Source organism: Symphalangus syndactylus, chromosome 16 (genome assembly GCF_028878055.3).
Source record: "Symphalangus syndactylus isolate Jambi chromosome 16, NHGRI_mSymSyn1-v2.1_pri, whole genome shotgun sequence".
NCBI classification, from domain to species: domain Eukaryota; kingdom Metazoa; phylum Chordata; class Mammalia; order Primates; family Hylobatidae; genus Symphalangus; species Symphalangus syndactylus.
Window position 1 is genome coordinate 61,642,405 of NC_072438.2, and position 140,525 is coordinate 61,782,929.

General features: G+C 48.0%; 14 protein-coding genes, 1 long non-coding RNA gene and 1 pseudogene across 15 annotated transcripts in view; 6 read left to right on the forward strand and 10 right to left on the reverse strand.

The window, feature by feature from the left end:
- The first annotated feature begins 2,196 nt into the window (after nt 1-2,196).
- LOC129464841 (annexin-2 receptor-like) lies at nt 2,197-3,086 on the forward strand. Its single transcript, XM_055246278.2, has one exon. The coding sequence runs from the start codon at nt 2,406-2,408 to the stop codon at nt 2,985-2,987; it is 582 nt and encodes a 193-aa protein (XP_055102253.1). The 5' UTR covers nt 2,197-2,405; the 3' UTR covers nt 2,988-3,086.
- A 6,622-nt stretch (nt 3,087-9,708) lies between these two features.
- LOC129464842 (annexin-2 receptor-like) lies at nt 9,709-10,389 on the forward strand. The gene has a single exon (XM_055246279.2). It carries the CDS (start codon nt 9,709-9,711, stop codon nt 10,288-10,290), a length of 582 nt encoding a protein of 193 aa, XP_055102254.1. The 3' UTR covers nt 10,291-10,389.
- Nucleotides 10,390-17,010: 6,621 nt separating this feature from the next.
- LOC129464843 (annexin-2 receptor-like) lies at nt 17,011-17,691 on the forward strand. Its single transcript, XM_055246280.2, has one exon. The coding sequence runs from the start codon at nt 17,011-17,013 to the stop codon at nt 17,590-17,592; it is 582 nt and encodes a 193-aa protein (XP_055102255.1). The 3' UTR covers nt 17,593-17,691.
- A 6,408-nt stretch (nt 17,692-24,099) lies between these two features.
- LOC129464844 (annexin-2 receptor-like) lies at nt 24,100-24,989 on the forward strand. The gene has a single exon (XM_055246281.2). The coding sequence runs from the start codon at nt 24,309-24,311 to the stop codon at nt 24,888-24,890; it is 582 nt and encodes a 193-aa protein (XP_055102256.1). The 5' UTR covers nt 24,100-24,308; the 3' UTR covers nt 24,891-24,989.
- Nucleotides 24,990-31,602: 6,613 nt separating this feature from the next.
- On the forward strand, nt 31,603-32,283 carry LOC129464845 (annexin-2 receptor-like). The gene has a single exon (XM_055246282.2). The coding sequence runs from the start codon at nt 31,603-31,605 to the stop codon at nt 32,182-32,184; it is 582 nt and encodes a 193-aa protein (XP_055102257.1). The 3' UTR covers nt 32,185-32,283.
- An 8,881-nt stretch (nt 32,284-41,164) lies between these two features.
- LOC129464854 (annexin-2 receptor-like) lies at nt 41,165-42,472 on the reverse strand. The gene has a single exon (XM_055246291.2). It carries the CDS (start codon nt 41,843-41,845, stop codon nt 41,264-41,266), a length of 582 nt encoding a protein of 193 aa, XP_055102266.1. The 5' UTR covers nt 41,846-42,472; the 3' UTR covers nt 41,165-41,263.
- A 5,995-nt stretch (nt 42,473-48,467) lies between these two features.
- On the reverse strand, nt 48,468-49,349 carry LOC129464846 (annexin-2 receptor-like). Its single transcript, XM_055246283.2, has one exon. It carries the CDS (start codon nt 49,146-49,148, stop codon nt 48,567-48,569), a length of 582 nt encoding a protein of 193 aa, XP_055102258.1. The 5' UTR covers nt 49,149-49,349; the 3' UTR covers nt 48,468-48,566.
- Nucleotides 49,350-55,760: 6,411 nt separating this feature from the next.
- Nucleotides 55,761-58,569, reverse strand: LOC129464848 (annexin-2 receptor-like). Its single transcript, XM_063619882.1, has one exon. It carries the CDS (start codon nt 56,439-56,441, stop codon nt 55,860-55,862), a length of 582 nt encoding a protein of 193 aa, XP_063475952.1. The 5' UTR covers nt 56,442-58,569; the 3' UTR covers nt 55,761-55,859.
- A 4,493-nt stretch (nt 58,570-63,062) lies between these two features.
- LOC129464849 (annexin-2 receptor-like) lies at nt 63,063-63,743 on the reverse strand. The gene has a single exon (XM_055246285.2). The coding sequence runs from the start codon at nt 63,741-63,743 to the stop codon at nt 63,162-63,164; it is 582 nt and encodes a 193-aa protein (XP_055102260.1). The 3' UTR covers nt 63,063-63,161.
- A 6,621-nt stretch (nt 63,744-70,364) lies between these two features.
- LOC129464850 (annexin-2 receptor-like) lies at nt 70,365-71,254 on the reverse strand. The gene has a single exon (XM_055246286.2). The coding sequence runs from the start codon at nt 71,043-71,045 to the stop codon at nt 70,464-70,466; it is 582 nt and encodes a 193-aa protein (XP_055102261.1). The 5' UTR covers nt 71,046-71,254; the 3' UTR covers nt 70,365-70,463.
- A 6,403-nt stretch (nt 71,255-77,657) lies between these two features.
- LOC129464851 (annexin-2 receptor-like) lies at nt 77,658-78,338 on the reverse strand. Its single transcript, XM_055246288.2, has one exon. It carries the CDS (start codon nt 78,336-78,338, stop codon nt 77,757-77,759), a length of 582 nt encoding a protein of 193 aa, XP_055102263.1. The 3' UTR covers nt 77,658-77,756.
- A 6,625-nt stretch (nt 78,339-84,963) lies between these two features.
- On the reverse strand, nt 84,964-87,785 carry LOC129464852 (annexin-2 receptor-like). Its single transcript, XM_063619883.1, has one exon. It carries the CDS (start codon nt 85,642-85,644, stop codon nt 85,063-85,065), a length of 582 nt encoding a protein of 193 aa, XP_063475953.1. The 5' UTR covers nt 85,645-87,785; the 3' UTR covers nt 84,964-85,062.
- A 4,488-nt stretch (nt 87,786-92,273) lies between these two features.
- LOC129464856 (annexin-2 receptor-like) lies at nt 92,274-93,155 on the reverse strand. Its single transcript, XM_055246293.2, has one exon. It carries the CDS (start codon nt 92,952-92,954, stop codon nt 92,373-92,375), a length of 582 nt encoding a protein of 193 aa, XP_055102268.1. The 5' UTR covers nt 92,955-93,155; the 3' UTR covers nt 92,274-92,372.
- Nucleotides 93,156-99,583: 6,428 nt separating this feature from the next.
- LOC129464855 (annexin-2 receptor-like) lies at nt 99,584-100,264 on the reverse strand. Its single transcript, XM_055246292.2, has one exon. It carries the CDS (start codon nt 100,262-100,264, stop codon nt 99,683-99,685), a length of 582 nt encoding a protein of 193 aa, XP_055102267.1. The 3' UTR covers nt 99,584-99,682.
- A 4,150-nt stretch (nt 100,265-104,414) lies between these two features.
- LOC134732738 (uncharacterized) lies at nt 104,415-112,557 on the reverse strand (annotated as a pseudogene).
- A 23,047-nt stretch (nt 112,558-135,604) lies between these two features.
- Nucleotides 135,605-140,525, forward strand: part of LOC129464860 (uncharacterized) — a 16,416-nt gene continuing 11,495 nt past the window's right edge. Inside the window, exon 1 of the long non-coding RNA XR_008651780.2 lies at nt 135,605-139,286. This is a non-coding gene — a long non-coding RNA (uncharacterized lncRNA). The remainder of the gene's footprint in view (nt 139,287-140,525) is intronic.

Consider the following 140,525-nt stretch of genomic DNA (forward strand, 5'->3'; position numbering starts at 1 on the left):
GCACCGCCATTTCGCCGAGCCGTGGTCTCTTGTTCACAGCTCTGTGCCTCCATTTCTCGGTGGCGGGCAGCCCTCAGGCCGCGGATCTGGGAGATTCAAAGTCGCAGCTGCCCCAGTTGCGCCGAGTCTGGCGTTGTCGGATGGGTGCTGCAGGGCTGGGCGGGGGGAGCCCGACGCTCCTCGGAGCCGGTGACAGGGGAGCTGCAGGGGCACAGTCTCTTCCCAGCGCCGCCGCCGCCGCCGCCGCCGCCGCCGCCGCCGCCGCCGCCGCCGCCGCCGCCGCCGCACGGGTTCCGGCTCGGCCTCCAGAACGCAGTCCTGTGGCGGCGCCGCTGGCGTCTCTGCCGCAGGACCCCACGGTTTCGCGCGTCGTTGGCTTCTTGGTCCTAGCAAGTTTCGATTTCGCGGCGCCTGGGATTTCCAGCCCCTGTCCAAGTAGGGGAATAGCCAAAATGTGATTTCTCAGCCCAGGCAAGTCCTGACTTCAGACAAACACCGGTCTAGCCCTGGCTGCGATATCTAGGCCGTAGGAAGTCACCGTTTCCCCATGCGAAGGCGAAGTCACTCTGTGACTCATTTGTCAGCAGCTCCGGGTTTCCAGTAGCCTCGGATTTCTAATCATAACAACCATGGGGTCAGCCTAGCCTCAAGTTTCGTAGTCCTAGCAAGTTCCGGTTTCCTCCTGGTAAGACTTGCTTTAGCTGCGCAAGAAATGTTTAACTCCTGTGGAAACATGGGTACCAGCGAATGCGTTGTTTTTTGTTTTTTGTTTTTTGTTTTTTGTTTTTTAAGGTTTAGTGATGACCAGTTTAGCAGTGTCGGGAGCTCTTATACCAAGTTTGGTTTCTCAATATCGAGTCCCGTCTTAGCTATGCTTGTGTGTTTTAAAAGTCCCGTGGAAGTCAGGAAATGCCGGCGAACGCGATTTCTCAGTTTTACCAAGCTCCCTTTGACAATAGCAAGTCCGGCCCATCGAGACTTTTTCCTCCTGTAGACCAAATCGGGATATAGCAGCTACTGCGATTTTTTAGACGTAGCTAAACACGTTTAACCGTGGCCGTTTTTGTTTGTTTGTCGTAGGAAATTATGACAGGAGCAACCTGCAGGGGTTTAGATCTGACAGAAATATTTTAATGGTAGGCATTGCATCGCTTAGCCATATTTGACATTTCTTCTTTGTAGGGTTGGTTCTCTGTAATTTTTGCTTATCTTAAAATTATTTTTGTGTCTTGCTCTGAGCACAACGTTACCGATGTGTTTTTCAGTTTTACTTGCATTTCAGACTTTCATTATTTCACATTTTTATTTTTATTTCAACGTTATGTATTTTTGTTCTACTAATTTTGAGCGTCTCAGATTCGTGCTTTTTGACTTTCATTCTCTCAGGAGCCGGGGAGCCGAGCTCGGTCTTTGCCTCGCTGGTATCAGGTTCCGGGTGCTGTCTGGCGGCTCCGCTTCCTACGCGGAGCTGGCGGTTTTGTATCAGCACGTTTGCCAGTAGCGCCCACTGGGCGTTTTCTCAGTTGCTGCACCCGACGTGACATTTCCCGTTCGCGGGGCCCTTACGTTCTCCGTGCTGTCACTTTCTCGGTCCTACAACCGCTAGTATCTCCTAGGAACTTCCTGAACCCCGTTTTGCGGTGCAGAACGGTGATTGCACCGAGCCGCTGTTGCCACTAGTAATTCTGTGGTACCATTAGCCGGCGCTTTTTCTGTCACAACCCATTATAACGGGTTAAAACATATTAAACCTATCAAACACATTGAACGGATTAAAACACGTTAAAATGCCACAACAGGTTTTTCTGGTACAGCACATTGAAACGGAGTTGGTTCATTCCTCCAAACACGTTGCTTAGGTGTGGAAGCACCGCTCTTTTCTAAGAGCGCGCGGTTTCTCTTTAGCAGCACCCGGTATGCCGCCGAAACGGGTATTCGTTTGGCAATACCAGCGCTATCCGCTAGGTGCCGGCGCTTGCTAAGTCCAACGCGCCGGTTTCTCGTTCGCAAGGTGGTTAGCGCGGAGCCCTAGCGGGACAGTTTTCCGGTGGCAGCAACGCTCATTTCCCGGAAACGGGTGGTTCTTGGCCCTTGCAGCGCTCTTTAATACCTGCGTTCTGTAGCGCTAGTTGTCTGCAAGGTTTGCTTAGTGTCATTTCATTTCGGTTTCTTTTCTCGCTATGTTTTTCTGTCGGGATTACGGTTCGTTTTGGCTCTATGTACTCTCTAAAATGTTATCGTTTTTCATTTGTCTACTAATTTTCGTGCATTTGTTACTACTGAGTTTCTTAACATCTGACTGGCCTCCGCCCACGGGCTCTGGAGAGCATAAATACTCAGGCTGATGTTAGTGCGGCAGACTCTCCCTCCTTGATCAGCGCAAACGTTGGTCTGAGGCTTAAGCGATGGAGCAACATTTTCTTGGCTGTGTGAAGCGGGCTTGGGATGCCGCAGAGGTGGCGCCGGAGCCCCAGCCTCCACCTACTGTGAGTTCAGAAGATCGTGGGCCGTGGCCTCTTCCTTTGTATCCAGTACTGGGAGAGTACTCATCGGACAGCTGTGATTTGGGACTGCTTTCCAGTCCTTGCTGGCGGCTGCCCGGAGTCTACTGGCAAAACGGACTCTTGCCTGGAGTCCAGAGCACCTTGGAACCAAGTACAGCGAAGCCCACTGAGTTCAGTTGGCCGGGGACGCAGAAGCAGCAAGAGGCACCCGTAGAAGAGGTGGGGCAGGCAGAGGAACCCGACAGACTCAAGCTCCAGCAGCTTCCCTGGTGCAGGCCTCCCCATCCCGGGGACAGACAGCAGGACACCGAGGTCTGTGACAGCGAGTGCCTTTTGGAACGCCGCCATCCTCCTGCCCTCCGTCTGCGGCGCCACCTCCCGGGTTTCTCAGACTGCCTGGAGTGGATTCTTCGCGTTGGTTTTGCCGCGTTCTCTCTACTCCGGGCGTGCTGCCCACGGATCTGTGGAGCTAAGCAGCCTTAGATAGCAGCAGAAGGCTTTTTGGATTCTCCTCCTTGAAAAGATTCTCAGCTACCAAACGTCTCCACCTAGAAAATAAAAATACGTTAAGATGTGCTTTCATTGCTGGTCGTCAGTTTTTAAATTCTCTTTTCCCTGACGTTTCTTTCTTGTTTCGCGTCGCTTATTACTTTCAGTTTCCTTGCATTTTACACATTTATATTTATTTCATTAAATATTTCATTCGTATCTGTTTTAACTTTGAGAAATCTATTTTACGATTGTAGAATTCTTAAGAGTTTTTGGCAAATTTAAAATTTATTTGTTTTTTCCATTGTATTTTTAAATCTTATTCCTATTTTTCTAATTATTGCTTTTTAAATATATGGTTTGTTTACACTTAATTTTATATCGTGTCTTTTACGTTATTATAACGTCTTTTTAATTTTAATTGTTAATTTTATTTTTAACAGCGGTCCTTCTTTTTTTCGGTATATCAATTCACTGTGTTTTACACTCAGGAATTTTATTCACGGTCATAAGACTGGGAGGTTTATCAATCTTTGCTATTTCTCGTGGAAGGACCACGCAATTACTTATATTAATACAACTTCACAGATGACCGGTTCTTAATATTACTTATTCTGGCGGGCCAGCGTGGCTCACGGCAGTAATGTCAGCACTTTCAGCGGCGGAGGCATGCGGACTGCTTGAGCTCAGGAGTTTGAGAACAGCCTGGGCAACAGGGTGAGGCCTGTGTCTACAAAAAATACAAAAATTAGCCCGGTGAGGTGGTGCGCACCTGTAGTCCCAGCTGCTCCGGAGGCTGGGGTGGGCGGGTTGCTTGAGCTCAGGAGGTCGAGGCTGCAGTGAGCCGGATAGCACCAAGGCCCTCCAGCAGAGCGCGACCCTGTCTCGAAATAAATAAATAATTGAAAAGATGACTTATTCATGGGTCTCAGGGCTAGCAGTGTTTCCTGCGTCTTTTTCTTTGGAACAGTTTGGCGTGGCTTCTAAGAGAGCTACCAATTACTTAATGGTACCACAACTGGGTTTAGCAATTCCGGTAGGCGCAGCAGGTCCGGCTTGGCCCTGCCTGCTTTGACTGCCTTTTCGGGAGTTTTAAACCTCCTACACTCGGAATATAGCCCTGATTGTGGTTTCTCTGCGTAGCAAGTTCGGACTTAAGCGGAATTAAGTATCGGCTTATTTCGCCTGCGATAAAGATGCTTAATTCTGCGTTCGAAATATTCTGAGCGAGTCCTGGGTTAGGGATTTCTTAGAGTAACAAGTGCATGCTTCGATTCTAAGTGCCCCCTGTGAATGTGATTTCTTAGCTCTTGCAAGTCCATATTTAGTCGCAACCAGTCCTAGTATAGCCGTGCCTACGACTCCTTAGTCCCAGTAACTTTCGGTTTCATGATGACTTATCCTGCTTTACTTATGCCTGAGTTTCAAATATAGAAGTCCGGGCATGAAGGTGAAGAAGATATTTTAGGAGTAGGAAGTAGCGGTTTAGCAGTGTCTGCAGTCGCTTAGTTAGAAGTCCTGGTGAGACCGAGCAGATATTGATATAGGCCTGACAGCGTTATCACCTCTGTGAAACCACATCGTTTAGAAGTGTTTGCATTCTCTTCTTTGTAGAGTCCATTTTTCCACGTTTTGCTTAGTTTTGGATTTTCATTTGATGAATCTTCCCAAAGGTATTGTTTTCAGTGTGTATGTGTGTGTGTGTGTGTGTGTGTGTGTCTGTGTGTGTCTGTGTGTGTTTCAGCTAACTTGTCCTTTAACAAAAATTGTTCCTAATTTTTGTTTTGCTGACCCTCAGCTTTATGCTGCCTGGTTTGCGCTGGCCTATAATCGCCGGAACTAAATATTCTACTCTGTTGGCCTAACTGGCCTTTCGTCGATGGCATTACTGCTAGTTTTGCCCCTCTAGGGGCTCCTCGGTGGTAGCACTGCCGGTTGCTTCTGTGAGACTTGCTAGAGCCCAGGACGCTGAAGTGCTGGGTGACCCCGTTTCGGTGCAACCACTCCGAAGGTTCTCGGTTTATCCGGCTGTGTTTTGGAACAAATGCCAATTCTTTCTGGGAGCAAGTGTCTCTCAGTCGCGTTCCTGGCTGTTTTCTTCAAAAGCAGCCGTTTCTCCTGGTAGCACCGCTTGTTGGCGACGGCGGATTCTTTTCCGTGGCAGTGCTGGTCGTTTCATGGAGTGGCCGGTTTCTCACTCGCACGGTGTCGGCTGGCAGTTATTCCGTGGAGGCGCAGCTCTCAGCCGCTTCCCTTGGTTCTCGGTGTCGGCTGTCCCTGTAGCGGCGTTTGCGGCGGTATTTCTGTCACAATCGAGTCTGTGTTTTTTCGATGACAACGCCATTCATTTCTCTAAACCAGGCTATGTCTGGAATTGGCAATTTCTCTTGGTCACAGAGTCCCTGGTTTCGCAGAGCCTGTTGTTTCCAGGTTACTGGACTGCTGTTTGCTCCGTGCGAGCAATGTTGCACCCAGTACCGTTAGGTGCTCCCTGTTGGAGTTTTGAGACAGCGTTTTGAGATAGGTGCCCCAGCACTCCAGACCTGGCACCTGAAGAAAGCATTATCGTTTCAAGCTCAGTAGGGGCAATAGAATGAGTGGTGTTAGAGAAAGCAAGCAGACGCTTGAAGAAAGGGCCACTCCGCAGTAGTTTTTGGCTTTTTTTTTTTTTTTTCACTTTTTTTCAGACAGGGTCTGGCTGCGTCACCTTGGCTGGAGTGCAGTGGCACAAGCATAGCTCACTGCAGCCTCAACCATCCTGGGTCACGCACTCCTCCCTTCTCAGCCTCATAAGTAGTATTATATTATAATAAATTATCATATATTATATAATATATAAATTATAATATATTATATTATTGTATCATATCCGTTATATATTATATATAATATATTACATATTATATAATATATATTACATCTTATATAATATCATATATGTTAATATTATATAATGTATAGTATATCACATATTATATAATATGCAATATATTACATATTCGCTCCATATATTACATCTTATATGTCATATATTATAAAATATATATTTTATATATATATTATATATATATATATATAAATTAGACGGGGGTGGTAGCACTCACCTGTGCTCTCGGCTACTCTAGAGGCTGAGGCGGGAGGATCGCTGGATCCCAGGAAGTCGAGGCTGCGCTGAGCCAAGATGACACCACTGCACCAGCCTAGGCGACAGAGGAAAAAAGAAAAGAAAAAGACAGCAGACTTCCCTAAGCCCGTGGGGGACAGAGTGGGTAGAGCCGGTAGCACTTTGGTGGCACCGAGTGCGCAGTTGGTCGGTCGCTGCACCGTTCCTTTCCCAGCGCCGGCGGTTTCTCACTGGCAACGCCACGCCTTTGTCAGCGCTATGGGATGCTCTCTGGCGGCAACCTTCTTTCCGCCAAAAGTTGTCTTTTGCAACTGCACAGGCATTCGCTACGGGCAGGTGATCGCTGGGTCCCAGCGCCGCTGGTTTCACAACTTCGCGGGTGCCCCCCACCATCCCCAGCCCGCAGCATCATCGGTGAAGGGAGCCTGCGGTTTCTCCGCCGCGCCTTCGCCCGTTGCGTCCTGCGAAGCCAGTGGAATCGGTGGTCACAAGGTTGGTTTCACCAAGTCCGGCGTTTCTTGGCACCGGCACCGCTCTGCGCTTTTGCTGGCCCAGGCCGGTCTCAGCACCGTTAGGTGCTCTCTAAAGGCGACTGTCTGTCGTGGGTAGCAAAGCTGCTATGGGACGACAGTTTTTTAGAAGTTTCTAGTCGAGCCCATCTGGCGGTTTCTGGATCGCGGAACCACTCACTGGTTGCGCGGAGCTGGATGTACTTCTGTGGCCGCGCATGTTTCTCTGTCGTATCCCCCACGGCTGTCGTCCAAATCGCGGTGTTTCCCTGGCCCCACCGCCACGTGGGCAACTTCTTCAGTGGCTGCGGGGTTCGCTCCACTGAGTTGCTGGTTTTGATCCGCGCTTTCTCCCAGAGAGCAGACCAGACACTTTTCTGTTGGTGTCAACTGGCAGTTGTGCTGTGCACAGTTTCCTCGTCTCGGTGCCGGGCTTTCTCCATCCGAGGCCCTCTCGTGCCGGCGTCGCGGTCGCAGCACCCGGCGTTTCCGTTGGCTCTTTCGCCAGCGGCGCGGAGCCGGCGGTTTTGCTGTCACAGCACTTGTTGCACGGAGTTTCTCGGCAGCCGAACTTCTCTTTGTTTCTCAGAGTCGACGGTTTCTTGGCGACAGCACCGTTGGTCGCGCCAAAACAAATGTTGTCCTTGACAACCCCGCCGGCTGCGTTCCCTTTCAGGCTCCTGGCACCGCCATTTCGCCGAGCCGTGGTCTCTTGTTCACAGCTCTGTGCCTCCATTTCTCGGTGGCGGGCAGCCCTCAGGCCGCGGATCTGGGAGATTCAAAGTCGCAGCTGCCCCAGTTGCGCCGAGTCTGGCGTTGTCGGATGGGTGCTGCAGGGCTGGGCGGGGGGAGCCCGACGCTCCTCGGAGCCGGTGACAGGGGAGCTGCAGGGGCACAGTCTCTTCCCAGCGCCGCCGCCGCCGCCGCCGCCGCCGCCGCCGCCGCCGCCGCCGCCGCCGCCGCACGGGTTCCGGCTCGGCCTCCAGAACGCAGTCCTGTGGCGGCGCCGCTGGCGTCTCTGCCGCAGGACCCCACGGTTTCGCGCGTCGTTGGCTTCTTGGTCCTAGCAAGTTTCGATTTCGCGGCGCCTGGGATTTCCAGCCCCTGTCCAAGTAGGGGAATAGCCAAAATGTGATTTCTCAGCCCAGGCAAGTCCTGACTTCAGACAAACACCGGTCTAGCCCTGGCTGCGATATCTAGGCCGTAGGAAGTCACCGTTTCCCCATGCGAAGGCGAAGTCACTCTGTGACTCATTTGTCAGCAGCTCCGGGTTTCCAGTAGCCTCGGATTTCTAATCATAACAACCATGGGGTCAGCCTAGCCTCAAGTTTCGTAGTCCTAGCAAGTTCCGGTTTCCTCCTGGTAAGACTTGCTTTAGCTGCGCAAGAAATGTTTAACTCCTGTGGAAACATGGGTACCAGCGAATGCGTTGTTTTTTGTTTTTTGTTTTTTGTTTTTTGTTTTTTAAGGTTTAGTGATGACCAGTTTAGCAGTGTCGGGAGCTCTTATACCAAGTTTGGTTTCTCAATATCGAGTCCCGTCTTAGCTATGCTTGTGTGTTTTAAAAGTCCCGTGGAAGTCAGGAAATGCCGGCGAACGCGATTTCTCAGTTTTACCAAGCTCCCTTTGACAATAGCAAGTCCGGCCCATCGAGACTTTTTCCTCCTGTAGACCAAATCGGGATATAGCAGCTACTGCGATTTTTTAGACGTAGCTAAACACGTTTAACCGTGGCCGTTTTTGTTTGTTTGTCGTAGGAAATTATGACAGGAGCAACCTGCAGGGGTTTAGATCTGACAGAAATATTTTAATGGTAGGCATTGCATCGCTTAGCCATATTTGACATTTCTTCTTTGTAGGGTTGGTTCTCTGTAATTTTTGCTTATCTTAAAATTATTTTTGTGTCTTGCTCTGAGCACAACGTTACCGATGTGTTTTTCAGTTTTACTTGCATTTCAGACTTTCATTATTTCACATTTTTATTTTTATTTCAACGTTATGTATTTTTGTTCTACTAATTTTGAGCGTCTCAGATTCGTGCTTTTTGACTTTCATTCTCTCAGGAGCCGGGGAGCCGAGCTCGGTCTTTGCCTCGCTGGTATCAGGTTCCGGGTGCTGTCTGGCGGCTCCGCTTCCTACGCGGAGCTGGCGGTTTTGTATCAGCACGTTTGCCAGTAGCGCCCACTGGGCGTTTTCTCAGTTGCTGCACCCGACGTGACATTTCCCGTTCGCGGGGCCCTTACGTTCTCCGTGCTGTCACTTTCTCGGTCCTACAACCGCTAGTATCTCCTAGGAACTTCCTGAACCCCGTTTTGCGGTGCAGAACGGTGATTGCACCGAGCCGCTGTTGCCACTAGTAATTCTGTGGTACCATTAGCCGGCGCTTTTTCTGTCACAACCCATTAAAACGGGTTAAAACATATTAAACCTATCAAACACATTGAACGGATTAAAACACGTTAAAATGCCACAACAGGTTTTTCTGGTACAGCACATTGAAACGGAGTTGGTTCATTCCTCCAAACACGTTGCTTAGGTGTGGAAGCACCGCTCTTTTCTAAGAGCGCGCGGTTTCTCTTTAGCAGCACCCGGTATGCCGCCGAAACGGGTATTCGTTTGGCAATACCAGCGCTATCCGCTAGGTGCCGGCGCTTGCTAAGTCCAACGCGCCGGTTTCTCGTTCGCAAGGTGGTTAGCGCGGAGCCCTAGCGGGACAGTTTTCCGGTGGCAGCAACGCTCATTTCCCGGAAACGGGTGGTTCTTGGCCCTTGCAGCGCTCTTTAATACCTGCGTTCTGTAGCGCTAGTTGTCTGCAAGGTTTGCTTAGTGTCATTTCATTTCGGTTTCTTTTCTCGCTATGTTTTTCTGTCGGGATTACGGTTCGTTTTGGCTCTATGTACTCTCTAAAATGTTATCGTTTTTCATTTGTCTACTAATTTTCGTGCATTTGTTACTACTGAGTTTCTTAACATCTGACTGGCCTCCGCCCACGGGCTCTGGAGAGCATAAATACTCAGGCTGATGTTAGTGCGGCAGACTCTCCCTCCTTGATCAGCGCAAACGTTGGTCTGAGGCTTAAGCGATGGAGCAACATTTTCTTGGCTGTGTGAAGCGGGCTTGGGATGCCGCAGAGGTGGCGCCGGAGCCCCAGCCTCCACCTACTGTGAGTTCAGAAGATCGTGGGCCGTGGCCTCTTCCTTTGTATCCAGTACTGGGAGAGTACTCATCGGACAGCTGTGATTTGGGACTGCTTTCCAGTCCTTGCTGGCGGCTGCCCGGAGTCTACTGGCAAAACGGACTCTTGCCTGGAGTCCAGAGCACCTTGGAACCAAGTACAGCGAAGCCCACTGAGTTCAGTTGGCCGGGGACGCAGAAGCAGCAAGAGGCACCCGTAGAAGAGGTGGGGCAGGCAGAGGAACCCGACAGACTCAAGCTCCAGCAGCTTCCCTGGTGCAGGCCTCCCCATCCCGGGGACAGACAGCAGGACACCGAGGTCTGTGACAGCGAGTGCCTTTTGGAACGCCGCCATCCTCCTGCCCTCCGTCTGCGGCGCCACCTCCCGGGTTTCTCAGACTGCCTGGAGTGGATTCTTCGCGTTGGTTTTGCCGCGTTCTCTCTACTCCGGGCGTGCTGCCCACGGATCTGTGGAGCTAAGCAGCCTTAGATAGCAGCAGAAGGCTTTTTGGATTCTCCTCCTTGAAAAGATTCTCAGCTACCAAACGTCTCCACCTAGAAAATAAAAATACGTTAAGATGTGCTTTCATTGCTGGTCGTCAGTTTTTAAATTCTCTTTTCCCTGACGTTTCTTTCTTGTTTCGCGTCGCTTATTACTTTCAGTTTCCTTGCATTTTACACATTTATATTTATTTCATTAAATATTTCATTCGTATCTGTTTTAACTTTGAGAAATCTATTTTACGATTGTAGAATTCTTAAGAGTTTTTGGCAAATTTAAAATTTATTTGTTTTTTCCATTGTATTTTTAAATCTTATTCCTATTTTTCTAATTATTGCTTTTTAAATATATGGTTTGTTTACACTTAATTTTATATCGTGTCTTTTACGTTATTATAACGTCTTTTTAATTTTAATTGTTAATTTTATTTTTAACAGCGGTCCTTCTTTTTTTCGGTATATCAATTCACTGTGTTTTACACTCAGGAATTTTATTCACGGTCATAAGACTGGGAGGTTTATCAATCTTTGCTATTTCTCGTGGAAGGACCACGCAATTACTTATATTAATACAACTTCACAGATGACCGGTTCTTAATATTACTTATTCTGGCGGGCCAGCGTGGCTCACGGCAGTAATGTCAGCACTTTCAGCGGCGGAGGCATGCGGACTGCTTGAGCTCAGGAGTTTGAGAACAGCCTGGGCAACAGGGTGAGGCCTGTGTCTACAAAAAATACAAAAATTAGCCCGGTGAGGTGGTGCGCACCTGTAGTCCCAGCTGCTCCGGAGGCTGGGGTGGGCGGGTTGCTTGAGCTCAGGAGGTCGAGGCTGCAGTGAGCCGGATAGCACCAAGGCCCTCCAGCAGAGCGCGACCCTGTCTCGAAATAAATAAATAATTGAAAAGATGACTTATTCATGGGTCTCAGGGCTAGCAGTGTTTCCTGCGTCTTTTTCTTTGGAACAGTTTGGCGTGGCTTCTAAGAGAGCTACCAATTACTTAATGGTACCACAACTGGGTTTAGCAATTCCGGTAGGCGCAGCAGGTCCGGCTTGGCCCTGCCTGCTTTGACTGCCTTTTCGGGAGTTTTAAACCTCCTACACTCGGAATATAGCCCTGATTGTGGTTTCTCTGCGTAGCAAGTTCGGACTTAAGCGGAATTAAGTATCGGCTTATTTCGCCTGCGATAAAGATGCTTAATTCTGCGTTCGAAATATTCTGAGCGAGTCCTGGGTTAGGGATTTCTTAGAGTAACAAGTGCATGCTTCGATTCTAAGTGCCCCCTGTGAATGTGATTTCTTAGCTCTTGCAAGTCCATATTTAGTCGCAACCAGTCCTAGTATAGCCGTGCCTACGACTCCTTAGTCCCAGTAACTTTCGGTTTCATGATGACTTATCCTGCTTTACTTATGCCTGAGTTTCAAATATAGAAGTCCGGGCATGAAGGTGAAGAAGATATTTTAGGAGTAGGAAGTAGCGGTTTAGCAGTGTCTGCAGTCGCTTAGTTAGAAGTCCTGGTGAGACCGAGCAGATATTGATATAGGCCTGACAGCGTTATCACCTCTGTGAAACCACATCGTTTAGAAGTGTTTGCATTCTCTTCTTTGTAGAGTCCATTTTTCCACGTTTTGCTTAGTTTTGGATTTTCATTTGATGAATCTTCCCAAAGGTATTGTTTTCAGTGTGTATGTGTGTGTGTGTGTGTGTGTGTGTGTGTCTGTGTGTGTCTGTGTGTGTTTCAGCTAACTTGTCCTTTAACAAAAATTGTTCCTAATTTTTGTTTTGCTGACCCTCAGCTTTATGCTGCCTGGTTTGCGCTGGCCTATAATCGCCGGAACTAAATATTCTACTCTGTTGGCCTAACTGGCCTTTCGTCGATGGCATTACTGCTAGTTTTGCCCCTCTAGGGGCTCCTCGGTGGTAGCACTGCCGGTTGCTTCTGTGAGACTTGCTAGAGCCCAGGACGCTGAAGTGCTGGGTGACCCCGTTTCGGTGCAACCACTCCGAAGGTTCTCGGTTTATCCGGCTGTGTTTTGGAACAAATGCCAATTCTTTCTGGGAGCAAGTGTCTCTCAGTCGCGTTCCTGGCTGTTTTCTTCAAAAGCAGCCGTTTCTCCTGGTAGCACCGCTTGTTGGCGACGGCGGATTCTTTTCCGTGGCAGTGCTGGTCGTTTCATGGAGTGGCCGGTTTCTCACTCGCACGGTGTCGGCTGGCAGTTATTCCGTGGAGGCGCAGCTCTCAGCCGCTTCCCTTGGTTCTCGGTGTCGGCTGTCCCTGTAGCGGCGTTTGCGGCGGTATTTCTGTCACAATCGAGTCTGTGTTTTTTCGATGACAACGCCATTCATTTCTCTAAACCAGGCTATGTCTGGAATTGGCAATTTCTCTTGGTCACAGAGTCCCTGGTTTCGCAGAGCCTGTTGTTTCCAGGTTACTGGACTGCTGTTTGCTCCGTGCGAGCAATGTTGCACCCAGTACCGTTAGGTGCTCCCTGTTGGAGTTTTGAGACAGCGTTTTGAGATAGGTGCCCCAGCACTCCAGACCTGGCACCTGAAGAAAGCATTATCGTTTCAAGCTCAGTAGGGGCAATAGAATGAGTGGTGTTAGAGAAAGCAAGCAGACGCTTGAAGAAAGGGCCACTCCGCAGTAGTTTTTGGCTTTTTTTTTTTTTTTTCACTTTTTTTCAGACAGGGTCTGGCTGCGTCACCTTGGCTGGAGTGCAGTGGCACAAGCATAGCTCACTGCAGCCTCAACCATCCTGGGTCACGCACTCCTCCCTTCTCAGCCTCATAAGTAGTATTATATTATAATAAATTATCATATATTATATAATATATAAATTATAATATATTATATTATTGTATCATATCCGTTATATATTATATATAATATATTACATATTATATAATATATATTACATCTTATATAATATCATATATGTTAATATTATATAATGTATAGTATATCACATATTATATAATATGCAATATATTACATATTCGCTCCATATATTACATCTTATATGTCATATATTATAAAATATATATTTTATATATATATTATATATATATATATATAAATTAGACGGGGGTGGTAGCACTCACCTGTGCTCTCGGCTACTCTAGAGGCTGAGGCGGGAGGATCGCTGGATCCCAGGAAGTCGAGGCTGCGCTGAGCCAAGATGACACCACTGCACCAGCCTAGGCGACAGAGGAAAAAAGAAAAGAAAAAGACAGCAGACTTCCCTAAGCCCGTGGGGGACAGAGTGGGTAGAGCCGGTAGCACTTTGGTGGCACCGAGTGCGCAGTTGGTCGGTCGCTGCACCGTTCCTTTCCCAGCGCCGGCGGTTTCTCACTGGCAACGCCACGCCTTTGTCAGCGCTATGGGATGCTCTCTGGCGGCAACCTTCTTTCCGCCAAAAGTTGTCTTTTGCAACTGCACAGGCATTCGCTACGGGCAGGTGATCGCTGGGTCCCAGCGCCGCTGGTTTCACAACTTCGCGGGTGCCCCCCACCATCCCCAGCCCGCAGCATCATCGGTGAAGGGAGCCTGCGGTTTCTCCGCCGCGCCTTCGCCCGTTGCGTCCTGCGAAGCCAGTGGAATCGGTGGTCACAAGGTTGGTTTCACCAAGTCCGGCGTTTCTTGGCACCGGCACCGCTCTGCGCTTTTGCTGGCCCAGGCCGGTCTCAGCACCGTTAGGTGCTCTCTAAAGGCGACTGTCTGTCGTGGGTAGCAAAGCTGCTATGGGACGACAGTTTTTTAGAAGTTTCTAGTCGAGCCCATCTGGCGGTTTCTGGATCGCGGAACCACTCACTGGTTGCGCGGAGCTGGATGTACTTCTGTGGCCGCGCATGTTTCTCTGTCGTATCCCCCACGGCTGTCGTCCAAATCGCGGTGTTTCCCTGGCCCCACCGCCACGTGGGCAACTTCTTCAGTGGCTGCGGGGTTCGCTCCACTGAGTTGCTGGTTTTGATCCGCGCTTTCTCCCAGAGAGCAGACCAGACACTTTTCTGTTGGTGTCAACTGGCAGTTGTGCTGTGCACAGTTTCCTCGTCTCGGTGCCGGGCTTTCTCCATCCGAGGCCCTCTCGTGCCGGCGTCGCGGTCGCAGCACCCGGCGTTTCCGTTGGCTCTTTCGCCAGCGGCGCGGAGCCGGCGGTTTTGCTGTCACAGCACTTGTTGCACGGAGTTTCTCGGCAGCCGAACTTCTCTTTGTTTCTCAGAGTCGACGGTTTCTTGGCGACAGCACCGTTGGTCGCGCCAAAACAAATGTTGTCCTTGACAACCCCGCCGGCTGCGTTCCCTTTCAGGCTCCTGGCACCGCCATTTCGCCGAGCCGTGGTCTCTTGTTCACAGCTCTGTGCCTCCATTTCTCGGTGGCGGGCAGCCCTCAGGCCGCGGATCTGGGAGATTCAAAGTCGCAGCTGCCCCAGTTGCGCCGAGTCTGGCGTTGTCGGATGGGTGCTGCAGGGCTGGGCGGGGGGAGCCCGACGCTCCTCGGAGCCGGTGACAGGGGAGCTGCAGGGGCACAGTCTCTTCCCAGCGCCGCCGCCGCCGCCGCCGCCGCCGCCGCCGCCGCCGCCGCCGCCGCCGCACGGGTTCCGGCTCGGCCTCCAGAACGCAGTCCTGTGGCGGCGCCGCTGGCGTCTCTGCCGCAGGACCCCACGGTTTCGCGCGTCGTTGGCTTCTTGGTCCTAGCAAGTTTCGATTTCGCGGCGCCTGGGATTTCCAGCCCCTGTCCAAGTAGGGGAATAGCCAAAATGTGATTTCTCAGCCCAGGCAAGTCCTGACTTCAGACAAACACCGGTCTAGCCCTGGCTGCGATATCTAGGCCGTAGGAAGTCACCGTTTCCCCATGCGAAGGCGAAGTCACTCTGTGACTCATTTGTCAGCAGCTCCGGGTTTCCAGTAGCCTCGGATTTCTAATCATAACAACCATGGGGTCAGCCTAGCCTCAAGTTTCGTAGTCCTAGCAAGTTCCGGTTTCCTCCTGGTAAGACTTGCTTTAGCTGCGCAAGAAATGTTTAACTCCTGTGGAAACATGGGTACCAGCGAATGCGTTGTTTTTTGTTTTTTGTTTTTTGTTTTTTGTTTTTTAAGGTTTAGTGATGACCAGTTTAGCAGTGTCGGGAGCTCTTATACCAAGTTTGGTTTCTCAATATCGAGTCCCGTCTTAGCTATGCTTGTGTGTTTTAAAAGTCCCGTGGAAGTCAGGAAATGCCGGCGAACGCGATTTCTCAGTTTTACCAAGCTCCCTTTGACAATAGCAAGTCCGGCCCATCGAGACTTTTTCCTCCTGTAGACCAAATCGGGATATAGCAGCTACTGCGATTTTTTAGACGTAGCTAAACACGTTTAACCGTGGCCGTTTTTGTTTGTTTGTCGTAGGAAATTATGACAGGAGCAACCTGCAGGGGTTTAGATCTGACAGAAATATTTTAATGGTAGGCATTGCATCGCTTAGCCATATTTGACATTTCTTCTTTGTAGGGTTGGTTCTCTGTAATTTTTGCTTATCTTAAAATTATTTTTGTGTCTTGCTCTGAGCACAACGTTACCGATGTGTTTTTCAGTTTTACTTGCATTTCAGACTTTCATTATTTCACATTTTTATTTTTATTTCAACGTTATGTATTTTTGTTCTACTAATTTTGAGCGTCTCAGATTCGTGCTTTTTGACTTTCATTCTCTCAGGAGCCGGGGAGCCGAGCTCGGTCTTTGCCTCGCTGGTATCAGGTTCCGGGTGCTGTCTGGCGGCTCCGCTTCCTACGCGGAGCTGGCGGTTTTGTATCAGCACGTTTGCCAGTAGCGCCCACTGGGCGTTTTCTCAGTTGCTGCACCCGACGTGACATTTCCCGTTCGCGGGGCCCTTACGTTCTCCGTGCTGTCACTTTCTCGGTCCTACAACCGCTAGTATCTCCTAGGAACTTCCTGAACCCCGTTTTGCGGTGCAGAACGGTGATTGCACCGAGCCGCTGTTGCCACTAGTAATTCTGTGGTACCATTAGCCGGCGCTTTTTCTGTCACAACCCATTAAAACGGGTTAAAACATATTAAACCTATCAAACACATTGAACGGATTAAAACACGTTAAAATGCCACAACAGGTTTTTCTGGTACAGCACATTGAAACGGAGTTGGTTCATTCCTCCAAACACGTTGCTTAGGTGTGGAAGCACCGCTCTTTTCTAAGAGCGCGCGGTTTCTCTTTAGCAGCACCCGGTATGCCGCCGAAACGGGTATTCGTTTGGCAATACCAGCGCTATCCGCTAGGTGCCGGCGCTTGCTAAGTCCAACGCGCCGGTTTCTCGTTCGCAAGGTGGTTAGCGCGGAGCCCTAGCGGGACAGTTTTCCGGTGGCAGCAACGCTCATTTCCCGGAAACGGGTGGTTCTTGGCCCTTGCAGCGCTCTTTAATACCTGCGTTCTGTAGCGCTAGTTGTCTGCAAGGTTTGCTTAGTGTCATTTCATTTCGGTTTCTTTTCTCGCTATGTTTTTCTGTCGGGATTACGGTTCGTTTTGGCTCTATGTACTCTCTAAAATGTTATCGTTTTTCATTTGTCTACTAATTTTCGTGCATTTGTTACTACTGAGTTTCTTAACATCTGACTGGCCTCCGCCCACGGGCTCTGGAGAGCATAAATACTCAGGCTGATGTTAGTGCGGCAGACTCTCCCTCCTTGATCAGCGCAAACGTTGGTCTGAGGCTTAAGCGATGGAGCAACATTTTCTTGGCTGTGTGAAGCGGGCTTGGGATGCCGCAGAGGTGGCGCCGGAGCCCCAGCCTCCACCTACTGTGAGTTCAGAAGATCGTGGGCCGTGGCCTCTTCCTTTGTATCCAGTACTGGGAGAGTACTCATCGGACAGCTGTGATTTGGGACTGCTTTCCAGTCCTTGCTGGCGGCTGCCCGGAGTCTACTGGCAAAACGGACTCTTGCCTGGAGTCCAGAGCACCTTGGAACCAAGTACAGCGAAGCCCACTGAGTTCAGTTGGCCGGGGACGCAGAAGCAGCAAGAGGCACCCGTAGAAGAGGTGGGGCAGGCAGAGGAACCCGACAGACTCAAGCTCCAGCAGCTTCCCTGGTGCAGGCCTCCCCATCCCGGGGACAGACAGCAGGACACCGAGGTCTGTGACAGCGAGTGCCTTTTGGAACGCCGCCATCCTCCTGCCCTCCGTCTGCGGCGCCACCTCCCGGGTTTCTCAGACTGCCTGGAGTGGATTCTTCGCGTTGGTTTTGCCGCGTTCTCTCTACTCCGGGCGTGCTGCCCACGGATCTGTGGAGCTAAGCAGCCTTAGATAGCAGCAGAAGGCTTTTTGGATTCTCCTCCTTGAAAAGATTCTCAGCTACCAAACGTCTCCACCTAGAAAATAAAAATACGTTAAGATGTGCTTTCATTGCTGGTCGTCAGTTTTTAAATTCTCTTTTCCCTGACGTTTCTTTCTTGTTTCGCGTCGCTTATTACTTTCAGTTTCCTTGCATTTTACACATTTATATTTATTTCATTAAATATTTCATTCGTATCTGTTTTAACTTTGAGAAATCTATTTTACGATTGTAGAATTCTTAAGAGTTTTTGGCAAATTTAAAATTTATTTGTTTTTTCCATTGTATTTTTAAATCTTATTCCTATTTTTCTAATTATTGCTTTTTAAATATATGGTTTGTTTACACTTAATTTTATATCGTGTCTTTTACGTTATTATAACGTCTTTTTAATTTTAATTGTTAATTTTATTTTTAACAGCGGTCCTTCTTTTTTTCGGTATATCAATTCACTGTGTTTTACACTCAGGAATTTTATTCACGGTCATAAGACTGGGAGGTTTATCAATCTTTGCTATTTCTCGTGGAAGGACCACGCAATTACTTATATTAATACAACTTCACAGATGACCGGTTCTTAATATTACTTATTCTGGCGGGCCAGCGTGGCTCACGGCAGTAATGTCAGCACTTTCAGCGGCGGAGGCATGCGGACTGCTTGAGCTCAGGAGTTTGAGAACAGCCTGGGCAACAGGGTGAGGCCTGTGTCTACAAAAAATACAAAAATTAGCCCGGTGAGGTGGTGCGCACCTGTAGTCCCAGCTGCTCCGGAGGCTGGGGTGGGCGGGTTGCTTGAGCTCAGGAGGTCGAGGCTGCAGTGAGCCGGATAGCACCAAGGCCCTCCAGCAGAGCGCGACCCTGTCTCGAAATAAATAAATAATTGAAAAGATGACTTATTCATGGGTCTCAGGGCTAGCAGTGTTTCCTGCGTCTTTTTCTTTGGAACAGTTTGGCGTGGCTTCTAAGAGAGCTACCAATTACTTAATGGTACCACAACTGGGTTTAGCAATTCCGGTAGGCGCAGCAGGTCCGGCTTGGCCCTGCCTGCTTTGACTGCCTTTTCGGGAGTTTTAAACCTCCTACACTCGGAATATAGCCCTGATTGTGGTTTCTCTGCGTAGCAAGTTCGGACTTAAGCGGAATTAAGTATCGGCTTATTTCGCCTGCGATAAAGATGCTTAATTCTGCGTTCGAAATATTCTGAGCGAGTCCTGGGTTAGGGATTTCTTAGAGTAACAAGTGCATGCTTCGATTCTAAGTGCCCCCTGTGAATGTGATTTCTTAGCTCTTGCAAGTCCATATTTAGTCGCAACCAGTCCTAGTATAGCCGTGCCTACGACTCCTTAGTCCCAGTAACTTTCGGTTTCATGATGACTTATCCTGCTTTACTTATGCCTGAGTTTCAAATATAGAAGTCCGGGCATGAAGGTGAAGAAGATATTTTAGGAGTAGGAAGTAGCGGTTTAGCAGTGTCTGCAGTCGCTTAGTTAGAAGTCCTGGTGAGACCGAGCAGATATTGATATAGGCCTGACAGCGTTATCACCTCTGTGAAACCACATCGTTTAGAAGTGTTTGCATTCTCTTCTTTGTAGAGTCCATTTTTCCACGTTTTGCTTAGTTTTGGATTTTCATTTGATGAATCTTCCCAAAGGTATTGTTTTCAGTGTGTATGTGTGTGTGTGTGTGTGTGTGTGTGTCTGTGTGTGTCTGTGTGTGTTTCAGCTAACTTGTCCTTTAACAAAAATTGTTCCTAATTTTTGTTTTGCTGACCCTCAGCTTTATGCTGCCTGGTTTGCGCTGGCCTATAATCGCCGGAACTAAATATTCTACTCTGTTGGCCTAACTGGCCTTTCGTCGATGGCATTACTGCTAGTTTTGCCCCTCTAGGGGCTCCTCGGTGGTAGCACTGCCGGTTGCTTCTGTGAGACTTGCTAGAGCCCAGGACGCTGAAGTGCTGGGTGACCCCGTTTCGGTGCAACCACTCCGAAGGTTCTCGGTTTATCCGGCTGTGTTTTGGAACAAATGCCAATTCTTTCTGGGAGCAAGTGTCTCTCAGTCGCGTTCCTGGCTGTTTTCTTCAAAAGCAGCCGTTTCTCCTGGTAGCACCGCTTGTTGGCGACGGCGGATTCTTTTCCGTGGCAGTGCTGGTCGTTTCATGGAGTGGCCGGTTTCTCACTCGCACGGTGTCGGCTGGCAGTTATTCCGTGGAGGCGCAGCTCTCAGCCGCTTCCCTTGGTTCTCGGTGTCGGCTGTCCCTGTAGCGGCGTTTGCGGCGGTATTTCTGTCACAATCGAGTCTGTGTTTTTTCGATGACAACGCCATTCATTTCTCTAAACCAGGCTATGTCTGGAATTGGCAATTTCTCTTGGTCACAGAGTCCCTGGTTTCGCAGAGCCTGTTGTTTCCAGGTTACTGGACTGCTGTTTGCTCCGTGCGAGCAATGTTGCACCCAGTACCGTTAGGTGCTCCCTGTTGGAGTTTTGAGACAGCGTTTTGAGATAGGTGCCCCAGCACTCCAGACCTGGCACCTGAAGAAAGCATTATCGTTTCAAGCTCAGTAGGGGCAATAGAATGAGTGGTGTTAGAGAAAGCAAGCAGACGCTTGAAGAAAGGGCCACTCCGCAGTAGTTTTTGGCTTTTTTTTTTTTTTTTTCACTTTTTTTCAGACAGGGTCTGGCTGCGTCACCTTGGCTGGAGTGCAGTGGCACAAGCATAGCTCACTGCAGCCTCAACCATCCTGGGTCACGCACTCCTCCCTTCTCAGCCTCATAAGTAGTATTATATTATAATAAATTATCATATATTATATAATATATAAATTATAATATATTATATTATTGTATCATATCCGTTATATATTATATATAATATATTACATATTATATAATATATATTACATCTTATATAATATCATATATGTTAATATTATATAATGTATAGTATATCACATATTATATAATATGCAATATATTACATATTCGCTCCATATATTACATCTTATATGTCATATATTATAAAATATATATTTTATATATATATTATATATATATATATATAAATTAGACGGGGGTGGTAGCACTCACCTGTGCTCTCGGCTACTCTAGAGGCTGAGGCGGGAGGATCGCTGGATCCCAGGAAGTCGAGGCTGCGCTGAGCCAAGATGACACCACTGCACCAGCCTAGGCGACAGAGGAAAAAAGAAAAGAAAAAGACAGCAGACTTCCCTAAGCCCGTGGGGGACAGAGTGGGTAGAGCCGGTAGCACTTTGGTGGCACCGAGTGCGCAGTTGGTCGGTCGCTGCACCGTTCCTTTCCCAGCGCCGGCGGTTTCTCACTGGCAACGCCACGCCTTTGTCAGCGCTATGGGATGCTCTCTGGCGGCAACCTTCTTTCCGCCAAAAGTTGTCTTTTGCAACTGCACAGGCATTCGCTACGGGCAGGTGATCGCTGGGTCCCAGCGCCGCTGGTTTCACAACTTCGCGGGTGCCCCCCACCATCCCCAGCCCGCAGCATCATCGGTGAAGGGAGCCTGCGGTTTCTCCGCCGCGCCTTCGCCCGTTGCGTCCTGCGAAGCCAGTGGAATCGGTGGTCACAAGGTTGGTTTCACCAAGTCCGGCGTTTCTTGGCACCGGCACCGCTCTGCGCTTTTGCTGGCCCAGGCCGGTCTCAGCACCGTTAGGTGCTCTCTAAAGGCGACTGTCTGTCGTGGGTAGCAAAGCTGCTATGGGACGACAGTTTTTTAGAAGTTTCTAGTCGAGCCCATCTGGCGGTTTCTGGATCGCGGAACCACTCACTGGTTGCGCGGAGCTGGATGTACTTCTGTGGCCGCGCATGTTTCTCTGTCGTATCCCCCACGGCTGTCGTCCAAATCGCGGTGTTTCCCTGGCCCCACCGCCACGTGGGCAACTTCTTCAGTGGCTGCGGGGTTCGCTCCACTGAGTTGCTGGTTTTGATCCGCGCTTTCTCCCAGAGAGCAGACCAGACACTTTTCTGTTGGTGTCAACTGGCAGTTGTGCTGTGCACAGTTTCCTCGTCTCGGTGCCGGGCTTTCTCCATCCGAGGCCCTCTCGTGCCGGCGTCGCGGTCGCAGCACCCGGCGTTTCCGTTGGCTCTTTCGCCAGCGGCGCGGAGCCGGCGGTTTTGCTGTCACAGCACTTGTTGCACGGAGTTTCTCGGCAGCCGAACTTCTCTTTGTTTCTCAGAGTCGACGGTTTCTTGGCGACAGCACCGTTGGTCGCGCCAAAACAAATGTTGTCCTTGACAACCCCGCCGGCTGCGTTCCCTTTCAGGCTCCTGGCACCGCCATTTCGCCGAGCCGTGGTCTCTTGTTCACAGCTCTGTGCCTCCATTTCTCGGTGGCGGGCAGCCCTCAGGCCGCGGATCTGGGAGATTCAAAGTCGCAGCTGCCCCAGTTGCACCGAGTCTGGCGTTGTCGGATGGGTGCTGCAGGGCTGGGCGGGGGGAGCCCGACGCTCCTCGGAGCCGGTGACAGGGGAGCTGCAGGGGCACAGTCTCTTCCCAGCGCCGCCGCCGCCGCCGCCGCCGCCGCCGCCGCCGCCGCCGCCGCCGCACGGGTTCCGGCTCGGCCTCCAGAACGCAGTCCTGTGGCGGCGCCGCTGGCGTCTCTGCCGCAGGACCCCACGGTTTCGCGCGTCGTTGGCTTCTTGGTCCTAGCAAGTTTCGATTTCGCGGCGCCTGGGATTTCCAGCCCCTGTCCAAGTAGGGGAATAGCCAAAATGTGATTTCTCAGCCCAGGCAAGTCCTGACTTCAGACAAACACCGGTCTAGCCCTGGCTGCGATATCTAGGCCGTAGGAAGTCACCGTTTCCCCATGCGAAGGCGAAGTCACTCTGTGACTCATTTGTCAGCAGCTCCGGGTTTCCAGTAGCCTCGGATTTCTAATCATAACAACCATGGGGTCAGCCTAGCCTCAAGTTTCGTAGTCCTAGCAAGTTCCGGTTTCCTCCTGGTAAGACTTGCTTTAGCTGCGCAAGAAATGTTTAACTCCTGTGGAAACATGGGTACCAGCGAATGCGTTGTTTTTTGTTTTTTGTTTTTTGTTTTTTGTTTTTTAAGGTTTAGTGATGACCAGTTTAGCAGTGTCGGGAGCTCTTATACCAAGTTTGGTTTCTCAATATCGAGTCCCGTCTTAGCTATGCTTGTGTGTTTTAAAAGTCCCGTGGAAGTCAGGAAATGCCGGCGAACGCGATTTCTCAGTTTTACCAAGCTCCCTTTGACAATAGCAAGTCCGGCCCATCGAGACTTTTTCCTCCTGTAGACCAAATCGGGATATAGCAGCTACTGCGATTTTTTAGACGTAGCTAAACACGTTTAACCGTGGCCGTTTTTGTTTGTTTGTCGTAGGAAATTATGACAGGAGCAACCTGCAGGGGTTTAGATCTGACAGAAATATTTTAATGGTAGGCATTGCATCGCTTAGCCATATTTGACATTTCTTCTTTGTAGGGTTGGTTCTCTGTAATTTTTGCTTATCTTAAAATTATTTTTGTGTCTTGCTCTGAGCACAACGTTACCGATGTGTTTTTCAGTTTTACTTGCATTTCAGACTTTCATTATTTCACATTTTTATTTTTATTTCAACGTTATGTATTTTTGTTCTACTAATTTTGAGCGTCTCAGATTCGTGCTTTTTGACTTTCATTCTCTCAGGAGCCGGGGAGCCGAGCTCGGTCTTTGCCTCGCTGGTATCAGGTTCCGGGTGCTGTCTGGCGGCTCCGCTTCCTACGCGGAGCTGGCGGTTTTGTATCAGCACGTTTGCCAGTAGCGCCCACTGGGCGTTTTCTCAGTTGCTGCACCCGACGTGACATTTCCCGTTCGCGGGGCCCTTACGTTCTCCGTGCTGTCACTTTCTCGGTCCTACAACCGCTAGTATCTCCTAGGAACTTCCTGAACCCCGTTTTGCGGTGCAGAACGGTGATTGCACCGAGCCGCTGTTGCCACTAGTAATTCTGTGGTACCATTAGCCGGCGCTTTTTCTGTCACAACCCATTATAACGGGTTAAAACATATTAAACCTATCAAACACATTGAACGGATTAAAACACGTTAAAATGCCACAACAGGTTTTTCTGGTACAGCACATTGAAACGGAGTTGGTTCATTCCTCCAAACACGTTGCTTAGGTGTGGAAGCACCGCTCTTTTCTAAGAGCGCGCGGTTTCTCTTTAGCAGCACCCGGTATGCCGCCGAAACGGGTATTCGTTTGGCAATACCAGCGCTATCCGCTAGGTGCCGGCGCTTGCTAAGTCCAACGCGCCGGTTTCTCGTTCGCAAGGTGGTTAGCGCGGAGCCCTAGCGGGACAGTTTTCCGGTGGCAGCAACGCTCATTTCCCGGAAACGGGTGGTTCTTGGCCCTTGCAGCGCTCTTTAATACCTGCGTTCTGTAGCGCTAGTTGTCTGCAAGGTTTGCTTAGTGTCATTTCATTTCGGTTTCTTTTCTCGCTATGTTTTTCTGTCGGGATTACGGTTCGTTTTGGCTCTATGTACTCTCTAAAATGTTATCGTTTTTCATTTGTCTACTAATTTTCGTGCATTTGTTACTACTGAGTTTCTTAACATCTGACTGGCCTCCGCCCACGGGCTCTGGAGAGCATAAATACTCAGGCTGATGTTAGTGCGGCAGACTCTCCCTCCTTGATCAGCGCAAACGTTGGTCTGAGGCTTAAGCGATGGAGCAACATTTTCTTGGCTGTGTGAAGCGGGCTTGGGATGCCGCAGAGGTGGCGCCGGAGCCCCAGCCTCCACCTACTGTGAGTTCAGAAGATCGTGGGCCGTGGCCTCTTCCTTTGTATCCAGTACTGGGAGAGTACTCATCGGACAGCTGTGATTTGGGACTGCTTTCCAGTCCTTGCTGGCGGCTGCCCGGAGTCTACTGGCAAAACGGACTCTTGCCTGGAGTCCAGAGCACCTTGGAACCAAGTACAGCGAAGCCCACTGAGTTCAGTTGGCCGGGGACGCAGAAGCAGCAAGAGGCACCCGTAGAAGAGGTGGGGCAGGCAGAGGAACCCGACAGACTCAAGCTCCAGCAGCTTCCCTGGTGCAGGCCTCCCCATCCCGGGGACAGACAGCAGGACACCGAGGTCTGTGACAGCGAGTGCCTTTTGGAACGCCGCCATCCTCCTGCCCTCCGTCTGCGGCGCCACCTCCCGGGTTTCTCAGACTGCCTGGAGTGGATTCTTCGCGTTGGTTTTGCCGCGTTCTCTCTACTCCGGGCGTGCTGCCCACGGATCTGTGGAGCTAAGCAGCCTTAGATAGCAGCAGAAGGCTTTTTGGATTCTCCTCCTTGAAAAGATTCTCAGCTACCAAACGTCTCCACCTAGAAAATAAAAATACGTTAAGATGTGCTTTCATTGCTGGTCGTCAGTTTTTAAATTCTCTTTTCCCTGACGTTTCTTTCTTGTTTCGCGTCGCTTATTACTTTCAGTTTCCTTGCATTTTACACATTTATATTTATTTCATTAAATATTTCATTCGTATCTGTTTTAACTTTGAGAAATCTATTTTACGATTGTAGAATTCTTAAGAGTTTTTGGCAAATTTAAAATTTATTTGTTTTTTCCATTGTATTTTTAAATCTTATTCCTATTTTTCTAATTATTGCTTTTTAAATATATGGTTTGTTTACACTTAATTTTATATCGTGTCTTTTACGTTATTATAACGTCTTTTTAATTTTAATTGTTAATTTTATTTTTAACAGCGGTCCTTCTTTTTTTCGGTATATCAATTCACTGTGTTTTACACTCAGGAATTTTATTCACGGTCATAAGACTGGGAGGTTTATCAATCTTTGCTATTTCTCGTGGAAGGACCACGCAATTACTTATATTAATACAACTTCACAGATGACCGGTTCTTAATATTACTTATTCTGGCGGGCCAGCGTGGCTCACGGCAGTAATGTCAGCACTTTCAGCGGCGGAGGCATGCGGACTGCTTGAGCTCAGGAGTTTGAGAACAGCCTGGGCAACAGGGTGAGGCCTGTGTCTACAAAAAATACAAAAATTAGCCCGGTGAGGTGGTGCGCACCTGTAGTCCCAGCTGCTCCGGAGGCTGGGGTGGGCGGGTTGCTTGAGCTCAGGAGGTCGAGGCTGCAGTGAGCCGGATAGCACCAAGGCCCTCCAGCAGAGCGCGACCCTGTCTCGAAATAAATAAATAATTGAAAAGATGACTTATTCATGGGTCTCAGGGCTAGCAGTGTTTCCTGCGTCTTTTTCTTTGGAACAGTTTGGCGTGGCTTCTAAGAGAGCTACCAATTACTTAATGGTACCACAACTGGGTTTAGCAATTCCGGTAGGCGCAGCAGGTCCGGCTTGGCCCTGCCTGCTTTGACTGCCTTTTCGGGAGTTTTAAACCTCCTACACTCGGAATATAGCCCTGATTGTGGTTTCTCTGCGTAGCAAGTTCGGACTTAAGCGGAATTAAGTATCGGCTTATTTCGCCTGCGATAAAGATGCTTAATTCTGCGTTCGAAATATTCTGAGCGAGTCCTGGGTTAGGGATTTCTTAGAGTAACAAGTGCATGCTTCGATTCTAAGTGCCCCCTGTGAATGTGATTTCTTAGCTCTTGCAAGTCCATATTTAGTCGCAACCAGTCCTAGTATAGCCGTGCCTACGACTCCTTAGTCCCAGTAACTTTCGGTTTCATGATGACTTATCCTGCTTTACTTATGCCTGAGTTTCAAATATAGAAGTCCGGGCATGAAGGTGAAGAAGATATTTTAGGAGTAGGAAGTAGCGGTTTAGCAGTGTCTGCAGTCGCTTAGTTAGAAGTCCTGGTGAGACCGAGCAGATATTGATATAGGCCTGACAGCGTTATCACCTCTGTGAAACCACATCGTTTAGAAGTGTTTGCATTCTCTTCTTTGTAGAGTCCATTTTTCCACGTTTTGCTTAGTTTTGGATTTTCATTTGATGAATCTTCCCAAAGGTATTGTTTTCAGTGTGTATGTGTGTGTGTGTGTGTGTGTGTGTGTCTGTGTGTGTCTGTGTGTGTTTCAGCTAACTTGTCCTTTAACAAAAATTGTTCCTAATTTTTGTTTTGCTGACCCTCAGCTTTATGCTGCCTGGTTTGCGCTGGCCTATAATCGCCGGAACTAAATATTCTACTCTGTTGGCCTAACTGGCCTTTCGTCGATGGCATTACTGCTAGTTTTGCCCCTCTAGGGGCTCCTCGGTGGTAGCACTGCCGGTTGCTTCTGTGAGACTTGCTAGAGCCCAGGACGCTGAAGTGCTGGGTGACCCCGTTTCGGTGCAACCACTCCGAAGGTTCTCGGTTTATCCGGCTGTGTTTTGGAACAAATGCCAATTCTTTCTGGGAGCAAGTGTCTCTCAGTCGCGTTCCTGGCTGTTTTCTTCAAAAGCAGCCGTTTCTCCTGGTAGCACCGCTTGTTGGCGACGGCGGATTCTTTTCCGTGGCAGTGCTGGTCGTTTCATGGAGTGGCCGGTTTCTCACTCGCACGGTGTCGGCTGGCAGTTATTCCGTGGAGGCGCAGCTCTCAGCCGCTTCCCTTGGTTCTCGGTGTCGGCTGTCCCTGTAGCGGCGTTTGCGGCGGTATTTCTGTCACAATCGAGTCTGTGTTTTTTCGATGACAACGCCATTCATTTCTCTAAACCAGGCTATGTCTGGAATTGGCAATTTCTCTTGGTCACAGAGTCCCTGGTTTCGCAGAGCCTGTTGTTTCCAGGTTACTGGACTGCTGTTTGCTCCGTGCGAGCAATGTTGCACCCAGTACCGTTAGGTGCTCCCTGTTGGAGTTTTGAGACAGCGTTTTGAGATAGGTGCCCCAGCACTCCAGACCTGGCACCTGAAGAAAGCATTATCGTTTCAAGCTCAGTAGGGGCAATAGAATGAGTGGTGTTAGAGAAAGCAAGCAGACGCTTGAAGAAAGGGCCACTCCGCAGTAGTTTTTGGCTTTTTTTTTTTTTTTTCACTTTTTTTCAGACAGGGTCTGGCTGCGTCACCTTGGCTGGAGTGCAGTGGCACAAGCATAGCTCACTGCAGCCTCAACCATCCTGGGTCACGCACTCCTCCCTTCTCAGCCTCATAAGTAGTATTATATTATAATAAATTATCATATATTATATAATATATAAATTATAATATATTATATTATTGTATCATATCCGTTATATATTATATATAATATATTACATATTATATAATATATATTACATCTTATATAATATCATATATGTTAATATTATATAATGTATAGTATATCACATATTATATAATATGCAATATATTACATATTCGCTCCATATATTACATCTTATATGTCATATATTATAAAATATATATTTTATATATATATTATATATATATATATATAAATTAGACGGGGGTGGTAGCACTCACCTGTGCTCTCGGCTACTCTAGAGGCTGAGGCGGGAGGATCGCTGGATCCCAGGAAGTCGAGGCTGCGCTGAGCCAAGATGACACCACTGCACCAGCCTAGGCGACAGAGGAAAAAAGAAAAGAAAAAGACAGCAGACTTCCCTAAGCCCGTGGGGGACAGAGTGGGTAGAGCCGGTAGCACTTTGGTGGCACCGAGTGCGCAGTTGGTCGGTCGCTGCACCGTTCCTTTCCCAGCGCCGGCGGTTTCTCACTGGCAACGCCACGCCTTTGTCAGCGCTATGGGATGCTCTCTGGCGGCAACCTTCTTTCCGCCAAAAGTTGTCTTTTGCAACTGCACAGGCATTCGCTACGGGCAGGTGATCGCTGGGTCCCAGCGCCGCTGGTTTCACAACTTCGCGGGTGCCCCCCACCATCCCCAGCCCGCAGCATCATCGGTGAAGGGAGCCTGCGGTTTCTCCGCCGCGCCTTCGCCCGTTGCGTCCTGCGAAGCCAGTGGAATCGGTGGTCACAAGGTTGGTTTCACCAAGTCCGGCGTTTCTTGGCACCGGCACCGCTCTGCGCTTTTGCTGGCCCAGGCCGGTCTCAGCACCGTTAGGTGCTCTCTAAAGGCGACTGTCTGTCGTGGGTAGCAAAGCTGCTATGGGACGACAGTTTTTTAGAAGTTTCTAGTCGAGCCCATCTGGCGGTTTCTGGATCGCGGAACCACTCACTGGTTGCGCGGAGCTGGATGTACTTCTGTGGCCGCGCATGTTTCTCTGTCGTATCCCCCACGGCTGTCGTCCAAATCGCGGTGTTTCCCTGGCCCCACCGCCACGTGGGCAACTTCTTCAGTGGCTGCGGGGTTCGCTCCACTGAGTTGCTGGTTTTGATCCGCGCTTTCTCCCAGAGAGCAGACCAGACACTTTTCTGTTGGTGTCAACTGGCAGTTGTGCTGTGCACAGTTTCCTCGTCTCGGTGCCGGGCTTTCTCCATCCGAGGCCCTCTCGTGCCGGCGTCGCGGTCGCAGCACCCGGCGTTTCCGTTGGCTCTTTCGCCAGCGGCGCGGAGCCGGCGGTTTTGCTGTCACAGCACTTGTTGCACGGAGTTTCTCGGCAGCCGAACTTCTCTTTGTTTCTCAGAGTCGACGGTTTCTTGGCGACAGCACCGTTGGTCGCGCCAAAACAAATGTTGTCCTTGACAACCCCGCCGGCTGCGTTCCCTTTCAGGCTCCTGGCACCGCCATTTCGCCGAGCCGTGGTCTCTTGTTCACAGCTCTGTGCCTCCATTTCTCGGTGGCGGGCAGCCCTCAGGCCGCGGATCTGGGAGATTCAAAGTCGCAGCTGCCCCAGTTGCGCCGAGTCTGGCGTTGTCGGATGGGTGCTGCAGGGCTGGGCGGGGGGAGCCCGACGCTCCTCGGAGCCGGTGACAGGGGAGCTGCAGGGGCACAGTCTCTTCCCAGCGCCGCCGCCGCCGCCGCCGCCGCCGCCGCCGCCGCCGCCGCCGCACGGGTTCCGGCTCGGCCTCCAGAACGCAGTCCTGTGGCGGCGCCGCTGGCGTCTCTGCCGCAGGACCCCACGGTTTCGCGCGTCGTTGGCTTCTTGGTCCTAGCAAGTTTCGATTTCGCGGCGCCTGGGATTTCCAGCCCCTGTCCAAGTAGGGGAATAGCCAAAATGTGATTTCTCAGCCCAGGCAAGTCCTGACTTCAGACAAACACCGGTCTAGCCCTGGCTGCGATATCTAGGCCGTAGGAAGTCACCGTTTCCCCATGCGAAGGCGAAGTCACTCTGTGACTCATTTGTCAGCAGCTCCGGGTTTCCAGTAGCCTCGGATTTCTAATCATAACAACCATGGGGTCAGCCTAGCCTCAAGTTTCGTAGTCCTAGCAAGTTCCGGTTTCCTCCTGGTAAGACTTGCTTTAGCTGCGCAAGAAATGTTTAACTCCTGTGGAAACATGGGTACCAGCGAATGCGTTGTTTTTTGTTTTTTGTTTTTTGTTTTTTGTTTTTTAAGGTTTAGTGATGACCAGTTTAGCAGTGTCGGGAGCTCTTATACCAAGTTTGGTTTCTCAATATCGAGTCCCGTCTTAGCTATGCTTGTGTGTTTTAAAAGTCCCGTGGAAGTCAGGAAATGCCGGCGAACGCGATTTCTCAGTTTTACCAAGCTCCCTTTGACAATAGCAAGTCCGGCCCATCGAGACTTTTTCCTCCTGTAGACCAAATCGGGATATAGCAGCTACTGCGATTTTTTAGACGTAGCTAAACACGTTTAACCGTGGCCGTTTTTGTTTGTTTGTCGTAGGAAATTATGACAGGAGCAACCTGCAGGGGTTTAGATCTGACAGAAATATTTTAATGGTAGGCATTGCATCGCTTAGCCATATTTGACATTTCTTCTTTGTAGGGTTGGTTCTCTGTAATTTTTGCTTATCTTAAAATTATTTTTGTGTCTTGCTCTGAGCACAACGTTACCGATGTGTTTTTCAGTTTTACTTGCATTTCAGACTTTCATTATTTCACATTTTTATTTTTATTTCAACGTTATGTATTTTTGTTCTACTAATTTTGAGCGTCTCAGATTCGTGCTTTTTGACTTTCATTCTCTCAGGAGCCGGGGAGCCGAGCTCGGTCTTTGCCTCGCTGGTATCAGGTTCCGGGTGCTGTCTGGCGGCTCCGCTTCCTACGCGGAGCTGGCGGTTTTGTATCAGCACGTTTGCCAGTAGCGCCCACTGGGCGTTTTCTCAGTTGCTGCACCCGACGTGACATTTCCCGTTCGCGGGGCCCTTACGTTCTCCGTGCTGTCACTTTCTCGGTCCTACAACCGCTAGTATCTCCTAGGAACTTCCTGAACCCCGTTTTGCGGTGCAGAACGGTGATTGCACCGAGCCGCTGTTGCCACTAGTAATTCTGTGGTACCATTAGCCGGCGCTTTTTCTGTCACAACCCATTAAAACGGGTTAAAACATATTAAACCTATCAAACACATTGAACGGATTAAAACACGTTAAAATGCCACAACAGGTTTTTCTGGTACAGCACATTGAAACGGAGTTGGTTCATTCCTCCAAACACGTTGCTTAGGTGTGGAAGCACCGCTCTTTTCTAAGAGCGCGCGGTTTCTCTTTAGCAGCACCCGGTATGCCGCCGAAACGGGTATTCGTTTGGCAATACCAGCGCTATCCGCTAGGTGCCGGCGCTTGCTAAGTCCAACGCGCCGGTTTCTCGTTCGCAAGGTGGTTAGCGCGGAGCCCTAGCGGGACAGTTTTCCGGTGGCAGCAACGCTCATTTCCCGGAAACGGGTGGTTCTTGGCCCTTGCAGCGCTCTTTAATACCTGCGTTCTGTAGCGCTAGTTGTCTGCAAGGTTTGCTTAGTGTCATTTCATTTCGGTTTCTTTTCTCGCTATGTTTTTCTGTCGGGATTACGGTTCGTTTTGGCTCTATGTACTCTCTAAAATGTTATCGTTTTTCATTTGTCTACTAATTTTCGTGCATTTGTTACTACTGAGTTTCTTAACATCTGACTGGCCTCCGCCCACGGGCTCTGGAGAGCATAAATACTCAGGCTGATGTTAGTGCGGCAGACTCTCCCTCCTTGATCAGCGCAAACGTTGGTCTGAGGCTTAAGCGATGGAGCAACATTTTCTTGGCTGTGTGAAGCGGGCTTGGGATGCCGCAGAGGTGGCGCCGGAGCCCCAGCCTCCACCTACTGTGAGTTCAGAAGATCGTGGGCCGTGGCCTCTTCCTTTGTATCCAGTACTGGGAGAGTACTCATCGGACAGCTGTGATTTGGGACTGCTTTCCAGTCCTTGCTGGCGGCTGCCCGGAGTCTACTGGCAAAACGGACTCTTGCCTGGAGTCCAGAGCACCTTGGAACCAAGTACAGCGAAGCCCACTGAGTTCAGTTGGCCGGGGACGCAGAAGCAGCAAGAGGCACCCGTAGAAGAGGTGGGGCAGGCAGAGGAACCCGACAGACTCAAGCTCCAGCAGCTTCCCTGGTGCAGGCCTCCCCATCCCGGGGACAGACAGCAGGACACCGAGGTCTGTGACAGCGAGTGCCTTTTGGAACGCCGCCATCCTCCTGCCCTCCGTCTGCGGCGCCACCTCCCGGGTTTCTCAGACTGCCTGGAGTGGATTCTTCGCGTTGGTTTTGCCGCGTTCTCTCTACTCCGGGCGTGCTGCCCACGGATCTGTGGAGCTAAGCAGCCTTAGATAGCAGCAGAAGGCTTTTTGGATTCTCCTCCTTGAAAAGATTCTCAGCTACCAAACGTCTCCACCTAGAAAATAAAAATACGTTAAGATGTGCTTTCATTGCTGGTCGTCAGTTTTTAAATTCTCTTTTCCCTGACGTTTCTTTCTTGTTTCGCGTCGCTTATTACTTTCAGTTTCCTTGCATTTTACACATTTATATTTATTTCATTAAATATTTCATTCGTATCTGTTTTAACTTTGAGAAATCTATTTTACGATTGTAGAATTCTTAAGAGTTTTTGGCAAATTTAAAATTTATTTGTTTTTTCCATTGTATTTTTAAATCTTATTCCTATTTTTCTAATTATTGCTTTTTAAATATATGGTTTGTTTACACTTAATTTTATATCGTGTCTTTTACGTTATTATAACGTCTTTTTAATTTTAATTGTTAATTTTATTTTTAACAGCGGTCCTTCTTTTTTTCGGTATATCAATTCACTGTGTTTTACACTCAGGAATTTTATTCACGGTCATAAGACTGGGAGGTTTATCAATCTTTGCTATTTCTCGTGGAAGGACCACGCAATTACTTATATTAATACAACTTCACAGATGACCGGTTCTTAATATTACTTATTCTGGCGGGCCAGCGTGGCTCACGGCAGTAATGTCAGCACTTTCAGCGGCGGAGGCATGCGGACTGCTTGAGCTCAGGAGTTTGAGAACAGCCTGGGCAACAGGGTGAGGCCTGTGTCTACAAAAAATACAAAAATTAGCCCGGTGAGGTGGTGCGCACCTGTAGTCCCAGCTGCTCCGGAGGCTGGGGTGGGCGGGTTGCTTGAGCTCAGGAGGTCGAGGCTGCAGTGAGCCGGATAGCACCAAGGCCCTCCAGCAGAGCGCGACCCTGTCTCGAAATAAATAAATAATTGAAAAGATGACTTATTCATGGGTCTCAGGGCTAGCAGTGTTTCCTGCGTCTTTTTCTTTGGAACAGTTTGGCGTGGCTTCTAAGAGAGCTACCAATTACTTAATGGTACCACAACTGGGTTTAGCAATTCCGGTAGGCGCAGCAGGTCCGGCTTGGCCCTGCCTGCTTTGACTGCCTTTTCGGGAGTTTTAAACCTCCTACACTCGGAATATAGCCCTGATTGTGGTTTCTCTGCGTAGCAAGTTCGGACTTAAGCGGAATTAAGTATCGGCTTATTTCGCCTGCGATAAAGATGCTTAATTCTGCGTTCGAAATATTCTGAGCGAGTCCTGGGTTAGGGATTTCTTAGAGTAACAAGTGCATGCTTCGATTCTAAGTGCCCCCTGTGAATGTGATTTCTTAGCTCTTGCAAGTCCATATTTAGTCGCAACCAGTCCTAGTATAGCCGTGCCTACGACTCCTTAGTCCCAGTAACTTTCGGTTTCATGATGACTTATCCTGCTTTACTTATGCCTGAGTTTCAAATATAGAAGTCCGGGCATGAAGGTGAAGAAGATATTTTAGGAGTAGGAAGTAGCGGTTTAGCAGTGTCTGCAGTCGCTTAGTTAGAAGTCCTGGTGAGACCGAGCAGATATTGATATAGGCCTGACAGCGTTATCACCTCTGTGAAACCACATCGTTTAGAAGTGTTTGCATTCTCTTCTTTGTAGAGTCCATTTTTCCACGTTTTGCTTAGTTTTGGATTTTCATTTGATGAATCTTCCCAAAGGTATTGTTTTCAGTGTGTATGTGTGTGTGTGTGTGTGTGTGTGTGTCTGTGTGTGTCTGTGTGTGTTTCAGCTAACTTGTCCTTTAACAAAAATTGTTCCTAATTTTTGTTTTGCTGACCCTCAGCTTTATGCTGCCTGGTTTGCGCTGGCCTATAATCGCCGGAACTAAATATTCTACTCTTTTGGCCTAACTGGCCTTTCGTCGATGGCATTACTGCTAGTTTTGCCCCTCTAGGTGCTCCTCGGTGGTAGCACTGCCGGTTGCTTCTGTGAGGCTTGCTAGAGCCCAGGACGCTGAAGTGCTGGGTGACCCCGTTTCGGTGCAACCACTCCGAAGGTTCTCGGTTTATCCGGCTGTGTTTTGGAACAAATGCCAATTCTTTCTGGGAGCAAGTGTCTCTCAGTCGCGTTCCTGGCTGTTTTCTTCAAAAGCAGCCGTTTCTCCTGGTAGCACCGCTTGTTGGCGACGGCGGATTCTTTTCCGTGGCAGTACTGGTCGTTTCATGGAGTGGCCGGTTTCTCACTCGCACGGTGTCGGCTGGCAGTTATTCCGTGGAGGCGCAGCTCCCAGCCGCTTCCCTTGGTTCTCGGTGTCGGCTGTCCCTGTAGCGGCGTTTGCGGCGGTATTTCTGTCACAATCGAGTCTGTGTTTTTTCGATGACAACGCCATTCGTTTCTCTAAACCAGGCTATGTCTGGAATTGGCAATTTCTCTTGGTCACAGAGTCCCTGGTTTCGCAGAGCCTGTTGTTTCCAGGTTACTGGACTGCTGTTTGCTCCGTGCGAGCAATGTTGCACCCAGTACCGTTAGGTGCTCCCTGTTGGAGTTTTGAGACAGCGTTTTGAGATAGGTGCCCCAGCACTCCAGACCTGGCACCTGAAGAAAGCATTATCGTTTCAAGCTCAGTAGGGGCAATAGAATGAGTGGTGTTAGAGAAAGCAAGCAGACGCTTGAAGAAAGGGCCACTCCGCAGTAGTTTTTGGCTTTTTTTTTTTTTTTTTTTTTCACTTTTTTTCAGACAGGGTCTGGCTGCGTCACCTTGGCTGGAGTGCAGTGGCACAAGCATAGCTCACTGCAGCCTCAACCATCCTGGGTCATGCAGTCCTCCCTTCTCAGCCTCATAGCTACCTGGGACTACAGGTACCTGCCTCCATTCCTGGCTACTGTGTGTGTGTGTGTGTGTGTGTTTGTGTGTGTTTGTGTGTGTGTGTATGTGTGTGTGTGGAGACAGGTTATCTTTCTATTACCCAATATGGTTTTGAACTCCTGGCCTCAATTAGTCCTCCTTCCTTGGCCTCCCAAAATGCTGTCGTTGCAGGTGTGAATCACCACAGGCTGCCTATTTTCGACTTCATATAAAATAATTCAGTACCCTGAGGTCTAAGTGAAACAAAACAAGGTAATAAATTACTAATCCATATCTCTGAACAGCTGGTGTCTTTCTGTGCCTTAACTCAATCAGAAGCCTGGGAGCAAAAGTAGCTCTCCAGTGCGTCCATACAGGTTGCTTCTTGCAAGATAGTTCTTTTTTTTTTTTTTTTTTTTGAGACGGAGTCTCGCTCTGTCGCCCAGGCTGGAGTGCAGTGGCGCAATCTCGGCTCACTGCAAGCTCCGCCTCCCGGGTTCATGCCATTCTCCTGCCTCAGCCTCTCCCAGTAGCTGGGACTACGGGCACCCGCCACCACGCCCGGCTAATTTTTTGTATTTTTAGTAGAGACGGAGTTTCACCATGGTCTCGATCTCCTGACCTCGTGATCCGCCCGCCTCGGCCTTCCAAAGTGCTGGGATTACAAGCGTGAGCCACCGCGCCCCGCTCAACAGAGTTCTGACTGAAGAGCCTTAAGTGTATCTAGAGAGGCAAACTGCTACCTAGCAGTGTCTTTATGTTGATCAACCTATTCAGAATGGTAGCTTTTTTTATTTTTTTTTGAGACAGTCTCCCACTGACACCCAGGCTGGAGTGCATTGGCACGATTTCGGCTCATTGCAACCTCTGCCTCCTGGGTTCAAGTAATTCTTGTGACTCAGCCTCAGGAGTAGCTGGGATTACAGGCATGCACCACCACACCCGGCTAATCTTCTCGTACTTTTGGTAGAAATGGGGTTTTGCGATGTTGGCCAGGCTGTTCTCCAACTCCTGGCCTCAAGTGATCTGCCCACCTTGGACTCCAAAAGTGCTACAATTTCAGTCATGAACTACCCCGCCTGGCCCACAATGGTAACTTTTAAGAATGGTCTAAAAACAACTCTGTACTCATAATTTCAACAAATTAGATAAAATGCATCAATCCTGCAAGATCCAGTCTACCCAACTCATGAAAAATAATCTGTAAATTTTTGCAGTTATTAAAGATATTGAATTCATGGTCAAAAATCTTCAAAAAAAAAAACCTAGAGTTTCTTACCATTTCACTGACTAATTTTACCTAATATTCAAAGAATAAATAACATAAATTCTACACAATTTATTCTAGAATATAAAACAATATGGAATGCTTTCCAACTTATTTTATGAGATCAGCATTTTCCTGGCAAACAGAGGACACTAAGAGAAAACAACTGACCAAGATTTCACCTAAACATAGATGCAGAAATCCTCACCAAAATACTAACAAATAGAAATCAGAAATGTATGTTAAAGAACGATACCATGCCCAAGCAAAGTTTATTCCACATGTAAGTCTGGTTTAATACTCAAAAGTCAATCAGTATATTCCACCCTATTGATAGGCTCAATGAGAAATACTGTATAATCCTGTCAAATGATGCACAAAAAGTATTAAGAAAATCTATATCCATTCGTGATTTAAAATTTAAAAACCAACTCTCAGCACTGTGGGAATAGAGAGATTTTCATCAACTGTGCAAAGAACGTCTACAAAAATCTGCAGCAAAATTGTATGTAATCGTGACAGACTCAATGCTTTTCCATGAAATCAGGAACAAGGCCAAGATATTCGCTCCAACCATTTCTATTCAACGAGGTACTGGAATTGTTCGCCAGTGCAATAAGGTGAGAAAAGGAGTAAGAAAGTATATACGTTGGAAGTGAAAAAATGAAACTATCGGCCGGGCGCGGTGGCTCACGCCTGTAATCCCAGCACTTCGGGAGGCCGAGGCGGGCGGATTACAAGGTCAGGAGATCAAGACCATCCTGGCTAACACGGTGAAACCCCGCCTCTACTAAAAATACAAAAAAATTGGCCTGGCATGGTGGCGGGCGCCTGTAGTCCCAGCTACTCGGGAGGCTGAGGCAGGAGAATGGCGTGAACCCGGGAGGGGGAGCTTACAGTGAGCCTAGATGGCATCACTGCACTCCAGCCTGGTCCAGAGTGCAAGACTCTGTCTCAAAAAAAAAAAAAAATGAAACTATCCATACTTGCAGAACATGAGCCTATAGAGAAAATCTTAAAGAGTCCAGAAGAAAACTTCCAGAAATTATGAGTTTAGCAAGGCCTCAAGATAGAAAGGTGCAAACCTTCAGAGGGAAAAAGTTCCAGGGCCTCAGAACAGGAGAATTTCCTGCAGTAAGTTCTCAGGTCTGCTGCCTGTTCACCGGATTTCCTGTAGGCTCAGCCTGTGAGTCACCAGCCATGCACGACCCCTGGCCTATTCTCCCCTCCAATCTCTGCATAAGACACACACTTTTTGTACTTTTTGTTTGCCCTGCAACTAGCAAATCTAGGGGATCCAGGATCCCCGTGATAGTCCTGACACCAGCAACCAGCCACCCCGCCCCTGAGCCTCATCCTTACCCAACATCAACAGGAACACAGGCAACAGGAATTTCACATTTGTGTACAATTTTATTGAGAAGGGGAAAGAAAAAGGCACAAAGTGATCGAAAGGCAAAACTTCTTCCATCGTGTTTCAGCGAACTCACGTGTTACTGTAACAACATCTGTTACAAGAGATCGTCCAATGGAAGGTCTTAGCGGAAATCTCAGGGCTCAGGACTCCAAAGACACATTGGGCTCGGTGGACACATTCTTTCGGCGTCTGCCCCAAGCGCATGCAATCTGCAGCCAGCAGTCTTGGAACTTTGGTTGGTGGCTCCGAGGTCAGCAGTAGGCTGACACTCTGAAAGGTCTCCTCGGACGGACCTGTCCGGCTGGAGTTGTCTGCCTAGCGAGCGAGGGGCGAGTTGCGAGGGAGGCTGCGGGGGCGGCAGCACGTTGAGACCCTATGCAGCCTCTTGCTATCGCGAGGGCTCCTGGGGATCCTCCTGGGTCTCTGGCGCGGGATCCAGAGCCGGCGACTCTGCGCCCCGCCTCAAGGTGCTCTGAGGCCTGGGAAAGAGATCTTTTCGCAGGCAGTTTCAGCAAAGAAGGCAGTTTTCGCACGCAGGGAGCGGAAAGTAGGTCCCAGTGGAAATCCAGGCCGTCCCAGGAGAGCTCGCAGTGGTAAGGAAAGGAAGGGAGCATCCAGGACACCGAATGTGCTGAGCTCAGGGCTGGAGGCATCTGGCCCCGCCGCCTCCTTTTCAGAATCCCGGGCCTGCCAAAGTCCGAGGGGAGACAGCAGCTCCACAGCAGCTCCTTCGCGTCTTTCATTCACCAGCTGACGCCGGGTATGTGGGACTCAGAAGTCAACATCTTTTGCGTTTTTATACTCTTCTGGCCTCCTGGGGGTCCACATCAGATTTCAGGGGGGTGGGTGGAAACCTTAATCTTAGGAGCAAATTACGTCAAGAGATGGAATTAATGAGATTTACATAAAGTCCTATCATCTGAGATGAAGTTATCTAGTTAAATAGTTTGCTTTAGGGATTGAGAAGAAAAAATACTATCTGGTGCAGGGAAATCTGTTTTGGGGGACCCTGGTTAGAAAGTTCATTATTGCCCCCAAATGCATTACTAGTACTGGAGCAGACTTGGATCCTTTTCTACCCCAGAGCAATGCTTGTCAGATGCCTGATGGGTCATAATGTTACTGAGGAGCAGGCCAGAGTAGTCGCCAATTTTTAAAATAAAAATACCTGTTTTGTTTTGTTGTTTCTTTTGACACGGAGTTTTGCTCTTGTTGCCCAGTCTGGAGTGCAATGGCAAGATCTCGGCTCACTGCAACATCCGCCTCCTGGATTCAAATGATTCCCCTGCCTCAGCCTCCCGAGTAGCTGGGGTTACAGTCGCTCGCCACCATGCCCAGCTAATTTTTTGTATTTTTAGTAGATATGAGTTTAACCGTGTTGCCCAGGCTGGTCTTGAACTCCTGACCTCAGGTGATCCGCCCACCTCGGCCTTCCAAAGTGCTGGGACTACAGGCGTGAGCCATCGCGCCTGGCCTTTTATGGTATTTCATAATACTATTTTGTGTTATGTGGCCTCTTTTTAAATTTTAATTTTAGATTCAGGGGGTACATGTGTAGGTTACAAGGGTATATTGTGTGATGCTAAGGCTCCTATTGATATTGTCACCCAGAGAGTGAACATAGTCCTCAGTAGGAAGTTTTTCAGCCTCTACCACCTTATCTCCTTCCCTCCTTTTTTTATCCGTCAGTTTTCTGTTGTTCTCATGTATTTTATTTTATTTTATTATTTTATTTTAATTTAATTTCATTGAGACAGGGTCTCACTCTGTCGCCCAGACTGGAGTGCAGTGGCATGACCTTGGCTCACTACAACTTCCACCTCCCGGGTTGAAGCAATTCTCCTGCCTCAGCCTCCCGAGTAGCTGGGATTACAAGCGCCCACCACCATGCCAGGCTATATATATATATTTAGCAGAGATGGGGTTTCACCATGTGGGCCAGGCTAGTCTCAAACTCCTGACCTCAAGTGATCCCTCCCTGCCCCTCTGCCTCGGCCTCCCAAAGTGCTGGGATTACACGCGTGAACCACTGCACCCTGCCCTGTTCTCATCTTTATGTTCCTGTTTATCAGGTTTACCCCCTACTTAGAAGTAAGAACATGCAATATGTGTTTCTGCATTAATTTGCTCTGGGTAATGGCATCCTTAAAGAATAGTTTGAAGTTGGATAATGTGATAACTCGGGCTGCTGCTTCTTCTTTTTTTTTTTTTTTTGCTTAGGATGCTTTGCCTATTACTTGACCAATTCTTATTTCTTTTTTTTTTTTTTTTTTTTTTTTTGAGACAGGGTCTTGCTCTTTCACTCAGGTGAGAATGCACTGGCATGGCCTTGGCAGCCTCGAACTCTCAGGCTCAAGTGATCCTCCCCCTTCAGCCTCCAGAGTAACTAGAAATACAAGTTTGTGCCACCATACCTGGCTCATTATTTTTTACTGTAGTTTTTGTAAAGATAGGGTCTCACCATATTGCCAAGGCTGGTCATAGCCCAATTCTTAATGTGGTCTTACTCTCCCAGTATTGTCTTCTACTGCTGAATTGCTAAATTTAAAGTATTGCAGTATTTGGTTGTATGTGTGCAATAATATACAATGGAGCAGACAGGGCACACAATCCCCTGGGCTCAGAGTTGGCCTCTGGAGTCCTGGTGCCTGGTCTGTTGAATCCCAGGCCTGATGCACCCCAGAGGAAAGTCCTGCCCCTGCTGCACCCAAGGAGGAGTGTGCTGCTTGATGGCATCCATCTTACAATTGGGGACAGAGTATCTGGAACTTAGAAATCTCCAGTATTTGTGTTTTTATACTCTTCTGCTCTCCTGGGTGGTTCCAACCAGATAACAAGAAACTGGATGATGACTTTAGTCTTAGGAGCAAATTTCCTTAGGAAATTAATGATATTAACATAAAATCCTACCATCTGGGGTGAAATTATCTAGATTAGGACAGATTGGTTTTGCAGATGAAAGGAAAAAGTACTGCCATGTCTGTGGAGGAAAAGCTGTTTTTATGGTGCGTGGCTTTAGAAAGCTCATTATTGCCCCAAATCACATTGCTAGTCCTAGAGCAGAGCCTAGAACCATTTCTACCAGGAGAAAAGCTTGGGGGTAATGTATAAAGCAGATATGGGGTGTTATTGAGGAGCTGGGTAAGCATAGTTGCCCAGTCCATAATGTGGTCTTTCACTCTCCCAGTTTTGTCTTCTGCTGAATTGCTATATTAAAAAGATTTTGGCCAGGTGCTGTGGCTCAGAGCTGTAATTCCAACACTTTACGAGGTGAGGCAGGCGGATGACTTGAGCCCAGGAGTTTAAGACTATCGTGGGTAACATGGTGAAAAAAGAATACAACAATCAACTTGTAGGCAAGGTGGTGCATGCCTATAGTCCCAGCTACTTGAAAGACTGAGCCAGAGAGCCACATGAGCTTGGGAAGTTGAGGCTGCAGTGAGCCGACCTTCAGCTTACTGTACCCCAGCCTGAGCAATGGAGTGAGACCTGAAAGCACATCTTAACGTATTTTTATTTTCTAGGTGGAGACGTTTGGTAGCTGAGAATCTTTTCAAGGAGGAGAATCCAAAAAGCCTTCTGCTGCTATCTAAGGCTGCTTAGCTCCACAGATCCGTGGGCAGCACGCCCGGAGTAGAGAGAACGCGGCAAAACCAACGCGAAGAATCCACTCCAGGCAGTCTGAGAAACCCGGGAGGTGGCGCCGCAGACGGAGGGCAGGAGGATGGCGGCGTTCCAAAAGGCACTCGCTGTCACAGACCTCGGTGTCCTGCTGTCTGTCCCCGGGATGGGGAGGCCTGCACCAGGGAAGCTGCTGGAGCTTGAGTCTGTCGGGTTCCTCTGCCTGCCCCACCTCTTCTACGGGTGCCTCTTGCTGCTTCTGCGTCCCCGGCCAACTGAACTCAGTGGGCTTCGCTGTACTTGGTTCCAAGGTGCTCTGGACTCCAGGCAAGAGTCCGTTTTGCCAGTAGACTCCGGGCAGCCGCCAGCAAGGACTGGAAAGCAGTCCCAAATCACAGCTGTCCGATGAGTACTCTCCCAGTACTGGATACAAAGGAAGAGGCCACGGCCCACGATCTTCTGAACTCACAGTAGGTGGAGGCTGGGGCTCCGGCGCCACCTCTGCGGCATCCCAAGCCCGCTTCACACAGCCAAGAAAATGTTGCTCCATCGCTTAAGCCTCAGACCAACGTTTGCGCTGATCAAGGAGGGAGAGTCTGCCGCACTAACATCAGCCTGAGTATTTATGCTCTCCAGAGCCCGTGGGCGGAGGCCAGTCAGATGTTAAGAAACTCAGTAGTAACAAATGCACGAAAATTAGTAGACAAATGAAAAACGATAACATTTTAGAGAGTACATAGAGCCAAAACGAACCGTAATCCCGACAGAAAAACATAGCGAGAAAAGAAACCGAAATGAAATGACACTAAGCAAACCTTGCAGACAACTAGCGCTACAGAACGCAGGTATTAAAGAGCGCTGCAAGGGCCAAGAACCACCCGTTTCCGGGAAATGAGCGTTGCTGCCACCGGAAAACTGTCCCGCTAGGGCTCCGCGCTAACCACCTTGCGAACGAGAAACCGGCGCGTTGGACTTAGCAAGCGCCGGCACCTAGCGGATAGCGCTGGTATTGCCAAACGAATACCCGTTTCGGCGGCATACCGGGTGCTGCTAAAGAGAAACCGCGCGCTCTTAGAAAAGAGCGGTGCTTCCACACCTAAGCAACGTGTTTGGAGGAATGAACCAACTCCGTTTCAATGTGCTGTACCAGAAAAACCTGTTGTGGCATTTTAACGTGTTTTAATCCGTTCAATGTGTTTGATAGGTTTAATATGTTTTAACCCGTTATAATGGGTTGTGACAGAAAAAGCGCCGGCTAATGGTACCACAGAATTACTAGTGGCAACAGCGGCTCGGTGCAATCACCGTTCTGCACCGCAAAACGGGGTTCAGGAAGTTCCTAGGAGATACTAGCGGTTGTAGGACCGAGAAAGTGACAGCACGGAGAACGTAAGGGCCCCGCGAACGGGAAATGTCACGTCGGGTACAGCAACTGAGAAAACGCCCAGTGGGCGCTACTGGCAAACGTGCTGATACAAAACCGCCAGCTCCGCGTAGGAAGCGGAGCCGCCAGACAGCACCCGGAACCTGATACCAGCGAGGCAAAGACCGAGCTCGGCTCCCCGGCTCCTGAGAGAATGAAAGTCAAAAAGCACGAATCTGAGACGCTCAAAATTAGTAGAACAAAAATACATAACGTTGAAATAAAAATAAAAATGTGAAATAATGAAAGTCTGAAATGCAAGTAAAACTGAAAAACACATCGGTAACGTTGTGCTCAGAGCAAGACACAAAAATAATTTTAAGATAAGCAAAAATTACAGAGAACCAACCCTACAAAGAAGAAATGTCAAATATGGCTAAGCGATGCAATGCCTACCATTAAAATATTTCTGTCAGATCTAAACCCCTGCAGGTTGCTCCTGTCATAATTTCCTACGACAAACAAACAAAAACGGCCACGGTTAAACGTGTTTAGCTACGTCTAAAAAATCGCAGTAGCTGCTATATCCCGATTTGGTCTACAGGAGGAAAAAGTCTCGATGGGCCGGACTTGCTATTGTCAAAGGGAGCTTGGTAAAACTGAGAAATCGCGTTCGCCGGCATTTCCTGACTTCCACGGGACTTTTAAAACACACAAGCATAGCTAAGACGGGACTCGATATTGAGAAACCAAACTTGGTATAAGAGCTCCCGACACTGCTAAACTGGTCATCACTAAACCTTAAAAAACAAAAAACAAAAAACAAAAAACAAAAAACAACGCATTCGCTGGTACCCATGTTTCCACAGGAGTTAAACATTTCTTGCGCAGCTAAAGCAAGTCTTACCAGGAGGAAACCGGAACTTGCTAGGACTACGAAACTTGAGGCTAGGCTGACCCCATGGTTGTTATGATTAGAAATCCGAGGCTACTGGAAACCCGGAGCTGCTGACAAATGAGTCACAGAGTGACTTCGCCTTCGCATGGGGAAACGGTGACTTCCTACGGCCTAGATATCGCAGCCAGGGCTAGACCGGTGTTTGTCTGAAGTCAGGACTTGCCTGGGCTGAGAAATCACATTTTGGCTATTCCCCTACTTGGACAGGGGCTGGAAATCCCAGGCGCCGCGAAATCGAAACTTGCTAGGACCAAGAAGCCAACGACGCGCGAAACCGTGGGGTCCTGCGGCAGAGACGCCAGCGGCGCCGCCACAGGACTGCGTTCTGGAGGCCGAGCCGGAACCCGTGCGGCGGCGGCGGCGGCGGCGGCGGCGGCGGCGGCGGCGGCGGCGGCGGCGGCGCTGGGAAGAGACTGTGCCCCTGCAGCTCCCCTGTCACCGGCTCCGAGGAGCGTCGGGCTCCCCCCGCCCAGCCCTGCAGCACCCATCCGACAACGCCAGACTCGGCGCAACTGGGGCAGCTGCGACTTTGAATCTCCCAGATCCGCGGCCTGAGGGCTGCCCGCCACCGAGAAATGGAGGCACAGAGCTGTGAACAAGAGACCACGGCTCGGCGAAATGGCGGTGCCAGGAGCCTGAAAGGGAATGCAGCCGGCGGGGTTGTCAAGGACAACATTTGTTTTGGCGCGACCAACGGTGCTGTCGCCAAGAAACCGTCGACTCTGAGAAACAAAGAGAAGTTCGGCTGCCGAGAAACTCCGTGCAACAAGTGCTGTGACAGCAAAACCGCCGGCTCCGCGCCGCTGGCGAAAGAGCCAACGGAAACGCCGGGTGCTGCGACCGCGACGCCGGCACGAGAGGGCCTCGGATGGAGAAAGCCCGGCACCGAGACGAGGAAACTGTGCACAGCACAACTGCCAGTTGACACCAACAGAAAAGTGTCTGGTCTGCTCTCTGGGAGAAAGCGCGGATCAAAACCAGCAACTCAGTGGAGCGAACCCCGCAGCCACTGAAGAAGTTGCCCACGTGGCGGTGGGGCCAGGGAAACACCGCGATTTGGACGACAGCCGTGGGGGATACGACAGAGAAACATGCGCGGCCACAGAAGTACATCCAGCTCCGCGCAACCAGTGAGTGGTTCCGCGATCCAGAAACCGCCAGATGGGCTCGACTAGAAACTTCTAAAAAACTGTCGTCCCATAGCAGCTTTGCTACCCACGACAGACAGTCGCCTTTAGAGAGCACCTAACGGTGCTGAGACCGGCCTGGGCCAGCAAAAGCGCAGAGCGGTGCCGGTGCCAAGAAACGCCGGACTTGGTGAAACCAACCTTGTGACCACCGATTCCACTGGCTTCGCAGGACGCAACGGGCGAAGGCGCGGCGGAGAAACCGCAGGCTCCCTTCACCGATGATGCTGCGGGCTGGGGATGGTGGGGGGCACCCGCGAAGTTGTGAAACCAGCGGCGCTGGGACCCAGCGATCACCTGCCCGTAGCGAATGCCTGTGCAGTTGCAAAAGACAACTTTTGGCGGAAAGAAGGTTGCCGCCAGAGAGCATCCCATAGCGCTGACAAAGGCGTGGCGTTGCCAGTGAGAAACCGCCGGCGCTGGGAAAGGAACGGTGCAGCGACCGACCAACTGCGCACTCGGTGCCACCAAAGTGCTACCGGCTCTACCCACTCTGTCCCCCACGGGCTTAGGGAAGTCTGCTGTCTTTTTCTTTTCTTTTTTCCTCTGTCGCCTAGGCTGGTGCAGTGGTGTCATCTTGGCTCAGCGCAGCCTCGACTTCCTGGGATCCAGCGATCCTCCCGCCTCAGCCTCTAGAGTAGCCGAGAGCACAGGTGAGTGCTACCACCCCCGTCTAATTTATATATATATATATATAATATATATATAAAATATATATTTTATAATATATGACATATAAGATGTAATATATGGAGCGAATATGTAATATATTGCATATTATATAATATGTGATATACTATACATTATATAATATTAACATATATGATATTATATAAGATGTAATATATATTATATAATATGTAATATATTATATATAATATATAACGGATATGATACAATAATATAATATATTATAATTTATATATTATATAATATATGATAATTTATTATAATATAATACTACTTATGAGGCTGAGAAGGGAGGAGTGCGTGACCCAGGATGGTTGAGGCTGCAGTGAGCTATGCTTGTGCCACTGCACTCCAGCCAAGGTGACGCAGCCAGACCCTGTCTGAAAAAAAGTGAAAAAAAAAAAAAAAAAAGCCAAAAACTACTGCGGAGTGGCCCTTTCTTCAAGCGTCTGCTTGCTTTCTCTAACACCACTCATTCTATTGCCCCTACTGAGCTTGAAACGATAATGCTTTCTTCAGGTGCCAGGTCTGGAGTGCTGGGGCACCTATCTCAAAACGCTGTCTCAAAACTCCAACAGGGAGCACCTAACGGTACTGGGTGCAACATTGCTCGCACGGAGCAAACAGCAGTCCAGTAACCTGGAAACAACAGGCTCTGCGAAACCAGGGACTCTGTGACCAAGAGAAATTGCCAATTCCAGACATAGCCTGGTTTAGAGAAATGAATGGCGTTGTCATCGAAAAAACACAGACTCGATTGTGACAGAAATACCGCCGCAAACGCCGCTACAGGGACAGCCGACACCGAGAACCAAGGGAAGCGGCTGAGAGCTGCGCCTCCACGGAATAACTGCCAGCCGACACCGTGCGAGTGAGAAACCGGCCACTCCATGAAACGACCAGCACTGCCACGGAAAAGAATCCGCCGTCGCCAACAAGCGGTGCTACCAGGAGAAACGGCTGCTTTTGAAGAAAACAGCCAGGAACGCGACTGAGAGACACTTGCTCCCAGAAAGAATTGGCATTTGTTCCAAAACACAGCCGGATAAACCGAGAACCTTCGGAGTGGTTGCACCGAAACGGGGTCACCCAGCACTTCAGCGTCCTGGGCTCTAGCAAGTCTCACAGAAGCAACCGGCAGTGCTACCACCGAGGAGCCCCTAGAGGGGCAAAACTAGCAGTAATGCCATCGACGAAAGGCCAGTTAGGCCAACAGAGTAGAATATTTAGTTCCGGCGATTATAGGCCAGCGCAAACCAGGCAGCATAAAGCTGAGGGTCAGCAAAACAAAAATTAGGAACAATTTTTGTTAAAGGACAAGTTAGCTGAAACACACACAGACACACACAGACACACACACACACACACACACACATACACACTGAAAACAATACCTTTGGGAAGATTCATCAAATGAAAATCCAAAACTAAGCAAAACGTGGAAAAATGGACTCTACAAAGAAGAGAATGCAAACACTTCTAAACGATGTGGTTTCACAGAGGTGATAACGCTGTCAGGCCTATATCAATATCTGCTCGGTCTCACCAGGACTTCTAACTAAGCGACTGCAGACACTGCTAAACCGCTACTTCCTACTCCTAAAATATCTTCTTCACCTTCATGCCCGGACTTCTATATTTGAAACTCAGGCATAAGTAAAGCAGGATAAGTCATCATGAAACCGAAAGTTACTGGGACTAAGGAGTCGTAGGCACGGCTATACTAGGACTGGTTGCGACTAAATATGGACTTGCAAGAGCTAAGAAATCACATTCACAGGGGGCACTTAGAATCGAAGCATGCACTTGTTACTCTAAGAAATCCCTAACCCAGGACTCGCTCAGAATATTTCGAACGCAGAATTAAGCATCTTTATCGCAGGCGAAACAAGCCGATACTTAATTCCGCTTAAGTCCGAACTTGCTACGCAGAGAAACCACAATCAGGGCTATATTCCGAGTGTAGGAGGTTTAAAACTCCCGAAAAGGCAGTCAAAGCAGGCAGGGCCAAGCCGGACCTGCTGCGCCTACCGGAATTGCTAAACCCAGTTGTGGTACCATTAAGTAATTGGTAGCTCTCTTAGAAGCCACGCCAAACTGTTCCAAAGAAAAAGACGCAGGAAACACTGCTAGCCCTGAGACCCATGAATAAGTCATCTTTTCAATTATTTATTTATTTCGAGACAGGGTCGCGCTCTGCTGGAGGGCCTTGGTGCTATCCGGCTCACTGCAGCCTCGACCTCCTGAGCTCAAGCAACCCGCCCACCCCAGCCTCCGGAGCAGCTGGGACTACAGGTGCGCACCACCTCACCGGGCTAATTTTTGTATTTTTTGTAGACACAGGCCTCACCCTGTTGCCCAGGCTGTTCTCAAACTCCTGAGCTCAAGCAGTCCGCATGCCTCCGCCGCTGAAAGTGCTGACATTACTGCCGTGAGCCACGCTGGCCCGCCAGAATAAGTAATATTAAGAACCGGTCATCTGTGAAGTTGTATTAATATAAGTAATTGCGTGGTCCTTCCACGAGAAATAGCAAAGATTGATAAACCTCCCAGTCTTATGACCGTGAATAAAATTCCTGAGTGTAAAACACAGTGAATTGATATACCGAAAAAAAGAAGGACCGCTGTTAAAAATAAAATTAACAATTAAAATTAAAAAGACGTTATAATAACGTAAAAGACACGATATAAAATTAAGTGTAAACAAACCATATATTTAAAAAGCAATAATTAGAAAAATAGGAATAAGATTTAAAAATACAATGGAAAAAACAAATAAATTTTAAATTTGCCAAAAACTCTTAAGAATTCTACAATCGTAAAATAGATTTCTCAAAGTTAAAACAGATACGAATGAAATATTTAATGAAATAAATATAAATGTGTAAAATGCAAGGAAACTGAAAGTAATAAGCGACGCGAAACAAGAAAGAAACGTCAGGGAAAAGAGAATTTAAAAACTGACGACCAGCAATGAAAGCACATCTTAACGTATTTTTATTTTCTAGGTGGAGACGTTTGGTAGCTGAGAATCTTTTCAAGGAGGAGAATCCAAAAAGCCTTCTGCTGCTATCTAAGGCTGCTTAGCTCCACAGATCCGTGGGCAGCACGCCCGGAGTAGAGAGAACGCGGCAAAACCAACGCGAAGAATCCACTCCAGGCAGTCTGAGAAACCCGGGAGGTGGCGCCGCAGACGGAGGGCAGGAGGATGGCGGCGTTCCAAAAGGCACTCGCTGTCACAGACCTCGGTGTCCTGCTGTCTGTCCCCGGGATGGGGAGGCCTGCACCAGGGAAGCTGCTGGAGCTTGAGTCTGTCGGGTTCCTCTGCCTGCCCCACCTCTTCTACGGGTGCCTCTTGCTGCTTCTGCGTCCCCGGCCAACTGAACTCAGTGGGCTTCGCTGTACTTGGTTCCAAGGTGCTCTGGACTCCAGGCAAGAGTCCGTTTTGCCAGTAGACTCCGGGCAGCCGCCAGCAAGGACTGGAAAGCAGTCCCAAATCACAGCTGTCCGATGAGTACTCTCCCAGTACTGGATACAAAGGAAGAGGCCACGGCCCACGATCTTCTGAACTCACAGTAGGTGGAGGCTGGGGCTCCGGCGCCACCTCTGCGGCATCCCAAGCCCGCTTCACACAGCCAAGAAAATGTTGCTCCATCGCTTAAGCCTCAGACCAACGTTTGCGCTGATCAAGGAGGGAGAGTCTGCCGCACTAACATCAGCCTGAGTATTTATGCTCTCCAGAGCCCGTGGGCGGAGGCCAGTCAGATGTTAAGAAACTCAGTAGTAACAAATGCACGAAAATTAGTAGACAAATGAAAAACGATAACATTTTAGAGAGTACATAGAGCCAAAACGAACCGTAATCCCGACAGAAAAACATAGCGAGAAAAGAAACCGAAATGAAATGACACTAAGCAAACCTTGCAGACAACTAGCGCTACAGAACGCAGGTATTAAAGAGCGCTGCAAGGGCCAAGAACCACCCGTTTCCGGGAAATGAGCGTTGCTGCCACCGGAAAACTGTCCCGCTAGGGCTCCGCGCTAACCACCTTGCGAACGAGAAACCGGCGCGTTGGACTTAGCAAGCGCCGGCACCTAGCGGATAGCGCTGGTATTGCCAAACGAATACCCGTTTCGGCGGCATACCGGGTGCTGCTAAAGAGAAACCGCGCGCTCTTAGAAAAGAGCGGTGCTTCCACACCTAAGCAACGTGTTTGGAGGAATGAACCAACTCCGTTTCAATGTGCTGTACCAGAAAAACCTGTTGTGGCATTTTAACGTGTTTTAATCCGTTCAATGTGTTTGATAGGTTTAATATGTTTTAACCCGTTATAATGGGTTGTGACAGAAAAAGCGCCGGCTAATGGTACCACAGAATTACTAGTGGCAACAGCGGCTCGGTGCAATCACCGTTCTGCACCGCAAAACGGGGTTCAGGAAGTTCCTAGGAGATACTAGCGGTTGTAGGACCGAGAAAGTGACAGCACGGAGAACGTAAGGGCCCCGCGAACGGGAAATGTCACGTCGGGTGCAGCAACTGAGAAAACGCCCAGTGGGCGCTACTGGCAAACGTGCTGATACAAAACCGCCAGCTCCGCGTAGGAAGCGGAGCCGCCAGACAGCACCCGGAACCTGATACCAGCGAGGCAAAGACCGAGCTCGGCTCCCCGGCTCCTGAGAGAATGAAAGTCAAAAAGCACGAATCTGAGACGCTCAAAATTAGTAGAACAAAAATACATAACGTTGAAATAAAAATAAAAATGTGAAATAATGAAAGTCTGAAATGCAAGTAAAACTGAAAAACACATCGGTAACGTTGTGCTCAGAGCAAGACACAAAAATAATTTTAAGATAAGCAAAAATTACAGAGAACCAACCCTACAAAGAAGAAATGTCAAATATGGCTAAGCGATGCAATGCCTACCATTAAAATATTTCTGTCAGATCTAAACCCCTGCAGGTTGCTCCTGTCATAATTTCCTACGACAAACAAACAAAAACGGCCACGGTTAAACGTGTTTAGCTACGTCTAAAAAATCGCAGTAGCTGCTATATCCCGATTTGGTCTACAGGAGGAAAAAGTCTCGATGGGCCGGACTTGCTATTGTCAAAGGGAGCTTGGTAAAACTGAGAAATCGCGTTCGCCGGCATTTCCTGACTTCCACGGGACTTTTAAAACACACAAGCATAGCTAAGACGGGACTCGATATTGAGAAACCAAACTTGGTATAAGAGCTCCCGACACTGCTAAACTGGTCATCACTAAACCTTAAAAAACAAAAAACAAAAAACAAAAAACAAAAAACAACGCATTCGCTGGTACCCATGTTTCCACAGGAGTTAAACATTTCTTGCGCAGCTAAAGCAAGTCTTACCAGGAGGAAACCGGAACTTGCTAGGACTACGAAACTTGAGGCTAGGCTGACCCCATGGTTGTTATGATTAGAAATCCGAGGCTACTGGAAACCCGGAGCTGCTGACAAATGAGTCACAGAGTGACTTCGCCTTCGCATGGGGAAACGGTGACTTCCTACGGCCTAGATATCGCAGCCAGGGCTAGACCGGTGTTTGTCTGAAGTCAGGACTTGCCTGGGCTGAGAAATCACATTTTGGCTATTCCCCTACTTGGACAGGGGCTGGAAATCCCAGGCGCCGCGAAATCGAAACTTGCTAGGACCAAGAAGCCAACGACGCGCGAAACCGTGGGGTCCTGCGGCAGAGACGCCAGCGGCGCCGCCACAGGACTGCGTTCTGGAGGCCGAGCCGGAACCCGTGCGGCGGCGGCGGCGGCGGCGGCGGCGGCGGCGGCGGCGGCGGCGCTGGGAAGAGACTGTGCCCCTGCAGCTCCCCTGTCACCGGCTCCGAGGAGCGTCGGGCTCCCCCCGCCCAGCCCTGCAGCACCCATCCGACAACGCCAGACTCGGCGCAACTGGGGCAGCTGCGACTTTGAATCTCCCAGATCCGCGGCCTGAGGGCTGCCCGCCACCGAGAAATGGAGGCACAGAGCTGTGAACAAGAGACCACGGCTCGGCGAAATGGCGGTGCCAGGAGCCTGAAAGGGAATGCAGCCGGCGGGGTTGTCAAGGACAACATTTGTTTTGGCGCGACCAACGGTGCTGTCGCCAAGAAACCGTCGACTCTGAGAAACAAAGAGAAGTTCGGCTGCCGAGAAACTCCGTGCAACAAGTGCTGTGACAGCAAAACCGCCGGCTCCGCGCCGCTGGCGAAAGAGCCAACGGAAACGCCGGGTGCTGCGACCGCGACGCCGGCACGAGAGGGCCTCGGATGGAGAAAGCCCGGCACCGAGACGAGGAAACTGTGCACAGCACAACTGCCAGTTGACACCAACAGAAAAGTGTCTGGTCTGCTCTCTGGGAGAAAGCGCGGATCAAAACCAGCAACTCAGTGGAGCGAACCCCGCAGCCACTGAAGAAGTTGCCCACGTGGCGGTGGGGCCAGGGAAACACCGCGATTTGGACGACAGCCGTGGGGGATACGACAGAGAAACATGCGCGGCCACAGAAGTACATCCAGCTCCGCGCAACCAGTGAGTGGTTCCGCGATCCAGAAACCGCCAGATGGGCTCGACTAGAAACTTCTAAAAAACTGTCGTCCCATAGCAGCTTTGCTACCCACGACAGACAGTCGCCTTTAGAGAGCACCTAACGGTGCTGAGACCGGCCTGGGCCAGCAAAAGCGCAGAGCGGTGCCGGTGCCAAGAAACGCCGGACTTGGTGAAACCAACCTTGTGACCACCGATTCCACTGGCTTCGCAGGACGCAACGGGCGAAGGCGCGGCGGAGAAACCGCAGGCTCCCTTCACCGATGATGCTGCGGGCTGGGGATGGTGGGGGGCACCCGCGAAGTTGTGAAACCAGCGGCGCTGGGACCCAGCGATCACCTGCCCGTAGCGAATGCCTGTGCAGTTGCAAAAGACAACTTTTGGCGGAAAGAAGGTTGCCGCCAGAGAGCATCCCATAGCGCTGACAAAGGCGTGGCGTTGCCAGTGAGAAACCGCCGGCGCTGGGAAAGGAACGGTGCAGCGACCGACCAACTGCGCACTCGGTGCCACCAAAGTGCTACCGGCTCTACCCACTCTGTCCCCCACGGGCTTAGGGAAGTCTGCTGTCTTTTTCTTTTCTTTTTTCCTCTGTCGCCTAGGCTGGTGCAGTGGTGTCATCTTGGCTCAGCGCAGCCTCGACTTCCTGGGATCCAGCGATCCTCCCGCCTCAGCCTCTAGAGTAGCCGAGAGCACAGGTGAGTGCTACCACCCCCGTCTAATTTATATATATATATATATAATATATATATAAAATATATATTTTATAATATATGACATATAAGATGTAATATATGGAGCGAATATGTAATATATTGCATATTATATAATATGTGATATACTATACATTATATAATATTAACATATATGATATTATATAAGATGTAATATATATTATATAATATGTAATATATTATATATAATATATAACGGATATGATACAATAATATAATATATTATAATTTATATATTATATAATATATGATAATTTATTATAATATAATACTACTTATGAGGCTGAGAAGGGAGGAGTGCGTGACCCAGGATGGTTGAGGCTGCAGTGAGCTATGCTTGTGCCACTGCACTCCAGCCAAGGTGACGCAGCCAGACCCTGTCTGAAAAAAAGTGAAAAAAAAAAAAAAAAAGCCAAAAACTACTGCGGAGTGGCCCTTTCTTCAAGCGTCTGCTTGCTTTCTCTAACACCACTCATTCTATTGCCCCTACTGAGCTTGAAACGATAATGCTTTCTTCAGGTGCCAGGTCTGGAGTGCTGGGGCACCTATCTCAAAACGCTGTCTCAAAACTCCAACAGGGAGCACCTAACGGTACTGGGTGCAACATTGCTCGCACGGAGCAAACAGCAGTCCAGTAACCTGGAAACAACAGGCTCTGCGAAACCAGGGACTCTGTGACCAAGAGAAATTGCCAATTCCAGACATAGCCTGGTTTAGAGAAATGAATGGCGTTGTCATCGAAAAAACACAGACTCGATTGTGACAGAAATACCGCCGCAAACGCCGCTACAGGGACAGCCGACACCGAGAACCAAGGGAAGCGGCTGAGAGCTGCGCCTCCACGGAATAACTGCCAGCCGACACCGTGCGAGTGAGAAACCGGCCACTCCATGAAACGACCAGCACTGCCACGGAAAAGAATCCGCCGTCGCCAACAAGCGGTGCTACCAGGAGAAACGGCTGCTTTTGAAGAAAACAGCCAGGAACGCGACTGAGAGACACTTGCTCCCAGAAAGAATTGGCATTTGTTCCAAAACACAGCCGGATAAACCGAGAACCTTCGGAGTGGTTGCACCGAAACGGGGTCACCCAGCACTTCAGCGTCCTGGGCTCTAGCAAGTCTCACAGAAGCAACCGGCAGTGCTACCACCGAGGAGCCCCTAGAGGGGCAAAACTAGCAGTAATGCCATCGACGAAAGGCCAGTTAGGCCAACAGAGTAGAATATTTAGTTCCGGCGATTATAGGCCAGCGCAAACCAGGCAGCATAAAGCTGAGGGTCAGCAAAACAAAAATTAGGAACAATTTTTGTTAAAGGACAAGTTAGCTGAAACACACACAGACACACACAGACACACACACACACACACACACACATACACACTGAAAACAATACCTTTGGGAAGATTCATCAAATGAAAATCCAAAACTAAGCAAAACGTGGAAAAATGGACTCTACAAAGAAGAGAATGCAAACACTTCTAAACGATGTGGTTTCACAGAGGTGATAACGCTGTCAGGCCTATATCAATATCTGCTCGGTCTCACCAGGACTTCTAACTAAGCGACTGCAGACACTGCTAAACCGCTACTTCCTACTCCTAAAATATCTTCTTCACCTTCATGCCCGGACTTCTATATTTGAAACTCAGGCATAAGTAAAGCAGGATAAGTCATCATGAAACCGAAAGTTACTGGGACTAAGGAGTCGTAGGCACGGCTATACTAGGACTGGTTGCGACTAAATATGGACTTGCAAGAGCTAAGAAATCACATTCACAGGGGGCACTTAGAATCGAAGCATGCACTTGTTACTCTAAGAAATCCCTAACCCAGGACTCGCTCAGAATATTTCGAACGCAGAATTAAGCATCTTTATCGCAGGCGAAATAAGCCGATACTTAATTCCGCTTAAGTCCGAACTTGCTACGCAGAGAAACCACAATCAGGGCTATATTCCGAGTGTAGGAGGTTTAAAACTCCCGAAAAGGCAGTCAAAGCAGGCAGGGCCAAGCCGGACCTGCTGCGCCTACCGGAATTGCTAAACCCAGTTGTGGTACCATTAAGTAATTGGTAGCTCTCTTAGAAGCCACGCCAAACTGTTCCAAAGAAAAAGACGCAGGAAACACTGCTAGCCCTGAGACCCATGAATAAGTCATCTTTTCAATTATTTATTTATTTCGAGACAGGGTCGCGCTCTGCTGGAGGGCCTTGGTGCTATCCGGCTCACTGCAGCCTCGACCTCCTGAGCTCAAGCAACCCGCCCACCCCAGCCTCCGGAGCAGCTGGGACTACAGGTGCGCACCACCTCACCGGGCTAATTTTTGTATTTTTTGTAGACACAGGCCTCACCCTGTTGCCCAGGCTGTTCTCAAACTCCTGAGCTCAAGCAGTCCGCATGCCTCCGCCGCTGAAAGTGCTGACATTACTGCCGTGAGCCACGCTGGCCCGCCAGAATAAGTAATATTAAGAACCGGTCATCTGTGAAGTTGTATTAATATAAGTAATTGCGTGGTCCTTCCACGAGAAATAGCAAAGATTGATAAACCTCCCAGTCTTATGACCGTGAATAAAATTCCTGAGTGTAAAACACAGTGAATTGATATACCGAAAAAAAGAAGGACCGCTGTTAAAAATAAAATTAACAATTAAAATTAAAAAGACGTTATAATAACGTAAAAGACACGATATAAAATTAAGTGTAAACAAACCATATATTTAAAAAGCAATAATTAGAAAAATAGGAATAAGATTTAAAAATACAATGGAAAAAACAAATAAATTTTAAATTTGCCAAAAACTCTTAAGAATTCTACAATCGTAAAATAGATTTCTCAAAGTTAAAACAGATACGAATGAAATATTTAATGAAATAAATATAAATGTGTAAAATGCAAGGAAACTGAAAGTAATAAGCGACGCGAAACAAGAAAGAAACGTCAGGGAAAAGAGAATTTAAAAACTGACGACCAGCAATGAAAGCACATCTTAACGTATTTTTATTTTCTAGGTGGAGACGTTTGGTAGCTGAGAATCTTTTCAAGGAGGAGAATCCAAAAAGCCTTCTGCTGCTATCTAAGGCTGCTTAGCTCCACAGATCCGTGGGCAGCACGCCCGGAGTAGAGAGAACGCGGCAAAACCAACGCGAAGAATCCACTCCAGGCAGTCTGAGAAACCCGGGAGGTGGCGCCGCAGACGGAGGGCAGGAGGATGGCGGCGTTCCAAAAGGCACTCGCTGTCACAGACCTCGGTGTCCTGCTGTCTGTCCCCGGGATGGGGAGGCCTGCACCAGGGAAGCTGCTGGAGCTTGAGTCTGTCGGGTTCCTCTGCCTGCCCCACCTCTTCTACGGGTGCCTCTTGCTGCTTCTGCGTCCCCGGCCAACTGAACTCAGTGGGCTTCGCTGTACTTGGTTCCAAGGTGCTCTGGACTCCAGGCAAGAGTCCGTTTTGCCAGTAGACTCCGGGCAGCCGCCAGCAAGGACTGGAAAGCAGTCCCAAATCACAGCTGTCCGATGAGTACTCTCCCAGTACTGGATACAAAGGAAGAGGCCACGGCCCACGATCTTCTGAACTCACAGTAGGTGGAGGCTGGGGCTCCGGCGCCACCTCTGCGGCATCCCAAGCCCGCTTCACACAGCCAAGAAAATGTTGCTCCATCGCTTAAGCCTCAGACCAACGTTTGCGCTGATCAAGGAGGGAGAGTCTGCCGCACTAACATCAGCCTGAGTATTTATGCTCTCCAGAGCCCGTGGGCGGAGGCCAGTCAGATGTTAAGAAACTCAGTAGTAACAAATGCACGAAAATTAGTAGACAAATGAAAAACGATAACATTTTAGAGAGTACATAGAGCCAAAACGAACCGTAATCCCGACAGAAAAACATAGCGAGAAAAGAAACCGAAATGAAATGACACTAAGCAAACCTTGCAGACAACTAGCGCTACAGAACGCAGGTATTAAAGAGCGCTGCAAGGGCCAAGAACCACCCGTTTCCGGGAAATGAGCGTTGCTGCCACCGGAAAACTGTCCCGCTAGGGCTCCGCGCTAACCACCTTGCGAACGAGAAACCGGCGCGTTGGACTTAGCAAGCGCCGGCACCTAGCGGATAGCGCTGGTATTGCCAAACGAATACCCGTTTCGGCGGCATACCGGGTGCTGCTAAAGAGAAACCGCGCGCTCTTAGAAAAGAGCGGTGCTTCCACACCTAAGCAACGTGTTTGGAGGAATGAACCAACTCCGTTTCAATGTGCTGTACCAGAAAAACCTGTTGTGGCATTTTAACGTGTTTTAATCCGTTCAATGTGTTTGATAGGTTTAATATGTTTTAACCCGTTTTAATGGGTTGTGACAGAAAAAGCGCCGGCTAATGGTACCACAGAATTACTAGTGGCAACAGCGGCTCGGTGCAATCACCGTTCTGCACCGCAAAACGGGGTTCAGGAAGTTCCTAGGAGATACTAGCGGTTGTAGGACCGAGAAAGTGACAGCACGGAGAACGTAAGGGCCCCGCGAACGGGAAATGTCACGTCGGGTGCAGCAACTGAGAAAACGCCCAGTGGGCGCTACTGGCAAACGTGCTGATACAAAACCGCCAGCTCCGCGTAGGAAGCGGAGCCGCCAGACAGCACCCGGAACCTGATACCAGCGAGGCAAAGACCGAGCTCGGCTCCCCGGCTCCTGAGAGAATGAAAGTCAAAAAGCACGAATCTGAGACGCTCAAAATTAGTAGAACAAAAATACATAACGTTGAAATAAAAATAAAAATGTGAAATAATGAAAGTCTGAAATGCAAGTAAAACTGAAAAACACATCGGTAACGTTGTGCTCAGAGCAAGACACAAAAATAATTTTAAGATAAGCAAAAATTACAGAGAACCAACCCTACAAAGAAGAAATGTCAAATATGGCTAAGCGATGCAATGCCTACCATTAAAATATTTCTGTCAGATCTAAACCCCTGCAGGTTGCTCCTGTCATAATTTCCTACGACAAACAAACAAAAACGGCCACGGTTAAACGTGTTTAGCTACGTCTAAAAAATCGCAGTAGCTGCTATATCCCGATTTGGTCTACAGGAGGAAAAAGTCTCGATGGGCCGGACTTGCTATTGTCAAAGGGAGCTTGGTAAAACTGAGAAATCGCGTTCGCCGGCATTTCCTGACTTCCACGGGACTTTTAAAACACACAAGCATAGCTAAGACGGGACTCGATATTGAGAAACCAAACTTGGTATAAGAGCTCCCGACACTGCTAAACTGGTCATCACTAAACCTTAAAAAACAAAAAACAAAAAACAAAAAACAAAAAACAACGCATTCGCTGGTACCCATGTTTCCACAGGAGTTAAACATTTCTTGCGCAGCTAAAGCAAGTCTTACCAGGAGGAAACCGGAACTTGCTAGGACTACGAAACTTGAGGCTAGGCTGACCCCATGGTTGTTATGATTAGAAATCCGAGGCTACTGGAAACCCGGAGCTGCTGACAAATGAGTCACAGAGTGACTTCGCCTTCGCATGGGGAAACGGTGACTTCCTACGGCCTAGATATCGCAGCCAGGGCTAGACCGGTGTTTGTCTGAAGTCAGGACTTGCCTGGGCTGAGAAATCACATTTTGGCTATTCCCCTACTTGGACAGGGGCTGGAAATCCCAGGCGCCGCGAAATCGAAACTTGCTAGGACCAAGAAGCCAACGACGCGCGAAACCGTGGGGTCCTGCGGCAGAGACGCCAGCGGCGCCGCCACAGGACTGCGTTCTGGAGGCCGAGCCGGAACCCGTGCGGCGGCGGCGGCGGCGGCGGCGGCGGCGGCGGCGGCGGCGGCGGCGGCGCTGGGAAGAGACTGTGCCCCTGCAGCTCCCCTGTCACCGGCTCCGAGGAGCGTCGGGCTCCCCCCGCCCAGCCCTGCAGCACCCATCCGACAACGCCAGACTCGGCGCAACTGGGGCAGCTGCGACTTTGAATCTCCCAGATCCGCGGCCTGAGGGCTGCCCGCCACCGAGAAATGGAGGCACAGAGCTGTGAACAAGAGACCACGGCTCGGCGAAATGGCGGTGCCAGGAGCCTGAAAGGGAACGCAGCCGGCGGGGTTGTCAAGGACAACATTTGTTTTGGCGCGACCAACGGTGCTGTCGCCAAGAAACCGTCGACTCTGAGAAACAAAGAGAAGTTCGGCTGCCGAGAAACTCCGTGCAACAAGTGCTGTGACAGCAAAACCGCCGGCTCCGCGCCGCTGGCGAAAGAGCCAACGGAAACGCCGGGTGCTGCGACCGCGACGCCGGCACGAGAGGGCCTCGGATGGAGAAAGCCCGGCACCGAGACGAGGAAACTGTGCACAGCACAACTGCCAGTTGACACCAACAGAAAAGTGTCTGGTCTGCTCTCTGGGAGAAAGCGCGGATCAAAACCAGCAACTCAGTGGAGCGAACCCCGCAGCCACTGAAGAAGTTGCCCACGTGGCGGTGGGGCCAGGGAAACACCGCGATTTGGACGACAGCCGTGGGGGATACGACAGAGAAACATGCGCGGCCACAGAAGTACATCCAGCTCCGCGCAACCAGTGAGTGGTTCCGCGATCCAGAAACCGCCAGATGGGCTCGACTAGAAACTTCTAAAAAACTGTCGTCCCATAGCAGCTTTGCTACCCACGACAGACAGTCGCCTTTAGAGAGCACCTAACGGTGCTGAGACCGGCCTGGGCCAGCAAAAGCGCAGAGCGGTGCCGGTGCCAAGAAACGCCGGACTTGGTGAAACCAACCTTGTGACCACCGATTCCACTGGCTTCGCAGGACGCAACGGGCGAAGGCGCGGCGGAGAAACCGCAGGCTCCCTTCACCGATGATGCTGCGGGCTGGGGATGGTGGGGGGCACCCGCGAAGTTGTGAAACCAGCGGCGCTGGGACCCAGCGATCACCTGCCCGTAGCGAATGCCTGTGCAGTTGCAAAAGACAACTTTTGGCGGAAAGAAGGTTGCCGCCAGAGAGCATCCCATAGCGCTGACAAAGGCGTGGCGTTGCCAGTGAGAAACCGCCGGCGCTGGGAAAGGAACGGTGCAGCGACCGACCAACTGCGCACTCGGTGCCACCAAAGTGCTACCGGCTCTACCCACTCTGTCCCCCACGGGCTTAGGGAAGTCTGCTGTCTTTTTCTTTTCTTTTTTCCTCTGTCGCCTAGGCTGGTGCAGTGGTGTCATCTTGGCTCAGCGCAGCCTCGACTTCCTGGGATCCAGCGATCCTCCCGCCTCAGCCTCTAGAGTAGCCGAGAGCACAGGTGAGTGCTACCACCCCCGTCTAATTTATATATATATATATATAATATATATATAAAATATATATTTTATAATATATGACATATAAGATGTAATATATGGAGCGAATATGTAATATATTGCATATTATATAATATGTGATATACTATACATTATATAATATTAACATATATGATATTATATAAGATGTAATATATATTATATAATATGTAATATATTATATATAATATATAACGGATATGATACAATAATATAATATATTATAATTTATATATTATATAATATATGATAATTTATTATAATATAATACTACTTATGAGGCTGAGAAGGGAGGAGTGCGTGACCCAGGATGGTTGAGGCTGCAGTGAGCTATGCTTGTGCCACTGCACTCCAGCCAAGGTGACGCAGCCAGACCCTGTCTGAAAAAAAGTGAAAAAAAAAAAAAAAAGCCAAAAACTACTGCGGAGTGGCCCTTTCTTCAAGCGTCTGCTTGCTTTCTCTAACACCACTCATTCTATTGCCCCTACTGAGCTTGAAACGATAATGCTTTCTTCAGGTGCCAGGTCTGGAGTGCTGGGGCACCTATCTCAAAACGCTGTCTCAAAACTCCAACAGGGAGCACCTAACGGTACTGGGTGCAACATTGCTCGCACGGAGCAAACAGCAGTCCAGTAACCTGGAAACAACAGGCTCTGCGAAACCAGGGACTCTGTGACCAAGAGAAATTGCCAATTCCAGACATAGCCTGGTTTAGAGAAATGAATGGCGTTGTCATCGAAAAAACACAGACTCGATTGTGACAGAAATACCGCCGCAAACGCCGCTACAGGGACAGCCGACACCGAGAACCAAGGGAAGCGGCTGAGAGCTGCGCCTCCACGGAATAACTGCCAGCCGACACCGTGCGAGTGAGAAACCGGCCACTCCATGAAACGACCAGCACTGCCACGGAAAAGAATCCGCCGTCGCCAACAAGCGGTGCTACCAGGAGAAACGGCTGCTTTTGAAGAAAACAGCCAGGAACGCGACTGAGAGACACTTGCTCCCAGAAAGAATTGGCATTTGTTCCAAAACACAGCCGGATAAACCGAGAACCTTCGGAGTGGTTGCACCGAAACGGGGTCACCCAGCACTTCAGCGTCCTGGGCTCTAGCAAGTCTCACAGAAGCAACCGGCAGTGCTACCACCGAGGAGCCCCTAGAGGGGCAAAACTAGCAGTAATGCCATCGACGAAAGGCCAGTTAGGCCAACAGAGTAGAATATTTAGTTCCGGCGATTATAGGCCAGCGCAAACCAGGCAGCATAAAGCTGAGGGTCAGCAAAACAAAAATTAGGAACAATTTTTGTTAAAGGACAAGTTAGCTGAAACACACACAGACACACACAGACACACACACACACACACACACACACACATACACACTGAAAACAATACCTTTGGGAAGATTCATCAAATGAAAATCCAAAACTAAGCAAAACGTGGAAAAATGGACTCTACAAAGAAGAGAATGCAAACACTTCTAAACGATGTGGTTTCACAGAGGTGATAACGCTGTCAGGCCTATATCAATATCTGCTCGGTCTCACCAGGACTTCTAACTAAGCGACTGCAGACACTGCTAAACCGCTACTTCCTACTCCTAAAATATCTTCTTCACCTTCATGCCCGGACTTCTATATTTGAAACTCAGGCATAAGTAAAGCAGGATAAGTCATCATGAAACCGAAAGTTACTGGGACTAAGGAGTCGTAGGCACGGCTATACTAGGACTGGTTGCGACTAAATATGGACTTGCAAGAGCTAAGAAATCACATTCACAGGGGGCACTTAGAATCGAAGCATGCACTTGTTACTCTAAGAAATCCCTAACCCAGGACTCGCTCAGAATATTTCGAACGCAGAATTAAGCATCTTTATCGCAGGCGAAATAAGCCGATACTTAATTCCGCTTAAGTCCGAACTTGCTACGCAGAGAAACCACAATCAGGGCTATATTCCGAGTGTAGGAGGTTTAAAACTCCCGAAAAGGCAGTCAAAGCAGGCAGGGCCAAGCCGGACCTGCTGCGCCTACCGGAATTGCTAAACCCAGTTGTGGTACCATTAAGTAATTGGTAGCTCTCTTAGAAGCCACGCCAAACTGTTCCAAAGAAAAAGACGCAGGAAACACTGCTAGCCCTGAGACCCATGAATAAGTCATCTTTTCAATTATTTATTTATTTCGAGACAGGGTCGCGCTCTGCTGGAGGGCCTTGGTGCTATCCGGCTCACTGCAGCCTCGACCTCCTGAGCTCAAGCAACCCGCCCACCCCAGCCTCCGGAGCAGCTGGGACTACAGGTGCGCACCACCTCACCGGGCTAATTTTTGTATTTTTTGTAGACACAGGCCTCACCCTGTTGCCCAGGCTGTTCTCAAACTCCTGAGCTCAAGCAGTCCGCATGCCTCCGCCGCTGAAAGTGCTGACATTACTGCCGTGAGCCACGCTGGCCCGCCAGAATAAGTAATATTAAGAACCGGTCATCTGTGAAGTTGTATTAATATAAGTAATTGCGTGGTCCTTCCACGAGAAATAGCAAAGATTGATAAACCTCCCAGTCTTATGACCGTGAATAAAATTCCTGAGTGTAAAACACAGTGAATTGATATACCGAAAAAAAGAAGGACCGCTGTTAAAAATAAAATTAACAATTAAAATTAAAAAGACGTTATAATAACGTAAAAGACACGATATAAAATTAAGTGTAAACAAACCATATATTTAAAAAGCAATAATTAGAAAAATAGGAATAAGATTTAAAAATACAATGGAAAAAACAAATAAATTTTAAATTTGCCAAAAACTCTTAAGAATTCTACAATCGTAAAATAGATTTCTCAAAGTTAAAACAGATACGAATGAAATATTTAATGAAATAAATATAAATGTGTAAAATGCAAGGAAACTGAAAGTAATAAGCGACGCGAAACAAGAAAGAAACGTCAGGGAAAAGAGAATTTAAAAACTGACGACCAGCAATGAAAGCACATCTTAACGTATTTTTATTTTCTAGGTGGAGACGTTTGGTAGCTGAGAATCTTTTCAAGGAGGAGAATCCAAAAAGCCTTCTGCTGCTATCTAAGGCTGCTTAGCTCCACAGATCCGTGGGCAGCACGCCCGGAGTAGAGAGAACGCGGCAAAACCAACGCGAAGAATCCACTCCAGGCAGTCTGAGAAACCCGGGAGGTGGCGCCGCAGACGGAGGGCAGGAGGATGGCGGCGTTCCAAAAGGCACTCGCTGTCACAGACCTCGGTGTCCTGCTGTCTGTCCCCGGGATGGGGAGGCCTGCACCAGGGAAGCTGCTGGAGCTTGAGTCTGTCGGGTTCCTCTGCCTGCCCCACCTCTTCTACGGGTGCCTCTTGCTGCTTCTGCGTCCCCGGCCAACTGAACTCAGTGGGCTTCGCTGTACTTGGTTCCAAGGTGCTCTGGACTCCAGGCAAGAGTCCGTTTTGCCAGTAGACTCCGGGCAGCCGCCAGCAAGGACTGGAAAGCAGTCCCAAATCACAGCTGTCCGATGAGTACTCTCCCAGTACTGGATACAAAGGAAGAGGCCACGGCCCACGATCTTCTGAACTCACAGTAGGTGGAGGCTGGGGCTCCGGCGCCACCTCTGCGGCATCCCAAGCCCGCTTCACACAGCCAAGAAAATGTTGCTCCATCGCTTAAGCCTCAGACCAACGTTTGCGCTGATCAAGGAGGGAGAGTCTGCCGCACTAACATCAGCCTGAGTATTTATGCTCTCCAGAGCCCGTGGGCGGAGGCCAGTCAGATGTTAAGAAACTCAGTAGTAACAAATGCACGAAAATTAGTAGACAAATGAAAAACGATAACATTTTAGAGAGTACATAGAGCCAAAACGAACCGTAATCCCGACAGAAAAACATAGCGAGAAAAGAAACCGAAATGAAATGACACTAAGCAAACCTTGCAGACAACTAGCGCTACAGAACGCAGGTATTAAAGAGCGCTGCAAGGGCCAAGAACCACCCGTTTCCGGGAAATGAGCGTTGCTGCCACCGGAAAACTGTCCCGCTAGGGCTCCGCGCTAACCACCTTGCGAACGAGAAACCGGCGCGTTGGACTTAGCAAGCGCCGGCACCTAGCGGATAGCGCTGGTATTGCCAAACGAATACCCGTTTCGGCGGCATACCGGGTGCTGCTAAAGAGAAACCGCGCGCTCTTAGAAAAGAGCGGTGCTTCCACACCTAAGCAACGTGTTTGGAGGAATGAACCAACTCCGTTTCAATGTGCTGTACCAGAAAAACCTGTTGTGGCATTTTAACGTGTTTTAATCCGTTCAATGTGTTTGATAGGTTTAATATGTTTTAACCCGTTTTAATGGGTTGTGACAGAAAAAGCGCCGGCTAATGGTACCACAGAATTACTAGTGGCAACAGCGGCTCGGTGCAATCACCGTTCTGCACCGCAAAACGGGGTTCAGGAAGTTCCTAGGAGATACTAGCGGTTGTAGGACCGAGAAAGTGACAGCACGGAGAACGTAAGGGCCCCGCGAACGGGAAATGTCACGTCGGGTGCAGCAACTGAGAAAACGCCCAGTGGGCGCTACTGGCAAACGTGCTGATACAAAACCGCCAGCTCCGCGTAGGAAGCGGAGCCGCCAGACAGCACCCGGAACCTGATACCAGCGAGGCAAAGACCGAGCTCGGCTCCCCGGCTCCTGAGAGAATGAAAGTCAAAAAGCACGAATCTGAGACGCTCAAAATTAGTAGAACAAAAATACATAACGTTGAAATAAAAATAAAAATGTGAAATAATGAAAGTCTGAAATGCAAGTAAAACTGAAAAACACATCGGTAACGTTGTGCTCAGAGCAAGACACAAAAATAATTTTAAGATAAGCAAAAATTACAGAGAACCAACCCTACAAAGAAGAAATGTCAAATATGGCTAAGCGATGCAATGCCTACCATTAAAATATTTCTGTCAGATCTAAACCCCTGCAGGTTGCTCCTGTCATAATTTCCTACGACAAACAAACAAAAACGGCCACGGTTAAACGTGTTTAGCTACGTCTAAAAAATCGCAGTAGCTGCTATATCCCGATTTGGTCTACAGGAGGAAAAAGTCTCGATGGGCCGGACTTGCTATTGTCAAAGGGAGCTTGGTAAAACTGAGAAATCGCGTTCGCCGGCATTTCCTGACTTCCACGGGACTTTTAAAACACACAAGCATAGCTAAGACGGGACTCGATATTGAGAAACCAAACTTGGTATAAGAGCTCCCGACACTGCTAAACTGGTCATCACTAAACCTTAAAAAACAAAAAACAAAAAACAAAAAACAAAAAACAACGCATTCGCTGGTACCCATGTTTCCACAGGAGTTAAACATTTCTTGCGCAGCTAAAGCAAGTCTTACCAGGAGGAAACCGGAACTTGCTAGGACTACGAAACTTGAGGCTAGGCTGACCCCATGGTTGTTATGATTAGAAATCCGAGGCTACTGGAAACCCGGAGCTGCTGACAAATGAGTCACAGAGTGACTTCGCCTTCGCATGGGGAAACGGTGACTTCCTACGGCCTAGATATCGCAGCCAGGGCTAGACCGGTGTTTGTCTGAAGTCAGGACTTGCCTGGGCTGAGAAATCACATTTTGGCTATTCCCCTACTTGGACAGGGGCTGGAAATCCCAGGCGCCGCGAAATCGAAACTTGCTAGGACCAAGAAGCCAACGACGCGCGAAACCGTGGGGTCCTGCGGCAGAGACGCCAGCGGCGCCGCCACAGGACTGCGTTCTGGAGGCCGAGCCGGAACCCGTGCGGCGGCGGCGGCGGCGGCGGCGGCGGCGGCGGCGGCGGCGGCGGCGGCGCTGGGAAGAGACTGTGCCCCTGCAGCTCCCCTGTCACCGGCTCCGAGGAGCGTCGGGCTCCCCCCGCCCAGCCCTGCAGCACCCATCCGACAACGCCAGACTCGGCGCAACTGGGGCAGCTGCGACTTTGAATCTCCCAGATCCGCGGCCTGAGGGCTGCCCGCCACCGAGAAATGGAGGCACAGAGCTGTGAACAAGAGACCACGGCTCGGCGAAATGGCGGTGCCAGGAGCCTGAAAGGGAACGCAGCCGGCGGGGTTGTCAAGGACAACATTTGTTTTGGCGCGACCAACGGTGCTGTCGCCAAGAAACCGTCGACTCTGAGAAACAAAGAGAAGTTCGGCTGCCGAGAAACTCCGTGCAACAAGTGCTGTGACAGCAAAACCGCCGGCTCCGCGCCGCTGGCGAAAGAGCCAACGGAAACGCCGGGTGCTGCGACCGCGACGCCGGCACGAGAGGGCCTCGGATGGAGAAAGCCCGGCACCGAGACGAGGAAACTGTGCACAGCACAACTGCCAGTTGACACCAACAGAAAAGTGTCTGGTCTGCTCTCTGGGAGAAAGCGCGGATCAAAACCAGCAACTCAGTGGAGCGAACCCCGCAGCCACTGAAGAAGTTGCCCACGTGGCGGTGGGGCCAGGGAAACACCGCGATTTGGACGACAGCCGTGGGGGATACGACAGAGAAACATGCGCGGCCACAGAAGTACATCCAGCTCCGCGCAACCAGTGAGTGGTTCCGCGATCCAGAAACCGCCAGATGGGCTCGACTAGAAACTTCTAAAAAACTGTCGTCCCATAGCAGCTTTGCTACCCACGACAGACAGTCGCCTTTAGAGAGCACCTAACGGTGCTGAGACCGGCCTGGGCCAGCAAAAGCGCAGAGCGGTGCCGGTGCCAAGAAACGCCGGACTTGGTGAAACCAACCTTGTGACCACCGATTCCACTGGCTTCGCAGGACGCAACGGGCGAAGGCGCGGCGGAGAAACCGCAGGCTCCCTTCACCGATGATGCTGCGGGCTGGGGATGGTGGGGGGCACCCGCGAAGTTGTGAAACCAGCGGCGCTGGGACCCAGCGATCACCTGCCCGTAGCGAATGCCTGTGCAGTTGCAAAAGACAACTTTTGGCGGAAAGAAGGTTGCCGCCAGAGAGCATCCCATAGCGCTGACAAAGGCGTGGCGTTGCCAGTGAGAAACCGCCGGCGCTGGGAAAGGAACGGTGCAGCGACCGACCAACTGCGCACTCGGTGCCACCAAAGTGCTACCGGCTCTACCCACTCTGTCCCCCACGGGCTTAGGGAAGTCTGCTGTCTTTTTCTTTTCTTTTTTCCTCTGTCGCCTAGGCTGGTGCAGTGGTGTCATCTTGGCTCAGCGCAGCCTCGACTTCCTGGGATCCAGCGATCCTCCCGCCTCAGCCTCTAGAGTAGCCGAGAGCACAGGTGAGTGCTACCACCCCCGTCTAATTTATATATATATATATATAATATATATATAAAATATATATTTTATAATATATGACATATAAGATGTAATATATGGAGCGAATATGTAATATATTGCATATTATATAATATGTGATATACTATACATTATATAATATTAACATATATGATATTATATAAGATGTAATATATATTATATAATATGTAATATATTATATATAATATATAACGGATATGATACAATAATATAATATATTATAATTTATATATTATATAATATATGATAATTTATTATAATATAATACTACTTATGAGGCTGAGAAGGGAGGAGTGCGTGACCCAGGATGGTTGAGGCTGCAGTGAGCTATGCTTGTGCCACTGCACTCCAGCCAAGGTGACGCAGCCAGACCCTGTCTGAAAAAAAGTGAAAAAAAAAAAAAAAAGCCAAAAACTACTGCGGAGTGGCCCTTTCTTCAAGCGTCTGCTTGCTTTCTCTAACACCACTCATTCTATTGCCCCTACTGAGCTTGAAACGATAATGCTTTCTTCAGGTGCCAGGTCTGGAGTGCTGGGGCACCTATCTCAAAACGCTGTCTCAAAACTCCAACAGGGAGCACCTAACGGTACTGGGTGCAACATTGCTCGCACGGAGCAAACAGCAGTCCAGTAACCTGGAAACAACAGGCTCTGCGAAACCAGGGACTCTGTGACCAAGAGAAATTGCCAATTCCAGACATAGCCTGGTTTAGAGAAATGAATGGCGTTGTCATCGAAAAAACACAGACTCGATTGTGACAGAAATACCGCCGCAAACGCCGCTACAGGGACAGCCGACACCGAGAACCAAGGGAAGCGGCTGAGAGCTGCGCCTCCACGGAATAACTGCCAGCCGACACCGTGCGAGTGAGAAACCGGCCACTCCATGAAACGACCAGCACTGCCACGGAAAAGAATCCGCCGTCGCCAACAAGCGGTGCTACCAGGAGAAACGGCTGCTTTTGAAGAAAACAGCCAGGAACGCGACTGAGAGACACTTGCTCCCAGAAAGAATTGGCATTTGTTCCAAAACACAGCCGGATAAACCGAGAACCTTCGGAGTGGTTGCACCGAAACGGGGTCACCCAGCACTTCAGCGTCCTGGGCTCTAGCAAGTCTCACAGAAGCAACCGGCAGTGCTACCACCGAGGAGCCCCTAGAGGGGCAAAACTAGCAGTAATGCCATCGACGAAAGGCCAGTTAGGCCAACAGAGTAGAATATTTAGTTCCGGCGATTATAGGCCAGCGCAAACCAGGCAGCATAAAGCTGAGGGTCAGCAAAACAAAAATTAGGAACAATTTTTGTTAAAGGACAAGTTAGCTGAAACACACACAGACACACACAGACACACACACACACACACACACACACACATACACACTGAAAACAATACCTTTGGGAAGATTCATCAAATGAAAATCCAAAACTAAGCAAAACGTGGAAAAATGGACTCTACAAAGAAGAGAATGCAAACACTTCTAAACGATGTGGTTTCACAGAGGTGATAACGCTGTCAGGCCTATATCAATATCTGCTCGGTCTCACCAGGACTTCTAACTAAGCGACTGCAGACACTGCTAAACCGCTACTTCCTACTCCTAAAATATCTTCTTCACCTTCATGCCCGGACTTCTATATTTGAAACTCAGGCATAAGTAAAGCAGGATAAGTCATCATGAAACCGAAAGTTACTGGGACTAAGGAGTCGTAGGCACGGCTATACTAGGACTGGTTGCGACTAAATATGGACTTGCAAGAGCTAAGAAATCACATTCACAGGGGGCACTTAGAATCGAAGCATGCACTTGTTACTCTAAGAAATCCCTAACCCAGGACTCGCTCAGAATATTTCGAACGCAGAATTAAGCATCTTTATCGCAGGCGAAATAAGCCGATACTTAATTCCGCTTAAGTCCGAACTTGCTACGCAGAGAAACCACAATCAGGGCTATATTCCGAGTGTAGGAGGTTTAAAACTCCCGAAAAGGCAGTCAAAGCAGGCAGGGCCAAGCCGGACCTGCTGCGCCTACCGGAATTGCTAAACCCAGTTGTGGTACCATTAAGTAATTGGTAGCTCTCTTAGAAGCCACGCCAAACTGTTCCAAAGAAAAAGACGCAGGAAACACTGCTAGCCCTGAGACCCATGAATAAGTCATCTTTTCAATTATTTATTTATTTCGAGACAGGGTCGCGCTCTGCTGGAGGGCCTTGGTGCTATCCGGCTCACTGCAGCCTCGACCTCCTGAGCTCAAGCAACCCGCCCACCCCAGCCTCCGGAGCAGCTGGGACTACAGGTGCGCACCACCTCACCGGGCTAATTTTTGTATTTTTTGTAGACACAGGCCTCACCCTGTTGCCCAGGCTGTTCTCAAACTCCTGAGCTCAAGCAGTCCGCATGCCTCCGCCGCTGAAAGTGCTGACATTACTGCCGTGAGCCACGCTGGCCCGCCAGAATAAGTAATATTAAGAACCGGTCATCTGTGAAGTTGTATTAATATAAGTAATTGCGTGGTCCTTCCACGAGAAATAGCAAAGATTGATAAACCTCCCAGTCTTATGACCGTGAATAAAATTCCTGAGTGTAAAACACAGTGAATTGATATACCGAAAAAAAGAAGGACCGCTGTTAAAAATAAAATTAACAATTAAAATTAAAAAGACGTTATAATAACGTAAAAGACACGATATAAAATTAAGTGTAAACAAACCATATATTTAAAAAGCAATAATTAGAAAAATAGGAATAAGATTTAAAAATACAATGGAAAAAACAAATAAATTTTAAATTTGCCAAAAACTCTTAAGAATTCTACAATCGTAAAATAGATTTCTCAAAGTTAAAACAGATACGAATGAAATATTTAATGAAATAAATATAAATGTGTAAAATGCAAGGAAACTGAAAGTAATAAGCGACGCGAAACAAGAAAGAAACGTCAGGGAAAAGAGAATTTAAAAACTGACGACCAGCAATGAAAGCACATCTTAACGTATTTTTATTTTCTAGGTGGAGACGTTTGGTAGCTGAGAATCTTTTCAAGGAGGAGAATCCAAAAAGCCTTCTGCTGCTATCTAAGGCTGCTTAGCTCCACAGATCCGTGGGCAGCACGCCCGGAGTAGAGAGAACGCGGCAAAACCAACGCGAAGAATCCACTCCAGGCAGTCTGAGAAACCCGGGAGGTGGCGCCGCAGACGGAGGGCAGGAGGATGGCGGCGTTCCAAAAGGCACTCGCTGTCACAGACCTCGGTGTCCTGCTGTCTGTCCCCGGGATGGGGAGGCCTGCACCAGGGAAGCTGCTGGAGCTTGAGTCTGTCGGGTTCCTCTGCCTGCCCCACCTCTTCTACGGGTGCCTCTTGCTGCTTCTGCGTCCCCGGCCAACTGAACTCAGTGGGCTTCGCTGTACTTGGTTCCAAGGTGCTCTGGACTCCAGGCAAGAGTCCGTTTTGCCAGTAGACTCCGGGCAGCCGCCAGCAAGGACTGGAAAGCAGTCCCAAATCACAGCTGTCCGATGAGTACTCTCCCAGTACTGGATACAAAGGAAGAGGCCACGGCCCACGATCTTCTGAACTCACAGTAGGTGGAGGCTGGGGCTCCGGCGCCACCTCTGCGGCATCCCAAGCCCGCTTCACACAGCCAAGAAAATGTTGCTCCATCGCTTAAGCCTCAGACCAACGTTTGCGCTGATCAAGGAGGGAGAGTCTGCCGCACTAACATCAGCCTGAGTATTTATGCTCTCCAGAGCCCGTGGGCGGAGGCCAGTCAGATGTTAAGAAACTCAGTAGTAACAAATGCACGAAAATTAGTAGACAAATGAAAAACGATAACATTTTAGAGAGTACATAGAGCCAAAACGAACCGTAATCCCGACAGAAAAACATAGCGAGAAAAGAAACCGAAATGAAATGACACTAAGCAAACCTTGCAGACAACTAGCGCTACAGAACGCAGGTATTAAAGAGCGCTGCAAGGGCCAAGAACCACCCGTTTCCGGGAAATGAGCGTTGCTGCCACCGGAAAACTGTCCCGCTAGGGCTCCGCGCTAACCACCTTGCGAACGAGAAACCGGCGCGTTGGACTTAGCAAGCGCCGGCACCTAGCGGATAGCGCTGGTATTGCCAAACGAATACCCGTTTCGGCGGCATACCGGGTGCTGCTAAAGAGAAACCGCGCGCTCTTAGAAAAGAGCGGTGCTTCCACACCTAAGCAACGTGTTTGGAGGAATGAACCAACTCCGTTTCAATGTGCTGTACCAGAAAAACCTGTTGTGGCATTTTAACGTGTTTTAATCCGTTCAATGTGTTTGATAGGTTTAATATGTTTTAACCCGTTATAATGGGTTGTGACAGAAAAAGCGCCGGCTAATGGTACCACAGAATTACTAGTGGCAACAGCGGCTCGGTGCAATCACCGTTCTGCACCGCAAAACGGGGTTCAGGAAGTTCCTAGGAGATACTAGCGGTTGTAGGACCGAGAAAGTGACAGCACGGAGAACGTAAGGGCCCCGCGAACGGGAAATGTCACGTCGGGTGCAGCAACTGAGAAAACGCCCAGTGGGCGCTACTGGCAAACGTGCTGATACAAAACCGCCAGCTCCGCGTAGGAAGCGGAGCCGCCAGACAGCACCCGGAACCTGATACCAGCGAGGCAAAGACCGAGCTCGGCTCCCCGGCTCCTGAGAGAATGAAAGTCAAAAAGCACGAATCTGAGACGCTCAAAATTAGTAGAACAAAAATACATAACGTTGAAATAAAAATAAAAATGTGAAATAATGAAAGTCTGAAATGCAAGTAAAACTGAAAAACACATCGGTAACGTTGTGCTCAGAGCAAGACACAAAAATAATTTTAAGATAAGCAAAAATTACAGAGAACCAACCCTACAAAGAAGAAATGTCAAATATGGCTAAGCGATGCAATGCCTACCATTAAAATATTTCTGTCAGATCTAAACCCCTGCAGGTTGCTCCTGTCATAATTTCCTACGACAAACAAACAAAAACGGCCACGGTTAAACGTGTTTAGCTACGTCTAAAAAATCGCAGTAGCTGCTATATCCCGATTTGGTCTACAGGAGGAAAAAGTCTCGATGGGCCGGACTTGCTATTGTCAAAGGGAGCTTGGTAAAACTGAGAAATCGCGTTCGCCGGCATTTCCTGACTTCCACGGGACTTTTAAAACACACAAGCATAGCTAAGACGGGACTCGATATTGAGAAACCAAACTTGGTATAAGAGCTCCCGACACTGCTAAACTGGTCATCACTAAACCTTAAAAAACAAAAAACAAAAAACAAAAAACAAAAAACAACGCATTCGCTGGTACCCATGTTTCCACAGGAGTTAAACATTTCTTGCGCAGCTAAAGCAAGTCTTACCAGGAGGAAACCGGAACTTGCTAGGACTACGAAACTTGAGGCTAGGCTGACCCCATGGTTGTTATGATTAGAAATCCGAGGCTACTGGAAACCCGGAGCTGCTGACAAATGAGTCACAGAGTGACTTCGCCTTCGCATGGGGAAACGGTGACTTCCTACGGCCTAGATATCGCAGCCAGGGCTAGACCGGTGTTTGTCTGAAGTCAGGACTTGCCTGGGCTGAGAAATCACATTTTGGCTATTCCCCTACTTGGACAGGGGCTGGAAATCCCAGGCGCCGCGAAATCGAAACTTGCTAGGACCAAGAAGCCAACGACGCGCGAAACCGTGGGGTCCTGCGGCAGAGACGCCAGCGGCGCCGCCACAGGACTGCGTTCTGGAGGCCGAGCCGGAACCCGTGCGGCGGCGGCGGCGGCGGCGGCGGCGGCGGCGGCGGCGGCGGCGCTGGGAAGAGACTGTGCCCCTGCAGCTCCCCTGTCACCGGCTCCGAGGAGCGTCGGGCTCCCCCCGCCCAGCCCTGCAGCACCCATCCGACAACGCCAGACTCGGCGCAACTGGGGCAGCTGCGACTTTGAATCTCCCAGATCCGCGGCCTGAGGGCTGCCCGCCACCGAGAAATGGAGGCACAGAGCTGTGAACAAGAGACCACGGCTCGGCGAAATGGCGGTGCCAGGAGCCTGAAAGGGAATGCAGCCGGCGGGGTTGTCAAGGACAACATTTGTTTTGGCGCGACCAACGGTGCTGTCGCCAAGAAACCGTCGACTCTGAGAAACAAAGAGAAGTTCGGCTGCCGAGAAACTCCGTGCAACAAGTGCTGTGACAGCAAAACCGCCGGCTCCGCGCCGCTGGCGAAAGAGCCAACGGAAACGCCGGGTGCTGCGACCGCGACGCCGGCACGAGAGGGCCTCGGATGGAGAAAGCCCGGCACCGAGACGAGGAAACTGTGCACAGCACAACTGCCAGTTGACACCAACAGAAAAGTGTCTGGTCTGCTCTCTGGGAGAAAGCGCGGATCAAAACCAGCAACTCAGTGGAGCGAACCCCGCAGCCACTGAAGAAGTTGCCCACGTGGCGGTGGGGCCAGGGAAACACCGCGATTTGGACGACAGCCGTGGGGGATACGACAGAGAAACATGCGCGGCCACAGAAGTACATCCAGCTCCGCGCAACCAGTGAGTGGTTCCGCGATCCAGAAACCGCCAGATGGGCTCGACTAGAAACTTCTAAAAAACTGTCGTCCCATAGCAGCTTTGCTACCCACGACAGACAGTCGCCTTTAGAGAGCACCTAACGGTGCTGAGACCGGCCTGGGCCAGCAAAAGCGCAGAGTGGTGCCGGTGCCAAGAAACGCCGGACTTGGTGAAACCAACCTTGTGACCACCGATTCCACTGGCTTCGCAGGACGCAACGGGCGAAGGCGCGGCGGAGAAACCGCAGGCTCCCTTCACCGATGATGCTGCGGGCTGGGGATGGTGGGGGGCACCCGCGAAGTTGTGAAACCAGCGGCGCTGGGACCCAGCGATCACCTGCCCGTAGCGAATGCCTGTGCAGTTGCAAAAGACAACTTTTGGCGGAAAGAAGGTTGCCGCCAGAGAGCATCCCATAGCGCTGACAAAGGCGTGGCGTTGCCAGTGAGAAACCGCCGGCGCTGGGAAAGGAACGGTGCAGCGACCGACCAACTGCGCACTCGGTGCCACCAAAGTGCTACCGGCTCTACCCACTCTGTCCCCCACGGGCTTAGGGAAGTCTGCTGTCTTTTTCTTTTCTTTTTTCCTCTGTCGCCTAGGCTGGTGCAGTGGTGTCATCTTGGCTCAGCGCAGCCTCGACTTCCTGGGATCCAGCGATCCTCCCGCCTCAGCCTCTAGAGTAGCCGAGAGCACAGGTGAGTGCTACCACCCCCGTCTAATTTATATATATATATATATAATATATATATAAAATATATATTTTATAATATATGACATATAAGATGTAATATATGGAGCGAATATGTAATATATTGCATATTATATAATATGTGATATACTATACATTATATAATATTAACATATATGATATTATATAAGATGTAATATATATTATATAATATGTAATATATTATATATAATATATAACGGATATGATACAATAATATAATATATTATAATTTATATATTATATAATATATGATAATTTATTATAATATAATACTACTTATGAGGCTGAGAAGGGAGGAGTGCGTGACCCAGGATGGTTGAGGCTGCAGTGAGCTATGCTTGTGCCACTGCACTCCAGCCAAGGTGACGCAGCCAGACCCTGTCTGAAAAAAAGTGAAAAAAAAAAAAAAAAAGCCAAAAACTACTGCGGAGTGGCCCTTTCTTCAAGCGTCTGCTTGCTTTCTCTAACACCACTCATTCTATTGCCCCTACTGAGCTTGAAACGATAATGCTTTCTTCAGGTGCCAGGTCTGGAGTGCTGGGGCACCTATCTCAAAACGCTGTCTCAAAACTCCAACAGGGAGCACCTAACGGTACTGGGTGCAACATTGCTCGCACGGAGCAAACAGCAGTCCAGTAACCTGGAAACAACAGGCTCTGCGAAACCAGGGACTCTGTGACCAAGAGAAATTGCCAATTCCAGACATAGCCTGGTTTAGAGAAATGAATGGCGTTGTCATCGAAAAAACACAGACTCGATTGTGACAGAAATACCGCCGCAAACGCCGCTACAGGGACAGCCGACACCGAGAACCAAGGGAAGCGGCTGAGAGCTGCGCCTCCACGGAATAACTGCCAGCCGACACCGTGCGAGTGAGAAACCGGCCACTCCATGAAACGACCAGCACTGCCACGGAAAAGAATCCGCCGTCGCCAACAAGCGGTGCTACCAGGAGAAACGGCTGCTTTTGAAGAAAACAGCCAGGAACGCGACTGAGAGACACTTGCTCCCAGAAAGAATTGGCATTTGTTCCAAAACACAGCCGGATAAACCGAGAACCTTCGGAGTGGTTGCACCGAAACGGGGTCACCCAGCACTTCAGCGTCCTGGGCTCTAGCAAGTCTCACAGAAGCAACCGGCAGTGCTACCACCGAGGAGCCCCTAGAGGGGCAAAACTAGCAGTAATGCCATCGACGAAAGGCCAGTTAGGCCAACAGAGTAGAATATTTAGTTCCGGCGATTATAGGCCAGCGCAAACCAGGCAGCATAAAGCTGAGGGTCAGCAAAACAAAAATTAGGAACAATTTTTGTTAAAGGACAAGTTAGCTGAAACACACACAGACACACACAGACACACACACACACACACACACACATACACACTGAAAACAATACCTTTGGGAAGATTCATCAAATGAAAATCCAAAACTAAGCAAAACATGGAAAAATGGACTCTACAAAGAAGAGAATGCAAACACTTCTAAACGATGTGGTTTCACAGAGGTGATAACGCTGTCAGGCCTATATCAATATCTGCTCGGTCTCACCAGGACTTCTAACTAAGCGACTGCAGACACTGCTAAACCGCTACTTCCTACTCCTAAAATATCTTCTTCACCTTCATGCCCGGACTTCTATATTTGAAACTCAGGCATAAGTAAAGCAGGATAAGTCATCATGAAACCGAAAGTTACTGGGACTAAGGAGTCGTAGGCACGGCTATACTAGGACTGGTTGCGACTAAATATGGACTTGCAAGAGCTAAGAAATCACATTCACAGGGGGCACTTAGAATCGAAGCATGCACTTGTTACTCTAAGAAATCCCTAACCCAGGACTCGCTCAGAATATTTCGAACGCAGAATTAAGCATCTTTATCGCAGGCGAAACAAGCCGATACTTAATTCCGCTTAAGTCCGAACTTGCTACGCAGAGAAACCACAATCAGGGCTATATTCCGAGTGTAGGAGGTTTAAAACTCCCGAAAAGGCAGTCAAAGCAGGCAGGGCCAAGCCGGACCTGCTGCGCCTACCGGAATTGCTAAACCCAGTTGTGGTACCATTAAGTAATTGGTAGCTCTCTTAGAAGCCACGCCAAACTGTTCCAAAGAAAAAGACGCAGGAAACACTGCTAGCCCTGAGACCCATGAATAAGTCATCTTTTCAATTATTTATTTATTTCGAGACAGGGTCGCGCTCTGCTGGAGGGCCTTGGTGCTATCCGGCTCACTGCAGCCTCGACCTCCTGAGCTCAAGCAACCCGCCCACCCCAGCCTCCGGAGCAGCTGGGACTACAGGTGCGCACCACCTCACCGGGCTAATTTTTGTATTTTTTGTAGACACAGGCCTCACCCTGTTGCCCAGGCTGTTCTCAAACTCCTGAGCTCAAGCAGTCCGCATGCCTCCGCCGCTGAAAGTGCTGACATTACTGCCGTGAGCCACGCTGGCCCGCCAGAATAAGTAATATTAAGAACCGGTCATCTGTGAAGTTGTATTAATATAAGTAATTGCGTGGTCCTTCCACGAGAAATAGCAAAGATTGATAAACCTCCCAGTCTTATGACCGTGAATAAAATTCCTGAGTGTAAAACACAGTGAATTGATATACCGAAAAAAAGAAGGACCGCTGTTAAAAATAAAATTAACAATTAAAATTAAAAAGACGTTATAATAACGTAAAAGACACGATATAAAATTAAGTGTAAACAAACCATATATTTAAAAAGCAATAATTAGAAAAATAGGAATAAGATTTAAAAATACAATGGAAAAAACAAATAAATTTTAAATTTGCCAAAAACTCTTAAGAATTCTACAATCGTAAAATAGATTTCTCAAAGTTAAAACAGATACGAATGAAATATTTAATGAAATAAATATAAATGTGTAAAATGCAAGGAAACTGAAAGTAATAAGCGACGCGAAACAAGAAAGAAACGTCAGGGAAAAGAGAATTTAAAAACTGACGACCAGCAATGAAAGCACATCTTAACGTATTTTTATTTTCTAGGTGGAGACGTTTGGTAGCTGAGAATCTTTTCAAGGAGGAGAATCCAAAAAGCCTTCTGCTGCTATCTAAGGCTGCTTAGCTCCACAGATCCGTGGGCAGCACGCCCGGAGTAGAGAGAACGCGGCAAAACCAACGCGAAGAATCCACTCCAGGCAGTCTGAGAAACCCGGGAGGTGGCGCCGCAGACGGAGGGCAGGAGGATGGCGGCGTTCCAAAAGGCACTCGCTGTCACAGACCTCGGTGTCCTGCTGTCTGTCCCCGGGATGGGGAGGCCTGCACCAGGGAAGCTGCTGGAGCTTGAGTCTGTCGGGTTCCTCTGCCTGCCCCACCTCTTCTACGGGTGCCTCTTGCTGCTTCTGCGTCCCCGGCCAACTGAACTCAGTGGGCTTCGCTGTACTTGGTTCCAAGGTGCTCTGGACTCCAGGCAAGAGTCCGTTTTGCCAGTAGACTCCGGGCAGCCGCCAGCAAGGACTGGAAAGCAGTCCCAAATCACAGCTGTCCGATGAGTACTCTCCCAGTACTGGATACAAAGGAAGAGGCCACGGCCCACGATCTTCTGAACTCACAGTAGGTGGAGGCTGGGGCTCCGGCGCCACCTCTGCGGCATCCCAAGCCCGCTTCACACAGCCAAGAAAATGTTGCTCCATCGCTTAAGCCTCAGACCAACGTTTGCGCTGATCAAGGAGGGAGAGTCTGCCGCACTAACATCAGCCTGAGTATTTATGCTCTCCAGAGCCCGTGGGCGGAGGCCAGTCAGATGTTAAGAAACTCAGTAGTAACAAATGCACGAAAATTAGTAGACAAATGAAAAACGATAACATTTTAGAGAGTACATAGAGCCAAAACGAACCGTAATCCCGACAGAAAAACATAGCGAGAAAAGAAACCGAAATGAAATGACACTAAGCAAACCTTGCAGACAACTAGCGCTACAGAACGCAGGTATTAAAGAGCGCTGCAAGGGCCAAGAACCACCCGTTTCCGGGAAATGAGCGTTGCTGCCACCGGAAAACTGTCCCGCTAGGGCTCCGCGCTAACCACCTTGCGAACGAGAAACCGGCGCGTTGGACTTAGCAAGCGCCGGCACCTAGCGGATAGCGCTGGTATTGCCAAACGAATACCCGTTTCGGCGGCATACCGGGTGCTGCTAAAGAGAAACCGCGCGCTCTTAGAAAAGAGCGGTGCTTCCACACCTAAGCAACGTGTTTGGAGGAATGAACCAACTCCGTTTCAATGTGCTGTACCAGAAAAACCTGTTGTGGCATTTTAACGTGTTTTAATCCGTTCAATGTGTTTGATAGGTTTAATATGTTTTAACCCGTTATAATGGGTTGTGACAGAAAAAGCGCCGGCTAATGGTACCACAGAATTACTAGTGGCAACAGCGGCTCGGTGCAATCACCGTTCTGCACCGCAAAACGGGGTTCAGGAAGTTCCTAGGAGATACTAGCGGTTGTAGGACCGAGAAAGTGACAGCACGGAGAACGTAAGGGCCCCGCGAACGGGAAATGTCACGTCGGGTGCAGCAACTGAGAAAACGCCCAGTGGGCGCTACTGGCAAACGTGCTGATACAAAACCGCCAGCTCCGCGTAGGAAGCGGAGCCGCCAGACAGCACCCGGAACCTGATACCAGCGAGGCAAAGACCGAGCTCGGCTCCCCGGCTCCTGAGAGAATGAAAGTCAAAAAGCACGAATCTGAGACGCTCAAAATTAGTAGAACAAAAATACATAACGTTGAAATAAAAATAAAAATGTGAAATAATGAAAGTCTGAAATGCAAGTAAAACTGAAAAACACATCGGTAACGTTGTGCTCAGAGCAAGACACAAAAATAATTTTAAGATAAGCAAAAATTACAGAGAACCAACCCTACAAAGAAGAAATGTCAAATATGGCTAAGCGATGCAATGCCTACCATTAAAATATTTCTGTCAGATCTAAACCCCTGCAGGTTGCTCCTGTCATAATTTCCTACGACAAACAAACAAAAACGGCCACGGTTAAACGTGTTTAGCTACGTCTAAAAAATCGCAGTAGCTGCTATATCCCGATTTGGTCTACAGGAGGAAAAAGTCTCGATGGGCCGGACTTGCTATTGTCAAAGGGAGCTTGGTAAAACTGAGAAATCGCGTTCGCCGGCATTTCCTGACTTCCACGGGACTTTTAAAACACACAAGCATAGCTAAGACGGGACTCGATATTGAGAAACCAAACTTGGTATAAGAGCTCCCGACACTGCTAAACTGGTCATCACTAAACCTTAAAAAACAAAAAACAAAAAACAAAAAACAAAAAACAAAAAACAACGCATTCGCTGGTACCCATGTTTCCACAGGAGTTAAACATTTCTTGCGCAGCTAAAGCAAGTCTTACCAGGAGGAAACCGGAACTTGCTAGGACTACGAAACTTGAGGCTAGGCTGACCCCATGGTTGTTATGATTAGAAATCCGAGGCTACTGGAAACCCGGAGCTGCTGACAAATGAGTCACAGAGTGACTTCGCCTTCGCATGGGGAAACGGTGACTTCCTACGGCCTAGATATCGCAGCCAGGGCTAGACCGGTGTTTGTCTGAAGTCAGGACTTGCCTGGGCTGAGAAATCACATTTTGGCTATTCCCCTACTTGGACAGGGGCTGGAAATCCCAGGCGCCGCGAAATCGAAACTTGCTAGGACCAAGAAGCCAACGACGCGCGAAACCGTGGGGTCCTGCGGCAGAGACGCCAGCGGCGCCGCCACAGGACTGCGTTCTGGAGGCCGAGCCGGAACCCGTGCGGCGGCGGCGGCGGCGGCGGCGGCGGCGGCGGCGGCGGCGGCGGCGGCGCTGGGAAGAGACTGTGCCCCTGCAGCTCCCCTGTCACCGGCTCCGAGGAGCGTCGGGCTCCCCCCGCCCAGCCCTGCAGCACCCATCCGACAACGCCAGACTCGGCGCAACTGGGGCAGCTGCGACTTTGAATCTCCCAGATCCGCGGCCTGAGGGCTGCCCGCCACCGAGAAATGGAGGCACAGAGCTGTGAACAAGAGACCACGGCTCGGCGAAATGGCGGTGCCAGGAGCCTGAAAGGGAATGCAGCCGGCGGGGTTGTCAAGGACAACATTTGTTTTGGCGCGACCAACGGTGCTGTCGCCAAGAAACCGTCGACTCTGAGAAACAAAGAGAAGTTCGGCTGCCGAGAAACTCCGTGCAACAAGTGCTGTGACAGCAAAACCGCCGGCTCCGCGCCGCTGGCGAAAGAGCCAACGGAAACGCCGGGTGCTGCGACCGCGACGCCGGCACGAGAGGGCCTCGGATGGAGAAAGCCCGGCACCGAGACGAGGAAACTGTGCACAGCACAACTGCCAGTTGACACCAACAGAAAAGTGTCTGGTCTGCTCTCTGGGAGAAAGCGCGGATCAAAACCAGCAACTCAGTGGAGCGAACCCCGCAGCCACTGAAGAAGTTGCCCACGTGGCGGTGGGGCCAGGGAAACACCGCGATTTGGACGACAGCCGTGGGGGATACGACAGAGAAACATGCGCGGCCACAGAAGTACATCCAGCTCCGCGCAACCAGTGAGTGGTTCCGCGATCCAGAAACCGCCAGATGGGCTCGACTAGAAACTTCTAAAAAACTGTCGTCCCATAGCAGCTTTGCTACCCACGACAGACAGTCGCCTTTAGAGAGCACCTAACGGTGCTGAGACCGGCCTGGGCCAGCAAAAGCGCAGAGTGGTGCCGGTGCCAAGAAACGCCGGACTTGGTGAAACCAACCTTGTGACCACCGATTCCACTGGCTTCGCAGGACGCAACGGGCGAAGGCGCGGCGGAGAAACCGCAGGCTCCCTTCACCGATGATGCTGCGGGCTGGGGATGGTGGGGGGCACCCGCGAAGTTGTGAAACCAGCGGCGCTGGGACCCAGCGATCACCTGCCCGTAGCGAATGCCTGTGCAGTTGCAAAAGACAACTTTTGGCGGAAAGAAGGTTGCCGCCAGAGAGCATCCCATAGCGCTGACAAAGGCGTGGCGTTGCCAGTGAGAAACCGCCGGCGCTGGGAAAGGAACGGTGCAGCGACCGACCAACTGCGCACTCGGTGCCACCAAAGTGCTACCGGCTCTACCCACTCTGTCCCCCACGGGCTTAGGGAAGTCTGCTGTCTTTTTCTTTTCTTTTTTCCTCTGTCGCCTAGGCTGGTGCAGTGGTGTCATCTTGGCTCAGCGCAGCCTCGACTTCCTGGGATCCAGCGATCCTCCCGCCTCAGCCTCTAGAGTAGCCGAGAGCACAGGTGAGTGCTACCACCCCCGTCTAATTTATATATATATATATATAATATATATATAAAATATATATTTTATAATATATGACATATAAGATGTAATATATGGAGCGAATATGTAATATATTGCATATTATATAATATGTGATATACTATACATTATATAATATTAACATATATGATATTATATAAGATGTAATATATATTATATAATATGTAATATATTATATATAATATATAACGGATATGATACAATAATATAATATATTATAATTTATATATTATATAATATATGATAATTTATTATAATATAATACTACTTATGAGGCTGAGAAGGGAGGAGTGCGTGACCCAGGATGGTTGAGGCTGCAGTGAGCTATGCTTGTGCCACTGCACTCCAGCCAAGGTGACGCAGCCAGACCCTGTCTGAAAAAAAGTGAAAAAAAAAAAAAAAAAGCCAAAAACTACTGCGGAGTGGCCCTTTCTTCAAGCGTCTGCTTGCTTTCTCTAACACCACTCATTCTATTGCCCCTACTGAGCTTGAAACGATAATGCTTTCTTCAGGTGCCAGGTCTGGAGTGCTGGGGCACCTATCTCAAAACGCTGTCTCAAAACTCCAACAGGGAGCACCTAACGGTACTGGGTGCAACATTGCTCGCACGGAGCAAACAGCAGTCCAGTAACCTGGAAACAACAGGCTCTGCGAAACCAGGGACTCTGTGACCAAGAGAAATTGCCAATTCCAGACATAGCCTGGTTTAGAGAAATGAATGGCGTTGTCATCGAAAAAACACAGACTCGATTGTGACAGAAATACCGCCGCAAACGCCGCTACAGGGACAGCCGACACCGAGAACCAAGGGAAGCGGCTGAGAGCTGCGCCTCCACGGAATAACTGCCAGCCGACACCGTGCGAGTGAGAAACCGGCCACTCCATGAAACGACCAGCACTGCCACGGAAAAGAATCCGCCGTCGCCAACAAGCGGTGCTACCAGGAGAAACGGCTGCTTTTGAAGAAAACAGCCAGGAACGCGACTGAGAGACACTTGCTCCCAGAAAGAATTGGCATTTGTTCCAAAACACAGCCGGATAAACCGAGAACCTTCGGAGTGGTTGCACCGAAACGGGGTCACCCAGCACTTCAGCGTCCTGGGCTCTAGCAAGTCTCACAGAAGCAACCGGCAGTGCTACCACCGAGGAGCCCCTAGAGGGGCAAAACTAGCAGTAATGCCATCGACGAAAGGCCAGTTAGGCCAACAGAGTAGAATATTTAGTTCCGGCGATTATAGGCCAGCGCAAACCAGGCAGCATAAAGCTGAGGGTCAGCAAAACAAAAATTAGGAACAATTTTTGTTAAAGGACAAGTTAGCTGAAACACACACAGACACACACAGACACACACACACACACACACACACATACACACTGAAAACAATACCTTTGGGAAGATTCATCAAATGAAAATCCAAAACTAAGCAAAACGTGGAAAAATGGACTCTACAAAGAAGAGAATGCAAACACTTCTAAACGATGTGGTTTCACAGAGGTGATAACGCTGTCAGGCCTATATCAATATCTGCTCGGTCTCACCAGGACTTCTAACTAAGCGACTGCAGACACTGCTAAACCGCTACTTCCTACTCCTAAAATATCTTCTTCACCTTCATGCCCGGACTTCTATATTTGAAACTCAGGCATAAGTAAAGCAGGATAAGTCATCATGAAACCGAAAGTTACTGGGACTAAGGAGTCGTAGGCACGGCTATACTAGGACTGGTTGCGACTAAATATGGACTTGCAAGAGCTAAGAAATCACATTCACAGGGGGCACTTAGAATCGAAGCATGCACTTGTTACTCTAAGAAATCCCTAACCCAGGACTCGCTCAGAATATTTCGAACGCAGAATTAAGCATCTTTATCGCAGGCGAAATAAGCCGATACTTAATTCCGCTTAAGTCCGAACTTGCTACGCAGAGAAACCACAATCAGGGCTATATTCCGAGTGTAGGAGGTTTAAAACTCCCGAAAAGGCAGTCAAAGCAGGCAGGGCCAAGCCGGACCTGCTGCGCCTACCGGAATTGCTAAACCCAGTTGTGGTACCATTAAGTAATTGGTAGCTCTCTTAGAAGCCACGCCAAACTGTTCCAAAGAAAAAGACGCAGGAAACACTGCTAGCCCTGAGACCCATGAATAAGTCATCTTTTCAATTATTTATTTATTTCGAGACAGGGTCGCGCTCTGCTGGAGGGCCTTGGTGCTATCCGGCTCACTGCAGCCTCGACCTCCTGAGCTCAAGCAACCCGCCCACCCCAGCCTCCGGAGCAGCTGGGACTACAGGTGCGCACCACCTCACCGGGCTAATTTTTGTATTTTTTGTAGACACAGGCCTCACCCTGTTGCCCAGGCTGTTCTCAAACTCCTGAGCTCAAGCAGTCCGCATGCCTCCGCCGCTGAAAGTGCTGACATTACTGCCGTGAGCCACGCTGGCCCGCCAGAATAAGTAATATTAAGAACCGGTCATCTGTGAAGTTGTATTAATATAAGTAATTGCGTGGTCCTTCCACGAGAAATAGCAAAGATTGATAAACCTCCCAGTCTTATGACCGTGAATAAAATTCCTGAGTGTAAAACACAGTGAATTGATATACCGAAAAAAAGAAGGACCGCTGTTAAAAATAAAATTAACAATTAAAATTAAAAAGACGTTATAATAACGTAAAAGACACGATATAAAATTAAGTGTAAACAAACCATATATTTAAAAAGCAATAATTAGAAAAATAGGAATAAGATTTAAAAATACAATGGAAAAAACAAATAAATTTTAAATTTGCCAAAAACTCTTAAGAATTCTACAATCGTAAAATAGATTTCTCAAAGTTAAAACAGATACGAATGAAATATTTAATGAAATAAATATAAATGTGTAAAATGCAAGGAAACTGAAAGTAATAAGCGACGCGAAACAAGAAAGAAACGTCAGGGAAAAGAGAATTTAAAAACTGACGACCAGCAATGAAAGCACATCTTAACGTATTTTTATTTTCTAGGTGGAGACGTTTGGTAGCTGAGAATCTTTTCAAGGAGGAGAATCCAAAAAGCCTTCTGCTGCTATCTAAGGCTGCTTAGCTCCACAGATCCGTGGGCAGCACGCCCGGAGTAGAGAGAACGCGGCAAAACCAACGCGAAGAATCCACTCCAGGCAGTCTGAGAAACCCGGGAGGTGGCGCCGCAGACGGAGGGCAGGAGGATGGCGGCGTTCCAAAAGGCACTCGCTGTCACAGACCTCGGTGTCCTGCTGTCTGTCCCCGGGATGGGGAGGCCTGCACCAGGGAAGCTGCTGGAGCTTGAGTCTGTCGGGTTCCTCTGCCTGCCCCACCTCTTCTACGGGTGCCTCTTGCTGCTTCTGCGTCCCCGGCCAACTGAACTCAGTGGGCTTCGCTGTACTTGGTTCCAAGGTGCTCTGGACTCCAGGCAAGAGTCCGTTTTGCCAGTAGACTCCGGGCAGCCGCCAGCAAGGACTGGAAAGCAGTCCCAAATCACAGCTGTCCGATGAGTACTCTCCCAGTACTGGATACAAAGGAAGAGGCCACGGCCCACGATCTTCTGAACTCACAGTAGGTGGAGGCTGGGGCTCCGGCGCCACCTCTGCGGCATCCCAAGCCCGCTTCACACAGCCAAGAAAATGTTGCTCCATCGCTTAAGCCTCAGACCAACGTTTGCGCTGATCAAGGAGGGAGAGTCTGCCGCACTAACATCAGCCTGAGTATTTATGCTCTCCAGAGCCCGTGGGCGGAGGCCAGTCAGATGTTAAGAAACTCAGTAGTAACAAATGCACGAAAATTAGTAGACAAATGAAAAACGATAACATTTTAGAGAGTACATAGAGCCAAAACGAACCGTAATCCCGACAGAAAAACATAGCGAGAAAAGAAACCGAAATGAAATGACACTAAGCAAACCTTGCAGACAACTAGCGCTACAGAACGCAGGTATTAAAGAGCGCTGCAAGGGCCAAGAACCACCCGTTTCCGGGAAATGAGCGTTGCTGCCACCGGAAAACTGTCCCGCTAGGGCTCCGCGCTAACCACCTTGCGAACGAGAAACCGGCGCGTTGGACTTAGCAAGCGCCGGCACCTAGCGGATAGCGCTGGTATTGCCAAACGAATACCCGTTTCGGCGGCATACCGGGTGCTGCTAAAGAGAAACCGCGCGCTCTTAGAAAAGAGCGGTGCTTCCACACCTAAGCAACGTGTTTGGAGGAATGAACCAACTCCGTTTCAATGTGCTGTACCAGAAAAACCTGTTGTGGCATTTTAACGTGTTTTAATCCGTTCAATGTGTTTGATAGGTTTAATATGTTTTAACCCGTTTTAATGGGTTGTGACAGAAAAAGCGCCGGCTAATGGTACCACAGAATTACTAGTGGCAACAGCGGCTCGGTGCAATCACCGTTCTGCACCGCAAAACGGGGTTCAGGAAGTTCCTAGGAGATACTAGCGGTTGTAGGACCGAGAAAGTGACAGCACGGAGAACGTAAGGGCCCCGCGAACGGGAAATGTCACGTCGGGTGCAGCAACTGAGAAAACGCCCAGTGGGCGCTACTGGCAAACGTGCTGATACAAAACCGCCAGCTCCGCGTAGGAAGCGGAGCCGCCAGACAGCACCCGGAACCTGATACCAGCGAGGCAAAGACCGAGCTCGGCTCCCCGGCTCCTGAGAGAATGAAAGTCAAAAAGCACGAATCTGAGACGCTCAAAATTAGTAGAACAAAAATACATAACGTTGAAATAAAAATAAAAATGTGAAATAATGAAAGTCTGAAATGCAAGTAAAACTGAAAAACACATCGGTAACGTTGTGCTCAGAGCAAGACACAAAAATAATTTTAAGATAAGCAAAAATTACAGAGAACCAACCCTACAAAGAAGAAATGTCAAATATGGCTAAGCGATGCAATGCCTACCATTAAAATATTTCTGTCAGATCTAAACCCCTGCAGGTTGCTCCTGTCATAATTTCCTACGACAAACAAACAAAAACGGCCACGGTTAAACGTGTTTAGCTACGTCTAAAAAATCGCAGTAGCTGCTATATCCCGATTTGGTCTACAGGAGGAAAAAGTCTCGATGGGCCGGACTTGCTATTGTCAAAGGGAGCTTGGTAAAACTGAGAAATCGCGTTCGCCGGCATTTCCTGACTTCCACGGGACTTTTAAAACACACAAGCATAGCTAAGACGGGACTCGATATTGAGAAACCAAACTTGGTATAAGAGCTCCCGACACTGCTAAACTGGTCATCACTAAACCTTAAAAAACAAAAAACAAAAAACAAAAAACAAAAAACAACGCATTCGCTGGTACCCATGTTTCCACAGGAGTTAAACATTTCTTGCGCAGCTAAAGCAAGTCTTACCAGGAGGAAACCGGAACTTGCTAGGACTACGAAACTTGAGGCTAGGCTGACCCCATGGTTGTTATGATTAGAAATCCGAGGCTACTGGAAACCCGGAGCTGCTGACAAATGAGTCACAGAGTGACTTCGCCTTCGCATGGGGAAACGGTGACTTCCTACGGCCTAGATATCGCAGCCAGGGCTAGACCGGTGTTTGTCTGAAGTCAGGACTTGCCTGGGCTGAGAAATCACATTTTGGCTATTCCCCTACTTGGACAGGGGCTGGAAATCCCAGGCGCCGCGAAATCGAAACTTGCTAGGACCAAGAAGCCAACGACGCGCGAAACCGTGGGGTCCTGCGGCAGAGACGCCAGCGGCGCCGCCACAGGACTGCGTTCTGGAGGCCGAGCCGGAACCCGTGCGGCGGCGGCGGCGGCGGCGGCGGCGGCGGCGGCGGCGGCGGCGGCGGCGGCGGCGGCGCTGGGAAGAGACTGTGCCCCTGCAGCTCCCCTGTCACCGGCTCCGAGGAGCGTCGGGCTCCCCCCGCCCAGCCCTGCAGCACCCATCCGACAACGCCAGACTCGGCGCAACTGGGGCAGCTGCGACTTTGAATCTCCCAGATCCGCGGCCTGAGGGCTGCCCGCCACCGAGAAATGGAGGCACAGAGCTGTGAACAAGAGACCACGGCTCGGCGAAATGGCGGTGCCAGGAGCCTGAAAGGGAACGCAGCCGGCGGGGTTGTCAAGGACAACATTTGTTTTGGCGCGACCAACGGTGCTGTCGCCAAGAAACCGTCGACTCTGAGAAACAAAGAGAAGTTCGGCTGCCGAGAAACTCCGTGCAACAAGTGCTGTGACAGCAAAACCGCCGGCTCCGCGCCGCTGGCGAAAGAGCCAACGGAAACGCCGGGTGCTGCGACCGCGACGCCGGCACGAGAGGGCCTCGGATGGAGAAAGCCCGGCACCGAGACGAGGAAACTGTGCACAGCACAACTGCCAGTTGACACCAACAGAAAAGTGTCTGGTCTGCTCTCTGGGAGAAAGCGCGGATCAAAACCAGCAACTCAGTGGAGCGAACCCCGCAGCCACTGAAGAAGTTGCCCACGTGGCGGTGGGGCCAGGGAAACACCGCGATTTGGACGACAGCCGTGGGGGATACGACAGAGAAACATGCGCGGCCACAGAAGTACATCCAGCTCCGCGCAACCAGTGAGTGGTTCCGCGATCCAGAAACCGCCAGATGGGCTCGACTAGAAACTTCTAAAAAACTGTCGTCCCATAGCAGCTTTGCTACCCACGACAGACAGTCGCCTTTAGAGAGCACCTAACGGTGCTGAGACCGGCCTGGGCCAGCAAAAGCGCAGAGTGGTGCCGGTGCCAAGAAACGCCGGACTTGGTGAAACCAACCTTGTGACCACCGATTCCACTGGCTTCGCAGGACGCAACGGGCGAAGGCGCGGCGGAGAAACCGCAGGCTCCCTTCACCGATGATGCTGCGGGCTGGGGATGGTGGGGGGCACCCGCGAAGTTGTGAAACCAGCGGCGCTGGGACCCAGCGATCACCTGCCCGTAGCGAATGCCTGTGCAGTTGCAAAAGACAACTTTTGGCGGAAAGAAGGTTGCCGCCAGAGAGCATCCCATAGCGCTGACAAAGGCGTGGCGTTGCCAGTGAGAAACCGCCGGCGCTGGGAAAGGAACGGTGCAGCGACCGACCAACTGCGCACTCGGTGCCACCAAAGTGCTACCGGCTCTACCCACTCTGTCCCCCACGGGCTTAGGGAAGTCTGCTGTCTTTTTCTTTTCTTTTTTCCTCTGTCGCCTAGGCTGGTGCAGTGGTGTCATCTTGGCTCAGCGCAGCCTCGACTTCCTGGGATCCAGCGATCCTCCCGCCTCAGCCTCTAGAGTAGCCGAGAGCACAGGTGAGTGCTACCACCCCCGTCTAATTTATATATATATATATATAAAATATATATATAAAATATATATTTTATAATATATGACATATAAGATGTAATATATGGAGCGAATATGTAATATATTGCATATTATATAATATGTGATATACTATACATTATATAATATTAACATATATGATATTATATAAGATGTAATATATATTATATAATATGTAATATATTATATATAATATATAACGGATATGATACAATAATATAATATATTATAATTTATATATTATATAATATATGATAATTTATTATAATATAATACTACTTATGAGGCTGAGAAGGGAGGAGTGCGTGACCCAGGATGGTTGAGGCTGCAGTGAGCTATGCTTGTGCCACTGCACTCCAGCCAAGGTGACGCAGCCAGACCCTGTCTGAAAAAAAGTGAAAAAAAAAAAAAAAAAGCCAAAAACTACTGCGGAGTGGCCCTTTCTTCAAGCGTCTGCTTGCTTTCTCTAACACCACTCATTCTATTGCCCCTACTGAGCTTGAAACGATAATGCTTTCTTCAGGTGCCAGGTCTGGAGTGCTGGGGCACCTATCTCAAAACGCTGTCTCAAAACTCCAACAGGGAGCACCTAACGGTACTGGGTGCAACATTGCTCGCACGGAGCAAACAGCAGTCCAGTAACCTGGAAACAACAGGCTCTGCGAAACCAGGGACTCTGTGACCAAGAGAAATTGCCAATTCCAGACATAGCCTGGTTTAGAGAAATGAATGGCGTTGTCATCGAAAAAACACAGACTCGATTGTGACAGAAATACCGCCGCAAACGCCGCTACAGGGACAGCCGACACCGAGAACCAAGGGAAGCGGCTGAGAGCTGCGCCTCCACGGAATAACTGCCAGCCGACACCGTGCGAGTGAGAAACCGGCCACTCCATGAAACGACCAGCACTGCCACGGAAAAGAATCCGCCGTCGCCAACAAGCGGTGCTACCAGGAGAAACGGCTGCTTTTGAAGAAAACAGCCAGGAACGCGACTGAGAGACACTTGCTCCCAGAAAGAATTGGCATTTGTTCCAAAACACAGCCGGATAAACCGAGAACCTTCGGAGTGGTTGCACCGAAACGGGGTCACCCAGCACTTCAGCGTCCTGGGCTCTAGCAAGTCTCACAGAAGCAACCGGCAGTGCTACCACCGAGGAGCCCCTAGAGGGGCAAAACTAGCAGTAATGCCATCGACGAAAGGCCAGTTAGGCCAACAGAGTAGAATATTTAGTTCCGGCGATTATAGGCCAGCGCAAACCAGGCAGCATAAAGCTGAGGGTCAGCAAAACAAAAATTAGGAACAATTTTTGTTAAAGGACAAGTTAGCTGAAACACACACAGACACACACAGACACACACACACACACACACACACATACACACTGAAAACAATACCTTTGGGAAGATTCATCAAATGAAAATCCAAAACTAAGCAAAACATGGAAAAATGGACTCTACAAAGAAGAGAATGCAAACACTTCTAAACGATGTGGTTTCACAGAGGTGATAACGCTGTCAGGCCTATATCAATATCTGCTCGGTCTCACCAGGACTTCTAACTAAGCGACTGCAGACACTGCTAAACCGCTACTTCCTACTCCTAAAATATCTTCTTCACCTTCATGCCCGGACTTCTATATTTGAAACTCAGGCATAAGTAAAGCAGGATAAGTCATCATGAAACCGAAAGTTACTGGGACTAAGGAGTCGTAGGCACGGCTATACTAGGACTGGTTGCGACTAAATATGGACTTGCAAGAGCTAAGAAATCACATTCACAGGGGGCACTTAGAATCGAAGCATGCACTTGTTACTCTAAGAAATCCCTAACCCAGGACTCGCTCAGAATATTTCGAACGCAGAATTAAGCATCTTTATCGCAGGCGAAACAAGCCGATACTTAATTCCGCTTAAGTCCGAACTTGCTACGCAGAGAAACCACAATCAGGGCTATATTCCGAGTGTAGGAGGTTTAAAACTCCCGAAAAGGCAGTCAAAGCAGGCAGGGCCAAGCCGGACCTGCTGCGCCTACCGGAATTGCTAAACCCAGTTGTGGTACCATTAAGTAATTGGTAGCTCTCTTAGAAGCCACGCCAAACTGTTCCAAAGAAAAAGACGCAGGAAACACTGCTAGCCCTGAGACCCATGAATAAGTCATCTTTTCAATTATTTATTTATTTCGAGACAGGGTCGCGCTCTGCTGGAGGGCCTTGGTGCTATCCGGCTCACTGCAGCCTCGACCTCCTGAGCTCAAGCAACCCGCCCACCCCAGCCTCCGGAGCAGCTGGGACTACAGGTGCGCACCACCTCACCGGGCTAATTTTTGTATTTTTTGTAGACACAGGCCTCACCCTGTTGCCCAGGCTGTTCTCAAACTCCTGAGCTCAAGCAGTCCGCATGCCTCCGCCGCTGAAAGTGCTGACATTACTGCCGTGAGCCACGCTGGCCCGCCAGAATAAGTAATATTAAGAACCGGTCATCTGTGAAGTTGTATTAATATAAGTAATTGCGTGGTCCTTCCACGAGAAATAGCAAAGATTGATAAACCTCCCAGTCTTATGACCGTGAATAAAATTCCTGAGTGTAAAACACAGTGAATTGATATACCGAAAAAAAGAAGGACCGCTGTTAAAAATAAAATTAACAATTAAAATTAAAAAGACGTTATAATAACGTAAAAGACACGATATAAAATTAAGTGTAAACAAACCATATATTTAAAAAGCAATAATTAGAAAAATAGGAATAAGATTTAAAAATACAATGGAAAAAACAAATAAATTTTAAATTTGCCAAAAACTCTTAAGAATTCTACAATCGTAAAATAGATTTCTCAAAGTTAAAACAGATACGAATGAAATATTTAATGAAATAAATATAAATGTGTAAAATGCAAGGAAACTGAAAGTAATAAGCGACGCGAAACAAGAAAGAAACGTCAGGGAAAAGAGAATTTAAAAACTGACGACCAGCAATGAAAGCACATCTTAACGTATTTTTATTTTCTAGGTGGAGACGTTTGGTAGCTGAGAATCTTTTCAAGGAGGAGAATCCAAAAAGCCTTCTGCTGCTATCTAAGGCTGCTTAGCTCCACAGATCCGTGGGCAGCACGCCCGGAGTAGAGAGAACGCGGCAAAACCAACGCGAAGAATCCACTCCAGGCAGTCTGAGAAACCCGGGAGGTGGCGCCGCAGACGGAGGGCAGGAGGATGGCGGCGTTCCAAAAGGCACTCGCTGTCACAGACCTCGGTGTCCTGCTGTCTGTCCCCGGGATGGGGAGGCCTGCACCAGGGAAGCTGCTGGAGCTTGAGTCTGTCGGGTTCCTCTGCCTGCCCCACCTCTTCTACGGGTGCCTCTTGCTGCTTCTGCGTCCCCGGCCAACTGAACTCAGTGGGCTTCGCTGTACTTGGTTCCAAGGTGCCCTGGACTCCAGGCAAGAGTCCGTTTTGCCAGTAGACTCCGGGCAGCCGCCAGCAAGGACTGGAAAGCAGTCCCAAATCACAGCTGTCCGATGAGTACTCTCCCAGTACTGGATACAGAGGAAGAGGCCACGGCCCACGATCTTCTGAACTCACAGTAGGTGGAGGCTGGGGCTCCGGCGCCACCTCTGCGGCATCCCAAGCCCGCTTCACACAGCCAAGAAAATGTTGCTCCATCGCTTAAGCCTCAGACCAACGTTTGCGCTGATCAAGGAGGGAGAGTCTGCCGCACTAACATCAGCCTGAGTATTTATGCTCTCCAGAGCCCGTGGGCGGAGGCCAGTCAGATGTTAAGAAACTCAGTAGTAACAAATGCACGAAAATTAGTAGACAAATGAAAAACGATAACATTTTAGAGAGTACATAGAGCCAAAACGAACCGTAATACCGACAGAAAAACATAGCGAGAAAAGAAACCGAAATGAAATGACACTAAGCAAACCTTGCAGACAACTAGCGCTACAGAACGCAGGTATTAAAGAGCGCTGCAAGGGCCAAGAACCACCCGTTTCCGGGAAATGAGCGTTGCTGCCACCGGAAAACTGTCCCGCTAGGGCTCCGCGCTAACCACCTTGCGAACGAGAAACCGGCGCGTTGGACTTAGCAAGCGCCGGCACCTAGCGGATAGCGCTGGTATTGCCAAACGAATACCCGTTTCGGCGGCATACCGGGTGCTGCTAAAGAGAAACCGCGCGCTCTTAGAAAAGAGCGGTGCTTCCACACCTAAGCAACGTGTTTGGAGGAATGAACCAACTCCGTTTCAATGTGCTGTACCAGAAAAACCTGTTGTGGCATTTTAACGTGTTTTAATCCGTTCAATGTGTTTGATAGGTTTAATATGTTTTAACCCGTTATAATGGGTTGTGACAGAAAAAGCGCCGGCTAATGGTACCACAGAATTACTAGTGGCAACAGCGGCTCGGTGCAATCACCGTTCTGCACCGCAAAACGGGGTTCAGGAAGTTCCTAGGAGATACTAGCGGTTGTAGGACCGAGAAAGTGACAGCACGGAGAACGTAAGGGCCCCGCGAACGGGAAATGTCACGTCGGGTGCAGCAACTGAGAAAACGCCCAGTGGGCGCTACTGGCAAACGTGCTGATACAAAACCGCCAGCTCCGCGTAGGAAGCGGAGCCGCCAGACAGCACCCGGAACCTGATACCAGCGAGGCAAAGACCGAGCTCGGCTCCCCGGCTCCTGAGAGAATGAAAGTCAAAAAGCACGAATCTGAGACGCTCAAAATTAGTAGAACAAAAATACATAACGTTGAAATAAAAATAAAAATGTGAAATAATGAAAGTCTGAAATGCAAGTAAAACTGAAAAACACATCGGTAACGTTGTGCTCAGAGCAAGACACAAAAATAATTTTAAGATAAGCAAAAATTACAGAGAACCAACCCTACAAAGAAGAAATGTCAAATATGGCTAAGCGATGCAATGCCTACCATTAAAATATTTCTGTCAGATCTAAACCCCTGCAGGTTGCTCCTGTCATAATTTCCTACGACAAACAAACAAAAACGGCCACGGTTAAACGTGTTTAGCTACGTCTAAAAAATCGCAGTAGCTGCTATATCCCGATTTGGTCTACAGGAGGAAAAAGTCTCGATGGGCCGGACTTGCTATTGTCAAAGGGAGCTTGGTAAAACTGAGAAATCGCGTTCGCCGGCATTTCCTGACTTCCACGGGACTTTTAAAACACACAAGCATAGCTAAGACGGGACTCGATATTGAGAAACCAAACTTGGTATAAGAGCTCCCGACACTGCTAAACTGGTCATCACTAAACCTTAAAAAACAAAAAACAAAAAACAAAAAACAAAAAACAACGCATTCGCTGGTACCCATGTTTCCACAGGAGTTAAACATTTCTTGCGCAGCTAAAGCAAGTCTTACCAGGAGGAAACCGGAACTTGCTAGGACTACGAAACTTGAGGCTAGGCTGACCCCATGGTTGTTATGATTAGAAATCCGAGGCTACTGGAAACCCGGAGCTGCTGACAAATGAGTCACAGAGTGACTTCGCCTTCGCATGGGGAAACGGTGACTTCCTACGGCCTAGATATCGCAGCCAGGGCTAGACCGGTGTTTGTCTGAAGTCAGGACTTGCCTGGGCTGAGAAATCACATTTTGGCTATTCCCCTACTTGGACAGGGGCTGGAAATCCCAGGCGCCGCGAAATCGAAACTTGCTAGGACCAAGAAGCCAACGACGCGCGAAACCGTGGGGTCCTGCGGCAGAGACGCCAGCGGCGCCGCCACAGGACTGCGTTCTGGAGGCCGAGCCGGAACCCGTGCGGCGGCGGCGGCGGCGGCGGCGGCGGCGGCGGCGGCGGCGGCGGCGGCGGCGGCGGCGCTGGGAAGAGACTGTGCCCCTGCAGCTCCCCTGTCACCGGCTCCGAGGAGCGTCGGGCTCCCCCCGCCCAGCCCTGCAGCACCCATCCGACAACGCCAGACTCGGCGCAACTGGGGCAGCTGCGACTTTGAATCTCCCAGATCCGCGGCCTGAGGGCTGCCCGCCACCGAGAAATGGAGGCACAGAGCTGTGAACAAGAGACCACGGCTCGGCGAAATGGCGGTGCCAGGAGCCTGAAAGGGAATGCAGCCGGCGGGGTTGTCAAGGACAACATTTGTTTTGGCGCGACCAACGGTGCTGTCGCCAAGAAACCGTCGACTCTGAGAAACAAAGAGAAGTTCGGCTGCCGAGAAACTCCGTGCAACAAGTGCTGTGACAGCAAAACCGCCGGCTCCGCGCCGCTGGCGAAAGAGCCAACGGAAACGCCGGGTGCTGCGACCGCGACGCCGGCACGAGAGGGCCTCGGATGGAGAAAGCCCGGCACCGAGACGAGGAAACTGTGCACAGCACAACTGCCAGTTGACACCAACAGAAAAGTGTCTGGTCTGCTCTCTGGGAGAAAGCGCGGATCAAAACCAGCAACTCAGTGGAGCGAACCCCGCAGCCACTGAAGAAGTTGCCCACGTGGCGGTGGGGCCAGGGAAACACCGCGATTTGGACGACAGCCGTGGGGGATACGACAGAGAAACATGCGCGGCCACAGAAGTACATCCAGCTCCGCGCAACCAGTGAGTGGTTCCGCGATCCAGAAACCGCCAGATGGGCTCGACTAGAAACTTCTAAAAAACTGTCGTCCCATAGCAGCTTTGCTACCCACGACAGACAGTCGCCTTTAGAGAGCACCTAACGGTGCTGAGACCGGCCTGGGCCAGCAAAAGCGCAGAGTGGTGCCGGTGCCAAGAAACGCCGGACTTGGTGAAACCAACCTTGTGACCACCGATTCCACTGGCTTCGCAGGACGCAACGGGCGAAGGCGCGGCGGAGAAACCGCAGGCTCCCTTCACCGATGATGCTGCGGGCTGGGGATGGTGGGGGGCACCCGCGAAGTTGTGAAACCAGCGGCGCTGGGACCCAGCGATCACCTGCCCGTAGCGAATGCCTGTGCAGTTGCAAAAGACAACTTTTGGCGGAAAGAAGGTTGCCGCCAGAGAGCATCCCATAGCGCTGACAAAGGCGTGGCGTTGCCAGTGAGAAACCGCCGGCGCTGGGAAAGGAACGGTGCAGCGACCGACCAACTGCGCACTCGGTGCCACCAAAGTGCTACCGGCTCTACCCACTCTGTCCCCCACGGGCTTAGGGAAGTCTGCTGTCTTTTTCTTTTCTTTTTTCCTCTGTCGCCTAGGCTGGTGCAGTGGTGTCATCTTGGCTCAGCGCAGCCTCGACTTCCTGGGATCCAGCGATCCTCCCGCCTCAGCCTCTAGAGTAGCCGAGAGCACAGGTGAGTGCTACCACCCCCGTCTAATTTATATATATATATATATAATATATATATAAAATATATATTTTATAATATATGACATATAAGATGTAATATATGGAGCGAATATGTAATATATTGCATATTATATAATATGTGATATACTATACATTATATAATATTAACATATATGATATTATATAAGATGTAATATATATTATATAATATGTAATATATTATATATAATATATAACGGATATGATACAATAATATAATATATTATAATTTATATATTATATAATATATGATAATTTATTATAATATAATACTACTTATGAGGCTGAGAAGGGAGGAGTGCGTGACCCAGGATGGTTGAGGCTGCAGTGAGCTATGCTTGTGCCACTGCACTCCAGCCAAGGTGACGCAGCCAGACCCTGTCTGAAAAAAAGTGAAAAAAAAAAAAAAAAAGCCAAAAACTACTGCGGAGTGGCCCTTTCTTCAAGCGTCTGCTTGCTTTCTCTAACACCACTCATTCTATTGCCCCTACTGAGCTTGAAACGATAATGCTTTCTTCAGGTGCCAGGTCTGGAGTGCTGGGGCACCTATCTCAAAACGCTGTCTCAAAACTCCAACAGGGAGCACCTAACGGTACTGGGTGCAACATTGCTCGCACGGAGCAAACAGCAGTCCAGTAACCTGGAAACAACAGGCTCTGCGAAACCAGGGACTCTGTGACCAAGAGAAATTGCCAATTCCAGACATAGCCTGGTTTAGAGAAATGAATGGCGTTGTCATCGAAAAAACACAGACTCGATTGTGACAGAAATACCGCCGCAAACGCCGCTACAGGGACAGCCGACACCGAGAACCAAGGGAAGCGGCTGAGAGCTGCGCCTCCACGGAATAACTGCCAGCCGACACCGTGCGAGTGAGAAACCGGCCACTCCATGAAACGACCAGCACTGCCACGGAAAAGAATCCGCCGTCGCCAACAAGCGGTGCTACCAGGAGAAACGGCTGCTTTTGAAGAAAACAGCCAGGAACGCGACTGAGAGACACTTGCTCCCAGAAAGAATTGGCATTTGTTCCAAAACACAGCCGGATAAACCGAGAACCTTCGGAGTGGTTGCACCGAAACGGGGTCACCCAGCACTTCAGCGTCCTGGGCTCTAGCAAGTCTCACAGAAGCAACCGGCAGTGCTACCACCGAGGAGCCCCTAGAGGGGCAAAACTAGCAGTAATGCCATCGACGAAAGGCCAGTTAGGCCAACAGAGTAGAATATTTAGTTCCGGCGATTATAGGCCAGCGCAAACCAGGCAGCATAAAGCTGAGGGTCAGCAAAACAAAAATTAGGAACAATTTTTGTTAAAGGACAAGTTAGCTGAAACACACACAGACACACACAGACACACACACACACACACACACACACATACACACTGAAAACAATACCTTTGGGAAGATTCATCAAATGAAAATCCAAAACTAAGCAAAACATGGAAAAATGGACTCTACAAAGAAGAGAATGCAAACACTTCTAAACGATGTGGTTTCACAGAGGTGATAACGCTGTCAGGCCTATATCAATATCTGCTCGGTCTCACCAGGACTTCTAACTAAGCGACTGCAGACACTGCTAAACCGCTACTTCCTACTCCTAAAATATCTTCTTCACCTTCATGCCCGGACTTCTATATTTGAAACTCAGGCATAAGTAAAGCAGGATAAGTCATCATGAAACCGAAAGTTACTGGGACTAAGGAGTCGTAGGCACGGCTATACTAGGACTGGTTGCGACTAAATATGGACTTGCAAGAGCTAAGAAATCACATTCACAGGGGGCACTTAGAATCGAAGCATGCACTTGTTACTCTAAGAAATCCCTAACCCAGGACTCGCTCAGAATATTTCGAACGCAGAATTAAGCATCTTTATCGCAGGCGAAACAAGCCGATACTTAATTCCGCTTAAGTCCGAACTTGCTACGCAGAGAAACCACAATCAGGGCTATATTCCGAGTGTAGGAGGTTTAAAACTCCCGAAAAGGCAGTCAAAGCAGGCAGGGCCAAGCCGGACCTGCTGCGCCTACCGGAATTGCTAAACCCAGTTGTGGTACCATTAAGTAATTGGTAGCTCTCTTAGAAGCCACGCCAAACTGTTCCAAAGAAAAAGACGCAGGAAACACTGCTAGCCCTGAGACCCATGAATAAGTCATCTTTTCAATTATTTATTTATTTCGAGACAGGGTCGCGCTCTGCTGGAGGGCCTTGGTGCTATCCGGCTCACTGCAGCCTCGACCTCCTGAGCTCAAGCAACCCGCCCACCCCAGCCTCCGGAGCAGCTGGGACTACAGGTGCGCACCACCTCACCGGGCTAATTTTTGTATTTTTTGTAGACACAGGCCTCACCCTGTTGCCCAGGCTGTTCTCAAACTCCTGAGCTCAAGCAGTCCGCATGCCTCCGCCGCTGAAAGTGCTGACATTACTGCCGTGAGCCACGCTGGCCCGCCAGAATAAGTAATATTAAGAACCGGTCATCTGTGAAGTTGTATTAATATAAGTAATTGCGTGGTCCTTCCACGAGAAATAGCAAAGATTGATAAACCTCCCAGTCTTATGACCGTGAATAAAATTCCTGAGTGTAAAACACAGTGAATTGATATACCGAAAAAAAGAAGGACCGCTGTTAAAAATAAAATTAACAATTAAAATTAAAAAGACGTTATAATAACGTAAAAGACACGATATAAAATTAAGTGTAAACAAACCATATATTTAAAAAGCAATAATTAGAAAAATAGGAATAAGATTTAAAAATACAATGGAAAAAACAAATAAATTTTAAATTTGCCAAAAACTCTTAAGAATTCTACAATCGTAAAATAGATTTCTCAAAGTTAAAACAGATACGAATGAAATATTTAATGAAATAAATATAAATGTGTAAAATGCAAGGAAACTGAAAGTAATAAGCGACGCGAAACAAGAAAGAAACGTCAGGGAAAAGAGAATTTAAAAACTGACGACCAGCAATGAAAGCACATCTTAACGTATTTTTATTTTCTAGGTGGAGACGTTTGGTAGCTGAGAATCTTTTCAAGGAGGAGAATCCAAAAAGCCTTCTGCTGCTATCTAAGGCTGCTTAGCTCCACAGATCCGTGGGCAGCACGCCCGGAGTAGAGAGAACGCGGCAAAACCAACGCGAAGAATCCACTCCAGGCAGTCTGAGAAACCCGGGAGGTGGCGCCGCAGACGGAGGGCAGGAGGATGGCGGCGTTCCAAAAGGCACTCGCTGTCACAGACCTCGGTGTCCTGCTGTCTGTCCCCGGGATGGGGAGGCCTGCACCAGGGAAGCTGCTGGAGCTTGAGTCTGTCGGGTTCCTCTGCCTGCCCCACCTCTTCTACGGGTGCCTCTTGCTGCTTCTGCGTCCCCGGCCAACTGAACTCAGTGGGCTTCGCTGTACTTGGTTCCAAGGTGCTCTGGACTCCAGGCAAGAGTCCGTTTTGCCAGTAGACTCCGGGCAGCCGCCAGCAAGGACTGGAAAGCAGTCCCAAATCACAGCTGTCCGATGAGTACTCTCCCAGTACTGGATACAGAGGAAGAGGCCACGGCCCACGATCTTCTGAACTCACAGTAGGTGGAGGCTGGGGCTCCGGCGCCACCTCTGCGGCATCCCAAGCCCGCTTCACACAGCCAAGAAAATGTTGCTCCATCGCTTAAGCCTCAGACCAACGTTTGCGCTGATCAAGGAGGGAGAGTCTGCCGCACTAACATCAGCCTGAGTATTTATGCTCTCCAGAGCCCGTGGGCGGAGGCCAGTCAGATGTTAAGAAACTCAGTAGTAACAAATGCACGAAAATTAGTAGACAAATGAAAAACGATAACATTTTAGAGAGTACATAGAGCCAAAACGAACCGTAATCCCGACAGAAAAACATAGCGAGAAAAGAAACCGAAATGAAATGACACTAAGCAAACCTTGCAGACAACTAGCGCTACAGAACGCAGGTATTAAAGAGCGCTGCAAGGGCCAAGAACCACCCGTTTCCGGGAAATGAGCGTTGCTGCCACCGGAAAACTGTCCCGCTAGGGCTCCGCGCTAACCACCTTGCGAACGAGAAACCGGCGCGTTGGACTTAGCAAGCGCCGGCACCTAGCGGATAGCGCTGGTATTGCCAAACGAATACCCGTTTCGGCGGCATACCGGGTGCTGCTAAAGAGAAACCGCGCGCTCTTAGAAAAGAGCGGTGCTTCCACACCTAAGCAACGTGTTTGGAGGAATGAACCAACTCCGTTTCAATGTGCTGTACCAGAAAAACCTGTTGTGGCATTTTAACGTGTTTTAATCCGTTCAATGTGTTTGATAGGTTTAATATGTTTTAACCCGTTATAATGGGTTGTGACAGAAAAAGCGCCGGCTAATGGTACCACAGAATTACTAGTGGCAACAGCGGCTCGGTGCAATCACCGTTCTGCACCGCAAAACGGGGTTCAGGAAGTTCCTAGGAGATACTAGCGGTTGTAGGACCGAGAAAGTGACAGCACGGAGAACGTAAGGGCCCCGCGAACGGGAAATGTCACGTCGGGTGCAGCAACTGAGAAAACGCCCAGTGGGCGCTACTGGCAAACGTGCTGATACAAAACCGCCAGCTCCGCGTAGGAAGCGGAGCCGCCAGACAGCACCCGGAACCTGATACCAGCGAGGCAAAGACCGAGCTCGGCTCCCCGGCTCCTGAGAGAATGAAAGTCAAAAAGCACGAATCTGAGACGCTCAAAATTAGTAGAACAAAAATACATAACGTTGAAATAAAAATAAAAATGTGAAATAATGAAAGTCTGAAATGCAAGTAAAACTGAAAAACACATCGGTAACGTTGTGCTCAGAGCAAGACACAAAAATAATTTTAAGATAAGCAAAAATTACAGAGAACCAACCCTACAAAGAAGAAATGTCAAATATGGCTAAGCGATGCAATGCCTACCATTAAAATATTTCTGTCAGATCTAAACCCCTGCAGGTTGCTCCTGTCATAATTTCCTACGACAAACAAACAAAAACGGCCACGGTTAAACGTGTTTAGCTACGTCTAAAAAATCGCAGTAGCTGCTATATCCCGATTTGGTCTACAGGAGGAAAAAGTCTCGATGGGCCGGACTTGCTATTGTCAAAGGGAGCTTGGTAAAACTGAGAAATCGCGTTCGCCGGCATTTCCTGACTTCCACGGGACTTTTAAAACACACAAGCATAGCTAAGACGGGACTCGATATTGAGAAACCAAACTTGGTATAAGAGCTCCCGACACTGCTAAACTGGTCATCACTAAACCTTAAAAAACAAAAAACAAAAAACAAAAAACAAAAAACAACGCATTCGCTGGTACCCATGTTTCCACAGGAGTTAAACATTTCTTGCGCAGCTAAAGCAAGTCTTACCAGGAGGAAACCGGAACTTGCTAGGACTACGAAACTTGAGGCTAGGCTGACCCCATGGTTGTTATGATTAGAAATCCGAGGCTACTGGAAACCCGGAGCTGCTGACAAATGAGTCACAGAGTGACTTCGCCTTCGCATGGGGAAACGGTGACTTCCTACGGCCTAGATATCGCAGCCAGGGCTAGACCGGTGTTTGTCTGAAGTCAGGACTTGCCTGGGCTGAGAAATCACATTTTGGCTATTCCCCTACTTGGACAGGGGCTGGAAATCCCAGGCGCCGCGAAATCGAAACTTGCTAGGATCAAGAAGCCAACGACGCGCGAAACCGTGGGGTCCTGCGGCAGAGACGCCAGCGGCGCCGCCACAGGACTGCGTTCTGGAGGCCGAGCCGGAACCCGTGCGGCGGCGGCGGCGGCGGCGGCGGCGGCGCTGGGAAGAGACTGTGCCCCTGCAGCTCCCCTGTCACCGGCTCCGAGGAGCGTCGGGCTCCCCCCGCCCAGCCCTGCAGCACCCATCCGACAACGCCAGACTCGGCGCAACTGGGGCAGCTGCGACTTTGAATCTCCCAGATCCGCGGCCTGAGGGCTGCCCGCCACCGAGAAATGGAGGCACAGAGCTGTGAACAAGAGACCACGGCTCGGCGAAATGGCGGTGCCAGGAGCCTGAAAGGGAATGCAGCCGGCGGGGTTGTCAAGGACAACATTTGTTTTGGCGCGACCAACGGTGCTGTCGCCAAGAAACCGTCGACTCTGAGAAACAAAGAGAAGTTCGGCTGCCGAGAAACTCCGTGCAACAAGTGCTGTGACAGCAAAACCGCCGGCTCCGCGCCGCTGGCGAAAGAGCCAACGGAAACGCCGGGTGCTGCGACCGCGACGCCGGCACGAGAGGGCCTCGGATGGAGAAAGCCCGGCACCGAGACGAGGAAACTGTGCACAGCACAACTGCCAGTTGACACCAACAGAAAAGTGTCTGGTCTGCTCTCTGGGAGAAAGCGCGGATCAAAACCAGCAACTCAGTGGAGCGAACCCCGCAGCCACTGAAGAAGTTGCCCACGTGGCGGTGGGGCCAGGGAAACACCGCGATTTGGACGACAGCCGTGGGGGATACGACAGAGAAACATGCGCGGCCACAGAAGTACATCCAGCTCCGCGCAACCAGTGAGTGGTTCCGCGATCCAGAAACCGCCAGATGGGCTCGACTAGAAACTTCTAAAAAACTGTCGTCCCATAGCAGCTTTGCTACCCACGACAGACAGTCGCCTTTAGAGAGCACCTAACGGTGCTGAGACCGGCCTGGGCCAGCAAAAGCGCAGAGCGGTGCCGGTGCCAAGAAACGCCGGACTTGGTGAAACCAACCTTGTGACCACCGATTCCACTGGCTTCGCAGGACGCAACGGGCGAAGGCGCGGCGGAGAAACCGCAGGCTCCCTTCACCGATGATGCTGCGGGCTGGGGATGGTGGGGGGCACCCGCGAAGTTGTGAAACCAGCGGCGCTGGGACCCAGCGATCACCTGCCCGTAGCGAATGCCTGTGCAGTTGCAAAAGACAACTTTTGGCGGAAAGAAGGTTGCCGCCAGAGAGCATCCCATAGCGCTGACAAAGGCGTGGCGTTGCCAGTGAGAAACCGCCGGCGCTGGGAAAGGAACGGTGCAGCGACCGACCAACTGCGCACTCGGTGCCACCAAAGTGCTACCGGCTCTACCCACTCTGTCCCCCACGGGCTTAGGGAAGTCTGCTGTCTTTTTCTTTTCTTTTTTCCTCTGTCGCCTAGGCTGGTGCAGTGGTGTCATCTTGGCTCAGCGCAGCCTCGACTTCCTGGGATCCAGCGATCCTCCCGCCTCAGCCTCTAGAGTAGCCGAGAGCACAGGTGAGTGCTACCACCCCCGTCTAATTTATATATATGTAATATGTAATATATATTATATAAGATGCAATATATAGAGGGAATATGTAATATATTACATATTATATAATATGCAATATATAATACATAGTATATGACATATAATATTACTATTATATCATAATAAATCATCATATAATATATAATATATAAATTATAATATATTATATAATATATAAATTATAATATATTATATAATATATAAATTATTAGATATAATTATATTATATAATATATAAATTATAATATATTATATAATCATAATTTATAATATATAATTTGTAATATATTATATAATCATATTTTATAATATATACATTATAATATATTATATAATCATATTATATGTTGTATTTTATATATTACACATAATATATTACATCTTATATAATATATATTACAGTCTAATATTATATATCATATGCTATATGTTATATTTACTATATTATATGTTATATATTATATTTAGTATATTACATTTTATAGAATATATATTACGTCTTATATAATATCATATTAGCGCAGAGCTGTTTGTACTTCTGTACATGTTTTTGTCGTATCCCCACTGCTGTCGTCCAAATCGCGGTGTTTCTCTGGCCCCACTGCCACGTGGGCAACTTCTTCAGTGGCTGCGGGGTTCGCCCCACTGAGTTACTGGTTTTGATCAGCGCTTTCTCCCAGAGAGCAGACCAGACACTTCCTGTTGGTGTCAACTGGTAGTTGTGCTGTGCACAGTTTCCTCGTCTCGGTGCCGGGCTTTCTCCATCCGAGCCCCTCTCGTGCTGGGCATCGCAGTCGCAGCACCTGGCGTTTCGGTTGGTTCTTTCGCCAGCGGCGCGGAGCCGGCGCTTTTGCTGTCACAGCACTTGTTGCACGGAGTTTCTCGGCAGCCGAACTTCTCTTTTTTTCTCAGAGTCGACCGTTTCTTGGTGACAGCACCGTTGGTCGCGCCTAAACAAATGTTGTTCTTGACAACCCCGCTGGCTGCATTCCCTTTCAGGCACCCGGCACTGCCATTTCGCCGAGACGTGGTCTCTTGTTCACACCTCTGTGCCTCCACTTCTCGGTGGTGGCCTGACCAACATGGTGAAACCCCGTCTTTACTAAAACTACAAAATTAGCCGCGCGTGGTGGCACATGTCTGTAATCCCAGCTATTCGGGAGGCTGAGGCAGGAGAATTGCTTGAACCCAGGAGGCCGAGGTTGAGGTGAGTTGAGATCGCCCCATTGCACTCCAGCCTGGGCAACAAGAGCAAAATGCCGTCTAAAAAAGAAAGAAAGAAAAAAGATTTCAACACTTCTGCTTGTGTGTAATAGCAAGAAGTCTCAGGCCCCACTGGCTAAGTTACAGAGAGGTTACATGGCATTCTAGATGTGTGAACCTCTGTAATTTATCTAACCCCGTAGCCTTTATTTTAACCACCTCCGAAATGGAAGCCAAATGTGCTCTCATTTTACGCAACTATCAGGGATACTTTTGATGGAAAAACTTAATGTTTGGACAGTATCTGGTTGAAAGTAATTAGGTCAGTTTTTAACAATATTATCATTATTGATTTTATCATAAACTGAAAGATATTCTTAATCAGAACGAATGTAAAATGAATCCTTCTTTGTTGTATTCTTTCTGTGGATTTTTTTTCCTTTTCATATCCTCTGTGTAACTGGAATTTGTCTGAGTTAAACATGCTATTTGCAAAGCATCAGTGGATACAATTATAGAATTATCTAATTAAACATTGTTTACTATTGTAAAATCTGATTGATCCCAACATTTAGCAAGTATGTTTTGATACTCTATCGTATTCCAGGGGCTATAAAGGGAGCCACAAATACAAAGATGAGGAACTGGCTGCAGTTTTCACAAGTCTTACTAATGAGAGAGTAAAGACTGTCAGGAGATCATTCAGAACACAGCTAACTCTGTGTTTATTCCAGGAGCTGATTTGAAGACCAAAAGTAAAGGTCTGAATGGAAGCTTCCCTTCAAAGCTATGCTTCTTTTTACTAGAAAAAAGGAAAATATACAACTATACAACAGGAAGTGAAAAAAATGAAACAGAATGAGAACGACAGGATAGATACAGAAGGCAGAAGATTGAAAGCTCTTGTTAGGTGAAAGGTTTATGGACTCCAGGTGTCTGGAGAATGGATCCTGAGAGCAGGAGCAACTCCTACCTGCCAGTATTATTCGAGAAGTACCAGTGGTGATCCCAGAAAACTAGCTTTAGCATTTTTTTTTTTTTTTTTTTTTGAGGTGGAGTCTCCCTCTGTCGCCCAGGCTGGAGTGCAGTGGCGCCATCTTGGCTCACTGCAAGCTCTGCCTCCTGGGTTCACGCCATTCTCCTGTCTCAGCCTCCCAAGTAGCTGGGACTACAGGCACCCGCCACTACACCTGGCTAATTTTCTGTATTTTTAGTAGAGGTGGGGTTTCACCGTGTTAGCCAGGATGGTCTCCATCTCCTGACCTCGTGATCCGCCAGCCTCGGCTTCCCAAAGTGCTGGGATTACAGGCGTGAGCCACCGCGCCCAGCCTCTTTAGCATTTCTTCGAGCATGTAGCCTGGATGTGTCTCTCTAGATGTGAACAGTGGATGGAACCTTGCATTGTAGAGAGTTGGCAGTGCTCTGCATGGGTATAACACACAGAGTAGTGACCATTCCCAAAGGAGACCCATGTCACACAGGCAGAGACCTGCTGTCCAGCCTCTTATGCAGACATGCTTCTCCCTCCAACGTGTTTAAAGGAATGTACTATTTCTTTTCAACTTCCCCAGACAAAAACTGTTAAGGCAGGTGATACTTTCTTAGCGAATGTTGATTTACACAAACTGCAATTATAATATTATCTGAAAAAAAAAAAAGAAATCTGAAGTGATTTGAGGGTAAATGCTGCAGTTGCAAGCCCCACTTGCAAGTATTCTCAGGACAAATGGGAAATGGGTTAAATGATTGCCTATAGTAGTTTGCTTTTACACTTTATTTATATTATGTTACATCCTGCAAGAATTAGCATGTCATAACTTAGAGAATAAAGAACTCAGCTGATATAGGGGTCAACTAATCTGATAAACTTAGGAAGAAAATGTAGAAATATACCATCAAGCGTTATCAGTTACAGCTTTCTTACAAATGCCTTCGCTACATCTTTGGCCAACCTGATAATTTATGGAGTCAATATCATATACGTGGGCACTGTATCATCAGTAGTTTAACAATTCAATCAAAACCAAATCAAAACTTCCATCTTTATCTAATCATGTATGATGTTTGCCTGGAGGCCAGCAGGCCATCTTGGGCAGAAGACTACAAGATTTTTTTAGTCTAGATACCTCCCATTTGGTTCACTGAAAGCCATTAATTGCTTTCTCTTTGTCCGTGGCTGTAACAAACATTTTTATTTTGGAGGCAAGGTTTCACTCTGTAGCTCAGGCTAGAATGCAGTGGTATCATCACAGCTCACTTCAGCCTTGAACTGCTGGGCTCAAACAATTATGTTGCCTCAGCCTCCTGTGTGGCTGGGACTACAAGCAGACACCAACACATCCAGCTAATTAAATTTTTTTTTTTTTTTACTAGAGATGGTATTTTACTATGTTGCCTGGGCTGGTTTTGAGTTTTTGGCCTCAAGTGATCCTCCAGTCTCAGCCTCCCATAGTGCTGGGATTACAGGCATGAGCCACTATGCCCGGCCCATAATAAAGTTTTCTAATCTTAGAATCTTTGTACTTTATATTCTCTCATGATGGTAACTCCACCTTTTTTTTTTTTTTTTTTGAGACAGGGTCTTGCTCTGTTGCCCAGGCTGGAGTACAGTGGTGTGATCTCAGCTCACTGCAAGCTCTGCCTCCCGGGTTCAAACGATTCTCTCGCCTCAGCTTAACTTGAGATTACAGGTGTGGGCCACCACGCCCAGCAAATTTTTTTATATTTTTAGTAGAGATGGCATTTCACCGTGTTGGCCAGGATGGTCTTGAACTCCTTGCCTCGAGTGATCCGCCTGCCTTGGCCTCCCAAAGTGCTAGGAGTACAGGTGTGAGCCACTGCACCTAGCCTAGGTTTGTTTGTTTGTTTTTTGGTGGTGTTCACTGCATTACTCATATCGAAGTGGAAGTACCTGTGACAATTCTATCGTTACTATAGTAGCTAATATAGCATCCTCCTAGTTACCTTTTCAACTAAGTTGGATTAAGTTTCTTGATACCATTTATCATATAAACACTGTTTTATTTATTTGTTGTCATGCTATTTTTTTTTTTTTTTTTACAATCCATGAAGGTGTCAAACACGTTATGGCCAAGTCCATGTCTGCTTGTTGATTACTTATCTCTGGGACCTTGTTCACTATGTAGTACAATATAGACACTTGGTATTTGTTAATGAAGACACGATAAATGTATTAAAAGGTTGGGTGTGGTGGCTTATGCCTGTAATCCCAGCACTTTGGGAGGCTGAGGTGGGAGGATTGCTTGAGCCCAAGAGTTTGAGATCAGCCTGGGCAGCATAGGGAGACTCTATCTCTACGAAATGTTTAAAATTAGCTGAGTGTATGGTGCGTGCCTGTAGCCTCAGCTACTTGGTAGGCTTAGGTGGGAGGATTGCTTGAGTCTAGGAGATTAAGGCTGAAGTGAGCAGTGATTATGCCACCACACTGCAGTATAGGTGACAGATTGAGACCCTGTCTCAAAAAGCAAACAAACAAACAACAACAACAACAACAAAACAAAGAGTAGTCTCAGAGCTCTATAACTGATTATAAAACACACTACGAAAGGATCAAAGTAAAACAATAATTGTAGATGACAAAAGTCTTACAATAGCCATGGTTTAAGACACAACTGACAAAGAAATGTGGTTATATCTATGATATATGACATTTGAATATAATAATCATAATTAGCTCTGAAAACATAGACCAAGACATATCACAATCGTAAGAATCTCATACAATTTTAAAACACTAATAACACATTTACATAAATACAATGCAAAGATGGTTACATATCATTTTATATTTGATAATACTTCTTGTGTGATTATACCAACTAAGCCAAGTATGTCTCTTTGGATTTCAGGGGACTCAATGTCAAAAAAAATTAATGAGATAAAAATGACTGAATTTAGAATTGGATTTTGGAAAGTTTGTCAAACATCAAAGACTTAAAACACTTGATATCACAAAACAGGATCACAGGTCATTGTAAAATAAGTCATTCATTTAGTTAAGCAGTAACTCAAAGTTTTCAAAAACTAAAAGCCAAAACCTTTTACTCTTTGAGACTTGCTTTCCCAAACAATAAGAGCTAATAAAGACAGCATGAAGCCAATTACATCTTTCTCAAATATTATAGACAAATCTAATAAATTTTAATCATCTTGACCATAAGATACAACTTTTATAACCCTTTTCATAACCTTTCATAATTTTTTAATAAGAATGGGTTAATAATCCATGAAAACATTGTTAATCTGACATGGGGTCCCACATGCTGGTTTTGCATCATTGTTCCTTTGATATTAACGTTTACTTTATAGGCTGGCTGTGGTGGCTCACACTTGTAAACTCAGCACTTTGGGCGGTCTAGGCAGGCAGACTGTTTGAGCTCAGGAGTTTGAGACCAGCCTGGGCAACATGGTGAAACACTATGTCTACAAAAAATACAAAAATTAGCCATGTGTGTTGGTGCACATATATAGTCCCAGCTACTTAGGAGGCTGAGGTGGCAGGATCGCTTGAGCCTGGGAGGTGGAGGTTGCAGTGAGCTAGGACTATGCCACTGTACTCCAGCCTGGGTGACAGAGCCAGACCTTATCTGGAAAAAAAAAAACAACTGTTTAAATTAAATTCTCTATAAATTATAGAGAAACTGGACTACTTTTATCTGTTAAAATAGGTCCTTACAAGCTTACACACCCACTTCTTCTTCAATAGTCCCTGGGACTAGAGGGTTTGAATAGTCTTAATTTCTGGCCCCATGTCTCATGACTGCAGCTTATTCTGATTTTCGTCTTCTCCCAGATCTGAAGATGAGGCTTCAATTGCTCTCAATTTAGCGGGAGTTTGTGACCTTTTTAGACTCAGGAGTCAAAGCCCTGAAAATTAGTAGTGCAAGAACTTTAAAAGAAATACAGAAAGTTACATGGATATAATAACCTTAATTAACCTTAATTTTTTTTAAATCTCAGTTTTCTTTTCTTTTTCTTTTTTCTTATTTCTTTTTTTTTTTTTTTTGAGACAGAGTCTCATACTGTTGCCCAGGCTGGTATGCCGTGGCTCGTTCTCGGCTTACTGCAAACTTTGCCTCCCAGGTTCAAGGGATTCTCCTGCCTCAGCCTGCCAAGTAGCTAGGATTACAGGCACCCGCAACCATGTCCAGCTAAATTTTGTATTTTTAGTAGAGCTGGGTTTCACTATGTTGGCCAGGCTGGTCTTCAACTCCTGACCTCGTGATCTGCCCGCCTCAGCCTCCTTAAATCTAAGTTTTTCTGAGCAAATTAAAACCTAGTAATGACATAGGAATTATTTTGATAAAATGTAAAATATGTTATTCTCAGGCTGGCTACCAAAAGGCAAAAAAGTACATGCTTTTCCATATGGAGATTCCATTTAGACAACCTTCAAGTCAAAACTAACGAAAAGGGCACTTGAATTAATTAGACAAAGAAGAGTGTGTCCCAGGACATAAGTGAAGTTTTTTGGTTTCATAGAACAATTTAGATATATTTTAAAAAGTCAAGAGCACAGAATGTTGTATTGGAAGAAAACGTTTCGTTTTGATCCTAAAGATGAAGTGTTTTTTAGCATCAGACCACAAACGACAGTTAAAACCTAAGGAAAAAAGTTACAGGAGCTGACAAAAAAATTGAAGGAGGGAGTTATTATCTCAGGCCTTAAAAAGGAGACAGGCCCGGCGCGGTGGCTCAAGCCTGTAATCCCAGCACTTTGGGAGGCTGAGGCGGGCAGATCACGAGGTCAAGAGATTGAGACCACCCTGACCAACATGGTGAAACCCCATCTTTACTAAAAATACAAAAATTAGCTGGGCGTGGTGGTGTGCGCCTGTAGTCCCAGCTACTTGGGAGGCTGAGGCAGGAGAATCGCTTGAACCTGAGAGGTGGAGGTTGCAGTGAGCCTAGATCTCGCCACTGCACTCCAGCCTGGTGACAGAGCGAGACTCCATCTTAAAAAAAAGAGAGAGAGAAAATAATGATAATGATAACAATAATAATAATTATAATAATAAATAAAAAATAAAGAGAGAGAAAGCTGAAAACATTGAGATGCAATAAAAGTTGAAAATTTAGGTAAATTAAAATATCTTATAACTTAAGAGTAAATAATATTTTACAAAAATGTTGTTCTAACCAAGTCTTTTGAGTATTAATATATTTTTTATATCAAAGCCCAATCTCTAGAAAGACTATTATAATTTCCCGTTATTTATAGCCAACTAGATAACATAATTTTTTTTTTTTTTGAAATGGAGTCTTGCTCTGTCGCCCAGGCTGGAGTGCGGTGGTGCGATATCAGCTCACTGCAAGCTCCACCTCCCAGCTTCACGCCATTCTCCTGCCTCAGCCTCCCGAGTAGCTGGGACTACAGGCGCCCACCACCATGCCCTGCTAATTTTTGTGTTTTTAGTAGAGACGGGGTTTCACCATGTTAGCCAGAATGGTCTCGATCTCCTGATCTCGTGATCCGTCTGCTCGGCCTCCCAAAGTGTTGGGATTACAGGCGTGAGCCACTGTGCCTGGCCTAATTTTTGTATTTTTATCAGAGACGGGGTATCACCATATTGGCCAGACTGGTCTTGAACTCCTGATCTCAAGTGATCTGCCTTCCTTAGCGTCCCAAAATGCTGGGATTACAGACTACCACACCTGGCCTATCTCTCTCTCTCTCTTTTTTTCTGGTTTCTTTTATCTTGTTTCACAAATAATCTGTGAATTAGACAAAATTATTATTATTATTATTATTACTATTATTATTTTATTTTTTTGAGACGGAGTCTCGCTCCTGGCTGGAGTGCAGTGGCGCGATCTCGGCTCACTGCAAGCTCCGCCTCCCGGGTTCACGCCATTCTCCTGCCTCAGCCTCCCGAGTAGCTGGGACTACAGGGATATTTTTGTATTTTTAGTAGAGACGGGGTTTCACCGTGTTAGCCAGGATGGTCTCGATCTCCTGACCTCCTGATCCGCCCGCCTCGGCCTCCCAAAGTGCTGGGATTACAGGCGTGAGCCACCACGCCCGGCCGGTACTCCGAAGCCCTCAGATCGGCGACCTGGGGGCTGTAGCCACCGAGAAAATACAGGCACCGAGCCAGGAGCAGTTCCGCAACCAAGAGACCTCGGCTCGGCGAAATGGCGGTGTCTGGAGCCCGTGAGTGACGCCAGCCGTTGGGGCTGTCAAGGAGAACATTCGTTACGGCGCAACCAACGGCACTGTCACCAAGAAACCGTCGTCTCTGAGAAAAAAAACGTTCGGCCGCCGAGAAACTCCGTACAAGTGCTGTGACAGAAAAACCGCCGGCTCCGCGCAGCTGGCAAAAGAGCCAACGGGAACGCCGGGTGCTGCGACCATGACGCCGGCACTGGAGGACGTGGGATGGAGAATGGGACACACGGAGCGAGAAGGGAAACGTTTCATGCAGACCAACTAGCGCCGCCGCCATCGGAAAACTCACCCGCCAGTGCTGCCAATGAAGTGCGTGTGATAAACCGATGATTGGTGGGAGGAGCAGCGCTGGGCGCTGGACCCGCGAGTGTGAGAATCTGGCGGCGCTAGGACCCTTCAGGCGCGGGCACGAGGCGAAAGCCAGCGCTGTCGCTAAAGACAAATGCGCGTTCTTTTGGGCGCCATCAACGGTGCAGCCAGCGATCACTCCCAGGCTCTGAGAAACTAGAGATGTCAGCCACAAACCCTCCGTTCAGGGAAAGGTGCGGCGCCGTGACGGATCGACTGGCACTGGGTGCAACATTCTCTGTGGCCTAGAGACTAGAATATAAAAACAAAAAACGAAATACAAAACTGCTGCTGGCATTACTCCTACTCTCCCCCCTCAAGTCAGTGGCTTCAGGCTTAAGAAAACCTGTATTTTTCTTGGCTGTGCCATAATCCGCAATTACCGAGGCCCCCAGCGACCCACCCAGTGTGATTCGCAGAGGGAAAGGAGCTGGAATAAGGACCGTGAATGGGGCGGATGTGGTTCGTCCTGGGAGAGAACTAAAGCTTGTGCGGGTCGCAAACAGCTTTACACTGCAGGAAACTGCTCTTCCAATGGCCGTGGCTGGGTCCTTCCACACCATCCCTCTGCCCTAGACCTTAGTCCCCGTTCAGAGCTATCAGAGATTCTAGGAGAGCCGTCGACAACCGCATCTCTTCGGAACTTGGAAACTCTAGGTTCAAGATCTCCGTGGAGAATGAAAGGCACAGTGTCGCCTGACCCAGGCATCAGGCTTGCCCCGCACATCAAGTCCCTCCGCTACTGGATGGAACTCTGTGGCAATCGCTCCTTATTCTGATGGTTCACTCTGTCAGATAGCCTTGATATTTGGGGATAGTAGTTCAAAAACCGCCGGGGAGGAAAATGGGCTGAAAGACTCCAGCGTTGGATGTAGAATTGACAGCGAGACATACATCTCCTCTCTAAGCCCAGAGAAAAGCTCAAGTTGTGGTTCTCTGTCTCTAGCAGCACGATCTTCAAAACGCATCATTGATTTCTTTCTATCTTCTGGGAAATGCAATGCAGGTGAACTTGTAAGTGCTCAAATCCTCCATCTCCTCACTTTTCAGACTGAGGCCTATTTTTTTTTTCATCTGAGAAGAAATATGGGACTGCCACTGCTCAGTAGGAAAATGTCCTTTCCCCCAAGCATTCATATTTCAATAAAAATCTGCACTTGGTGAGTTGAGCCCCCTCAAACAGACCTACAGACCCTGCCACGAGCATCTCCGTCCACACTCATCATTTCCCATTTTCATCACTGCTGCTCCTGTGCAAACCAAACTATCCTTTCCCTGGGGGATCCTAGGTAGAGGCCATGCCAGGACAAAGGCAGAGATATGCCCTGCCTGGTAAGGAAATCCATTTTGGCCTTGTAATTCTCACCCTCTCCCAAGATGTTTGCCTCAATATCTCCTTCCCACCTTACCCCGTCTTCAGCTAGCCAAAACATTCCCTGGCATTTGAGGCCCTTCCAATTCCCTCCTGGTTTTGTGGATGGGAGAATAAAGAAAAAACTGCACTGTTCCCACCCACATAGTTACAGCCACTTTATCAAATAGATGAGCAGTCTGGAGCCATTGCAAAGCAAAATACCTGCCACGACTCCTCTCTTCTCATTTTGACTCCAGCTTTTCATCTTAGCAAAAAACTTGCAATCAGCAACCCCTAGATGGAAGGAATATCCTGTCTTAATGGGAGTCCATAGGAGGCTGCAGGCTGCTCCCCTACAGAGACTGACATCAAGGTAGTTGCAGAATTCAGATTCTAATTCCGGTGTGGTTGGAGGCGGGGTGGATTCCAGGGAGGTCAGGAAGAGGTAAAGTACAGAATTGAGCTTCTTGGGAGGAGGTCATAGGAACTTTGCAGCATGACAATGGCTAGAGATCGGGTAGAATTGAGCAGGCTGGCAATGGCAGTTTTGTGGGGGTGGTAGGACCCAGGATTCAAACTTGAGGGCAAATTGTGGAGCACATACGACAAATGATGTAGAGCCTTTCCTATTTCCCTTCCTGGTGTGTCATCCAAAACAATAAATAATAAAGAATTAACAAAGACTGATATTTTTGTTCAATTTCATGAAGAAAAATCTCATCAAACTAATTATAATGGCAAATCTTGTTAGAATATTATTAACCAAATGAAAGCGACACAAAACAGAAAAATGGTGGGGAGTGGGAGGGACCAAGAAAGAAAAAGTCCCCAACACTCACGAGGTGTGTACAGGTGAATCTTCTGGTCAGTTGGTATGTTGCAGAAAGCTGGGCAACTAATAAATTAGGAGGCAGTAATTCATATTAATACCTTCCTGATACAGAGAAACTCTTGGTTTTAACGATCTACTTCTTTGTCAGGTATTGGTTCTTGATTTGAGGCTCAGAAAAGATGGTAACAGTTATAACTGTAGTAGAGCAGGTAAAAACAAAGATCATGCAAGAGTCTAGACAGAAAGTACAAGGTAAAAATGTCCCAGGGTAAGTAATCTAGACTAAGACAATGAAGAATTCTGCTTGGTGCCAACAGAGGGCTCCACCATGCCTCTGGTTCACCTACAAAAAGTGAACCATTTGCTATTGGTCTCTGGGATTGAAGATTCACCCTCCCAATTTCCTGCCTGTCCTAAGCTTACCTGTAACTTAGAGGGTTTTGTGTTTGTTTTTCTTGTTTGTTTTGTTTGTTTGTTTTGTAAAGCACTCTCTACAAATGTTTGATAGATTATAAACTGCAGGATCCACTAGACCCTGCAAGGTGCAGGGGAGCCCTGTGACTACCACTCCAATGCACCTCCACACATGTTCTTCCTGCTGGTTCCTCCACAGAATTTCTTCTTCCTGGTTCCATTTGCTGTAGTAATTTGGGGCTGTATTCACGGACAAGTTCCAAGAGTTTACCCAATTTTGGTGACCGATAAACTCTTGACTAACAATTATGTGTGTGTGTGTCTGTCTTTCCTGTAGGAGGAAATCAGTGGTGCTTCAGGATATTGTGAATTTGGGCTTCTGAAAGCAGAATTCTGATTTAACAGTATAATGGAATTCATGAAAGTCACGGTGCTAATTTGAACCAGCAAGCAGCCTTGTGAGAGGAATCTGCTTTTCCTCAAGTCTGAAGAACACCAGGAGAATCTTTCTGGATGGAGTTACCAGGAATCCTCTGCTGAGGAAAGTGAAAGGGAAGACGCAATTTCTCCTGGGAAGGGGGGATGCTGATGTAGAGGGTGACAAGCAACATGCCATGAAGCACTCAGTCACCTGGTTAGATTTAGAATTAGAGTTATGGTTAAGGAAGAAGGAAGGAAAAAAGGGAGAAGAGGAAGAAAGGAAGCAAGAAAAGACAAAATTTATTCTAAGATAAAATTTGTGAATTTTGCTAAACTATATATATATATATTTATTTTATTTTATTTTATTTTTTGCTGTCATTAGCCAAGATAAGGAATCTTCAAGTTCAGTAAGACTGGATTTAGAATTGTCTGGGGGCTTTCAAAAGAGCCATTCAGTAAATAAGAAAGAATACAGGCCTGCAGCATCAGAGTCTGAGCTGGGGGAATAGGTTTGTGTGAATTTGGGCATGGTGGCTCAGGTCTATAATCCCAGCACTTTGGGAGGCTGAAGTTGAGGATTGCTTGAGCTCGGGAGTCTGAGACCACCCTGGGCAACATGGGGAGAGCCCATCTCTACAAAAAAATAAAAAATATTAACCCAAGGTGGTGGCATGCACCTTGCTGCCAGCTGCTGTGGAGGCTGAGGTGAGAGGAATGTTTAAGTCCAGGATGTCGAGACTGCAGTGAGCCCTGTCTGTGGTACTGCACTCCTGCCTGGTCCACAGAGGGAGACTCTGACTGAAGGTGGGGAAAGAAAAGATTTGTATGAATTTGGTGCTGCTTTGTATTTCAAAATAGGAAAGTGGATATATGAATATATGGCATAAAAGGTCCAGATACTGGACCCCAGTGAACTCAATTGTTTTCAAGGTCTGACTTTAACCTTGCTAGGCTGAAGAATCTGGAATGGCTCAGATGTTTCTAGTGCAGCTATAACTTTTGCCTCCTTTAGAGTAAGTCTGTGGAGGACTTGAGTATACTCAGAGTGGATCTGAGAGGTACCTGCTTCCAGAATGAATTAGAATTCCTGGATTTGAGTCATAATCAGATGGCTGTTAACGGGTTATTGTAGACATATGGCTCTTAAGTTCACAATATTGAATTCAGGTGAATATCATAAATATTTGTAAGTTGGATTATATTATGAAGCACTTGGTAAAAATTGCCATGCAGGGATAAATGTAGGAAGGGGATTGCAGAGTCTGATATCTAAAAAATAAGTGGAGCAGCATTTGGAAACTCCTGTTCACATTTCCGATCCCTTTTCTCTCATTAGAACCTAACTGCTATCCTCTAATCCCTACTTTTGAAAAAATGTATTTAAGGCCGGGCGCGGTGGTTCACGCCTGTAATCCCAGCACTTTGGAAGGCCGAGGCGGGTGGATCACGAGGTCAGGAGATCGAGACCATCCTGGCTAACACGGTGAAACCCCGTCTCTACTAAAAACACAAAAAATAGCCGGGCGTGGTGGTGGACGCCTGTAGTCCCAGCTACTCAGGAGGCTGAGGCAGGAGAATGGCAGTGAACCCAGGAGGCGGAGCTTGTAGTGAGCCGAGATCGCGCCACTGCACTCCAGCCTGGGCGACAGAGTGAGACTCTGTCTCAGGAAAAAAAAAAAAAAAAGAAAAAATGTATTTAAAAACTCAGCAAACATTAATGGAGATATTCCAAGAGCCAGGCTCCTGGTTCCAAGACCCCACTCAGAGGACTAAGCTCAAATCTAATAAGATGTGTAGGCTTGGGGCCAGTGGGGCGAGGGGATATCCACAGGAGGGCCAGTCGAACAAGGCCTCAGACTCATGAGCCTCAAATGTAGATGTCAGATTTTTCCTCCAATTGAGATTGTACCTACAGCCACAGAGCTTCATGGATGTGAATGAAAATGGTCATGTCTCAACTTTTAAACCGTGCTCAATTAGAGGAACTCATTGCCTATGGCATAGTGTCATGTAATAAAATGGTTTTTTGTTGTCTAATCTTGTAGTTAGTACAGTGATAGTACATTGGGTTTTTGTGTTAAAAGAAGTCATTTGTTATCCCAGCACTTTGGGAGGCCGAGGCGGGCAGATCACCTGAGGTCAGGAGTTCAAGACCAGCCTGACCAACATGATGAAACTCCATCTCTACTAAATTAGCCAGGCGTGATGGCGCATGCCTGTAATCCCAGCTACTCGGGAGGCTGAGGCAGGAGAAAGGTGTGGACCCGGGAGGCGGAGGTTGCAGTGAGTTGAAATCCCGCCACTGCACTCCAGCCTGGCAACACAGCAAGACTCCATCCCCCCCCAAAAAAAAATCATTTTTAAAATTTAGCTTTTAAAACACATTTAGTTTTTATTTTACTGTCTTTATTCTTCGTGGTCAGGCACATTTATGCCTTTTTGTTTCCTCCCTTGAGTTGTGGGCCTGGACTCCTAAAACCTCCATTTCTAAATTTGCCTTACCAACAGGGTCATAATGGTAGGCAGACTTGGTGGGACATGAGGCAATAAAAAGATGAACAGTCATTCTGGTTATGGCTTGGCAGTGGGATGGCAGCACATTAGCTTGGCTCTCACAGTGTGGGCTGCTTTGGTTTCTTTTCCTATCTGAACTCTGATAGGTAGAGTCCTCATGTCCAGGAATAATTCCAGAAAACAATAAAAAAAAGAAACAAATTGGTTTTCAGACCAGGACATAAACATAACCATAGTGGATGAGGGTTCATGCATTTACTAAACTTGAATGTGGTTATTACTTCATTGCTATTGTAATCCAAAAATAAAATTTGAAGCCCCCAGCCACCAACGTCTGATTGGACCCCTCTTCTCAGCCAAGGGCATTCCAAAGTTAGCCTGAAAAAGTAGTTTCAAGCCATGCTGGGAAGGGGGAGTCAGACATGCCTCATTATATTCTCCTGTCTTTTAAAATTATTGATAGAACAGACTCTTTAAGTCTGGTTAGAAACATTTACAATCTGTCTCTCTGAAGTCTTCCACCTGGAGGCTTCATCTGCGACACCTTTGCCTCTGGAACACCTTATGGCAACCCAGGCATTCCTTTCTGGAGATAATAGTTATTGCAACAAATTGCCGATCATAAAATGTTTGAACCTCTCCAACTTGAAGGATCGGGCTTCCGGTTATACTGCCTTTCTGGACGGAACCAATGTACACCTTAGATGTATCGATCTCATGACTTCCTAAAATATATATAAACCAAGTTGTGTGCTGACCACCTGAAGCACATGTTCTCAGGATCTCCTGATGGCAGTTTCATGGGCTAATGGTCACTCACATTTGGTTCACAATAAATCTCATCAACTGTTTTGCAGAATTTGACCCTGTGTCTGCTGGACCTCCCAGAAGAGCAGCACGTGTGCTGATTTCTCTGGGTTTCAAAATTGACAACACTCAATGGAAAACTGGATTCCAAATTCTACCAGGGAATACTGTGCCAGGTGCTTTCTGTGGGACCCTTGCTGTCTCTGGGATTTCAAGTGCTATTACAATGGTCTCCCCCAGGGCACATTAAATGACTGTTGAGATCCCTAACTGGCATGGCTCCAGAAGTGATGTGGAATTTAGGAAACTCAGGCAGTCATTGATTTCCCGGCCCCACTGATGCTTTTCCTCTATCTCCTGGCTGAGAAAAGAAGACCAGGAAGAGCCATGAGGGACTTCCAGGGTGGCATGTGGCTGTCTCCAGCACACGTAGATAACCTGGATTCTATCTGTAACAGGCTATGCTGATGGATCAGCAGGTTAAACCTAGCTGAAAAAAGCAGTCAAGCACTTCCTTTGGTGTGTGAGGCAGAAACCAGGACATCTGTTGGTCCACCAGGGGACAAAAATCAATCCTATTTCACCAATTTGTCTCCTCCGTGTGGGGAGCATAGGGCATGGAAGGTGGATGAGAATCACCATCCACCTTCTGCTGCACAGGAAAGACAAGGGAAGACTCCAGGGAAGACAGAGGAGGAAAACGTCGAGCAGCCCCAGGTGGATGTCTCTCTCTCTCTCTCTCTCTTTCTCTCTGTGTGTGTGTGTGTGTGTGTGTGTACCTTGACAGTGGGTAGAGGAAGGGAGAAGAGGTTTGAGGTCTTCCCACTAGAGGAGTGAAATGAGCAGAACTGAGAAAAGAGGTCAGAGAAAAGAAAGAGGAACCTACAAGCCACCACAGAACTTTCTTTCCCCAGGGAATGGTCTCTTCCCCTACTAGGGGCTGGGTATCCTTGTGAAGTCGCTGGAGGTTTTCAAGGGGTGGGCTTCCTGGCTTCAGTAGACTCAAGGTCCCTAGGGTCCAATTAGGATAGGCGCCTGTGAGGGCTCCCGAGTTGGAATAAGAGTCGGAAGAACTGACAGGGCTGGGGACGCACTAAGCACACTCTACGCCTGAGAGTTGAGGGTGGGGATGTTGGAGGGAAAAAGGGCTGCTTTTTCCTGCGTGCAGGCTTCAGATTCACAGGGGGTGTGAGGAGAGGGCGGAGGAGGAGGAGGCAGCGGCTATTTATGCTGGGAAGATGGCTCAATTGAGAAGTGAGGCAGATGTGGCCTCGGAGGGTCTGGCGGATGGCTGCCGGGATCACCGGGGGCTGGACTTTGAGACGTCCAGGACGAACTGTTGCCCTTTCAGTGCTGCCCTCCCTGTGTCTGCTGGAACTGTTGGAGCCGCAGTGCAGCCTAATTTTGACTTCAGGTAAAATAATTCAATATACTGAGGCCCAGGGGGAACAAAGCAAGGTCTACTCCATATCTCTGGACAGCTGGTGTCTTTCAGTGCCTAAACTCAATCAGAAGCCTGGGAGCAAAAGTAGCTCTCCAGTGCAGTCCATACAGGTTACTTCTTGCAACATAGAGGTGACTGAAGCATGGTTAGCAGATCTAGAAAGGCAAATATCTCTAGCAGATCTAGAGAGTCTAGCCAATGTTAGCTAGCAGTGTCTTTATGTTGATAAACCTATTCAGAATGTTAACTTTGTTTGTTGGTTTGTTTGTCCGTTTTTGTCTCCCAGGCTGGAGTGCAGTGGTGCGATCTCGGCTCACTGCAACCTCCAGTAATTCTCCCGCCTCAGTCTTTCCAGCAGCTGGGACTACAGGCTCCCCACCGCCACACCCAGAATTTTTTGTAGAGACGGGGTTTCGCCATGTTGCCCGGGCTGCTCTCAAACTCCCGATTTCTTAGTCTGACCAAGTCAGAGTTTAGCTATTTCTTAGCGTAGCAAGTTGAGATTTATTCCAGTTTCGATTTCTAGTTGTAACAATGCTGGCTTTAACCGCGCCTACATATTTGTAGTCCTTGCAAGTTCCTGTTTTGTAATAGGAACCCCCATTATAGCCGTGCGTGCGGTTTTTAAGTCTTGTAGAAATCTGGGTACTGGAGAATGTAATTAAAAAAAAAAATTAGCAGTGCCTGAAATCTTTTAGTCATACCAAGTGTGATTTCACAATAGAGATTCTCGCCCTGGCTGTGCTTGTGATTTTTCACTCAGGCAGAAGTTGAGGTGTCTAGGCTACAGGAACTTTTTGGTGTCGCAAGTATCGGTTTAGCCATGGCTGTTTCTTCTTAACCCGAGGAAATTTCGGATAGGCGCAAGAGGCACAGGTTTAGTGCTAATACAAATATGGCCGTAGGATCGCACCGTTCAACACTGCAATTTCTTTGTAGGGTTATTTGTATGTTTTGTATACTCAAAAAAATTTTTTTTGATGTGTCTTTTTCTGGGAGCGAGGTTACTGGTGTATTTTATTTTCATTTCTGTTTGCTTTACAAATTTAATTATTTTACTTTTTATTTAAATGTTATGTATTTTATTTTTTCTTACCCACTGCCTTCCCCAGGAGAGTAAATGTGGCATAATTTCTTCTACGGATTTTGAGTATTATGTCTCAGCTTCCTACTAACTAGCCTTCTCCCGTGAGCCGGGGAGCAGGGCTGGTGCCTGGTCTCTAGGGTTCTCTTCCGCTGCTCTGTGCCTATGTGGAGTCAGCAGTTTCGCATCAGCACTTTCGCCAATAGCGGAGACTCAGTGTTTTCTCGGCTGCGCACCTTTGGAAGAGCTGAACAAAACAGAACGTTTCGGCTGGGCGCTGTGGCTCACGCCTGTGATCCCAGCACTTAGGGAGGCCGAGGCGGGTGGATCACTCGAGGTCAGGAGTTCGAGACCAGCCTGGCCAGCGGGTGAAACCCCGTCTCTACTAAAAATACAGTAATTAGCTGGCCGTGTTGGCGCGTGCCTGTAATCCCAGTTACTCGGGAGGCTGAGGCAGTATGCTTGAACCCAGGTGGCGGAGGTTGCAATGAGCCGAGATTGCGCCACTGAACTCCAGCCTGGGCGACAGAGCGAGACTCCTTCTCAAAAACAAAACAACCCAGAACGTTTCTCGTTCACAAGACTCCGAAGTGCTTTGTGGTAACGCTTCCTCTCTCCTAGCACCGCCACTTTCCCGGGCTGGCTGTCTCAGGGTCTCAGCCCAGTGATTGGCCGAGGAGGCGCTCTTTCAGCACTTTCGCTGGAAGGGCTTGGGCTCGGTTTGTCTGCCACAGGCGCTTCATTGGGTAGCTGCTTTCTCGGTGGAAGCACCGTACAACCTTCCAAGCCCCGATATTTCTTAGAGACGGCGATTTCTTAGTGGCAATACCTTAACTGCGCCAAAAGTAAAGTTTGCCGCTGGGTACGCCGCTAGTCGTTCAGTGTGGGCATTTGCTATTGATGCAGGATTTTTGCTTCTAAGCTCAGCTATATCCGGGTCCTTGTCTCACGATCAGGAGGAAGTGGGCACGCGGATATCGAAGAGTGAGTGGAGTAGAATTTATTAAGCGTAAACGAAAGCTCTCATCAAAAACAAGGGTCCTGAAAGCAGGTTGCCGGTTGCTCCCTTAACAGTTGAATACCAAGGCTTTTATGTGAAAGCTGATGAGGCTGGGTTCCCTGTTTGTATAAGGCGAGAATTCCTGGTGGCGCCATCCCATTCCCCCAGTGCGCATGCGCGCTCTTAGTCCGCAGCAGGCATGTTTAGGCAAGTCCCCTGTGCAAGTTCCCTTATCTGCACAAAACACCAGTCGGAGGTTCTCTGGGGACCCTTCCCTTACAGTCTCCCTAAAGCTGGCTAACTCCTTTCACTATGTCCCAGTACCCCTGGTTCCTCGGACTGGCACTTTCTCAGTCATAGCACCGCTCATTCGTCCAAGCAGGACTGATCTCGGTGGCAGCACCGCTGGTGGGTCGAGCCTGCAGCTTCTCCTGAGCAGTTTCGTTAGTTTTTGGGTCCTAGCACCGCTAGTGGTACCATAGCGGCTCTTCATGGGTTGCAGGACGTTTGCCGACTCCACCCCACGCTGCCTGCCTAGGTTCGGCTACGGGGCAAAAAGAACAGACTCCTGGAAAGGAACAACCCCGAGGGTTGGATATTTAGGAACGACGTCCTTTGCAGTGCCAAGTCCGCGGATGCTGCACTTGGCTTTCTCCTCCCTCCTGGGGAAGAATTGATGTTTACTTCTCCCCAAGCTCCGGGCTGCATTATCCAGGGATTTTGGGGACTAGACTACCTGAGATTTTAGAGCTTCTACTGGATCATCCTTTTGGAAACAATTATCAGTTACAATAATGTCTATCCGGGCCGGGTGCGGTGGCTCACACCTGTAATCCCAGCACTTTGGAAAGCCGAGGAGGGTGGATCACGAGGTCAGGAGATCGAGACCATCCTGGCCAACATGGTGAAACCTCGCCTCTACTAAAAGTACAAAAATTAGCCGGGGGTGGTGGCGCCCACCTGTATTCCCAGCTACTCGGGAGGTTAAGGCAGGAGAATCGCTTGAACCGGGAGGACTAGGTTGCAGTGAGCCGAGATCCTGCCACTGCACTCCAGCCTGGCAACAGAGCAAGACTCCGTCTCAGTAATAATAATAATAATAATAATGTTCTTTAAAAAAGTTTGCCTTCACGATTCTTTGTCAACGTTTAGTTGTCTTTCTCAATACGATAACAGAGAAACATCAAATGACTTTTGTTTCTTTTGTTTTGTTTGACTGTTGTTGTTTTAGGATTAAGACCAAGTCAGAAGTCTGTTGCTGGGTAAGTAGTGCAGGTAGGAAGGAAGCCAGGACTCCTCCCACTTACATTCCTTGATTCCTCAACCCAAGCACATACTTGGTAGGACTGTCTTTGGCCGAAAGCTCTTATCTTTCCAAGTTCTTCCTGGGCTCTGACAAGTGCCTGGGAAGTGGTACTGTAGTCCCCAACTCTACAAATTGCTGTTCTGGAGGGTGGGTTGGCAGAAATGTTGACTAGTTGAAATGTGAGTGGGGCAGCTTAGGTAGGCAATGATTACCTAAAGACTGTAAAGCCAGGCGACTAGACCTGTATACCTTGGTGGTGAAGACCTAGGAAACCAGGTCTCCATCACTTATACGCTATAAGGTCTAACATTTAAAAAGTAAACTGAAATCTTATGCTTCATATTCCTTTTCAGTAAACTCAGTGGCATATTACACTAAACATGGTGTCCACTTTTTTCCTGAGTTATATAGTATTGAAAGATCTTAGAACACTCTAGCACAATGTAAATGTTCATTATATATTAATTACAATTACTTTATATAATTGTTCTTTTTCAGTGACTTTTTTTAATACCTCAAATCAGCAAACACAAGCCTGAATCCACTAAAATGTCCTTTCTAACACCCTCATTTTGAGACAGCTCGTGGTTCTCCATGATAAGTTCTTGGGTGAGGAGTAACAAATCTAGTTTCTTCAACTGCAAATTCAGTTTCTGATGGTCTTTGGCTAAAGCATGTTCACACATATGAGGAATTGATGAAAATGACATCTAGCAGAGAGGTTCATGGTTCTTAAATACTTTGGGTTCATTTCTGATTGGCCTTTATTTATTTATTTATTTTTATTATACTTTAGGTTTTAGGGTACATGTGCACAATGTGCAGGTTTGTTACATATGTATCCATGTGCCATGTTGGTTTGCTGCATCCATTAACTCGTCATTTAGCATTAGGTATATCTCCTAATGCTGTCCCTCCCCCCTCCCCCTACCCCACAACAGTCCCCGGAGTGTGATGCTCCCCTTCCTGTGTCCATGAGTTCTCATTGTTCAGTTCCCACCTATGAGTGAGAACATGCGGTGTTTGGTTTTTTGTCCTTGCGATAGTTTACTGAGAATGATGTTTTCCAGCTTCATCCATGTCCCTACAAAGGACATGAACGCATCATTTTTTATGGCTGCATAGTATTCCATGGTGTATATGTGCCACATTTTCTTAATCCAGTCTATCGTTGTTGGACATTGGGGTTGGTTCCAAGTCTGTGCTATTGTGAATAGTGCCACAATAAACATACGTGTGCATGTGTCTTTATAGCAGCATGATTTATAGTCCTTTGGGTATGTACCCAGTAATGGGATGGCTGGGTCAAATGGTATTCCTAGTTCTAGATCCCTGAGGCATCGCCACACTGACTTCCACAATGGTTGAACTAGTTTACAGTCCCACCAACAGTGTAAAAGTGTTCCTATTTCTCCACATCCTCTCCAGTACCTGTTGTTTCCTGACTTTTTAATGATGGCCATTCTAACTGGTGTGAGATGGTATCTCACTGTGGTTTTGATTTGCATTTCTCTGATGGATTGGCCTTTATTTCTAATAAAGGTATCTGAGGCTGGGCACAGTGGCTCACGCCTGTAATCCCAGCACTTTTGGAGGCCAAGGCGGGCGGATCAGGAGGTCAGGAGATCGAGACCATCCTGGCTAACACAGTGAAACCCCGTCTCTACTAAAAATACAAAAAATTAGCCGGGCGTGGTGGTGGGCGCCTGTAGTCCCAGCTACTCGGGAGGCTGACGCAGGAGAATGGCGTGAACCCGGGAGGCGGAGCTTGCAGTGAGCCGAGATTGCGCCACTGCACTCCAGCCTGGGCGACAGAGCGAGACTCCATCTCGAAAAAAATAAAATAAAATAAAATAAAATAACATGAAATAAAATAAATAACAAAAATAAAAATTAGCCAGGCGTGGTGGCGCTTGCCTGTAATCCCAGCTACTTGGGCTGAGTCAGGAGAATCACTTGAGCCTGGGAGGTGGAGGTAGTTTGTGGTGAGCCGAGATTGCACCACTGCACTCCAGTCTGGGTGACAGAGTGAGGCCGTGTCTAAAAAAAAAGTATCTGAGAAAGGCAAGAAAGAAGAAAGTTTAGAGGGTGCCAGGAATTTTTAAAAAATCTTTACTTCTCCCAGATTTGGAGAGTAATACTTCATCATTGGGAAGGGGAAGTAGTTTCAAATATTTCTGTAATTATTTGAAAGTGGAAGTATCAAATAGAGTCCCATAAGAAGTTTCCTTATTAACAACTTGGAAGTTCCTAGAGTTTTGAAAGGTAATGTTTTGGATTTTTTTAATAGAGTATAAATTTTGTATCTATACTCATTTGCAAGGAGATCCTGCCCTGAACTATGATAAGGCTATGTATTGTGATTATTGTTTTCTTATTGTTAGAAAGTCTTCTCTCTTCAAGTTTTGTCTGTCACCATTCTTTCCATGTGGGAAAGTCTTTAAAGGATACAGTCCTCAAAGAAAAAAAAAAAACCCTCTGATTATGATTGTGTATGATAAGTTTAATTGATACTCCTATATTGTCCTTGAAAATATAGTACTTAATTCGTAAAATACTTGTCAAAACTAGAGTGTATTTTGCCCCACATCTTCAGTAACATTGGGTATAATAATTTAAATGATCTCTGTAGTTGCTGAGGCAAAATTGTACAAATACTTGTGTAGAAATAGAGTGTATTTTGCCACACATCTCTAGTAATATTGGGTATAATTAAATGATCTTTGTAGTTTCTCAGGGAAAATATACATGTTGGTTTTAACTTTCACCCATTCAATTTGGAAGCATCACATTTCTACAGGCATAAGCCACCTCACCAGGCCTTTTCTTCTTCATTTTTTTAGTAAAGAAAGATAAAAATAATGTCCATTCTTTGTAAGATACTGGAAAATAACTTGGTTTCCAAAGAGTTTCCATCCAGTCCCAAATTTGGAGAAATGAACCTGCACACTCCAGTGCAATGTCAAATCTAGACAAACAAGAGGCAAATGTTATTAACATTAGAAAACATATAGTCTCCATTAAAAGGAAGAGTGGGAATTCCTTGGGACCAGAAATGCAAAGAATTCCTGGAAGTGGACTCTAGGTGTCTGCAGAATGAACCCTGAGAGAAGCGATAGCCCTAGATGGCAAGTGCTTATTGGGGGAATTCTCCTGGTGACCCCAGGAAGCTGGCTTCAGCTTCTTGCAAACTCCAGTTCTTGCAAACCACTATTCTACTTTGTCTCTATAAATTTGTGTACTCTAGGTACCTCACACAAGTGAATCATGCAGTATTTGTCCTGTTTGACCGGCTTGTTTTACTTAACATGTTGTCTTCCAGGTAAATCCATGTTGCAGCATGTGTGAGAATTTTCTTCCTTTTTGAAGCTAAATAATGTTCCGTTGTATATACATACTCCATTTTGTTTATTTATTCATCCATTGATGGACACTTGGGTTGCCTTCATATTTTTGGCTTTTGTGAATAGTGCTCCTATGAACACAGGTTTATAAATATCTATTCAAGTGCCTGCTTTCAAATGTTTGTGTATATCCCGAGCAAGAGAATTGCCGGATCTCATGCTAATTCTATTTTTAATTTTTGGAGGAGCTGTTATGCTGTTTTCCATCGTGGCTGCATCATTTTATGTTCCTACCAACAGTGCACAAAAGTTCCAAGTGCTCCACATTCTTCTGGTTTTCTTAATAGTCATGCCAGTGGGTGTGAGGTAGTTACATTCATTTTTGCACTTGGAAAACTGGGGGCAAAAACCAAGGGCATGGCAAAGTATAATAAAATGTGTAAAAAAAAAAGAAAAAACTTATGATGTATTTATTTATTTTGAGATGGAGTTTCGCTCTTGTTGCCCAGGCTGGAGTGCAATGGCATGATCTTGGCTCACCGCAACCTCCAGCTCCCAGGTTCAAGCAATTCTCCTGCCTCAGCCTCCTGAATAGCTGGGATTACAGGTGCCTGCCACCACGCCTGGCTAGTTTTTCTATTTTTAGTAGAGATGAGGTTTCATCATGTTGGTCAGGCTGGCCTCAAACTCCTGACCTTAGATGATCTGCCCACCACGGCCTCCCAAAGTGCTGCGATTACAGGCATGAGCCACCGCACCCGGCCAGCATTACCATTTGTATCTCAGCAGGGGCAAGAGAATGAGTGGTGTTCGAGAAAGCAAGAAACTGCTAAAGGAAAGGGTCACTCCTCAGTATTATTTTCTTTCTTTTTCTTTCTTTTTTTTTTTTTTTTTTTTTTTTTTTTTGAGAGAGAGAGGGTCTCACTCTGTCACTCAGGCTGGAGTGCAGTGGCACAAGCATAGCTCACTGCAGCCTCAACCACCTCAGCTCACGGAGACTCCTAGGTGGCGGAGACTACAGGTATGTGCCACCATGCCTGGCTAATTCTTTAATTTTTTGTGGAGACAGGATCTCACTCTGTTACCCAAGTTGGTTTTGAACTTCTGGCCTCAATTGATCCTCCTGCCTCAGCCTCCCAAAGTGCTGTGATTTCAGGCATGAACCACCACAGCCAGCCTATTTTTGACTTTAGATAAAATAATTCAGTACCTTGAGGCCAGGGGGAACAAAGCAAGGTAATAAATTACTACTCTGTATCTCTGAACAGCTGATGTCTTTCAGTGCTAAACTCAATCAGAGGCCTGGGGGGAAAAGTAGATCTCCAGTGCCGCCTATTTAAGTTACCTCTTGTACCATAGTGCTGACTGAAGAGTGGTAAGCAGATCTGGAGAGGCAAGCTGATATTAGCTACCAGTGTCTTCAGGTTTATCAACATATACATAGCGGTAACTTTTTTTTTTTTTTTTTTTTTTTGAGATAGAGTCTCACTCTCTCACCCAGGCTGGAGTGCAGTGGTACAATCTTGGCTCACTGCAAACTCCACCTCCTGGGTTCCAGTGATTCTTGTGATTCAGCCTACTGAGTAGCTGGGATTATAGTCATGCATCACTATGCCTGGCTAATGTTTTTGTATTTTTAGTAGAAATGGGGTTCCCCTACGTTGGCCAGGCTGGTCTTGAACTCCGGGCCTCAAGTTATCCACCCACACTAGCCTCCCAAAGTGTTGGGATTACAGGTGTGAGCCACCCTGCCTGGCCTACACGGGTAACTTTTTAAAATGGTCTAAAAACAACTCTATACTCATAAAGTTAACAAATTAGATAATATGGATCAATCCTGCAAGATCCACAGTCTACCCAACTCACACAAAATAATCTGTAAATGTTTGAAATTATTAAAGATACTGAATTCATGGTCAAATGTCTTCCAAAAAACAAACCTAGAGGTTTTTACAATTTCACTGACTAATTTTACCTAATATTCAAGGAATTAATAAGATGAATTCTACAAAATTTATTCTAGAAAATAGAAGAATATGGCATACTTCCCAACTTATTTTATGAGAGCAGCATTTTCCTGGCAAACACAGTACACTAGGAGAAAACTACTGACTAATATTGCACCTAAACATAGATGCAGAAATCTCCACCAAAATACTAACAAATAGAAATCTGAAATGTACGTTAAAGAACAATACCATGCCCAAGTAAGGTTTATTCCACATGTAAGGCTGGTTTAGTACTCAAAAGTCAATCAATATGATTCACCCTATTGATTGCCTAGGTTGGAAACATCAGGCTCCTGCGGCTCCTCCTGAATTGCCTGCGCCGGATCCAGTGCGGGCGACCCTGCGCCCCGCCTCAAGGTACTCTGAAGCTTGGGAAAGAGATCTTTTCGCCGACAGTTTCAGCGAGGAAGCACTCAGGGAGCGGAAAGTAGGTGGCAGTGGAAATCTAGGCCGCCCCAGGAGAGCTCGCAGTGGTAAGGACAGGAAGGGAGCATCCAGGACACCGAATGTAGTGAGCTCCGGGCTGGAGGCATCTGGTCCCGCCGCCTCCATTGCAGAATCCCGGGCCTGCCAAAGTCGGAGGGGAGACCGCAACTCCAGCGCGTCCTTTCACCAGCGGATACAGGGTATCAAGGACTCATAAGTCAATAGCTTTTGCGTTTTTGTAACCTTCTGGTCTCATTGGTGGTCCAAATCAGATTGCAGGGAGGTGGGTGTGAACCTTATTCTTAGCAGCAAGTTACATCAGGACATGGAATTAATGAGATTAACATAAAGTCCTATCATTTGAGATGAAGTTATCTAGTTAAATAGTTTGCTTTAGGGATTGAAAAGAAAAAATATTACCTTTCTTGTACAGAGAAAGCCCTGTTGGGGGACCCTGGTTAGAAAGTTCATTATTGTCCCCAGATGCATTGCTAGTACTGCTATAGCAGACTGGATTCCTTTCTGCCTCAGAGTAATGCTTGTCAGATGCCTAAAGATCGCGATGTTACTGAGGAGCAGGCCAGGGTAGTTGCCCATTTTTAAAACTAGAAGGTCATTTTTTGAGGAGATATTTTATTATTTTATTATTCCGTGTTATGTTGACTCATGTTACATTTTAATTTTAGATTCAGGGGGTACCTATGTAGGTTTGTTACAAGAATATATTGCGTGATTCTGAGGCTTCCATGGATCCCATGACCCAGAGAGTGAACTAAATCCACAGGAGGAAATTTTTCAGCCTCTACCCCCTTATGTCCCTCCCTCCCTCCTTTTGGAGTCCTCAGTGGTCTATTGTTCTCATCTTTATGTCCCTGTACACCAGGCTAAGCTCCCACTTCTAAGTGAGGACATGCAATATTTGTTTCTGCATGAATTTGCTTAGGATAATGGCATCCTTATAAAATAGTTTGAAGTTGGATAATGTGATGCTTTGGGCTTCTTTATTTATTTATTTATTTATTGCTTGAGATGCTTTGCCTATTCATTGTCTTTTTTTTTTTTTTTTTTTTTTTTTTTTGAGACAGCGTTTTTGCTGTAGCTCAGGTGGGAATGCAGTGTCATGCTCTTGGCAACCTGGACCTCCCAGGCTCAAGGGATCCTCCCCGTCAGCCTCCAGAGTAGCTGGGTGATCCTCCCCGCTCAGCCTACAGAGTAGCTGGGAATACAAGAATGTGCCACCATACCTGGCTAATTTTTCTTGTATTTTTTGTAAAGATGGGGTTTCACCATGCTGCTAGGTTGGTGGTTGCCTCAGCCTCCTGAGTGGCTAGGACTACAGGCAGCTGGGACTGCAGGCAGGAACCACCACACCTAGCTAATAATTTTTTTTTTTTTTTTGGTAGAAATTGTGTTTCACTATGCTATCTGGTTTGGTCTTGGACTTCTGACCTTAAGTGATCCTTCTTCAGCCTCTCAAAGTGCTTGGATTACAGATGTTAGCCACCATGCCTAGCCTGTAATAAAGTTGTTCTAGTCTTAGATTCTTCTCTCATGATGGTAACTCCACCTTCACACTCATGATGGTAACTCCACCTTCAGTTTTTTTTGTTGTTGTTGTTCGTTTTTTTTCTTTTTTCTTTTTTTACAACATCTTGCTCTGCTGCCCAGGCTGAAGTGCAGTGGCAGGATCCCAGCTCACTGCAACCTCTAGCCCCTGGGTTTAAATGATTCTACCACCTTAGCCTTCCGTGTATCTGAGATTACAGTTTCATGCCACCATGTCTGGCTAATGTTTGCAGTTTTAGCAGAGAGGGGGTTTTACTATGTTGGCCAGGCTGGTCTCAAACTCGTGGCCTCAAGTGATCCTCCTGCCTCGGCCTTCCAAAGTGCTAGGATTACAGATGTAGGCCACTGCACCTGGCCCAGATTTTTTTTTCTCTTTGTTCATTGCATTATTCATATCAAAGTGGAAGTATCGCGGATAATTCTAGTCTTTCTATACTAGCTAATATAGCATCCTACTACTTATCTTTCCAATACACTTATGTTAAGTTTCTTGATAGCATTTATTAGGGCCGAGCGCAGTGGCTCATGCCTGTAATCCTAGCACTTTGGGAGGCCGAGGCCGGTGGATCACCTGAGGTAAGGAGTTCGAGACCAGCCTAGCCAACACGGCTAAGCCCTGTCTCTACTAAAAATACAAAAATTAACCCGGGATGTTGAGCGCCTGTAGTTCCAGCTACTCGGAAGGCTGAGGCGGGAGGATCGCTTAAATTCAGGTGGCAGAGGTTGCAGTGAGCCGAGATCATGCCACTGCACCCCAGCAGTGGAAACAGAGTGAGACTGTCTTTAAAACAAACAAACAAACAAACAACAACAGCAACAAAAAGCATTTATTATATAAATACTGTCTTATTTATTTATTTGTTGTCCTGTTTACTGTCTTTTTTCAACTCATGAAGGTGTCAAACACTTTATGGCCAAGTCCATGTCTACTTGTTGATCACTTATCTCTGGGACCTTGATCCCTTTGTAGCACAATATAGACACTTAGCATTTGTTAATGAAGAGACAATAAATGTATTAAAAGACTGGGTGTAGTGGCTCATTCCAGAAATCCTGGCACTTTGGGAGGCTGAGATGAGAGGACTGCTTGAGCCCAGGAGTTTGAGCCGAGTCTGGGTAACATAGGGAGACTCTACCTCTACGAAAAATTTAAAAATTAGCTGGGTGTGTGGTGTGCACTTGTAGTCTCAGCTACTTGCGAGGCTGAGGTAGGAGGATTGCTTGAGCCTAGGAGATTGAGGGTAAATTGAACAGTGATCATGCCACCACACTGCAGCCTGGGTGACAGAATGAGACCCTATCTCAAAAAAAAGAAAAAACCAAAAAACAAAAAATAGTAGTCTCAGAGGTCTATAGCTGATTACAATCCTATAAAAGGATCAAAGTGAAACAATAATTGTCGATGGCAAAAGTATTAGAATAGCAGTGGTTAAAGATGCAAGGGGCAAGGAAATTTGGTTATAGCTATGGCATACAACAGTTTAATATAACGATCATAATTAGTTCTGATAACATACACTAACACATTTCAGAATCACAGGAATCTCATACAATTTTGTAATACATACTAATAAGACATTCACATAAATACAATCCAAAGAAAGTTAAATATCGTTTCATGTTTGATAATGCCTCTTATGTGATCTTATTATGCAAAATAAGCCAAGATCTTATGTGATCTTATTATGCCAAATAAGCCAAATATATCTCTTTGGATTTCAGGGGACTTAATGTCAAAAAAATTAATGAGGTAAAAAAGACTGAATTTGAATTGGATTTTAGAAAGTTTGTCAAATACTTAAAACAAGGTCAATGTTTAAAACACTTGATATCACAAAATAGAATCACAGGTCATTGTAAAATAAGTCAGTCGTTTAGTCAAAGTGGTAACTCAAATATTTCAAAAACAAAAAGGCCAAACCTTTTACTCTTTGAGACTTACTTTCCCAAAAAATAAGACCTAATGAAGATAGCATGAAGCCAATTAAACCTATTTCTCAAATCTTATAGACAAATGTATTAAATTTTAATCATCTTGACCAGAAGCTATAATTTTATAAACCTTTCATAACCTTTTATAATATTTTAAAAAAGAATGGGTTAATACCTCAAGAAAACATTGTTAATCTGACACAGGGGCCCACAGACTGGTCTTGCGTCAGTGTTCCTTTGATATTAATCTTTAATTTATAGGCTGGCCATTGTGGCTCACATCTGTAATCTCAGTACTTTGAGAGGCATAGGTGGGTGGATTCCTTGATCTCAGGAATTTGAGACTAGCTTTGGCAACGTGATAAAACACTGTCACTATAAAAAATACAAAAATTAGCCAGGCATGGTGGTACACACCCACAGTCCCAGCTACTCAGGAGGCTGAGGTGGCAGGATCGCTTGGGTCTGGGAGATGGAGGTTGCAGTGAGCTGGGATCATGCCACTGCATTCCAACCCAGGTGACAGAGCTAGTCCCTGTCAAAACAAAACAAAACAAAACAAAACAAAACAAAACCACTGTTTATAGAGAAATACTGAACTAACTTTGTCTCTTAAAGTAGGTCCTTACAAGCCCAAACACCCACTTCTGCAATAGTCCCTGGGACTAGGGGGTTGAATAGTTTAATTTTCTGGACCCAGGTCTCATGAATGCAGCTTCTTCTGATTTTCATCTTCTCTTAGGTCTGAAGATGAGGCTTCAGTTGCTGTTAATGTTTAAGATTTAGCAGGAGTTGGTGACCTTTTTCAACCCAGGAGTGAAAGCCCTGTAACTTGGTAACACAAAAACTTTAAAAGAATTACAGAAAGTTATGTAGATATAATAACCTTTTTTAATCTCAGTTTTTCTAAGCAAATAAAAACCTAGTAATAGTTACATAGGAATTATTTTGATAAAATGTATAGTATGTTTTTACCTTTTTCTTAAATAACCTTTGAATTAGATAAAATTATTTTCATTTTAATAATAACACTTTTTCTTTGGAAAAGTGTTTGCCTACAATACTTTCGTAAGGTTGAAAATGACCCAGACATTTAATGACTATCTATTATTTCATATAATATAACTCTAAGATTTTTTTTTTTGATGGAGTCTCAGTCTGCCTAGGCTGGAGGATGGTGGCACGATCTCAGCTCACTGCAACCTCTGCCTCCGAGTTCAAGAGATTCTCCTGCCTCAGCCTCCTGAGTAGCTGGGATTGCAGGCATGCACCATCACCGGCTAATTTTTGTATTTTTAGTAGAGATGGGGTTTCACCACTTGGGCCAGGCTGGTCTCCAACTCCTGACCTCAAGTGATCTGCCCATGCTGGCCTCCCAAAGTGGTGGCTCACACAGTAATACCACAGTCTTCTGAATTCAAAATAGGTGGAGGCTGGAGCTCAGGCACCACCTCTGCGGAATCTCAAGCAGGCTTCACATCGCCAAGAAAATGTTGCTCCATCGCTTAATTAAGCCTCAGAGCAGGAGGTCATAAGCGTTTGAGCTGACCGACGAGAGGAAGCAGAACTTTTAGCACTACCATCAGCCTGGGTATGGTAGTGCTCTCCGGAGCTCGTGGGCAGAGGGCACCCAGATATTATGAAACTCAATAGTAACAAATGCACGAAAATTAGTAGACAAATGAAAAATGATAAAATTCTAAAGAGCACATAGAAACAAAACAAATCGTAATTCCGACAGAAAAACATGGCGAGAAAAGAAGTCGAAGTGAAACGGATACTAAGCAAACCTTACAGAGAACGAGCGCTACAAAACGCAGGGATTAAAGAGTTCTTCAGGGGCCAAAAACTGTCTGTGTCCGGGAAATGGAAAACTGTCCGCTAGGTCTCTGCACTGCTCTGGACCTCGCTAACAAGAACCTGGCGGCGCTGAGACTGAGCAAGCGCCGGCACCTAGCGGATAGCGCTGGTATTGCCAAACAAATATCCGTTTCGGCGCCATAACGGTGCTGCTAGAAAGAAACTGCGGATTCTTAGGAGGGGTGCTTCCACCCCGAAACATACTGTCTGGAGGAATGGACCGACTCGGTTTAAATATGTTGTGACGTTTTAATGTGTTTTAATCCGTTTAATGTGTTTTAACATGTTTCAATGTGTTGTGACAGGAAAAGAGCCGGATTACGGAAGTACTAGTTGGTACAGAGGCTCGGTGCAATTACCGTTCTGCACCGTAAAACGGGTTAAGGAAGTTCCTAGGAGATATTAGCGGTGCGAGAACCAAGAAAGTGACAGCACAGACAACTTATGGACTCCGCGTACGGGAAACGTCCCGTTGGGCGCTAAGAACGGTGCAGCAACTGAAAAAACGCCGAGTGGGCGCCACTGGGGAAAGCGTTGCTGCAAAACCGCCAGCTCCGCATTAGAAGCAGAGCCGCCAGACAGAACCCGGGACCTGACACCACCGAGGCGGAGACCGAGCTTGGCTCCCCAGCTCCTGAGAGAATGTAAGTCAAGGAGTACGAAGCTGTGGCACTCAAACTTAGTAGAAGAAAAATGAATAACATTTAAATAAGATAAAATTTTAAAATAATAAATTCTAAAATTCAAATAAAAAGGCAAAGCAAACACACTGGAAACTACCGCTAACATTGTTCTCGGAGCAAAAGACACAAAAAGAGAATTTAAAAATAAGCAAAAATTAGAGAGAACCAACCCTACAAGGAAGAAATAACAAGTATTGCTAAATGAAGCAATTCTATGATTAGGATATCCCTGTTAGATCTAAACCGGTACATGTTACACCTAAGTCTACATTTCTTAAGACAAAACCAAAAACAAACAACAACAACAACAACAAACCAACAAAACTCAGTCACGGTTAAACCTGTATACAACTAAAAAATCTTAGTAGCTGATACATCCAGACTTGGTCCACAAGAGGAAAAAGTCGCATTCGGCGGAAATTGCTATTGTCAAACCGAGCTTCCTAAACCAGAAATCGCGTTTGCCGGCATTTCCTGACTTCCATGGGAGTTTAAAAAACACCAACATAGCTAAGGCGGGACTTGATATTGCGAAGTTAGTCTTGGTGTAAGAGCTCCCACGCACTGCTAAACTGGTCATCGCTAAACCTAAATGAATCTCATTCGCTGGTACACAGATTTCTACAGGAGTTAAACATCTCCTGCGCAGCTAAAGCAAGGCTTACTGTAGGAAGCCGGAACTTGCCACGACTTAGAAACTTGAGGCTTTGGGAGGGCGAGGCGGGTGGATCATCTGAGGTCGGGAGTTTGAGACCAGCCTGGCCAACGTGGCAAAACCCCGTCTCTACTAAAAATACAAAAATTAGCCGGGTGTGATGGCGGGCGCCTATAATCCCAGCTATTTGGGAGGCCGAGGCAGGAGAATCACTTGAACCCGGGGGGTGGAGGTTGCAGTGAGCCGAGATCGCCGAGATCGTGCCACGGCATTCTAGCCTGGGCGAAAGAGCGAAACTCTGTCTCAAAAAAAAAAAAAAAAGAAAAAAGAAAAAAAAGAAAGAAAAAAAAGAAAAAAGAAACTTGAGGCAGGGCTAACTCCGGGTTTGTTATGATTAGAAATCCGAGGCTACAGGAAACCCGGAGTTGCTGGGAAATGAGTCACAGGGTCACTCAGCCTTTCTGTGGCGAAACGTCAACTTCCTACGACCTGGAAATCGCCGCCAGGCCTAGACTGGTGTTTGTCCTAAGTGGGGACTTGCTTGGGTTGAGAAATCACATTTTGGCTATTCCCCGGCTTGAACCAGGGGGTAGAAATCGTAGTTACCGGCTGGCGCAGCGGCTCGTGCTGTAATCCCGGCAGTTTGGGAGGCCGAGGCGGGCAGATTATTGAGGTTAGGAGTTCGAGACCAGCCTGGTCAATATGGTGAAACCCCGCCTCTAGTAAAAATACAAAAATTATCCGCGCGTGGTGGCTCGCGCCTGTAATCCCAGCTACTCTGGAGGCTGAGACGGGAGAATCGCTTGAACCTGCGGGGCAGAGGTTGCAGTGAGCCAAGATCGCGCCACTGCCATCCAGCCTGGGCGACACAGCGAGACTCCGTCTCAAAACAAAACAAAAGGAAAAGAAGAGAAAAGAAAAGGAAACGCAGGCACCCTAAAATCGAAACTTGTTAGGACCAACAAGCCAACGACAGATGAATCCGCGGGGTCCTGCGACAGACACGCCAGCGGCGCCGCCACAGCACAGGGTTCTGGAGGCCGAGCTGTTCTGCGGGTTCTGCGGCGGGGCTGGCGGCGCTGGGAAGAGACGGCGCCCGGGCAGCTCCCCTGCCACCGGCTCGGAGGAGGGGCGGGCTCCCCCAGCCCAGCGCCGCCGCGGCCGCCCGGGGAACGCCAGGCTCAGCGCAGCTGGGGAGGCTCCGAATCCCTCAGATCCGCGACCTGAGTGCTGTCGCCCCGAGAAAATGGAGGCACCGGGCAGCGAGCTGCGCTGAGACCGAGAGACCTCAGTTCTGCGAAATGTCGGTGCCCGGAGCTTGCGAATGACTGCAGCCGGCGGGTTGTCAGGGACAACATTCCTTATGGCGCAACCAACGGCGCTGACGCGAAGAAACGGTGGACTCTGAGAAAAAAGAGGGGTTCGGCCACCGAGAAACTCCGTGCCACATGTGCTGTGACAGCAAAACCGCCCGCTCCGCGCCGCTGGCGAAAGAGTCAACGAACGCCGGGTGCTGAGACCGTGACACCGGGACTAGAAGGCCTCGGACGGATAATGGGACGCCCAGAGCAAGCAGGAAAACGTTTTGTTTGGCTCAACTAGTGCTGTCGCAACCGGAAAACTGTCAGGCCAGTGCTGCCGCGGAGGTGCATGTGAGAAACCGGTGATCCGAGGGAGGAGTGGCGCTGGGCGCTGGACTCGCTGGTGTGCGAATCTGGCTGCGCTAGGACCCGGCAAGCGCGGGCACCAGGCGAACGCCAGCGACTTTGCCAGACAAATGCATGTCTTTTTTGGTCGCCATTCAAAGGTGCAGCCGGCAGTCAGACCCGGCTCTGAGAAACAAGTGGAGGTGTCAGCCATAAACCCTCTGTTCAGGGAAAGGAGCGTCGCCGCGACGAATCGTCTGGCCGTTGGGTGGAACTTTCTTTGGTGGCCTAGTGACCAGAAAATAAAAACGAAAACGAAATAAAAAACTGCTACTGGCGTTACTCCCACGCTCCCTTCTCAAGTCGGTGGCTTCAGGCTTAAGAAAACCTGTATTTTTCTTGGCTGAACCGTGATCCCTAATTACTGAGGGCCCCGCGACCGACCCAGTGCGATTCGCAGAGGGAAAGGAGCCGGAATAAGGATCCAGAATGGGACGGATTTGGCTCCTCCAGGAAGAAAGCAAAACAAATGCAGGTCGCGAACACTTTACAATGCAGGAAGCTGCTCTTCCAGTGGCCGCGGCTGGGTCCTTCCACACCACCTCTCTGTCCTAGGCCTTCGTCCCGGTTCAGCCCTCACGGATTCTAGGCTAGAGGTCAACAACCGCATCCCTTCGGAACCTGGAAACTCTAGGTCCAAGATCTCGGTGAAGAATGAAAGGCACAGTGCCGCTCAACCTAGGCTTCAGGCCTGCCCCGCTGGTCCCGTCCCTTCCCTGTGGGATGGAACTCTGTGGGAATCGCTCCTTATTCTGATGGTTCACTCATTCAGATATCCTTGATATTTGGGGATAGTTCTAAAACAGCTGGGGAGAAAAATGGACTGCGAGACTCCGGCTTTGGACGTGAAATTGACAGCGAGACATCCGCCTCTAAGCCCAGGGAAAAGCTCAAATTGTGGTTCTCTGTCTCTAGCACCGTGATCTTTGAAATGCAATATTGATTTTTTTCTTTCTTCTGGGAAATGCAATGCAGGTGAACTTGTAAGTGTCGAATCCTCCCTCTCCTCACTTTTCAATCAGACTGAGGCCTACTTCCTTTCTGAGAAGAAATATGGGACTGCCACTGCTCAGTAGGAAAATGTCCTTTCCTACAAGCATTCATATTTCAATAAAAATCTGCACTTTGTGAGTTGAGCCCCCTCAAACAGACCTACAGACCCTGCCACGAGCATCTCCATCCACACTCATCATTTCCCATTTTCACCACTTCTGCTCCTGTGCAAACCACTACTATCCTTTTCTGGGGGATCCTAGGCAGAAGGGGATGGCAGGACAAAGGCAGAGAAGGCACTGCCAGGTAAGGAAATCTATTTTGCCCTTGCAATTCCCTCTCCCAAGGCATTTGCCTCAGTATCTCCCTCCCACCATACCCCTTCTTCAGCTGGCCAAAACCTTCCCTGCTATTTGAGGCTCCTCCAATTGCCTCTTGGTCCTGTGGTTGCGAGAATAAAGGAAAAACTGCACTGATCTCACCCACATAGTTACAGACACTATCAAATAGAAGAGCAGTCTGGAGTCATTGCAAAGCAAAATACCTACCATCAGTTCTCTCTTCCTATTTCTTTTTCTTTTCTTTTCTTTTTTTTTTCTTTTGAGACAGTCTTGCTCTGTCACCAGGCTCCAGTGCACTGGCGCAACCTCGGCTCAGTGCAACCTCTGCCTCCCGTGTTCAAGGATTCTCCTGCCTCAGCCTCCTGAGTAGCTGGGACTATAGGAGCGTGCCACGATGCCCAGCTAATTTTTGTATTTTTAGTAGAGATGGGGTTTCACCATGTTGACCAGGATGGTCCCGATCTCTTTACCTCGTGATCTGTTCACCTCGGCCTCCCAAAGTGCTGGGATTACAGGCGTGAGCCACCGCGCCCCGCCCTCTCTTCCCATTTCTACTCCAGCTTCCCATCTTAGTAAAAAATCTGTGAGCAGCACCCTGCAGCGGGAATATGTAACCTGCTTTGATGGGAGTCCATAGGAGGCTGCAGGCTGCTTCCCTACAGAGACTGATACCAAGATAGTGGCAGAATTTAGATTCTAAGCCTAGTGTGATTGGAGGTGGGGTGGATTCCAGGGAGGTCAGAAAGGGATCAAATACAAACTTGTGCTCCTTTGGAGGTGGTCATAGAAACTTTGAAGTATGACAATGGCTAGTAATTGGGTAGAATTGGAGCAGGCTGACAATGGCAGTTTTGTGTGGGTGGTAGGACCTAGGAATCAAACTTGAGGGCAAATTGTGGAGCACGTATGACCAATGATGTAAAGCCTTTCCTATTTCCCTTTCCAGTGTGTTATCCAAAACAATAAAGAATTAAGAAAGGCTAATATTTTTATCAGTCTCATTAAGAAAAATTGCATCGAATCAAGATAACTATAATGATAAATATTGTTAGAATATTATTAACCAAATGAAAGTGACACAAAACAGAAAAACTGGGTGGATGGTGGGAGGGATCAAAGAAAAGCAAAGTCTCCAACACTCCGGCGATTTGCACAGGTGAATCTTCTGGCCAGTTGTTATGTGGCAGGAAGCTGTGCAACTAAT

Excerpts from the sequence above, each read along its gene's own strand:
- LOC129464841 (XM_055246278.2), top strand. The coding sequence starts at position 2,406 with ATGGAGCAACATTTTCTTGGCTGTGTGAAGCGGGCTTGGGATGCCGCA.
- LOC129464842 (XM_055246279.2), top strand. The coding sequence starts at position 9,709 with ATGGAGCAACATTTTCTTGGCTGTGTGAAGCGGGCTTGGGATGCCGCA.
- LOC129464843 (XM_055246280.2), top strand. The coding sequence starts at position 17,011 with ATGGAGCAACATTTTCTTGGCTGTGTGAAGCGGGCTTGGGATGCCGCA.
- LOC129464844 (XM_055246281.2), top strand. The coding sequence starts at position 24,309 with ATGGAGCAACATTTTCTTGGCTGTGTGAAGCGGGCTTGGGATGCCGCA.
- LOC129464845 (XM_055246282.2), top strand. The coding sequence starts at position 31,603 with ATGGAGCAACATTTTCTTGGCTGTGTGAAGCGGGCTTGGGATGCCGCA.
- LOC129464854 (XM_055246291.2), bottom strand. The coding sequence starts at position 41,845 with ATGGAGCAACATTTTCTTGGCTGTGTGAAGCGGGCTTGGGATGCCGCA.
- LOC129464846 (XM_055246283.2), bottom strand. The coding sequence starts at position 49,148 with ATGGAGCAACATTTTCTTGGCTGTGTGAAGCGGGCTTGGGATGCCGCA.
- LOC129464848 (XM_063619882.1), bottom strand. The coding sequence starts at position 56,441 with ATGGAGCAACATTTTCTTGGCTGTGTGAAGCGGGCTTGGGATGCCGCA.
- LOC129464849 (XM_055246285.2), bottom strand. The coding sequence starts at position 63,743 with ATGGAGCAACATTTTCTTGGCTGTGTGAAGCGGGCTTGGGATGCCGCA.
- LOC129464850 (XM_055246286.2), bottom strand. The coding sequence starts at position 71,045 with ATGGAGCAACATTTTCTTGGCTGTGTGAAGCGGGCTTGGGATGCCGCA.
- LOC129464851 (XM_055246288.2), bottom strand. The coding sequence starts at position 78,338 with ATGGAGCAACATTTTCTTGGCTGTGTGAAGCGGGCTTGGGATGCCGCA.
- LOC129464852 (XM_063619883.1), bottom strand. The coding sequence starts at position 85,644 with ATGGAGCAACATTTTCTTGGCTGTGTGAAGCGGGCTTGGGATGCCGCA.
- LOC129464856 (XM_055246293.2), bottom strand. The coding sequence starts at position 92,954 with ATGGAGCAACATTTTCTTGGCTGTGTGAAGCGGGCTTGGGATGCCGCA.
- LOC129464855 (XM_055246292.2), bottom strand. The coding sequence starts at position 100,264 with ATGGAGCAACATTTTCTTGGCTGTGTGAAGCGGGCTTGGGATGCCGCA.